The sequence below is a fragment of the Medicago sativa genome, chromosome 4 (assembly GCF_051527215.1).
Source record: "Medicago sativa cultivar Bolivia chromosome 4, Bolivia_mono, whole genome shotgun sequence".
NCBI classification, from domain to species: Eukaryota; Viridiplantae; Streptophyta; class Magnoliopsida; order Fabales; family Fabaceae; genus Medicago; species Medicago sativa.
Window position 1 is genome coordinate 55721286 of NC_140752.1, and position 144179 is coordinate 55865464.

Genomic DNA, 144179 nt, shown 5'->3' on the forward strand with positions numbered 1-144179 from the left:
TTCAAATTATGAAGGGAGCAAGAAGGTCAAAGAAGCAAAGGCTCTCCTACTTGTACATCAGTATGAGTTATTCAAGATGAAGGATGATGAAACTATTGAGGAGATGTACTCAAGGTTTCAAACCTTAGTTTCTGGGCTACAGATTCTAAAGAAGAGCTATGTTGCTTCTGATCATGTAAGCAAGATACTCAGAAGCTTACCTGCCAGATGGAGACCAAAAGTGACTGCCATTGAGGAAGCTAAAGATTTAAACACTTTAAGTGTCGAAGATCTTGTTAGTTCTCTCAAAGTTCATGAGTTAAGTCTTAATGAACATGAGTCTACTAAGAAGAGTAAATCAATAGCTCTTCCATCCAAAGGCAAGTCATCAAAAGCTCTCAAAGTGATTGAATCTGAAGAGGAAGAACAGTCAAGTTCAGATTCTGAACCAGATGCTGCTGAAATGGCCATGCTCTCAAACAGACTTCAATATCTGGCCAAGAAGAACAGAAAGTTTCTCTCCAGAAGGGGTAACTCCAGAAGCTCAAAGAAAGAAGATCAGAAGGGATGCTTCAACTGTAAGAAGGCTGGACACTTCATTGCTGAATGCCCTGATCTTCAAAGAGAAAAGTCAAAGGACAAGTCAAAGAGGTCTACATTCAAACCAAGCAAACTCAAGAAGCAGATTAAGCAGAGTTTAATGGCAACCTGGGATGATTTGGGTAGTGAATCTGGATCTGATAAAGAGGAAGCTGATGAAGATGCAAAGGTAGCTGTTGGGTTGGTAGCAACAGCAACATCAGAAGCTGGATCAGATTCAGACTCAGAAGATGAAAACGAGGTATATTCCAAAATTCCCAGAGATGAACTTGTTGAGTCACTTAAAGAACTTCTTACACATTTTGAAGTAAGAACCAATGAGTTGAAGGATTTAAAAGAAAAATATGCTGATTTGGTACAACAGCAAAAATCAACTCTATTGGATCTGAAAGCTTCTGAACAAGGACTTAGGGGCTTTGACTTCATGTGTAAAACATATGAAGATCAGCTCAGGTTCTTATGTCAGAAGCTACAAGAAAAGTGTAATGAAAAACCTTTAAGTAACCATGAAATTGCTCTTGAAGATTTTATTATATCTGGCATTGACAGAAGCAGAGTGGCTTCTATGATTTATAGCATTTACAAGAACAACGGCAGAGGAATTGGTTTTCCAGAAGTTAAACTTGAGAGAACCAATCTAAAATCTTATTGTGAATGCATCAAGGAAGGTCTGAAAACATTCTTTGTACCAGAAGGGGCTGAGTTGGAAACTGTTGTTCAATCAGAACCTGAAGCTTCTAGTTCTAAGGCTAAAATTACTTCAAAGCCAAAGAACTCCAAGTCAAAGGCTATGATCAAATCTGATTCCAAGACTTCAAAGGTCAGGATCCTGAAAAGATCAGAACCTATTCCTCAGAGTCTGGTGAAACCAAAATCTGGGGTTCTGAAGTCTAAGTTTCAGAAGAAGATAGTTACTGCTTCTGAAGTACCAAAACCTAAGGTGATGGTTAATCAGAAGCAACCCAACTCACAGCACAAGGTACAAGAAGTGAAGAGTAAAGCCTTAAGTACTAACCTTCCAGGACCCATAGAACAATGGGTACCTAAATCTAAAAATGTCAATGATGCAGGTATGTCTAAGAGCAGTGCCAAAGCAAAGATCATGGTACCTAGACAGCGGTTGCTCAAGACACATGACAGGAGACAAGTCCATGTTCCTCAGCCTAACAATGAAAGAGGGAGGAAATGTGAAATTTGGAGGCAACCAGTCAGGCAAGATCATAGGTACAGGAACTATTGGTAATTCCTCTACCTCAATTAATAATGTATGGTTGGTAGATGGTCTTGAACATAACCTTTTGAGCATTAGTCAATTTTATGATAATGGTTATGATGTGCTTTTTGAAAAACCCAACTGTACAGTAATCAACAAGAAAGACAAATCCATTGTGTTCAAGGGAAAGAGAGTTGACAATGTCTATAAAATCAATTTTTCTGAACTGGCTGATCAGAAGGTGGTTTGCCTACTATCAGTGAATGATAAGAAATGGATGTGGCACAGAAGGTTGGGACATGCTAACTGGAGGTTAATCTCTAAGCTTAGTAAGTTACAACTTGTGAAAGGGCTACCAGACATTGACTATCATTCAGATGCACTCTGTGGTGCATGTCAGAGAGGGAAAATTGTGAAATCATCTTTTAAAACCAAAGACATTGTTTCAACCTCAAGACCTTTAGAATTACTCCATATTGATTTATTTGGACCAGTGAGTACTGCATCCCTATATGGAAGTAGATATGGATTAGTCATTGTTGATGATTACAGCAGATGGACTTGGGTGAAATTCATAAAGAGTAAAGATGTTGCGTGTGATGTATTCAGTAGCTTCTGCACTCAAATTCAATCTGAAAAAGAATCAAAAATTTTGAAAGTCAGAAGTGATCATGGTGGAGAATTTGAAAATGAGCCATTTGAAGCTTTTTGTGAAAAACATGGAATTTTCCATGAGTTCTCTTCTCCTAGAACACCACAACAAAATGGGGTTGTAGAGAGAAAGAATAGAACTTTACAAGAAATGGCCAGAACCATGATTCATGAAAACAATTTACCAAAACATTTTTGGGCAGAAGCAGTGAATACAGCATGCTATGTTCAAAACAGGATCTATATTAGACCTATTTTGGAGAAAACAGCATATGAACTCTTTAAAGGAAGAAAACCCAATATCTCTTACTTTCATCAATTTGGATGTACATGTTACATTCTGAACAACAAGCTCTACCTAAAGAAATTTGATGCCAAGGCCCAAAGAGGAATCTTTTTAGGTTACTCTGAAAGGTCAAAGGCATACAGAGTGTATAATTCAGAAACACTCTGTGTTGAAGAATCTATGCACGTTAAATTTGATGACAAGGAGCTTGAAGATAAAACTTCAAAGCAAGGTGAAAGTTTTGCAGAGATACATGTTCCTAAAGCTACTCCAGAACCTGATCAGATAGCTGAGTCTGAAGATAGTCCAGAAGCTGAACCCACATCAGAAGCGCAAGATGAAGCTGCTTCTGATGAAGCACAAGATGGCTCACATCAAGTAGATCCTCCCAGAAACACATTCAAACACAAGTCTTCACATCCTGGGGAGCTAATCATTGGAAACAAAGATAGTCCAAGAAGAACACGATCACATTTCAGACAAGAAGAGTCAATGATTGGACTAATCTCAATGAGTGAACCTACAACAGTTGATGAAGCACTTTCAGATGATGGATGGATCCTAGCTATGCAAGAAGAGTTGAATCAATTTCAAAGAAATGATGTGTGGGATCTGGTACCCAAACCTCAGCACAAGAACATTATTGGAACAAAATGGGTATTCAGAAACAAGCTGAATGAGCAAGGTGAAGTAACAAGAAACAAAGCCAGGCTTGTTGCACAAAGGTATAGTCAACAAGAAGGCATTGATTACACTGAAACGTTTGCTCCAGTTGCAAGATTGGAAGCAATCAGGTTACTTCTTTCCTATGCAGTTAATCATGGCATAATATTATATCAAATGGATGTCAAGAGTGCATTTCTAAATGGTGTCATAGAAGAAGAAGAAGTGTATGTCAAGCAACCTCCTGGATTTGAGGATATTAAATATCCTGACCATGTTTTTAAACTGAAGAAATCACTATATGGCTTGAAACAAGCTCCCAGAGCTTGGTATGATAGACTAAGTAATTTCTTAATTAAAAATGATTTTAAAAGAGGACAGGTTGATACTACACTCTTCAGAAGGACCCTTGAGAAAGATATTCTTGTTGTGCAAATATATGTTGATGATATAATATTTGGTTCTACTAATGCATCTCTTTGCAAGGAATTTTCTGAGTTAATGCAGGATGAATTTGAAATGAGCATGATGGGAGAGCTGAAGTTCTTCCTGGGCATTCAAATCAATCAATGCAAAGATGGAGTCTATGTTCATCAATCAAAGTACACAAAGGAGCTTCTGAAGAAGTTCAAACTTGAAGATTGTAAAGTGATGAACTCTCCAATGCACCCTACGTGCACCTTAAGCAAAGAAGATGAAGGAGCTAAAGTAGATCAGAAGCTGTATAGAGGTATGATTGGTTCTTTGTTATACCTCACTGCATCTAGGCCAGATATTTTATTCAGTGTATGCTTGTGTGCAAGATTCCAATCAGATCCTAGAGAATCTCATATGACTGCTGTCAAGAGAATCTTCAGGTATTTGAAAGGAACTAATCTTGGACTCCTTTATAGGAAATCCTTAGATTATAAGCTAATTGGATTCTGTGATGCTGATTATGCTGGTGATAGGATTGAAAGAAAGTCAACCAGTGGCAATTGTCAATTTCTGGGTGATAATCTTATATCCTGGGCTAGCAAAAGACAAACAACTATTGCTATGTCTACAGCAGAAGCAGAATACATTTCAGCTGCAAGTTGTTGTACACAACTACTTTGGATGAAACATCAGTTGGAAGATTATCAGATAACTGCTAACAGTATTCCCATTTATTGTGATAATACTGCTGCTATTTGTTTGTCTAAAAATCCAATTTTGCATTCAAGAGCTAAGCACATTGAAATCAAACACCATTTTATCAGAGATTATGTTCAAAAAGGAATTTTAGATATACAATTCATTGATACTGAAAATCAATGGGCTGATATATTTACTAAGCCTTTAACTGTTGAAAGATTTGATTTCATAAAGAAAAATTTGAACATGCATTACGTGTCTGATTAGATGTTTGCTTGCTCCTGAATAGGATTTTAGGTTCTGAAGTTAGTTCAGAAGCAGTAGTCCATCAGAAGCTCTTTATTGAGGTTCTGAGGAAAACTCGCTTCTGATGACGTCAGCATCTGAAGTCCAGAAGCTGGATTTATTGCTTCTGAATAGTTGAATTAGTGGAAACCTTGGGAGTTACTTTTTAAAGTAACTTCTGGCCCACTAATTTGGTAGTTACTCTGTGAACTTCTTACGTGGCCTGTATGTGTTGGTGTATAACTAAAAGGGCAATGATGATTTAATAGCTTTGAAAGTACTTTTCACGCGCCCCCAATTTTGTCATTAATGTTATGTTTGTTTGTCTCTTTTGAATTGCAATCGTTTTACTTTTAACACTTTGACAATTCACACACTACTCACTCACAACAAACACATTTGCTCTCAAACCTCTTGCGAAGTAAGCGCATTCTCTCAAAACTTAGAACCCTAAAATCTTCATCTTCTTCAAATCTTCGTCAATCATCAAATGGCATCATCAAGCTCAAAAGTTTCAGAATCTACTTCACGGATGGTCCCTGAATTTGACTACAAAGGAAGAAGCATGAAATTGGAAGAATGGGAACTACAGGTTCAAATAGAAAATCCGGTGGATTTTGAATCACTCGCCTTCCATGAGTGTTGGATCAGAAGCTATTATGAAGAGCAGGAACTTATGCATTACTTCAAGATGTTGAATGGACCAACATACGAAGCATTGGTAAGACACTTCTGGGTAAGGGCTAAGGTTTATGACAAAGCTGCGTCTATAACTGAAGAAAGTCAAATGGTGTTGATTTATCCCGAACTGGAAGGGAAGACCACAAAAGAAATGGGACTTGAGCCATTTACAGGTATTGAAATCAGGTCAAGTATTTGTTGTATTCCAGTGAGAATTGCGGAATGGCAGATAGAAGCTGTACTCTGTAGAGAGGCCTCTGGAAAATACTCTGGAATTGATCTCTCAAATACAGCTGAAGAACGCCTCTGGAAGGAAAAAGTAAACTTGGCACTGTACAACTCAACGCAAGCAGGAAAGTATGCTGATCTAAGCATGGATAAGAAGCTGCTTCTGAAGATTCAGAATGAGGACTTACTTCCATGTGGTGGTAGTGAGAAACCCAATTTGGCACAAAAAGTCTTTCTTCAACACTTCATTAAGAAGGAGAAAGTGAATGTGCCAAAGTATATGTTCAAATACTTGATAGAGTGTCTGAAACAGAGTCAGCTGCAGAGTAGAACCTGGGTACCTTATGGAAGACTCTTGTCAGAAATATTCTATCAAGGAGGAGTCTTGGACAAGCTAAGCAGTGCTGAAGCCTTCATAGATGAGCTGCTTGATACTAAAACTGGAAAGTTCATTAATGCACAAACCCTCAAGAATATGAAGTTGATCCCTGCTGTCACCAAGCTTCATACAGATTTGAGTGAATCATTTGTTAAGTCTGATCTTATGAAGGACTTTCCACCCATCTGCAAGAAGGATCCCATTGAAGTGCAGATGTACTATATCAAGGAACATTTTGAGGCAACCAATGAGAGAATCAGATTGGAAGATATTCCAGAGGAAATGTATGGTGGTGCTCTGCCACGAGCCAGAGGCAGAAAGTCAAAAAGGAAGATGACTGCAGAGCAATATCTAGAGGTTGAACAATCTGCTAAAAAGGCAAAAGTTGCTACTGACAAGCTCAAAATTGGTAGTTCATCAGTACCTTCTATTGAAGAAGCCATTGAAGACATGGATTCCAGGATGATCATGGATGTTGGCATTACTCTTGATCAACCTGCAATACCAAAGAAGAAAAGGAAGCAAGCAGTAAGGAGGACCAAGAACTTCCCTCATGTTTTTAAAAAGACTGAAGCTGCTATTATTGTGTCAGAAGCTATTGGAAAAGCTATGGAGATTGCTGCTGAGCTACAAGAGTCTGTAGTTTCAGAAGCCAAGCAACTGTTGCTGATGACCAGTGAGTCTGTTAAAGAGGATTCTGATCCTGAACCAGAGAAGGTAATTAATATATCATCAGATTCCGCATCCACACCATTATCAGATTCTGATGATTCTGATGATGATATACCCTTAGCCCAACTCTTTCAAAAACCAGTAAAAAGCCAGTCAACATCAACCAAAACCAACAAAAAGCCCTCTCAGTCAACTACTTATGAACCAGTTGGTCACATAATTAATGAGAAGTTGACTGAAATGGCTGTGCAGAGAGAAAGAGTCATTGAGACTATCTTTCGCCTTAACCCTCAACCCCTTAACATTCAACCTCTCAACATGATTCCTCCAGAAAATGTCAAATCTACTTCAGAAAAGGCCTCTGAAGCAACTCCAGAAGCAGCTGCTTCTGAAAATGTTGTTTCAGAAAACCCCCACCAACAAACACCTGAACCACATAAACCCACAACACCCCCACAATCACCAACAGCTACCATTGATCCCCAACTCAACACTCATACATCAACTTCACCACAACAACCATCAACAGAAACTGACTTTCAACCTTTACCTGAACACTCCCCAGAACCAACTCCCATGGATGTTGACATCTCTCTAGTCAATGTTCAAGCTCCAACCCCTACCACACACATTGCCTCTGACCAGCCTTCATCTTCAAACACACAAACACACTTTACCATCCCAGTTCCTAACCCTGTTCAAGATTTGGAAATCAGTGATTCTGATCTTGAAATCCTTGAACAACCACCCTCAAACATCCTGGAATCTGAATATATCAATGCTGAGCTTCTCACAATCCTGAGTCAGTTGCATAATCTTGTGGATCAACGTAGGACAATTGATCTCACAAGTGCATATGAAGACTCCTGGGCATCTCTTCAGAACCGGGCAGCTGAGCTGATTGAAGAGATCAAGGCTAAATGCATCAGAGTCAAGCAAGCCTCAGTCAGGAAGTTAATGGAGCATCTGAATCAGAGTCTTAGAGTAAGAAGTTCTACACTGCTCCTGGCAAACCAGCCTTTCTTCTTAGAAACGGATTACTTGACCAGAGAAGCCAGGTTGTGTAAGCTTCTGAAGAAACAGATGGCACAGCAGCAGCAAGAAGCTAAGGAAAGGGAACAGGCTCTTCTCCAGAGGCAACAACAGCTTGAAGAACTGTTGCAGAAGAAGATTGAAGAAATGGAGGAGATGAAGAAACAACATCAAACCAACACTTAGTTGCACACCCTTGTGTTTTCTTTTTGTTTGTTGTTTGTTTTGAATTCCTAGTCCTTGCTTCTGAAACCATTCTGTTTTAATTCTCTTTGCTTCTGAATGCTTACTGATTCTGACTGTTTAGCTGCTTCTGATATTTTAGATATTCATGTTCATATTTTTTTTTGATCTGATTAATTTCTTGTATACTCTCTTTTGTTTGAGTTTTTCTCAAATCTTTTTGTCTTTTATGTTTTTTTTTTATCTTTTTTTGATAATGACAAAAGGGGGAGTATATGTGACAAGTATTTAAAGGCTCTGAGCCCCATTAATGGCATTTGAAATTTTTTGAAAAACTTCTATCATTTTTTTTACCTTATTGGTATAAGTTATGAACGAACGAAGGAGTATCAAAATTCAAGTAAAATTAATTGAACCATTCTTCTTATCTATAAGTTAATTCTTTCAATGATTCAATTTTGTTTTTAAGCTCTGATATTTTTTATTGTGCGAAAAATGAATTTAATTAACCTGGATAGAACTTAGGGGGAGCTTACAAACCTCACCTTAAAGACTATCAGACTCAGGGGGAGTTTGAGCTTACAAACCTCAGATTCTGAGCTTACAAACCTCAGAACCCCAAAGTCAACTTGTTAATTAGATTAACAACAATTGATCAATTTTAAATACTTTTGTTTGTCATCATCAAAAAGGGGGAGATTGTTGGAACAAAATGTGTTTAACAATGAACCTTAAAGAGTTTTGATGATAACAAGGTATTAAAAATTGTAAATTGGACTAGCTAATATTTGTTCAAGTGTACAGGACCATAATTAAAAAGTTACATCATTGGTTGGTTCTGAATGAGCAAATATAGAGCAAAAGAAAATGAAGCTTAGATGATTCTGAAGGCAAAGCGCTCCTGAAGTCAAGCTGCTCCTGAAGAAATACCGCTTCTGAAGTAAAGCTGCTCCTGAAGAATAGTGCTTCTGAAGTCAAGAGGTCCAGAAGCCACATCGTCAGAAGCTGCGTCATCAAAAGCTGCAGAAGTCATATCATCAGAAGCTGCATCATCAGAAGCTGCCTCATCAGAAGCTATTTCACCAGAAGCTGAAGATCAACTGGATTTGCAAGAACATTCAAAGATTGAAGAATCTACATTGCAAATGCTGTCTATTGGATTCGAAAACACAAACAAAGGATTAGTGGAGTTTGCAACGGTCATTTCAAAGGTGTTTGAAGGCGTGTGCTTGCAATTTGGACGAAAGCGTTGACATTGTACTTTGTACGAATTGTACAACCACGTTCTCCACTACTCTGCTTTGTGTCCACGCTACAGGACAAGAAAACAGCTCCAGAATACGGTCTCGCCTGCATAGATGTTCCTTTGGATAAGGAATGGATTTCAAATTTGTTCTTCATAGGACAACAACCAAATCAGGCAAAAGATCATTGGTGAAAGATCAAGCTTCAATAACGACTCTTTGGTGTGCTGGCAATTTCACAACGTCTCTTTCACACCTCTATATAAAGGAGTGAAGACCTAGAGATTTGGTAATGCAAGAACGCTGAACGAAAGACTCACAAGATTTTCACAAGTACCAAACCTCTGCTGAAATTGTTCTGCATTCACTTAGAATTTCTGTGTCTCAAAGTCATATCTTAGAAATTCTTAAGTCCATTGAGTCTGTATCTGATTTGTATTGTGAGCACCTCTGATTGTATATCAAGTGTTCAACCTTAAACAATTTTCTGTGTAATTTTGTTTAGTTAGGAAGTCTCTTGCAGTTGTGCTTGAGCAGGAAGTCTCTTGATTGTGTTCTTGAGCAAAGGAAGTCTCTAGCTTGTGTGCTTGAGCAAAGGAAGTCTCTTGCTTGTGTGCTTGAGCAATTGTAATCAGATATTACTCTTAGTGAAATCTCCTTGGAAGTGCAAGGGGGACTGGACTACTTCCGGATTGTGGAAGGAACCAGTATAATTGCTTTGTGTCGTTCTTCTTCTCTCTCTCTGTTTTATTCCGCTGCATTTAGATTCTGATTATCATCTCAGAAGCTGTCTCGCTTAGCTTCTGATCAGTGTGTTCAGTTTTTAGGAGAAACGAAGAATTTTTCTAAAACACAATTCAACCCCCCTTCTTGTGTTTTTCTCACCTTCATTATACTATGTTAATTTGGACATATTGATTTTTTTTTTGGGGAACAATGATCATTTTTGTCAAAAACATTGTTTTATGAACTTTTTTTCAATTACATATGTAGTAGATGATGTGACATCATATTATTATTTTAGGCAATGTGAAAAACCCAACAACACGTCCTAATAAAGTCAAGTCCATAATCTCACAGAGAAGCACCGCAAAGGTGCACAATTAAGCCATGTGTGCGTCATCGCACAGGAGCATGCTACATCCAATCCTGACCGATCTGATCATTTTCGCACACTTTTCCACCTCTTTCATACACTTACTTGAGAGTTTGAGTGTTAATGTGCTTATAGGCACAATTCTTCTCCGGTGACAAAGCATGCTCTTTCTCTAACCGGAACACTGTGAACCACCGCGACAGCAACCGCCGATCACGGAGCTTCACCGTAACAAATTCTCTGATCTTACCGTATGCGGACAGATCAGTAATATACATGTATGTGTATGTATTGGAAAGAATACTCACATCTAGAAAGAGAAAGAGTAACTATAAATAATTAAAAGGCTTAATTACAGTTTTAGCCCCCTAACTTTTCCAAAGTTGCGATTTTGTCCCCCTAAGAAAAAAAACTACAAAAACTATAGCAATTTTGGCCCCCAAAGGCAAAAAAAATAAAAAAAAATGACACATGGCACCTCACTTAGGGTGCCATGTTGTAGACCAAGATTTTCGGGTGTCAAGCCATTAATTGGACTTGAACCTTCAATCTACCGGACTTGCTCGATTTTATTCTTGGGAAGGGAAAAAGAGATTGAAAAACCCTTTTTGGATCCGGGGGTTGGTTACGATTCGGGAAGGTGTTAGGCACCCGCGTCGTTCACGGTACTCCGTGAGAACCTCTTTCTAACTTTATTTTATTTGAAAAAATTATTGATTAAAGTATGAGTGAAAGAATGGAGGGAGAAGAAGTAGGAGTTTTGGTTATTTTTATTTGATCGATTTGAAAGGAATAAAGCCTCTGCCTACGTACCCTTAAAAGGGATCAAAACCACCGTAGTTCACTCTTATAAAAATATTTTTTTGTGGGTTAGGTTGATTTTAATTATTTTTGAAAAATGGTTTTCAAGAAGGAGATTGAGGGGCCTCAAGGCACTAGAAATAAAAATAGAAGTGAGGTTGTTTCATTTTAGTTAAGAAATTGAGTCTAAGTTTAATTAAAATTCAATTAGGAATTTGATTAAGAAAATAAAGGGAAGATCACTTGGATTTGGATCCAAGGTTTATTATGAAAATAATTTGACTTTTGCTTATTTAATTTTTGGAATGAAAAAGGTTTTACTAAACTAACGGTAAATAGGCATAACGATGCGAAAAGTAAAGCAAGCATGGATAAAATGGTGTAGTGTCGGTGCTTGTGTCGGTGTGTGCAATTACTAAGCTATTACATACCATTCCTAAATGCAAAGCCCACAACAAATTACATCATTCCCCTAATTATACACACTAAATAATTATGGGGCTTTGCAATAGGAAACAATGAATAAATACCAAAATTTAAAGCAAAGCATGATTAAATGATATATAGAGAACGTTAATAGCATCAGGTACTAAAACGCAATGCAATGATAATGCACAAAATAAAGCAAGATGCATATGTGAGAAAATGAAACAAGACATTAAAAATGCATGAAATAGAATTTTTAAAGCAAAGACTAAGAATAAAATAAGGCATAGAAAATAAAGCTTTAAAAAAAGATGGGATGAGCATGAAAAGATTTTAAAATTTAAGCCAAAGCAAACACATGTAACGTGAAGTTTCAAAAATAAACAATATTACCTAAATGAATAAAAGATGATGCATGCTAATTAAAAAAAATTCTTGACGTGGATACAATAAGCTTTTAAAACACCAAGTGAAATAGATGAAATGCATGATGGGATTTGAGCACAATTAATTTATAATAGAGAAAAATGCATGAGTTTAAACATCGCAACTAATGGAGAAATTGTGCAGAAACAGGGGGTGCAGCAAGCAGGTGGTGTGTGCATAGCAGAAACACTAGACAAAGCAGAAAGGACTGAAGGAGAGCAGGAATGGACCAGGCCTAAGGGACAAGGACATGGACCGGTTCAGGACCTGGAATGGGTCAACCGAACCGGTCCAATATCAACACCATATAAAACACAATTTTAGGGTTTACAATTCATTTCATCAAAAGGTTCTTGCTCTCTTAGGCCAAACGGCGCTATTCTAAGCTTCTCCTTCATTTTTATTTTCTAAAACAAACAACAACACCAGTGCCGAATTACTACCCATCCCTCATTTCATGTTCTTTTTCAAAATATTTTTCAAACACAAACAAGATATTCAAGCTTTCCTTCTTGTTCTAAAACATTTTAGACACACTACAGTTACAAAACATACGGACAAGCTCACTCCAAACCTATTATCTTCCAAAACAAAAGATCTATGTATTTGAAAGTTCTATGAAGAAATTGATTCGAAGAAAAAACAAACATATGAAAACCGACCGTTCATCAACCAATATTCAGGAAGCAAACATACAGATTCGAGTTCAAATCGAAATGACAACAGCACATGCAGCAAAACGAATTCAAGTTGGGAACAAATAACGCAAGCAGAGCATGAATCCGAATCCAGTTCTTGCTCCAAATCGTTTTAAAACATAGATCTGAAACATTTTAAGGTCGAAATCATTTTTAAACATTTTTCAATTATTTCTTTCTTTTCAAATCAATTTGAGAACTGGATTCAGGTTCGTAGGTTTTGTTTTTTTTTTTTTTAAAACGTTTGAACAAGAAGAGACAGAGAAAGGAGGAGAGTTACCTTCGTCGGATCTATAAAGATCTGGAGGTAATAATCTTCAGAGAAAAAGATCCGAGCTGCTTCCGAGTTATTTTACTTCGTCTCTGTCTTTTAGTGTCGATCTGGAGGAAAATAATAAGAAAACGAGCTGCTGCTAAGATCCACTCCTACAGATCCACTTCTACTCCTTTCGATTCGATTTTTGCTTGCTGATGAAAACGTGAATACGAATTGCTTGTTGATGTTCAAGTGATTTTGTGTGATTTGAATGGTTAATTTGTGCAAACCGAATTTAGATGGTGTTATTTGTCACTGGATTTTCATTTTTGGATGAACATATGAACTTGAATATTCAAAGTGTTCTTGAAATATTTTGTGATTTTTTTGTGTTTGATTCGAATTTATGAGAAGAAATGAGGAATTAGGGTTTGTTGCTGAAAAGCTGCGGCTGCAGTGAAAACTCAATGATTGGGGAATAAATTCTGACACTGTAGACTATATATAGTAGAAAATTAGGGTTAACACTGACTCTGAGAAAAAAGACTAAAATGCCCCTATGTTTCTGATGCAAGAAAATGGACAGCGCAACACTAAAGGATTGGTGACCAAGTTTCTCATTGATCAATGACAGACTGACACTTGGACAAGACTAAGGACTCAAGGACTAAAATGAAATAAGAATAAAAGAAAAAAGAAAAATAAAAGGATGGTGAGTTTTTAACTCACGTGACTAAAAACTAAATATTAATTATAATAAAAATAATGATGATAATAATAATAATAATAATAATAATAATAATAATAATAATAATAATAATAATAATAATAATAATAATAATAATAATAATAATAATAATAATAATAATAATAATAATAATAAAAACTAAAGACTTTATCTTAAATGAGGTATTTTAAAATACCTTTCTGCCGAAGTTTTGACTGAAACGTCTAAAATAACGCGGCGTTTTAAAACGCGAACAAAATTCTTTTGAAGCAATTTAAAGACGGACAAAGAGGAAAATTTGAATTAAAAGCTTCTTACAGGAAATTAAAATAAAAATAGGACGCTAAACACTTAAAAAGAGCGCGTAAAATATTTTTTAAAAAAAAGCTGACGCGCAAAAGAAATAATTACACGAAAGTTGGACAAAAAGAAATTCGCTTTGAACTGTAAAAATAAAGCCTTAAAAATTTTAAAAGACGACTAAATGACTTTAAATAAATAAAGCGAAAAGAGTTTGACGTTTTAAAAAATACGACTAAAAAGAAATGACTGGTCCAAAATTGGAGTATGACAGATGCCCCTATTTAAGTTTCTTCGTCACAAAGATTTGGAAGAAGACTTTTAAATCGATGGGTCGAAGAGACTTAAATACTTAAATACACCACTTTTGGACCAGTCGAGATGCTAAGAGTGTAATGTTCATGAGTGTTATGGTATGCATGTGTACAATGTTATTATGAATGCAATGACGACAAGCATATACTGACTGGGGGAACAAACTGATAAATAACACTGGGGAGATAAAACCTGTCTAATACTGACTGCCATGGTAAAGGCGAAAATGCGGAGGATAAAGCTTGTCTTTTATCAACTGCCGTGATAAAGACGAAAGTACCGAAGATAAAGCTTGGAACGGGCAATAAAACTTAAGACGGAAAATAAAGCTTGAGACGGGAAGTAAAGCTTGTCTATTATCAACAGCCCGTAGTAAAGACGGAGATGCAGAAGATAAAGCTTGTCTATTACCAACTGACGTGGTAAAGACGAAAATACAGATGATAAAGCTTGTCGGAATATAAAGCTTGAACAGACGGTAAAGCTTGGAAGATAAAGCTCAGGCAGCAAATAAAGCTTAAGACAGGATGTAAAGCTTGCGACGGAAAATAAAGCTTACGACGGAAAATGAAGCTTATGACGGAAAGTAAAGCTTGAGATGGAAAGTAAAGCTTATCAATTACCAACAGCCCGTGGTAAATGATGAAAATGCGGAAGATAAAGCTTGGACTGAAGATAAAGCTCAGACGGGAGATAAAGCTTGAGACTGAACATAAAGCTTGAGACAAAAATAAAGCTTGAGGTGGAAAGTAAAGCTTATCAATTACCAACATCCCTTGGTAAATGATGAAAATGCGGAAGATAAAGCTTGTATACTACCAACTGCCGTGGTAAAGACGAAAATACTGATGATAAAGCTTGTCTATTACCAACTGCCCGTGGTAAAGACGTAAGAACGGAAGATAAAGCTTGTCTATCAATAATACCGGAGTACTTTAAGCGGGGTACTGGGAAACTGATTAGCATTGGTAAAAATGATCATTTGATGTGACCTGCCACTTGAGCATAAACTGATTGGTTAACACCTTGGGATTGACATTTTTTTAGTATTGGAGTAAAGCATGAGAAAATAATGCAGTTATGCATGAATGATATTTGTATGCATGCTATCTATGCATGGATGAATGAATACATATGAGACTTATATGACGGTTTAATAGAAAGATTATTGAGACGAGCATGGGCAGGTCCAAAGAAAGTGGCGCGACATCACATAGCCAACACTTAGTAATCTTTATTGGGGATAACATTGCTGGGGATGAACCAAAACAAAAGCCGGGGTACAACCCTTCAAACAAATCAATGGCAGAAATCGACATTTCTCAACCGCGGCACCTTCTCAAATTCATGCTCTGCATAGTCATTGCTTTCTTTTGAATATTTTTCTTTCAAATCTTTTGAAATCCCTAACTTTTGCCTGGATCGCCCTTTCGGGTTTTCAATCCACCGGGAATATATTCTCTCTCTTTTTTTTTTTTTTTTTTTTGCATTTTCTATGTCCTTAATTTCTGCCTGGACCGCCCTTTCGGGTTTTCGATCCACCAGGACGCTCATTCTTGCCTAAGTCGCCCTTTCAGGTTTTCAACTTAGCGAGCTTTTTTTTCTCTTTTTTTTTTAAGCAATGACTATGTCCAATTGTTGTATCCTCCTGCTTTTAAACCGAATGTTGACACATGCTTCTATGATACATAATTGTAAAGATAATATGTTTGTCATTTTTTTTATTTTTTCAAAGAAAACATGAAAAAAAAAAAAAATTAAAAAGATTTTTTTCAAAGTTTTTGTTTCAAGTACTAATATTAAAACGGAAGAAATTTTGCACATAGAATAAACAAGAATTCCAAATAAAAGCACTGGCTCAAATTAATGTATTAGAAAGGGTAACCGGCCAAAGGCATGGCACCACGGATTACAAAATTTGGAAAATGGTAATTAATATATGGAAGGTACATTGAACACAATAACCGCTATATTCCTTAACAACTTTGAAATCCACTGCTATGATGCTCTGATATAGGAGAACTTCTGACAACTAAGGTGCCCCAAGTGAGTGATGCTTAGTCTGATGCAGTTACTTGTCATAAACCCTTAACTTTTGCATAGATCGCCCTTTCGGGTCTTCAATCTATCAGGGTAAACATTTTTTTCTTTTTTCTTCTTTTTTTTTTTTTTTGTGTCTCTAATTTTTGCATGGACCGCCCTTTCGGGTTTTCAATCCATCGAGACGCTCATTTTTGGTTTAGGCCGCCCTTTCGGGTTTTCAACCTACCGAGCTGTTCTTTTATATATTTCCTAGACATAGTATTTCTTGACTGCATCAGAATTCACAGGACGGGGTAACTCTTCTCCATCCATATTTGTAAGTATTAAAGCACCACCGGAGAAAGCTCTCTTGACAACATAGGGACCTTCATAGTTAGGTGTCCATTTGCCCCTTGGGTCTGGTTGAAAGGACTTGATACTCTTGACCACAAGGTCTCCTTCTTTAACTTTGCGGGGATGCACCCTCTTGTCAAATGCCTGTTTCATTCTTGACTGATATAGCTGTCCACGACACAAAGCTGTCATACGCTTTTCTTCAATCAAATTCAACTGATCATACCTATCCTGACACCATTCAGCTTCAGACAATTCAGCTTCCTTCAAAACTCTTAAAGATGGGATTTCAACCTCCACCGGGAGTACAGCCTCCATACCATATACCAGGGAGAAAGGGGTTGCCCCTGTCGAAGTACGCACTGAGGTACGATAACCATACAAAGCATAAGGTAACATTTCATGCCAGTCCTTGTAAGTGACCACCATCTTTTGCACAATCTTCTTGATGTTCTTATTTGCAGCTTCAACTGCACCATTCATCTGTGGTCTATAAGGAGAGGAGTTATGATGTTCAATCTTGAAATCCTCGCACAATTCCTTCATCATCTTGTTATTCAGATTGGTACCATTATCTGTGATAATCTTGTTAGGGACACCATATCTGCAGATGATATTGTTCTTGATGAATCGGACCACCACTTGCTTGGTCACATTAGCATAAGATGCCGCTTCAACCCACTTGGTGAAGTAATCAATAGCCACTAGTATGAAACGATGTCCATTGGAAGCTTTTGGTTCAATCCGACCAATCATATCAATGCCCCACATAGAGAAAGGCCACGGGGAGGAGATAACATTGAGCAAAGTTGGCGGGACATGGATCTTATCCGCATAAATCTGACACTTGTGACACTTCTTGGCATGGTGATAACAGTCAGCATGCATCGTTATCCAGTAATAGCCTGCCCTCAACGCCTTCTTAGCCATTGCATAGCCATTAGCGTGAGTCCCAAACGTGCCTTCATGTATCTCATGCATTAACAAATCTGCCTCACGCCGATCTATACATCGGAGCAAAACCTCATCGAAGTTCCTTTTGTACAACACATCTCCATTCAAGAAAAAGTTACCAGACAATCTTCTTAGAGTCCTCTTATCTTTGCGAGATGCCCCAGGCGGATACTCTTGAGTTTGAAGGAAAACTTTGATATCGTGAAACCATGGTTTGTCATCAAAGACTGCTTCAGCAGCAAATACATAAGCTGGCCTGTCAAGGAACTTGACACTAATCAAAGGTACCATTTTGGGGCAATTTACCTTGATCATGGAGGATAAGGTAGCTAAAGCATCTGCCATTTGATTCTCCTCCCTAGGAATGTGGTTCAATTCCACTTTGTTGAAGAAAGTTAACAGACGTCTGGCGTAATCTCTGTAAGGTATCAAACCGTCATGATGAGTTTCCCACTTTCCCTTAATCTGGTTAATCACCAGAGCTGAATCACCATATATCTTAATCTTCTTAATTCTCAAATCGATAGCTTCCTCAATACCCATAATACAAGCCTCATACTCTGCAATGTTATTTGTACAATCAAAACGTAACCTTGCAGTAAAAGGGATGTGCTCGCCATTGGGTTTGATGAGAATCGCCCCAATTCCTTTACCATAGACATTCACAGCTCCATCAAATATCAAACCCCATTCAGATTCAGGATCAGGGCCTTCACCAAACAACGGTTCATCACAATCTTTCATCTTCAAATACATGATCTCTTCATCTGGGAAGTCAAACTTGATAGGCTGGTAATCTTCAATTGGTTGATGGGCCAAATGATCAGCAATGGCACTTCCTTTGATAGCTTTCTGAGTGCGGTACACAATATCATACTCGGACAATAACATCTGCCAACGAGAGATTCTTCCGTTCAGAACAGGCTTCTCGAAGAGGTATTTGATGGGATCCATTCTGGAGATCAACCAAGTAGTGTGATTAATCATGTAGTGGCGGAGACGCCGGGCAGCCCAGACTAAGGCACAACAAGTTTTCTCCAGCGCGGAGTATCGAGTCTCACAATCAGTGAACTTCTTGCTTAAGTAGTAAATTGCATGCTCTTTCTTACCAGTTTCATCTTGCTGACCAAGTACACAACCCATAGAATCTTCTAATACAGTCAAATACATGATCAAAGGCCTTCCGTCTACTGGAGGGACAAGGATTGGAGGTTCTAACAAATACTCCTTGATACTATCGAAGGCTTTTTGGCATTCATCTGTCCACACAATCCCTTGATCCTTGCGAAGCAACTTGAATATCGGCCCACATGTAGCGGTCATCTGAGAAATGAATCGGGATATGTAGTTCAGCCTACCAAGGAAACCTCTGACTTGTTTCTCGGTTTTTGGAACAGGCATCTCTCTGATAGCTTTGACTTTGTCGGGATCTACTTCAATACCCTTCTGACTAACGATAAAACCAAGAAGTTTCCCGGATCTGACGCCGAAAGTACACTTATTGGGATTTAGACGGAGCTTATACTTTCTCAACCGCTGAAACATCTTCAATAAATACTCAACATGCTCTTCTTCAGTACTTGACTTGACAATCATATCATCCACATAAACCTCGACCTCTTTGTGCATCATATCATGGAAAATCTTAGTCATGCCCCTTTGGTAAGTGGCACCAGCATTTATCAATCCGAACGGCATCACCTTATAGCAAAAAGCGCCCCATGGCGTGATGAAAGATGTCTTCTCTCTATCTTCAGGAGCCATCTTGATCTGATTATACCCGGAGAAACCATCCATGAAGGAGAACACTTTGCATTTAGCAGTATTATCAACCAATACATCGATGTGAGGTAAAGGGAAATCATCTTTTGGGCTAGCTTTGTTCAAATCTCGGTAGTCCACACACATTCTGACTTTACCATCTTTCTTTGGAACAGGTACTATATTGGCTAACCATTGAGGGTATTCAGATGTGATTAGGAAACCGGCGTCAATCTGCTTTCGCACTTCTTCCTTGATCTTGAGGGCCATCTCGGGATGAGATCTTCTCAACTTCTGCTTAACAGGAGGGCACTCGGGTTTCAAAGGCAGACGATGTTCCACAACTTCGGCATCTATCCCTGGCATATCCTTGTATGACCATGCGAAAATGTCAGCATACTCTCTGAGAAGCTCAATAACTCTTTCCTTAACCGTGGCATCCAACAATGCCCCTATCTTGATTTCTTTCTTGTCTTCCTCTGTACCCAGATTGACAATTTCTATCTCTTCCTGATGAGGTTGAATAGCCTTTCCTTCTCGCTCCAACATCCATCTAATCTCATCAGGAATCTCTTCATCACCTTCTACCATAGCCTCATATACGGGAACCTCAAAGTTGGGAGGAAGCATAGGGTTACTGTGTTCAACGGGCTCATTTATGTTCAGCCTGCATATGATTTATGATTGATTTTAAATGAGTAAATGCAGGACCTTTGAGTTTGATTTTTAAAAGAAAAAGAGAAACAATTTTGGTTTTATGTATTACCATTTTTTCCAGAAAAAGCACTAAAATAAAATAAAGTAAAGTAAAATAAAGGCCGTGATAGAAACGACGATTTCATTAATAACCAAAAGTACTTGAAACAAAACATAAGGCCCTACAAAGTTTCACTTTCGTCTGGGGCAGGACGAAAGGAGTTTTCTTAAAGAAAAAACAAAAACAAAGACAAACATATTACTTAAAGCGAGGTATCACAGAAGGAACATCCACAGCGATCCAATTGCAGCAGACTCCCCCAGGTGTTACGAAGATAGGTGCCACCTCTTCAGATTGGTCCTCAATGATCGCATTAATCTCCGGTGGATCATTGATAAAACCAGCACTGTAAAAAGTACAACCAGCAGGGTTGAATGCCCCAGGCTTGCTATTCGGGAAACCAATTCCCTCCTTGCGTTTGTTCTCGTGCAGCTCCACCAACTGACCCCACGCTTCAGTCTTGCCTTCTTGAATAACCCTCTGAGCGTCCTTCAAAGAAGCCATACTAGTCTCAGCTTTCTTTGCACTCCCTTCAACGGAGAGACCCTGGAATGACGACCCCTCTGAGCTACTACCCCCAATGTAAGAGAAAGCCGACAGATTACTGACCAACAAGGCCGTCTCACCACTTACGGTTATTAACTTTCCATGACTTATAAACTTCAGCTTCTGGTGGAGAGTGGATGTCACTGCCCCAGCATCATGGATCCAAGGCCGGCCGAGGAGGCAACTGAAAGAGGCCTGAATCTCCATAACTTGGAATTTAACTTCAAATTCATGCGGGCCCACTGAGATAGGCAACTTTATTTCCCCAAATACCGACCTTCTAGTTCCGTCAAATGCTCTCACTGTCACTGTGCTGGGCTGCAAGAGAGCTTTTGGATATGAAAGCTGGTCTAGAGTGGACTTAGGCATCACATTTAAAGCGGACCCAGTATCTATCAAGACGTTAGAGAGAGAATCTGATTTGCAGAGGACGGAGATAAGCAATGCCAGATTGTGATTCTTTCCTTCCACTGGGAGGTCTTCGTCACTGAAGCTCAGGTTGTTGCAGGCAGTCACATTCCCTACAATGCTTTCAAATTGTCCCAGAGTCACATCGTACTCCACATAGGCCTGATCTAGCACCTTCATCAAAGCATCTCTGTGGGCATCAGAGCTGGATAGGAGAGACATTATAGAGATTTTGGCAGGAGTTTGTAGCAACTGATCCACTACCTTATACTCGCTCCTCTTGATTAGTTTCAAGATCTCATCACTATCTTCATAGACAATCTCATTGGGCTGTCTGATAGTTTTACCCTTATCAAGATTTCGCTCTTTCACCGGTTCTTCGGCTGGAGCATTGACTTCTTTCTGATTAACAACCGGGAACACCCGTCCACTTCTCAAGATCTTGCTACTGCCCGCAATGTTGTCTACAGGGACTGACGAATCAAGAGGTACCCTTTTTCCTTCTTCCAGAATGGAGTATTCGTAATTATACGGCACAGCTTTTTGAGATGAATAAGGCAACTGTTCTGGCGGGCAGATCACCAGGGGAGTACTGGCTGGTTTGGCACGATTGACCATTATCACAAGTGGCTCCCGAGTCTTGAAAACTGGAGTAACAACACAAACATTCTTATCTTTCTCCTTTCTAGTGACAACAAGTTCTTTCCTGTCCAGTAACCCCTGCACATCGTCCTGGACTTGCTTACACCCGCGAGAATCCACTGAACATACAACACAAGCCTCATGATTATGACTGAAGAGGGTGGCCTCACACATTTTTACATGGATCGGGACCAGAGGAGTCTTGATATCACTTGCATAGAGAACATAGTTGTCTCCTTGAATCATATTGACAGCAGGCCCATGTGGCGGCAGAGGGTTGTTTGGAACAACAGGGTCAGGGTTCGCGAAGGTTAGCTCTTTGTCATTGATTAACTTCTGGACCTCTTCTTTAAGGGCGCGACAATGTTCAATATCATGCCCTGGTGCCCCTTGATGGAATTCACAGGTGCGATCGGCACGATACCAGGCTGGTAAAGGGTTTTGCATGCGAGGCTGAGGCCTAGTTTGCACCAAATTTCTGGCAAGGAGAGAAGGCAACAAATCCTTGTATGGCATAGGTATGGGAGGGAATTGATTTCTAGGAGGGCGAGGCTGCTGTTGAGCTTGAGGACGTTGTTGTTGTTGTTGTGGTGAGGGTGGTGGAGGATAATATGGGTATGGGTAGAATGGTTGAGGATTGTATGGTTGGTAAGGTTGTTGGTATAATGGTGGATAGTATGGTGGAGGAACTTGAGGACGTTGTTGTTGTTGAGGTGGGTTTTGTGGGGTTGGCGTTTGTGGTGCGACATTGGCGACATATGGGTAGTTTGGGTATACAGGCTGAGATCCGCCATGGGCCACCATGCCGACCTCTTGAGTGTTCTTCCTTGGATACCCATTTCCAAACTTTTTACCATTAGACGATCCACTTGATGAGCCACCCGAAGAACCATTCGATGAGCCATTATCCTTAGACACGTTTCCTTTCCGGGCCCACTCTTCGATACGCACCCCTGTATCCACCATGTCAGTGAACTTTTGCGAAGCACATGCCACCATCTTCTCTGAGTAAAAAGGGCTCAAAGTTTCATAGAATAAATCAGATAACTCTCTTTCATTCAGAGCTGGGCGGATCTGAGCAGACTTCTGGATGAAACGCTGAGCATATTCCTTGAATGACTCCTTTTCCCCTTGTGTCATAGATTGCAGCTCTTTCCGATTAGGTGCCAGATAGGAGTTGTACTTATATTGCTGAAGGAAAGCGTCGGCCAGTTCCCCAAAAGTGGTAATACTCTTCAAATTCATATACCATGTATGCGCGGGGCCAGCCAAACTGTCCTCGAAACAATAAATAAGCAAAGGTTCATTATCTCTATGAGCTGTCATTTTTCTCACATACGTGGTTAAATGCATTTGCGGGCAAGTTTCTCCTGTATACTTCTCAAACACCGGCGTCTTAAACTTAGGCGGTATTACCACATTTGGAACCAAGCAGAGATCATGCACACTTTGACCGAATACCTCTTTACCCTTGATACTCCTCAACTCTTTTTGTACTGCATCAAACTTCTCTTCCAAGTTACCCACTCGATCATCCCCCATTACGCTACCAGAGTGATAAACCTGTTCTTCCTCTTGCTGGGTCGCATGGACAATAGGCCCTGCCTGAGTCATAGTAGCCTGAGGAATTGGCTGGCCAGGCTGATCAAATGGTGGTGATTGTTGACCATAAGGAAACGGCATTTCTGTAGCACCAGGACGAACACCGTCATTGATCATTTGTGGCATGCCCCATGGATAACCGGGCGGCATGTAGTATTGGGAAGCAACACCATGAGGACCAGGAGGACGGAAACTCTGGTTGTTCATATCATCAGATGAGAAACCCACCATGAGAGGCTGTGTAGGCCCAGCAGATGTAACAACAGCAGGTATCGGCTATGAAGTACCATTAAGTGCAGCAGAAGCGACCACAGTAGGAGCTGGCTCGGAAACCGCTGCATGTTCTCTCTCAGTCATCAGGACTTCCATCATAAGTGCCATCTTCTCTAATTCTGCCTTGAGATTACTAACATCTGCTCTGAGCTGAACGTTTTCCTGTTCCGCATTTGCCATCTTCTTCTTAATGTAAGCCCTTGTGTGATGAATGCGAGTAGGCTTGTATTGAATTCGTCGGGCCACTTTCAATTACTGCGGCAGAAAAGGAGTGAAGTGTGAGACTTGATTTTGACACTTTTATGAATGCATATGATGCATGATATGCAAGATGCGCAAGTATGCATTTTTCATTTTTATCGAAGGACTTATAGAAGTAATTTTGTAAACATAACAACTTAAACATTACATTAATGATAAAAGTACTACAAGATAATTCCCTTTCTAACAACCAAGCCAAAGGATAAACCTACAAATATAAAATACTACAAGATAAATCCCTTTCTAACAGACTGAGCCAAGGGGTGGACTCCAAAATAGAAAATACTACAAGGTAGTTCCCTTTCTAACAGACTGAGCCAAGGGATAGACTCCAAAATAGAAAATACTACAAGGTAGTTCCCTTTCTAACAGACTGAGCCAAGGGATAGACTCCAAAGTTCATAAATAAAAGCTACAATTATAACATAAATAAAAAAAAAAGCCTGGGAAATTCTCACGCTCCTACTCCTCGCCATCTGGGTGTGTTCCTGCAAAGAAATCCATACGCTCCTTTGTGCTAATGAACGGTGCAAGCCTCTTGCTTAGAGCTTGAATTTGGATATTTTTCTCAATCAGCTGCTCCCCTTGCTTGAGGATGGTACTTTGTTGCAGTTCTATCTCGAGGTCCTTATCTGCTACTTGAGCCATAGCTTTTTCATACTTCCTTTTCCAAGTATCACACACTCGGCTTAGGTCAGCCATTTTCTCCTGATATTTCTCTTGAGTGGCAGGAAGTAAAGGGAAAGGTTGCTCTGGAGTGGTTGATGATAAGTATCTCGGTATAGGGTAAGGCATCTTGTACTTAGCAGCTTCATCAATGATCCATTGGTTATAGGTTGCATAAGTGAGGTCTGACTTCTCTCCCAACTGATTGCTATCCTTCTTATGAATGGTATGCCAAGCCTTCACGAATTGCTCCCTCAAACCCTTGCTGTCGGTATGATAGTGATAGAATATGCTGTCTAGTGCAATGTTGAGGGGCTTTTGCTTCATAGGATACCCGAACTGGCGTCTTGCAAGGATAGGGTTGTAGGTGATCCCCCCATGAATGCCAAGAAGAGGCACGTTACCATACTCTCCACAACGATCAATGATCACTCCAGTATCATAAGCCGGGTTATACCAAACTACATTGTCAGGGGTAAGGGCCATGATTTTTTCAGAGTATTGGGCTTTTTCTTTGGTGAGGTAGGATCGGGGTAGATGTAAGGTATACCACTGATATAACAACGGTGCACAACCAAGGATAGTTCCATCTTGCTTCTCGGTCCTATAGTGAAGGGAATGGTAGATGTCACCAAGAAGGGTAGGGACCGGATTTTTTGCGAGGAAAATGTGGATAGCATTGGCATCAACAAAGCCTTCAACATTGGGAAAGAGCACAAGACCATAGATGAGTAGGGCGAGTATAGACTCAAAAGCGTGGATGTTACCAGCATTAGCACAAGTGTAAGCTTTACCGATCAAGAACCCAGAAGTGAGACCTAAGATCTTCTCTTTTCCTTTAGCAGTGAGGTTAGACGTTACGTCGGTCAATTTGAGGTGAAGAGAGTTTGCAATAGCTTTTGCTTTGGGGGGTTCCTCAAGACCACTGAAAGGTACTTCATTAAGCACGGGTAAACCAACCAGGTAAGCATATTCTTCGAGGGTAGGAATGAGCTGATAATCAGGGAAAGTAAAACTGTGGTAACGGTTATCATAGAATTGAACCAAGGTCTTGAGAACTCCTTCGTCAAAATTCTGGTTGAGAATGTTGAGCAATTTTCCATGACGGCCTCGAAAGCCCACCGGGTCAGAGACGATGACTGCTAACTTCCTCAAGTCTTCCAAATTTTGTTTCTTGAAGTCATACCTCTTAATACTCCTAGTAGCCATATCTACAATGTTTACAAAAACTTGTCTAAGTCCTTCGATTTTTTGATGAGCAAAAGGTTTATGGATGTATGCATGTATGCATGATTATGCAATGAAAACATAATGAGGTTTAAGGTAAACAATGTTGGAGTCAAGGGATAACAACGCCATTTGGTAAGGACTATGGTTTTAATTGCACATGTAACAAGGGTTCTACCAAGTTCCCAAATTACAACTACCCTTATGAATTTATCGGTGCGTAGGAATGCTCCTAGTCCAATATCATCCACAAGGAAGTCTAGTTTGAGTGTAGTATCGCGTGACAACTAAAGTCAAGAATGCTCTTGGTTCAGTCTCCGCACTACGTCCTAAAAAGGCCAAGTGGGGTTAAGGGTTACTAAGGTCCACGGCTTCACCGGACACTCACATTGAAAGTAATAACGCCAACACGAATGCTCATGTTAACAAGACTACTACCTTCCGTGAGGCCTCCGCCGAGTAGGGTTATCACTTGTAAACATGGTCCAAGAATGCTCTTGGTATGTCACTATGATTCTACCCCGTCCTATATCCTATGTTTCACTCAAGTCCGGGTATAGGACTTTGTCTCACCACTCACGTTAAAAAATATTCTACAAAGTATATACAAATGATAAAGCATAAGAAATAAAGAAAGAAAGGTGGGTTTAACCCGCGAAGGATCCCCAGTGAAGTCGCCATTTTTGTAGACCAAGATTTTCGGGTGTCAAGCCATTAATTGGACTTGAACCTTCAATCTACCGGACTTGCTCGATTTTATTCTTGGGAAGGGAAAAAGAGATTGAAAAACCCTTTTTGGATCCGGGGGTTGGTTACGATTCGGGAAGGTGTTAGGCACCCGCGTCGTTCACGGTACTCCGTGAGAACCTCTTTCTAACTTTATTTTATTTGAAAAAATTATTGATTAAAGTATGAGTGAAAGAATGGAGGGAGAAGAAGTAGGAGTTTTGGTTATTTTTATTTGATCGATTTGAAAGGAATAAAGCCTCTGCCTACGTACCCTTAAAAGGGATCAAAACCACCGTAGTTCACTCTTATAAAAATATTTTTTTGTGGGTTAGGTTGATTTTAATTATTTTTGAAAAATGGTTTTCAAGAAGGAGATTGAGGGGCCTCAAGGCACTAGAAATAAAAATAGAAGTGAGGTTGTTTCATTTTAGTTAAGAAATTGAGTCTAAGTTTAATTAAAATTCAATTAGGAATTTGATTAAGAAAATAAAGGGAAGATCACTTGGATTTGGATCCAAGGTTTATTATGAAAATAATTTGACTTTTGCTTATTTAATTTTTGGAATGAAAAAGGTTTTACTAAACTAACGGTAAATAGGCATAACGATGCGAAAAGTAAAGCAAGCATGGATAAAATGGTGTAGTGTCGGTGCTTGTGTCGGTGTGTGCAATTACTAAGCTATTACATACCATTCCTAAATGCAAAGCCCACAACAAATTACATCATTCCCCTAATTATACACACTAAATAATTATGGGGCTTTGCAATAGGAAACAATGAATAAATACCAAAATTTAAAGCAAAGCATGATTAAATGATATATAGAGAACGTTAATAGCATCAGGTACTAAAACGCAATGCAATGATAATGCACAAAATAAAGCAAGATGCATATGTGAGAAAATGAAACAAGACATTAAAAATGCATGAAATAGAATTTTTAAAGCAAAGACTAAGAATAAAATAAGGCATAGAAAATAAAGCTTTAAAAAAAGATGGGATGAGCATGAAAAGATTTTAAAATTTAAGCCAAAGCAAACACATGTAACGTGAAGTTTCAAAAATAAACAATATTACCTAAATGAATAAAAGATGATGCATGCTAATTAAAAAAAATTCTTGACGTGGATACAATAAGCTTTTAAAACACCAAGTGAAATAGATGAAATGCATGATGGGATTTGAGCACAATTAATTTATAATAGAGAAAAATGCATGAGTTTAAACATCGCAACTAATGGAGAAATTGTGCAGAAACAGGGGGTGCAGCAAGCAGGTGGTGTGTGCATAGCAGAAACACTAGACAAAGCAGAAAGGACTGAAGGAGAGCAGGAATGGACCAGGCCTAAGGGACAAGGACATGGACCGGTTCAGGACCTGGAATGGGTCAACCGAACCGGTCCAATATCAACACCATATAAAACACAATTTTAGGGTTTACAATTCATTTCATCAAAAGGTTCTTGCTCTCTTAGGCCAAACGGCGCTATTCTAAGCTTCTCCTTCATTTTTATTTTCTAAAACAAACAACAACACCAGTGCCGAATTACTACCCATCCCTCATTTCATGTTCTTTTTCAAAATATTTTTCAAACACAAACAAGATATTCAAGCTTTCCTTCTTGTTCTAAAACATTTTAGACACACTACAGTTACAAAACATACGGACAAGCTCACTCCAAACCTATTATCTTCCAAAACAAAAGATCTATGTATTTGAAAGTTCTATGAAGAAATTGATTCGAAGAAAAAACAAACATATGAAAACCGACCGTTCATCAACCAATATTCAGGAAGCAAACATACAGATTCGAGTTCAAATCGAAATGACAACATCACATGCAGCAAAACGAATTCAAGTTGGGAACAAATAACGCAAGCAGAGCATGAATCCGAATCCAGTTCTTGCTCCAAATCGTTTTAAAACATAGATCTGAAACATTTTAAGGTCGAAATCATTTTTAAACATTTTTCAATTATTTCTTTCTTTTCAAATCGATTTGAGAACTGGATTCAGGTTCGTAGGTTTTGTTTTTTTTTTTTAAAACGTTTGAACAAGAAGAGACAGAGAAAGGAGGAGAGTTACCTTCGTCGGATCTATAAAGATCTGGAGGTAATAATCTTCAGAGAAAAAGATCCGAGCTGCTTCCGAGTTATTTTACTTCGTCTCTGTCTTTTAGTGTCGATCTGGAGGAAAATAATAAGAAAACGAGCTGCTGCTAAGATCCACTCCTACAGATCCACTTCTACTCCTTTCGATTCGATTTTTGCTTGCTGATGAAAACGTGAATACGAATTGCTTGTTGATGTTCAAGTGATTTTGTGTGATTTGAATGGTTAATTTGTGCAAACCGAATTTAGATGGTGTTATTTGTCACTGGATTTTCATTTTTGGATGAACATATGAACTTGAATATTCAAAGTGTTCTTGAAATATTTTGTGATTTTTTTGTGTTTGATTCGAATTTATGAGAAGAAATGAGGAATTAGGGTTTGTTGCTGAAAAGCTGCGGCTGCAGTGAAAACTCAATGATTGGGGAATAAATTCTGACACTGTAGACTATATATAGTAGAAAATTAGGGTTAACACTGACTCTGAGAAAAAAGACTAAAATGCCCCTATGTTTCTGATGCAAGAAAATGGACAGCGCAACACTAAAGGATTGGTGACCAAGTTTCTCATTGATCAATGACAGACTGACACTTGGACAAGACTAAGGACTCAAGGACTAAAATGAAATAAGAATAAAAGAAAAAAGAAAAATAAAAGGATGGTGAGTTTTTAACTCACGTGACTAAAAACTAAATATTAATTATAATAAAAATAATGATGATAATAATAATAATAATAATAATAATAATAATAATAATAATAATAATAATAATAATAATAATAATAATAAAAACTAAAGACTTTATCTTAAATGAGGTATTTTAAAATACCTTTCTGCCGAAGTTTTGACTGAAACGTCTAAAATAACGCGGCGTTTTAAAACGCGAACAAAATTCTTTTGAAGCAATTTAAAGACGGACAAAGAGGAAAATTTGAATTAAAAGCTTCTTACAGGAAATTAAAATAAAAATAGGACGCTAAACACTTAAAAAGAGCGCGTAAAATATTTTTTAAAAAAAAGCTGACGCGCAAAAGAAATAATTACACGAAAGTTGGACAAAAAGAAATTCGCTTTGAACTGTAAAAATAAAGCCTTAAAAATTTTAAAAGACGACTAAATGACTTTAAATAAATAAAGCGAAAAGAGTTTGACGTTTTAAAAAATACGACTAAAAAGAAATGACTGGTCCAAAATTGGAGTATGACACATGTCAGCGTAGACCGAGTCAAAATTGGCCTTGGGGGCCAAAACTGCCACAGTTGCAAAACTTAGGGGGCGGTTTTGTAGTTTTTTTCTTAGGGGACCAAAATCGCAACTTTGAAAAGGTTAGGGGGCTAAAGCTGCAATTAAGCCTAACTAAAAAAGACATTGGAGACTCTGGCAAACTAATGAAAGCAAACGAGACTTTGGCTAACATTTTTAAAAAAAAAAAATTGGAAAATTATTTGAGGTGTGTTTGTGTCTTATCTTCTCTTGAATGTATGAGTGTGTAAAGAAAGTTCAAAAAGGATTAGGAACCCTAGTATATGGTTTGGAAATGGTGTGTACCCTGAGAATTTGTTTATGAGGGAAACACTACTTATAGCGACAAAATTTATCACGACATGCATCACGATGGTATTTCCTTAATACACCTGCTCCACTTTTTAATATTATAGCACCCATGATTTGTGTGCAGCAGACAATCCAAAGGCTGGAATTAATTCATGATAAATTCGGCATGTTATTTGTCGGGACAAATAGCATAGCTCTGTTTCTAATTAGTTAACTATTATTTAAAGGTGTGAGTGAACGTAGGAATGTTAGCGGAACTATTAAGGCTGAAGCCTCAAGAGGTAAAGGCATCTCTAACTTTTTAGATAGTACTTTTACATGTAGAGATATTCTCATATTAATTGTGTTATGTACACTCATATGTGGTATTTGCACTAAATATTTAAGTTCATATAATAATGAATATATTATTAATTTAAATTTGATGTATATCATGACTTTTGTGTTTCATATGATGGAAATATTTTATTTTGAAAATGATTCGTGCTTAAAGTTAATGCATGAACTGAATTGCATACAGTGTGAAAGTATATGTTTATGCATATATAGTGCACTATAGAAGTACTTGAATTGAATCATAATATGATAGAGTATCAAACAAGCATTATCATATTGGATGTGGCCAGGGACTGAATTCTAATAAGTGGGGTTGAGGTCATCCAGTGGCGTATCTAGGACCCTGGATTAGGGGGTGCAAATTTTTTTTGCAATATACAAATTTAGAATTTTTTTTACTCCTAAGAAAATGACACATTTTTAGTCCTTTAAAATATATCCGTTTACACAATGCTCGCTCAAGGTTTGTCTAAAGGTAAAACTATTGAATCCCTCACTTTAGACCCGTCAATAAAAAAAAAAATTCATTAGATTTTATAAATGAAAAGGCCACTTACGCAAATAAAAAATGATCATACTTTCAAACTTTTTTAAGCCCCACTTACTATTGAAATTCTAATCATTTTTTTTATAAAAAAAAAGTAAATTTAAAATAAAAAAATAACATGAATAGACAATATTATTTATTTTTTACAAGTTCAATATATAATAGTATATATTATGATTATGTTACTATAAAAAGACAATTTTTTAGAGAACCATAAAAATACATATTTTGCTATATTGCCTCATGTAATGTTTATAAAGCCCAAGCCCATATTGACATTTATAAACAACCCTAATTAGTTGTTGATGCAGTGAATATAGCCGCACATACCATCTTCTTCTCTGGTTCAAAACTATTGGGTTCACTGCTGGGTTCAAAAGAAAAGTAGCTATTCTTCTCTGGTTCAAGCGTGTATCACTTTTACTTCATTCTATTTCTCTTTTGTTTTTTTTTTTACTTCTTTGTGAGAGGAAGACTGTATCAGAGATGCAAAAGAAAATTTTCAGGGTGTGCGAAGTGCAAAAACCATAGAATTATATGGGTAAATTTCAGAAGTTCAGGGTGTGCAGGTGCACACCCTCGACACTACCTAGATACGCCCCTGAGGTCATCTATCATATATATATATAGGGGATGTATCAAATGAGAGGAGTGCTTAATGTGAGAGGTGAGAGGAATGAATAATGACCCTTGGATCAAAAAAGCAAGCACGATTAAGAGATCCTTGATAACTTCACGTGATCTCTTAATTGTATCTCCCACGCACTTACATGACTGGTGAGAGGAGTGTTTCTCATTTGCAGTCAACAACAACAACAATGAGCTCCTCCACCTCCAAACGCACCACCGCTGCTCACTGTGTTGTTTCGCCGCCGTGAAGTTTTGTTTTATAGAATGGAGAAATCACGAGCGCCCCAACCACTCTCCACTTTCCTAAGACACAACCCCCGCCACTCAACCCGTCGTAGTGTCGCCGGTATGCCGCCTTACCGGGGTTTAAGGGAGAACGGAAAATTAATTTTAAAAAACAGAATTTCATTTGATTTTTTTAGTTGCAGCATAGACTGAGATTACAAGATTGAGATTATCAAAACAATTACATGAAAAAACCATAGAGCGGAACTTTTTTTCTTTGTAATTTCATATTGATTTTTCTTTTCTACCTTTAGATTCCAATTTTTCAACCTAACTTTTAAGGAATTTAATTAACTTATGAAATTAATTAATGAAAGAAAATATGTTGTTTCAACCTACCTTCAGATTCCAATTTTTTTCTTTACGTTTGACTCTGGAGGAAGAAAATATGTTGTTTTTGTGTTGGAACTGAAGGAGAAATGAAAGCGGTGCTTGAGAAGAGAAGAAACTAGAAAGGGAAATTAATCATATGGTTTCAATAGGTTGAACTCACCTATATATATATATATATATATATATATATATATATATATATATATATATATATATATATATATATATATATATATGAATTGATATCGTTGTAGAAAAAAAGGAGAGAGTACAAAAAATCGTAACATTTAAAGATTGAACTCACCTTCATATCAAAGAATTATAACTACCCTTTGCGTCTCTTCGTAGTTTAAAAGTGTTGTAATTTTTTTTCATTTTCAACACTATCAAATATATCATCTTTCGTCAGTTTGAGCTTAGATCATTTTATAGACACATTGCATTATATATGCATAAACTAAGTTCGAATCTCAAATTCTCCACTTATTAACCTTAATATGTGAATTTCTTATCACTGGATTATTTAATATAAAAAACCACTCTTTATATATATGTTATCGGGATAATCATTCAAAAGTTCATTTCACATAAGGGTGTACATTTTATACGTTGTTGTGTGAAGCAAAGAAGTGAGAAGTCAAAAAAATGTGATGCTTAAAACATATTAAGATTCCCAAACCAAACACACTTCGATTTTTCTTTCTTTTTTTTTTATAAAACTGCATTATTTTAATGCTAAATTGTTAATAGCATTTGAAATTTGTGTAAAAAATATAGTCTTTTCATCATAATCACTCCATCCACTATTTGTTTGTTCTTTCGCAAATACTTCATCCACTTTTTAGTAGTCTTTCCATTTGTAGACCTAGTATTTTATAATATTTATGTCACAGTTTGTCTTTAATGGATTGAATTTGTGTGGGGGCAACTTATAATTTAAAGAGGGGTCAACATGTAAAATTATTAGATTGTTGGTTAAAAAAATACTAATGAAGTGGGGTCAGCTGCCCCCAATTAGATGCAAGTGCATCGGTGCCTGGATGTGGCATAAATGAACAAGAAGTGACCATATAGTGCACTATCGTACGAGAAGCAAGCCTAAAGTGTCACAAGGTGATAGTACAATATCGAACGAGACTATCACAATACAATATTAATCGATCGAGAAGCATACTCATAGAGATTTATGAATCATAGGTAGTGGTGGGTACTACCCTATGCGAAGCCGGTAAATTTCCAAATCATTTGCATGTGGCTGCCATGAAGGGGCACACTCAATACTCATGTAGGCATCACATTTTAGGCTTAGTGTTTATGGAGTGAGCTCTAAACTATGCATGATAAATATTGTTACATTGTTGTTTAAAATAATATGTGAATAGTTTGATATCTTCTTTGTACCTGTTTGAACCATCACTACATTCCTAAAGGCACAAATGCCCTCCATAAGGCTCCCTGAAGCCTGGACGTGTCCCTTCAAGGGACATCGTCCCCTAGCAAGCATCTAAAAGCACAAATATCTTATATGCATAATCGAACTTACAGATTCATCACTTCGCCTTAATATGTACTCACTGCAAGTACACTGTTATATTTAGCCATGGCGGTAAAACCCGTACATGTGAATATCCGCCTCAACCAAATCCGATTTGATGCGCTTTGACTGGTTTGAGTTTTCCCCTGATTTCAAAATACGGGTACAAGCGTGTAACAGGATATAGGTACCCATCCCAAACTCATACTCAAACCGTCCTAAATGTAGAAAATGACTTTATTACACTTTTATATAAATAGAAACTCAAACTCTACACTATTTCTTTCACGCAGTCAGAGTTATTATGTTTTAATTAACGGATTTTTAGAAATAATACATCACGTGTAACTTGGTTTTAAGAATTCACTGAAATTATAGTATCTCATTCTTTGTTTTTATCTCTTGTTCAGATATAAGTTGTTCCAAGTTAGTTAGAGCGGGATCGCAGTGTCTAGTCTTAGAATTTCAGTGTATTTTAAATTCCAATTGTTTTGTAAAACTTTATTGTGTTCTATTTCATTGTATGTAAATAATGCTAAAGTGTTTCATAAGTCCTAACTTAACTGGCAAAAAATGTCGAAATTGTTAGGCCAGACGTCATGACCGGAGTTCAAACCCCAGCACATCCATTTTGTGAGTGTGAATTTATGGTGGCTTTGCCATTTCATCTATCTACCAAAAAAAACAAATAATCCCGAACTTTATTAAGTTTCCTTTTACATTTTAAGTTACTTCCATTGTGAAAAATTATTTTATAATTATTTTTTCTTTAGTTTTTAACTTCCGTCTTTACAAGGTCAGAATGCCTCCTGTTGTTTGGATTGAAAACACCTTTTTTGATATCTTTCTCTTCTCGAGTTGATAGTACATTCTTTCATGCTCCAAACTTTTGAATATTTCACTATCAAATCTTTGAGTTACCCTAGAGGCACTTGTTGATGCATTCTTTTGTTTCTTGGCTGTACTACTTTGGGTATGCTTCCTTGGTCCGGTTTTTGAAATGTATGCAAAATGAAGCACGTCAAAATAGAGACAATTGAACCATGCTTCATATACTATGATAATCTTGAAATGGTCTAAGGTAGCACTGATAATCAAGACAAGTGGATGATAAACTATGATTTTCAAAATAGAAAGAAAAATATTGTTCTCTCAAATTCTCTATGCGAGAAAGGTGGTTTTCTTAGCTAATTGAAAGTGACAACAAAATGTTTTCCATTTCATAGTTGAACCAACCTTGATTTCATTTCAAGACTTGTTGGATATTGATCATCCAATGGTTGGCCTTCTTATTACTGTGTTGCAAGTATTAATAACAATACAGGATTCTGTTTACCTGGTATTAGAAGGTCATCCTCTTCCAATGTTGTGTATGATGTTCCAAAATGAAGCTGTTTGTGATTTCCATTTCATTATTGAATCAACCTTAATTATGCGCTATTTCCCATCAGTCAATGTAGAATAGCGCCTACGACAAATATGTGGTATGTGTTGGCCAAAAATTGGTTTCGAGCCAAAACAAATGTTTCCTAGGCGGTGAAGTTTTCAGCCAAAATCCCTAGCTATCCATTACATCTGAAATCCGTTCGTCTACGAACCATTCCCTCAAAGAAAGGTACCTGTTTGTTTGAGGTTTGAAAAAGGTATGAATGAGATGCACGCTTGTAATTTGTACCATCTATTCACAACTCGGAACATTATATTGATTTTTACCACCTCACAACTCGGACATTTTTTGCCTCTTCTGTCTGCATCAGTGCTAGTCAGTGGTTCTGAATGTTCAACTTTTCATTTTTGAGGATATGTGAAAAATTTAACCAAAACAGCTCTTACTTAATAATATAATCACTGCAAATGCGATTTCTGAAAACATAGATCGAGCCTTATCAATTTGGCTACATCGTCAATAAACTTATTTCCAAGTCATATCTAATAAAATGTGAAACACTTATTTTTAACAAATGACTGTTTTGTATGAATGTTCCGAGTTGTAAGGTGGTAAAAATCAATATAATGTTCTTCAACCTCAATTTAGAACCATTGATGCGGACAGAAGGGGCAAAAAATGTCGTGACCATCCAGAAATCCATTTTGGTTTGTATCTCTCAAATACAAATTATGTAAAACTTCTTTTCTTTTAAATATTTTGATTGGATTTTGAGGACAGAAAAAAAAAAACATTGGATTAAAATGCATATATAATAATAAAAAAATATTAATTCCATAATACTATATAGAGATTGGTACAGTGAGAATTAGTTATCCTGGGTTCGATCCTCGGCGCCCCGAAGTCTTTAACTCTAAACAAAAATTAGTTAACCTTGAAGACCTCAACAAATCATCATATACCATCTCCTATATATATACTCAAACCATACCTCTTTTTTCATAACTCTTTGCCACTCACACTTACTTTACAACCAAAGTTCAAATTCAAATCCAATAACAAAAAAGAAAACAATTCAGAAGAATGGGTGATTTACAGATTCAACAAGACTCCATGTTGATCCCTCACAAACAGAAACAATCCATGATTATTCCAACATCATCAATGCTTCATCATCACACTCACAACAACACTGTCAAACGCCGTTCACCATCATCATCATCATCTGCTCACCAACCATCATCCAAGAAGCATTCTTTTGACGCAAGCAATCTCACCCGTAATGGCTTCTCCGCCATTACACTTCCTTTCAGTCTCTGCGGGAATGCTCTTAGCCGCTGTGTTTCTGATCCATGCACCTTGCTGGATCAATCCATGCCGGTAAAAGGGCTGTCAACTGCTTTGCAGCCTCTTCCTCCGATCAGCAGATGTATATCTGAAGTTATTGATCCTTCTGAGGTTAAAGAAGCAGTTGCTCGTTATTTGAACTTTGCTGAAAAAACCACCCCTGAATCTGATTCAATGGTATGTGTTGAAACTTGTGTTTCTTGCTAAAAAAGTAATCTTTTTTTGATTTGGAATAATGGGTTTTGTTTGTTTTTTGTAGAGGCTTAAAAGGATGAAGGATCAGTTAAAAGAAATGAAGAAAGTGTGGGATGAAGTTATGGAAGACGAGGAAGAAAATGAAAAAGAACAAGAAGAAGAAGAAGAAGAGCCCTCTCCTGATGCTGAAGATGAAAAAGATGAAAAAGAACGAGAACAAGAAGAGCACTCTCTTGACTCTTTTGTAACTGAAGATGAAAAAGTCATATATCAGGTATATGTCTTGAATCTTCAACTGTGATTGTCTTTTCTATTGTAATCTTCAATGTATTTGGTTCTTTAATTGGTACTTACAAGTTATGCTCATAAATTTATAAGTTTTTTCTGGTTTTTATGTATATCCTAGTCAGTGTCGTTGCCAGGACCCTGGGTCAGGGGGTTCAAACCTTTCTACTTTAATTAATAATTATAATGATATATACAAAAATAATATATTCAAAAAATTACATTGTACTCGAATCTAGGTAAGAATAAATACTCTTCCTTTCAAGAATTTTGTGGGCAATATGTTAGAGTTAGAGGCTGCATATTGAAGGGTAAAAATGCTAAATTTTAAGACAGGAACATACTGAAGAATGAAGATGACATATTCAATTTTAGTTTCATGTGTAGTGTAGCCACCTTTATTCCTGTGTTATAATGTTTATAGCTATAACACTACCTAAATTTTTGGCCTCATTACAACTTCATGTGTAGTGCAGCCACCTTTTGTTCCACTTAATTATGTAGGATATGGGGGTTTGGCTAAGAAGCATAATAAATTGTTGATGTGATCATAGCTGCACTTTTAATCATTGTTTTAAATTGCGATTGCAGTCGCACTTGTGGTCAAGATGTGAACCTTTACATTGTGGGGAAATGCGGCCGATGTGTCTAAAATTGTGTTTGTGACGCCCTTGTAGAGACCTCAAAATCCTCTAAAAAGTTATGGCGACAACAAGTTAAAACTATATACATGAGTTTCAGATTAATAGTTTTTATGCTGAACAATTGATTTTTGTTTTTGTAGGATGAATTGGGAAATGATTATGAAGAAGTTGTTAGTGTGGAGTGGGTTGATAAGTGTTTAAGCCTTACTTTCAAGTGTCCATGTGGCAATGGATATGAGGTTCTAATCTGTGCAAACAATTGTTACTACAAGTTGGTCTAGAAGAATCAGTATGCTTAATTGGTCACTTTTGTTTATATTCTGTTTTAGTTTGGAAAAAGCTTGTCTCTTTTCATTTGTAGCAGCATTTGGTTGTCACTAGAAGAACCAATCTATATTTGTAGATCCCTTGCATTTGTTTTGTAAATAAGTTGGTATGTACTATCTCAACATTCTTTGAACTTAATGAATGAAAGTATTTTTATACCATCTATCAGTTCAATGCCTTCTGAAGTATGTATTACTAGTGCCTTTAGACAGCTGATGCATAGTTGGATTAATTTAACAACTATATATATGTGGTGGCTTTAGACGGTTGACACATTTTTTCTAAAGTCTTCTACAATGTTATATGTATTACAATTTTTCTATGTATTACTAGTAGAGTTCTTATCCACTTGTTATAATTGTACTATATACAATAGAACATTAGAAAGAAACCATATAGAACTAGGAACTGACCAGTTCATCGGCTGGTTTGACTCCGATTATCTTGCAGTCTGGTTTAATCGTTAAACTACGGATGAACCAAGATTGATTTGGCCGATTTTTAATTTCTAAAACTAGATTAGCATTTATGTCAATAATGAAATTCTTATTCACAGATTTTGGGTTTGTGACGTTATTATTGACAAAGCTTACTACCTTAGAAAGTACAAAACCTAAATTTACATGTGTCAACATAAAACCTCCGCAAAACATGCTATGATGAGCTACAAAGAAACAAGAACAACAAGCTCTTGGCAACAGAAAAAACATGCTATATTGCATTCAATTCAATTCTTTGCTAAATGAATTCTTCCTGCATATACAGAAGCAAGTAAGTCAGAAAAAAGAGAGACAAGCAAATGTTAGGAAATAACAGGGCTAACGAAAGGAAAAATAAACAACAATCACAACACAAGAATATAATGTGGAAACTCTAAAACCGGAAAAAAAAAACCACGACCGTTGTCTAAACCGACAACCAGAGAATTATTACTATGAAAATTGTTACAACACATAGACTTCTCTAACTCTCACCCAATGCCCCAGTACACCCACTCTCACAAAGAAAATATTTAAACTAAGTCAGATATAAGCTTAAAGTGCTACTGACAGGTGCATCTCTTCAACAAAGGTCATCCTTGGTTATATTGAGAATGCAAATCTCTAACCATACAACCCCGTAAAGACAGTGGTAAATTGCTAATTGAATTGTCGGTAGGTATTTTTTAGTGTAATATTTTATTTTTAAATTAAAACCTTTAAGTAACCGGGCTGACTCGAAAGCCCGTAGCCCGCAAAGGGCCGGGCTTGGACAAATATTTTTGAGCTCATTTATCTTCCGGGCCTTTTAGGCCCGGCCCGTAAAAGCCCGAGTCTGTCATGGGTCGGGTAGCCCGTTTTGACAGCTCTACCTTGAGGTGTGTATTGCTAAAAGACACCTTCATGGGTGGCTTCAAGCAAAACAATATATTAAATACACATATAACTTCTTTCTTTTTTTTTTTAGGCAAAACAAAATTATATTAAATAAAAATAAATTGATACAGAGACTGAGGGGGACATTAGACCTGACTCAGGTACAACCCAAACAGGAATACATCGTTATATAACACACCAAGTAAACCAGCTCTAAACTACCCTCACAAAAAAAAATCACTAATCACGGACGCAACCCAACAAACCCGCGTACGAGTCCGAAACCAAGTTACAAAAAATATGAATAGTGAACATTGCAAGAATAGTCCGAGTTTAAAATATGGCGAATGAATTGACCGTCAACACGGTATCAAAATCCAAGTGCCAACAGCTCCCTGACAATGCAGCAAGCATAGAAGCTCTTTCGAGCAAAAGTACCAGAATGGAAGCTGACCTTGAAACCTGCAGATTTCAACAAACCTGAGAACATCAGAGAATCAGATCACCAACCACAACAGGTATCAAACAGACGCGTAAGAACTCAGATCGAGGGATGAGTCCAATACGTTAAAAACCAGACCCTTACGGGTTTTGAATCACAGACCCTTTCGGGTTTTAAGAACAACCACCGCAAAATGAGGCCAAGTCTGTAGCCATCCCATCTCTGAACAAGAACATAGCATAACCGAAGACACATACCGAGCAACCGTAGACCCACAATAAACAAACAACACGCCGACGACAAACCAGCAACATACGAACACCACCAGCGACCCTACCAAAAGAACTGAAAGCAATAAAAACCCGATCGAAGCTCCGGCGCTGCAAACCACCATGACAGAACCTCCATCTTCGAGACACAACAGAGACAAAAAAAAAAACAAACCGCAGCTGACAACCCAAAATCCGAATCACGCACAAAGAAGAGCTTCCATCAAACCCAAATCTTACGGAACTCGGAATCGATGAAAAAAACTCAGCATAAACATGAATCTGAAAAGAGGAAGACACAAAACCAAGGATTCCGGCGACGGAACTAGGAACCAGCTGCGGTGGCTAAGCGGGTGGTGCATCCATAAGGGCGAACACACCACCTCCTGTCAACGCTACATATAACTTCAAAATACCATGCGGAAGGGTTTTGTTCTAAACTATTTACAAAACTTCAAAATTTCCACATCGTACTTTTATGAATGTAACAAAAAAAATTCAAAATAAATTATCAACTAAGCATGCATTGCATCAATTCATTAGACAACACATCAAAAGGCATCGATTGAGTCTTTCACCCCGGCCTATTTTTCACCCATTCACAAAATTTCATATGTAGGGCGGATAGTTTACTCTACAAGAATAGGAGAGGACCTGTTGCATGAAAATGTTACAATTGAGATCTTGTTCCAACATAAGACTAGGTGTAATTGCCACAAATCATGCCTATAGTAAGTCCTTTGATTTACATATGTACATTTAGGTTACATTGCTATATGATTTATGACTATGATAGAGACACGGTAGATTTGCCATTTCAAAATATTTTGGATAATTTTTGGAGATAAATTTTAGAGCGAAAGAATTTTGAAAATTAAGTGATAATTGATACCCATGTGCAGCTGTAAAATGTAGAAGGCAAACATCCCATATTTTTAGGCTTGCTTTCAAGAAGAAAAAAAAAAAGATACAATGAAACAAAATATGAACTCAATAAAATATTCTTGAAAAAATATTATGTGGGACATATCCTCTATAAAACCATAGGCTCTTCTCATAGGTTTAATGTGGGGCACCCCCTATAAAAATTTTGAGTTGAATTTTATATTCAACTTTAATTCTAGACCATTCATTTTTGATAAAAACTTTAATAAACAATGACATGAAATTTTCTTAGAAGCTTATTTTTTCCTGGTATATATAAGGTTTTTAATATAAGGTTTTTGATATTCATGTAAGTTGAGTTTCGAAGGTTCATAAGAGTCGGATCATATTATTTTAAAATATATTTATAATTTTGAATTAAACTTGTCTTGAGGATTCGAAGGTTTATTTTTTTCTTTCCCATCTACCAAACAAAGAGATATTTAATTCCAGCCTTAGTTTTCCAGGAATAATTTTTGTAACCTTTAAACAAACACCCCCTAAGATATCTAAAAATTCTCTCATATTTTTTTCCACATTCCATCTATTGGTCGAAATTTGCACTACAAGATGCAAAACTGTAACAATGACCTTCTATTCTTTTATTGGTCATGCTAATTAATTAGCATGTCACAGTTAATGCACATGTGGCTAGTGAGCCGGTATGTGTCATGGCCATAATTAAGGGGACCCTCTAATTTTTAATGGTCATAATTGGCATGCCACACTGTATACTCATATTTGTAGTGGATAAGGATATGTTTTTCTAACAAACATTTGTATACCCTCCGTCCCTATATCTAACCATCTATTTGACTTTATTTTTGTCCTTAAATCTAAACCCCTTTTTAAATTACTAAATGCATTTATTATTTTTTACCTAAACATACCCCTAATTAATACTACTAACTTGTTTTGAAATTTAAAAATCAAATTTAATACATATACAAACGAAGGACAGTATGGTAATATTAACACACAAAACAGACATAATAATTACACTGTCAGCTTTTCTTAAGAAATGTGAAAAAAAACAAAGGGAGGTTACATTATGGGACGGAGGGAGTAGTAGATAGGAATATGCTGTAACCATAATTATGTATGAGTTGGTGCATAATTTTCGAGAAGCAGTTTTGGTTGTATTATTTTGTGAGAGAAGTTGTAGGATTAGAATAAAGTATAATTAAATATGTTTCTTACCACCTGAATTAAATAAATAAGAGATAGAGGGGAGTGTATAGTTTAGGAGCAATACCTTGAATCATTTTATTATAATACTCTTTCCGTTTCAAAATGAGTGTCGTTTTAGCCAAAAAAAATTGTTTTAAAATGAATGTCACTTTCAGTTTCCAATGCAATAATAACTTTTTCTTTTCAATTGTACCCTCCAATTAATAATCTGCACAATACTTCCAAAGTATTACTTTTAAAACTAACCAATAGTTAATAAGGATAATTTGGTAAAATAATCATTCTCTTTCTTTTAATCATTGCATTTCTTAATATGTGTGTAAACACCTAAAAGGATACCCATTTTGAAACGGAGGGAGTAATAAAATTTTGTTGAATAATTGATATAGCTAAGAATATATTAGAATTAGATAAGACAATAATTTGAATCATTGAACCATAACATGAAATTATTGGTATATAGCATCACATATTAGAGTTAGGTAAGTTAATGTAATACAAGAACAAATCTTTATAACATTTTATAATCATTGTATTGTAGTGAAAAGTCAAAACATCTCATAAACCAGCCAAGTAACAAAACCTACCCGATACCCCAATAACAACTGTTTAAGGGAAAAAGAAGCATAACAACTTCGGGGTAAACAACAAACAAATAAGTGGCTACCCCTTTCCACCACCATAGTATCAGGGACGGATCTAGGAATACATTTTAAGTGTGGCTAAATACGTAGCAACCGAAAAACTGACCGATTTTTAATATTTTATACCCTAGCGACTGAATTTTTGGTCGCTAATTTTGTCGCTTAGTGATTTAGAGACCGATTTTTACTTCAACGACTGAATATTCAGTCACTATTCTTTAGCTAGACCTGTTAGCGACCGATTTTCAATGGTTAGAGACTGAAATTCGGTCGCTAAATAAAAAATTTCTATTTTTTTTTTAAATCCATGTGGGGCTATAGCCCCACATGGCCATAAGGTGGATCCGCCCCTGCATAGTATTACCATCATAATATATATGATTGAGATACAATAAATAAGAATATATTAATAGAAAAGAATATTATAAAATGGAAAGGATGTATTAGGATGCCAAAATGAATGAATGTATCTGTGGTTAGTAGATAGGTGACCATAAGCCGACCTTCTATTTTTTATTGGCCATGATTAGTATGCCAAGTTTCTGCACATGTTTGTAGATGATATAGGTATATGTTGCGATCATGATTATGCATGAGTTGTTGGTGGATATTAATTTTCCAGAAGCAATTTGAGTTCGATTAGAGACGGGAGTTAGAATGGGGATCAACAGAGGTTATGGTTCTCTTAAGATTTTTTATTTTTCTTTATAGTAGTATGTTATATTTTTTTTAGTGTCTATATTTATTTGGGTTAATTATTGAAATTGACCTAGTAATATACGCGAAATCTAATAAATGACCATGTAAAATAAAAAACACATATTCTTGTAAGTCGATATTCTAATTATTTATGGCTCTGTAATATACATGAATCCCAAAAAAACAATTTATAGATTGAATTTTTTTCATTATTTTTTAGAGGCATGTTAGGAACGTTAAAATATAGCTTTACACAAAAAAATTAGAATTTTTCTACAAACGAAATAATTAATTATGAATTTTTAAAGCGTCAAAAACTCGAAAAGAAAAACAACGGAAATCTCAACCTATAAATCGAATTTTGAGCTCATTGTTTGTAGAGACATCTATAAAAATACATAAAAAGGTGAAGGTGAGAAAAACACAAGAAGGGGGGGTTGAATTGTGTTAGCTTTTTCTTTATTTTCTCCTAAGCCGAAACTCACTGGCCAGAAGCAAATAGAGACTGCTTCTGAAGTGATGTTCAGGACTAACTTGCAGCAGATAAAAACAGAGAGAGAGAGAGAGAGAGAGAGAGAGAGAGAGAGAGAGAGAGAGAGCAATTATACAGGTTCCTTCCACAAACCGGAAGTAGTCCTGTCCCTAGGGATGGGAATAGGCCAGGCCAGGCCAGGCTTTGATAGGCCTGAGCCTGGCCTACGAAAAAATTTACAGGCCTAAGCCTGGCCTATGGCCTATCATAGGTCGTTTTTCTTGGCCTGACCTGGCCTATTTAAAAGTCTGGACTGGCCTGAAAGCCTACTTACAGGCCTACTTTATATTAAGGCCATCAAATAGTTCATTTAGCCTACTAAATAAGCTAAACAAGTCTTAAAGCCTACTTAAAAGCCTATTTAACTACAAGTAAATTTTAACTAGATTAAAGCCTACTTAAAAGTCTATAACAACAAAGCCTATTATGGGACTACTAGATAGAGAAAAAGATATTTATATTTTTAATATATGCAATTATTTTAATATAAAAAAACATTTTTTAATAAATAGTATTAATAGGCCAGCCTATTAGGCTTAACAGGCTTTTCTGGAAGCCTAAGCCTTGCCTATTTAACTAAACATGCTTTTTAAAAAGCCTAAGCCTAGGCCTATCTACTAAACAGGCCAGGCCAGGCCAGGCCAAAACAGGCCAAGCCGTAGGCCCCTGTAGGCCGGCCTGGCCTATTCCCAACCCTACCTGTCCCCCTTGCACTTCCAAGGAGAGTTCACTAAATGTAATATCTGATTACAACTGCTCACTGCTACAACTAGCAAGAGACTTCAAATTGCTCAAGCACACAAGCAAGAGACTTCCATGCTCCTGAACACAATCAAGAGACTTCTATTGCTCAAGCACAACTGCAAGAGACTTCTAATCAAACAAAATTACACAGAAAAATGTTTGATGTTGAACACTTGATATACAATCAGTGGTGTTCACAATACAAATCAGATACAGACTCTTAAGACTCTAGAATTTCTAAGATATGAACTTTGAAACAAAAATTCTAAGTGAACTTTGAAATGCAGAACAATTTCAGCAGAGTTTTGGCACTTGTAAATTGTTGTTGAGTCTGATACCAATCTCTAAGTCTTCACTCCTTTATATAGAGGTGTGAAAGAGACGTTGTGAAATTGCCAGCACATCAAAAAGAGTCGTTTGAAGCTTTGATCAATCACCAATGATCTTTTGCTTGATATGGTAGTTGTCCTATGAATGATCAATTTCAAATCCATTCCCATTGTGAAGGAACAACGTTGCAGGCAGAGCTGTATTTCAGAGCTGTTTTCTTGTCTTGTAGCAGAGACACTGCAGAGTAGTGGAGGTAGTGGTTGTACACTTCGTACAATTGTACTTTGTCAACGCTTTTTGAAGATAAGCATCCAATGCCTTCAAATCTACTCAAAATGACCGTTGCTTTGTATTCCCAGTCTTCTGCATTGGTTTCGAATCCATTAAACAGTTTTTGAAGCATTAATTCTTCCATCTGATGAACTTTGGCTTCTGGTGATCTTTAGCTTATGATGAGATGCTTCTGATGAACTTCAGCTTCTGATGACGTCATCACTTCAGGAGCACATTGTCTTCAGGAGCACTTCTCTTCAGACGCTTTAAGCTTCCTTTTTGTTGATACTTTAGCTCTCTTTTGTTCATCCAGAACCTTTTTAAGATGTAAAATTTTGTCTATGATCTTGTACACTTGAACAAATATTAGCTAGTCCAATTGACAATTTTTAATACCTTGTTATCATCAAAACTCTCAAAGGTTCATTGTTAAACACATTTTGTTCCAACAAAAGGATCTAAAAAGTTCCATAGCATTTCATAGACTTTTCAATTTATTTTTATTTTTCAACCAAAACATGCAAAATTGAAACTTTGTTTCTAGTAAGCGTATACTCACAGTGAAATTCCGTTCCCTAATTTTGTAGATATGGTTAGAACACAATAAGAACTTTCACAATGAAATTTTGCAGTTTTTAAACAAGAGACAAATTAATTATACATTGTTTAAGAAATTCATATTTATGGGGAATAAAAATTCATAATTAATACGTCCTTAGTCGAAAAAAATCTAATTTTTTGTATAATGTCATATTTTAACGTCGTAAACATGCATGGAAAAAATCATGAAAAAATTCAATCTCTAGGTCACTTTTTGGACTACGTGTATATTAGAGGGTCAAAAATAAGAAGAATATCAAATTACAAGGTTAAAATATATGTTTTTTTTATTTTACAGAGTCATTTTTCACACATAGTGTATATTATATAGTCAATTTAAATAATTAACCCTATTTATTTTTTGTGAATTTTATAAGATATAAACACCCTCCAAAAAGCCTTTTAAGTTTTAACTATGCAAAATATAAAACATTGAAGATTAATTTATTAGAAGAAAATTTTAGTTCTTTTTATATTTGTTTGAAAATATTAAATTTAAATATATCTTATAATTTTTTTATTTTTTTTATAAGTTGTGAATTTAAAAAAAAAATTATTCTGCATTAAACAACACTTTTAAGTTTGGTCCCACCTTCCTTAAAAAAAAAAAAACTTGATCACCCTAAAGCTTTCTTCCTTATGTTGGATTATATTGCGATAATTGTTATAGGATTAGAATAGAGAATAATTTAAATATATTTCTTTTCTGTTTTTAGACTTTATTTCTCAATACATGTGTATGTGGTAGTGATAATTTTTTTTTGGGTGGTTGGAGTTTGAACCTTACATATATTAGGTATTTTCTCTATCAACTGAACTAAACTTAGGAAAATATCTAGTAGTAATAACTAGTAGACGACAAACGTGCACATGTTAATAAACTTAATAGAAAATTAATATTCGTTTGAATTTTTTTTTTTGAAGGGTTTCGTTTGAAAGTCTTTTATTTAACTTTATAAAAGTTAAAACATATCATACTTTTTCAGTGCAAATGCTTTTAGAGCACAAATTTGGAAGACTACTAGATTAAAAATTATTGAATCATTATGTTATTTATTTGTAATAAAATTTGTTAAATCATTCGTATATGCATTAGATTAGAATTAGTTAAGATAATAATTGAATCATTGAACCATAACATGAAATTATTGGTATGACATTTATAGATTAGGATTAGTATTAGCTAAGATAATTTACAATAAGAACAAATTTTTATACTAACATTTTATAGTACAATAATCATTGTATTGTCGTGAAAAGTCAAAACATCTCATAAACCAGCCAAGTAACAAAACCAAACACAAACAACAAACGCAACCAAGGTAGAAACACCATCTCGTACCTTCTGTCTCCTAAACTTCATCTCTCTCCTCTCCCTAATCATCCCCAAGAATCTCTCAAACCTCTCTTTCATCTCTCCCACTTCACAAACTTTCTTCCTCTCCCCAAACTCCATTGCCTTCATCAATATCCCAACCCCTTCTTTCCCACTAACCTCCCCTCCTTCCATATCCTCCATCACTAAACCCACCTCCCTCATGTACAATTCACCCCCAACTTTCCCACAACATGTGACCTTCACCATACACTGCACCATCTCGGTTGATCGTCGTGTCTCTCCCGCCATTGTCACCGCGAAAAGAATCTCCACGTCTCTCGTTAGCCAGTGTCGTCGTACTAAAACCGGCTTCCGGCTGGAAACGTTCGCGGAACGTTTTCCAGTCGGGTCAATGATGATCCAGCTTAAAGATAAATGATCTTCCAAATGCTTCATCCATTCTTCGTTTTTTCTAACAAACTTAACCGGCGTTGGAACCAACTCGTTTGGTTCCAAAATTCCAATATGTAACGTCGACGTGAGAAACATGTTCTTTTTCGTTTCAGTTCGCTGGACTCTAGAAAATACAGACTTACCTTTGTAGTGTATATCCACAGCGGAGATAAGTTCTTCTGGCGGAGGAGGTGACGGAGGATGATTTTCATGAGAAGAGAAATGATGAAGAGTGGGAAATGCGTCTGAGAAAACGGAACGGTGGCCATTTGGGAAAGTAGAAATGACATGGCTGGTGGTAGGGTCTAGTAACGACGGCCACGTCTCGGTGCAGATTTTTTTCCATAGATCATTCTCCATGCAGAGGTGGCGGAGGTGAGAGCATGTGGAGGCGGTGGTGGCTAGCGTGGCTGCGTCGAGGCGGGTGAGGATGTGTGTATGGAGGATATCATGGTGCATGGTGGTGATGCTTGATGTTGATGATGATGAAGGCATCTTGCTTTCGGTTGAAGCAATAGCCATGACTATATGATACAAATATGTTAATTTTTGTTTCTAGAGATGAGAACGGGTGAAGATATGTAAAAGTATGAAATATTTATATTGTTCCAATGGTTCAAATGGATAATAAGAAATGTTACATGATTAGGTGGAGTACAACTAGAGAATATATATATAATTGAAGTGGTGAGTTATACAAGGGTAGGAGTAAAGTAAATTATTAAGATTGAGAAGTTGGGATGAATGAAATCAATGAATGATATTGGTGAGTCAAGTCAATGTTGGTTGTCAAGTTTGTCCATATCTGTTAAACTTTATCACATCACAGCTAAACTGCGTTCAAACTTTTGAATGCTGCTTTTTTTTCTTCTTCCTATTGTAAAGTTTTTAGAAATTTTATTTCTTATAGCCGTCTTCCACGGTGCATAATCATTATTAAGTCTTTAGAAAATTTGACATGAGGAAATCATTATTAAGTCTTTAGAAAATTTGACATGAGGAAAAAGATGATCATTAGAACTAAAATATATTCATTGCTCTATATGTTTTTTTATTAAACCTTTAATTTGATTCCTATAAATTATGCTCTTCAGCGTTGGCAACACTTTTTCATCAATTTTTTTTTCCATTAAGGATAAAAAAGTTTAAAGATAAAGGGTGTGCAAGATAAGGATATAACGACGTTGACATTTAAATGAGTTTCTGATTATGAGTTTAATGAGTTTTTGATATGATTTTGCTTATGAGTTTAATGAATTTTTGGTTTTTTTAATAAAAAAATATATAACGACGTTGACTTTTTAACATAGGATTAAATTGATTTCTCGTCTTTGTGTAGTGTGTTTTTTACTTGCCTTAGTGCGATGTTTATTTGATTCAGGTTGAAAGATTAACTTTGATCAAGTGTAGATTCAATCATTGACTTTTGTATCGTCAACGTTGCAGATCCGAAAACATGAGTATTTCAGTGACTTGAATATAGTCATATTTGTAGGCTATGTACTCTATCATTTTATGATATTAACATAGATGTTGTGAGTTTGTTTGTTGATTTATCCTTTTTGTTTTTTAAAACTTTAAATTTGTATTGTATTGATGTACTCTATCAATTTTAATGAACGAATATCATTTATTTTTGTCAAAATAAAAAATGTTACATGAAATTTAGTTAAGGGACGAATTGTGTAAGAGTCCATCTTTAAATTTTCCCTTTTTTAGATCCATATTAGATGCACCAAATTTTTTATTGATATAATGACTTTTAAAAATTAAAATCAGCTTTGAGAGTTTGTCAAAATATATTTATTTAATATTTTATCTCGTATATATAATTAATAGTTGTAAGGTCCAAATTTTTATATTAATTAATAATTAAGGCAAAATTACACAATTAGTCCCTTAACTTAATTTTAGGTAACACTTTCGTCCTTTATCTTTTTTTGTAACGATTTAGTCCTTTCTGTTATAAAATGACATTATTTTATAATTTTTTATGATATTTTTTCAATGAAATTTGATTTTCTAGGCTTGTATGATGAAGATTTGCGTTTGTCTATGAGTTTGATGAATTTTTTTTGGAGTTTTTGATTATTTTTTTATAAAAAAGGATAACTATGTTGTTATTTTATAACATAAAGGACTAAATCGTTACAAAAAAAAAGATAAATGATGAAAGTGTTACCTAAAATTAAGTTAAGGGATTAATTGTGTAATTTTGCCAATAATTAATTACAACACTTAAGAGTAAAATAAAATACTTGCAATTGTTCTAAACATTTCTTTTTTAAAATGAAACTGATCGGTGAAGAAAAGTATACATGCATTAACATGCATGCATATAAATGGAGTAAACGAAAGTATGCTATTAGTACGAGAATTGACTTGGTGTTGTTCATTGTCGTGGGTGACACTTCCACGAACTAGCTAGCAGACTTCAAGTCGCATTTTGCAGCTTGTGTTCCACAATGGGTGTGTAGTGTGTACCATATACCGTTAATGTCACGCATTTTTTCAACCCATCAAAGATTGCATGGCATGGCATGGCAAATAAGACTTTCGATCAACAATGTTAATTTAACTAAGAAATAAAAAATAATAGCAGTTATTAGCACTTTGTCACTCAAAAATAATCATTATTTCACGTATATGAGTTTTCAATTCTATAATTGTAGGAAATTAAAAAAAAAATATCTTCCTTTTGATAGTATAACGCCTCAAGGTTTATTTGAGTGAGACGGCCGTTCATTTCTGTGTTATGCCCGGTAGCGGCTTCGGTGTGGTTAAGGTGTGTAAGTGGTTGGGTTGGGAGTTAACGATGAGTGTTTTAGGTCTTTTTCAAGTTTTGTGTCGGTTGTTACGAGGGTTAGGAAGTAGGCTTTGTTTTGTATTATTCTGACATGTGATTGTTGATAAGTGACAAAATATGGTTATTTTCACTAGCACTTATCGAATTATTTTACAAGTAAATTATATTAAAAAGCCCTAATTTATTATAAGTACATAATATTTATAGTTTTTAGCCAAATAAGCTACTTTCACCTATTTTCCTTTGTTTATGTAAGCTCTTGAGTTGGAAAACAAAGACAAAGTAGAAAGTTTCATAATTGGTTAAAGTGGTGGCAAAAATGCCTATAAATAGGAGAACTTCTTCACCGGAGAAAACACATTTCGAGAAGGGAAAAACAGAACCAAAACACTTTTTTTTTTTTTTTTTGTGCAAAAGAGCTCAATAAACAAGAGATATAAGGGAGAGTGATCTAGAGAGAAAGCTGAAGTAGAGGAGATTGCAGGAGCGACTTCAACGTAGAATCTTTCTACTTCTTCTCGTTCACCATTGTAAGGTTATCTTGTATAACTAATCCTCTATATTGTGGAGATTTAGTCTAGTGTCTAGGAATCTAATGTAGATATTTAATCTAGCTAGTAATATATGAATTTTATCTCATTATAATCTTTAGTTTAAATTCATTCTTAATGCTAATTGTAAGTTTAATTTTCGATTGTATACAACTTTGATTGACCTGATTTTTTTGGGTATTGAAAACTAAGTTGAAAATAGGATCTTTAAGAATAAATCTAAACATGTTTTGTAATTATTGTTATATTTTTGGCCAAGAATTTCTTCACCTAAAATTTGAATTTAAGTTCTCCCAAATGATTTGTCAATGGCGAAATCATTAACCATTGTCCATTGTTACTTTTTTAGTTAGGTTTTTCGGTTATAGTTGATCCAAGCTAGGTAGAGCTGTCAAAATAGGCTACCCAACCCATTTAGGGCCGGCCCTAACGGGATTCGGACTTTAACGGGCCGGGCTAAAAGGCCCGGTTGAAAAGTGGGCTTGAAATATACTACACGGGTCGCGGGCTAAACGGGCCGGTCCGTGTTAAAAATTACATTTTTCTTTTAAAAAAAGTACTATAAAATACTCCTAAAAAATTTCTTATAAATAATATTTTTAATATGTTTAAATAATGCCTAGCACAAAAAAAATTGTAAACATTTTCGTACAAATGTCGAAAACTAAAACGGCGAGGAAAACAATTTTAAATAAATTACATATGTTATGGTTATAGATATTTATATAATTGATCTTTAAAATTATAAATAATGAAACAAGTAACTATAATTTTAGATTACTTTTATATTTTTGTGTGTTAATTCATTGAATTTTCACTTTTATTCTTTACTTTGATAATCAACAAGTAAAGAATTATTTAAATATATATATATATATATAATTTATAGGATTTTTTTGTTATGCGGGTTAACGGGCTACCCGCGGCCCGTTCATGCTAGCCCTAACGGGTACCGAGCTTTTTAGGGTCGGGCTAAAAAGCCCTATAAAAATTCGTACTCAATATTTAAGGCCCAAGCCCTATAATTAATCAGGCTAAATGGGCCAACCCGTTTTGACTGCTCTAAAGTTAGGTGTGACTTTGATGAACTTGTACTGGATCTAGTCATGCAAAATACACTCCCTCCAGAGAATGTTGAGAATACTGAGCAGATTGATCACACTGAGAATACATCCCAATTTGATACGTCAGTTGTTCCCCTCCACACTATTGATCTGTACTTTGGAAGGACCTTGAACTTCTTAGACATGTGAGAGCTTTGCAAAATAATGAGATTGCATAAGAAGCTTTTACGCCTTATCTGATGAAGAAGCAAAGGAAATAACCCAACAAATCTAATTCCTGCAACACTCGATACAAGGGTGAACTAGATGACGATTGAGCAACACCTTTTTCCTTAAGTACGACTGTTTTTTTTTTTTTTTTACTTTTATTTTAACTTGGTTTCCTTTCGAGTGTTTTGGTTTGACCACCATCTTGAAATATTTTCCCCCTTTTTTAACATGTATTATGAATGGATGACACTGGATATGATTTTCTTGGGATGTCAACTGAGTTGGGATCTTAGTCTCTCTTTATTATGTAAAAAATAGGTCCCTTAATCAACCATTAACCAATGATGATGTGAACAATTACATGTAAATCAATTTTAAAGATTTTTTTTTTAGGGAATTTTAAAGATTTTTTTAAAGAATCAGTTTTACACATTAATATCCACCTAATATTTATTATTTACAAAAATTAATATTTTATTTAGTAATACAATTTTTATTTATTGAATCCTTAATTTTCTATTTCGTGTTTACAAAGGGATGTCACCAATAGTCCTCGTGAGCTTAACTCAGTTAGTATAGACAATGCATAAAATATGCAAGATCCGGGTTCAAACTCCGGCTACCACAAATAAAAAGGGATGTCACCAATATAAAATTAAAAAAATAAAATAGTTCAGAGGTTTAATTACAATTTTAATTTTTTTTTTCAAATTTAAAAACTATTTAAAAATATCAAAATATTTTCCTTCAAAAAAAAAAATCAAAATATTTTAGGATCTACAAAATTAATTAAACCTTTTGTTTCTTTAAGAAGAGTAGTAAAAGTAAACCGAAATGATAAAGGATTGATTAGCCAAGGGAGTAAGGTGAGGGGGTAAGGTTCCCGTTCCATCCATCTATCAATGCTGTGCTGCCATGGATAGCATTAGATTTGTCTCCAGTTGTTACACCTTTCAATTCTCCAAAACCCCTTCATTTTCTCCTTTCCCAACCGCTTTTTCTACATACACCCCCTTTGTTTCATCACTGAGAGCTTCTCGTACTACTACTGCTGCTACTACTACAGGTTACCATCTTTCTTCATTTCTCTCTTATTTTGCTGCTATAACATTAATTTCGTCATTTTTATTTTAAAGTTAGCAATTTAAGATATGATGATGTATCTTATGAAGCACATACTTAGACACCGATAATAATTTGAGAAGATAGAAGCTATTTAATATATGTGTTGGTGTCATTATTTGTCGAACTCCGATGAGTAGTTCCTTCTGCTTCAGAAATACACTATTCAGTTCGGAATTTGACATATTCTGTATATATAACATATCACTGTTTGTTAACTTAGAAAGCACACATTATATTTTCTCTGTGGACAAATTAATTGAACAACTGCAATAACCATGTCTTGTTCCAGTAAGTTGGGTCGGCTACATGAGTCAAACAATGCCATAATGTTTTATCATATATCACATTTTTATAATATTTTGTTTTTGGTTTTTTTAATCTTGATCTTTGCTGACTAGCATGATCACAAGAGAATACGGCATTGCGAAGTAAAAAAAATTGGTTAAAAAACTATACTATGATTTAATCAGGTATGATATTGCCTTAACCTGTTATTACTTTTTAAGTATATGTATAATTTTTAGAGCTTAGATAACAAGAGCATTGGAATAGAAAGAATAGAAATTTGAAATTTTAGTTTAATACCTTGTTGATACATTCAACTTATGGGTTCGTCTAAACAACTGTTGTCAAGAACAGGCTTCTGTTATTTGATTGGGAATTTAATAGCGTCCTTGCTTATATTTCATATTGTTGATCAATTATGTTATCTTTTATTTGTTACTCTAATTATGATTCCATTATAATAAGTTGTTATATTATTGATTTAATAATAGGGTTTCAATTTTTGACCCTAACCCTTATTGATTAAACCTATATCAATTGTGACAATGTTACAATGTTGTTAAATAGATGCCATGGCACCGCCAAGGTGGAATGGTATGGCGGATTTTTTTGGCTACTGTCATAGCCAATTTGTGAAGGGATTCCTGCCATGGTGGCGCCATAGGCAGCAATAGCGTGTTTATATGGCGGATTGTTGGTTTTCCGCCATCAATGACACTGCATTCTTATCACTTCTCTCTTTTATATTCTTGGGCCTTCTTTTCTTTCCATTGAATATACTGTTAGATGTAAAACTATGCATGAACTTTCTTTCACTTAACGGCTTAAGCTTTTGGGAGAACTGGTCGCGATATGGTATCAGTGTCTCTTTGACCGAGTAATCAAGGTAGCTGAGCATGAGCATTATCCTCACCTCAAGCCCCAAAAACAAGGCTTTTGCATGAGGTGACATATATGAAAGTTGAATTTTAGCACACGATAGCATTGCAGGGCCGATCCAACCTTTCAGCTAGTAAAGCAAGGGTTGTAGGCCCACCAATATTTTATTTTTAGTTTAATATATATATATATATATATATATATATATATATATATATATATATATATATATATATATATATATATATAGAACATAACAGCTTATGTTAAAAAAGGGCCTCTGGTCTAATGGTTAAAGCTCCTAATTTTAATTAGAGGAGTGCTAGCAACACACTCTGTAGGCTTCATTTTTCTTATTTTTCATAGTAAGGTTAAACTTCATTAGATTTAACTTAAAGCCTTGCATTAACATTTGCTTCATGCCTACAAATTTGTTGGGACGGTGCTGGAGCTTTGTCCACTATTCATCAGTTGTAGAGTTTGGCAAGTAATTCAATGTTGTAGTTTCTTGAAGTAAATGTTCTGCCACCATTATTTCTATCCTATCCTTTGTGCACCTAAAAAAATTATACTTAATCATTGACATTCTGTTTCTGCTGAGAGCTAATTGGTTGAAATCCATAATTTTAGTGAGTGATGTAGATGAGGATGTCTTGCAAACATTTTTGAAGGATAGAGAATTAAACGGTGATTTTGTATCAAGAACTTGTGATTTACTATGGCGAATGGATATCAGAAATTCTGGTGATTATGATGTTAGTAAGCTCAATGACGACAACAATGCTCAACAAATAGAACAGGTGGAATTTGAAACTATACTGATTCAATTTTATATTATTGGTTGTGTGAGTTTTGGAAATTCTACGCCTTGTACCAATCCAATTGCGAATTCTGTGTTTGGTTTCTTTGATCAGGCAATTCAGTTTCACGTCATTCTTCTAATTTTTTGTAGATCATAGATACTAACAGTGATGGCGGTTTTTTGAAACTTTCAAGTACCCAAGAGTGGTTATTAGGTGACAATTCTGCACCAATAAATAGGAAGATGACTGCAAAGGTATGGTTTTCATTTTTTATTTGGATTGGTGTACAATGATTTTCTTGTATATGCCATTATCCCTTAATGAAAAGTTGGAAACTGGATGTGAAATTGATATATACTTTTTCAAATAATTTTCAAGTTTGCCTTCTTTCTTGGTAAGTAAATAATAATTCAATCATTTTATAATGTTTGATGCTTCACTTCATTTATCAACAGACAATTCTAGGCAACAGAGCAAGACTCAAGAAACTGAACGCGCTCAAATACCAATCTGTATGATACCTCTCTTGACTCAGTATGTTCTTTATTTGCTAAAATCGGTAACACTTACCTCAAGGCATGTATGTTTTGATCAGTAACTATTGTTCTGATATTGTTTACTCTGCTGATTTTTTTTTTTTTTTTTTTTTTTTTTTTTTAAAAAAATTTTAGCTCAAGAAAGAATTACTACTTCTCTCTGTGGGTATTGGATTGGGTTGTAGCGGATATTGCTTGATAGTTTTTTCCGTACAGGTAAACTTCACATTTGTATACCTTTGTTTTTCCAGTCTCGTCAACTCACTATTATAATTCATAACTAGATCAATTTAATGCTTCTTACCGCTCAATTATATTCTTTCTTCATGGTAAGATTAAGTTTAGATGGATGCTATTTCTATGTCTTATCATAATGGTTTAACTTTCACCATCATGGTGTAAGTTCCAAATTATTTCTTTCATCTTATAACAAAAATATGCACATCCACACATGTTGTCTAAGTGCGTAAAATTTTTGTAGTGAACTGATTTTAATGCCCGTCTTTTCAGGCTGCTATAAGTTATGCGATTGGGGTCCTTTTCAGGTTTGTTATTGCATTTTACTATATTCCATCTTCTTGAATTTAACTAGATTTATGCTTGCGTCAAAAGTATAAAATTTTCCAAACATCACATCAGATAAGTTTGAGATTACTTTTGATGTACTGTAAGTGTAAATGTTTTGCACTGTCAACCGATCACAAACTAGCATTGCATGACTTTCAAGTAAATATGATTAAAGTTAAATAGGGGGAGCCTTGGCGCAACGGTAAAGTTGTTGTCATGTGACTGAAATGACAATTGCTCTCTGTGGGTCGAATGAAAATGAAATACGTAGCTGTCAATCTTCGTTGCTTATTTTGGTACTTCACTGATATACTATTTTCAATGCAGTTGCTTGTACCTTCAGTTCCTGTATCAACATGCAGACACCATATCCAGTGAAACCGTTCCTCAAATATTCATGAAAAAGAAGTCAAGGAAGTACGGCCGAAAACTTTCACTTTGAATTTGTTTTGGTTGAGCCAGTTAGCGTTCTCTGTTGTTAACGTTCTCTTATCTCTTGTTTTGGTCAAAAAATATTTCATAACCAGAATTGGTATAAGAAGCGAAGATCTTAGTGATTCTTTCGAGAAAACAATCAGGGGTAGCGGTATAGCACTTTCATCTCCAAGGCTTGTGATCCCGGCAGCAATTTATGGACTTTGGGCTGTGTCTCATCAGTATTTTATCAACGACTTGTTGGATTTTCAGGTAAACCTTGGAAACATCAAACATGTGTATTCAAAACCTCACTTTCTTGAGGGATTTAGATTGCACGCAGTCTGAAATCTGTCCATTAATGCAGTCAGGACCTTGGATCAAGATTGAACGATCCATATTTTAAGTTTGGTATTATAGATTTACAAAAGAAAATCAAAATTTGCATGTTTTCTACAGCTTCCGATTTTGATCCAACGACCAACGATGTTCTGACTGCATAAATGCACGAATATATAACTTCATGCAATCCAAATTCCTTTCTTACGAACACTTTACTATTCCTATCGTCTAACACATTGGTCGTTTTGATTACTGTTTTGTTCTCCCTCAGCTTGTGCCAGCCATGTTTGGGATGTTTGTCTACAAAGCTGCTGCTCTTGTGCAAGTTTATAGAGATAATAAAGACTTAGGCTTTGAATTTCCAGAAGAATTCTGAAGGAAGGCTGAAGTGGCTGAAATATTTATTTTGCCATGTTTAGCAGATCACACTATTATTCCCTACATCCTCAAATGTTGGAAATGACCAGCTGCATCCGGAACTAAGCACTACTTACATTTATCTTGTACCAAAAAATGTCATATTGTATGTGTATATTGAAAGAATGGAAGATAATTTGAAATGATAAAAAAAAAAAAAAAAAAAGTCTATTAAAGTTCAATGGTATATGAGTTAGAACTTTAAATGAGTATCATGTAATCATGAGGTGTGAGGGAGAAAATAATTTTTAAAATGCAGAACCATGTGTCAATGATAATTGATAAACCATCATTAGTCTTATTAATTATGGAATTTTTTCAACAAAAAGAGGCATGAGGCGACTTGCATGTCATAAGTATTTGTTCAGAACCTTGATCTTGATTAGAAACTAAGATACATACTCCTCCAACAAACACTAGATAACAATAATTTACAAACTCCCAATACAAGCTAAATTTATAACGAATACATATCCTACAAGAAACAATTTTGCAATAAACAATATTACAAACTCCCAATGCCTGCAATTAGAATTTAGAATAACTCCCCAGAAGACAATTTTTCATGTTAATTCATTAAAACAATCCACTAGATACACCATACTATATATCCTACAAAAACCAAAAAAGTATGATCAATGCAAATGGAAATTAACATCACAAACTATGTGTGAATCTGTCAGTATCCAGATTGCAGAATCCTGATCAAACCAAATTGCTCACATCCACAGTTTAGAAACGTGGCATACAAGCAACAACTTCCAACTCAGAAAGATGTGGTGCCAGCCTGGCAAAATGTAAGAAAAAGATAACTGTTTATAGAACAATACCCTCTAGAACAAGATAACTGCCAGGTGCCAACTAAATGTAAGAAAAAGATAACTGTTTATAGAACAATACCCTCTAGTTTCCACCAGGCAAAATGGAAGGGGAAAAATGCCTTTAAGTTTTAGTCTACATGAGCACATAATGCCTTCAAAAACATACGAATCGAATTATACAAAATTCAAATATCCCTCAATTACAACACTTTGAGCTGAGGCCATGGGACATAAATTTTGCACTTTTACCCCTTGATCTAATTTCTGTAATGGCAGTAGAGGATCATTCTTAGTACATACATTTCAAACTGGCAAAACTTCTGTCACAAATTTACTGTTACACCTCTTAATATCTTCATTAACAAGCTCTTCATATATTTTTGTACTTGAAGTTACTGCAAATAAATCATCTCAAAATTCAAGGGAATGCATCTTTCTTGGACTTGAAGTTCCACCACAACTCTTCATCATTTTAGGGATCAACATCACCATTAATCTTGAGGCATTTCAAGGAATAGCATAGGTAGAATACTTCCTCCAAGGTTAAATCACACAAGCATCTGGATTGAACTAAAGATGAGTGAAATTGTGATATAATCTTTGACATTGGTTCATTAAGTGCCTCAGCTTCTGCATCCTTTATGCTTCTTGAGGGATGCTGGGTTGATTTTGTAAATGGTCATTGGGATTTGCTATGCGGCATAAATTCTCAGACTCCACATATTTTTTTAATGCAACTTCAATGAAGCTATAAATACTAGGGGTGTCAAAATGGATGGATTTGAATTGTAATGGATAGATCAAAACAATTCGTTAATGTTTAATGTTATATTAGGGTAATTTACTTGACTTCATTCTCTGTATAGAAATATAACACTAAACAGTTCATGAATTTGCTTTGGTAACTAATCTTCAGTGCCAAAATCGTTTTAGTGTTGTTACAAAAATATTCACTTCACTCCCTTTATGCAAAATGTCTACTTTTGATGCTGATGGTGCTTTATAATGCCCTTGCTGATCTTTGCTCAAAGATTTTCTCCTTTACATTATGTGTACCTCATGTGTTTCTAAGTTAAAAGTCAAATTTCGCCACAGCATAACCAAAGTTACTGTTTTTTGGTTCGCCACAGCATAAGTGTACCTCCTTTACTCCTTTACATTATGTGTACCTCCTTTACTTGTATTGTATTGTATTGAAAACTGTAACCCCTTTCTAAGTTAATGTAATTTCAGAATCAATTACATTATTGCTTTATGCTTTTCGTGGAATCAAGTTTAGATAGCATAATCGCTTTAACTTTGAGCAACCCAAGTATTACTTCGATTCTTCCTTGATCTTATCTTCTTCCACCTTTGCTTTAACTTTGAGCAACCAAAGTGCTTTATCTGATTGCTTTCACTTTTGCTTTCTCATTTCCATACCAAAGTTAGAAGCTCCTGTGCTTTGAGCTTTACCTGATTGCTTCAAAATCCAATCAACATGGCAGAATCCCTCCTCTTCGGCGTGGCAGAGTCATTCATTGGAAAACTTGCATCTGTTGCTGTTGAAAAAGCTTCTCGAGTGTTCGGTGTCTATGGTGATCTTCAAGAAATCAAAAACACTGTCTCACTCATCAAAGCAGAGTTGTTGGACGCTGAACAAAAGCAATGGCAGAACCATGAGCTACGTGAATGGCTGAAACAGATTAAGCGGGTCTTCTACGATGCTGAAGATGTAATCGATGATTTCGAATGTGAGGCCTTACGAAAGCAAATCATCAACACGTCAGGTAGCATGAGAAGGAAGGTAAAACGTTTCTTCTCAAATTCTAATCCTCTTGTTTATCGCCTTAAAATGGCACATCAAATCAAACATATCAAAGAGAGATTTGATAAGGTTGCTGCTGATAGGCATAAGTTTGGCCTTCAAATCAACGATAGCGATAATCGTGTTGTAAAAAGGCATGAATTGACACATTCATATGTGAGTGATTCTGATGTGATAGGAAGAGAACATGATAAACAAAAAATCATTGATCTGTTATTGCAAGATAGCGGTGATAGTAATAGTCTCTCTGTTATTCCTATTGTTGGAATTGGAGGATTAGGAAAAACTACACTTGCAAAGACAGTGTTTAATGATAAGAGTTTAGATGAGACTTTTCCATTGAAGATGTGGGTGTGTGTCTCTGATGATTTTGAACTTGCAAATCTGCTTGTTAAAATCCTCAATTCAGCTAGTGTTAGTGGTTCTGTTGCTCCTAACCCAATTCACCAAGAGAAGTTTAGAAACCTTGATTTGGAGCAGCTACAAAATCATCTGAGAAATGAGATTGCTGGTAAAAAGTTCTTGCTTGTCTTGGACGATGTATGGAACCAGGATCGTGTCAAATGGGTTGAGTTGAAGAATTTAATACAAGTCGGTGGCGAAGGAAGTAAAGTCTTAGTGACTACACGTAGCCACTCAATTGCCAAAATGATGGGGACCAATACATCATACATTTTGAAAGGTCTCTCGAGAAAGGATTCGTTGTCAGTATTTGTGAAATGGGCTTTTAAAGAGGGAGAAGAGAAAAAATATCCAAAATTGTTGGAGATTGGGAAAGAAATTGTACAAAAATGTGGAGGGCTTCCTTTGGCCCTTAGAACATTGGGGAGTTCTCTATTCTTAAAAGTTGATGTAGAAGAGTGGAAGTTTATCAAGGACAGTGAAATTTGGGATTTACCACAAAAAGAAGATGGCATTTTACCTGCTATCAAATTAAGTTATGATCAATTACCTTCTTATTTAAAAAGATGTTTTGCTTGCTTCTCTCTCTTTGAAAAGGACTTTCAATTTACTAGTTTTCATGTTCATGTGTTATGGGAGGCACTTGGTTTTCTTCCACAACCAAACAGAGGTAAAACCTTGGAAGATATTAGCAATCAGTTTCTGCATGAGCTTTGGTCAAGATCATTCCTTCAAGATTTTGAAGACATGGGTGCTGCTTGTGCATTTAAATTGCATGATTTAGTGCACGATCTTGCATTGTATGTTGCAAAAGATGAGTTTCAATTGTTGAAATTTCATAATGAAAATATATCAGAGAATGTTCTTCATCTGTCATTTATTGAAAATGATTTGCTTGGCCAAACACCAATTCCTATTGGTCTAAGAACTATCATATTTCCTAAGGGAGCCAACGATGAAGCTTTCTTGAACATTTTGGCATCAAGGTGCAAATTCTTGCGGGTTTTCCAGTTAATTGGTTCTACATATGAGAGTTTACCCTCCTCTATTGGAAAATTAAAATTTTTAAGGTTTCTCAATCTTGTGAATAATAAAGAATTGAAGAGCCTCCCTAATTCAGTGTGCAAACTCCAGAATCTGCAAACTTTGTATCTCCATGGTTGCATAAACCTTCAAACATTACCCAATGGAATAGGAAATTTGATCAGCCTACGACAGCTATCTATAACTACAAAACAATTTAATTTTCCAGACAAAGAGATTGCAAAGTTGACATCTTTAGAGTTATTATTTGTCCAAGATTGTGACAATCTGAAGACCTTGGTGCTTGAAGGGATACAACTTTCTAATCTAAAGTGGTTGAGAATTTCTTCTTGTGGGAATCTACAGTCTATGACACTTCATGTTTTTCCCAACTTAGAGTGTTTAGTGATTCGTAATTGCCATAAGTTGAAATTGCAATTAGATAACGATATCCCGAAGTTAAAGCTGAAGTTGCTAAATCTTATATCTTTGCCACAACTTGTGAGTATTCCTAAATGGTTGCAAGGATGTGCCGACACATTACTCACCTTGGATATTGTTGACTGTGAAAATCTTGATGAGCTTCCTGAGTGGTTATCCACTCTTGTTTGTCTCAATAGACTTGTTATTCTAAATTGTCCGAAATTGCTTTCGCTTCCTCAAGACACACATTGCCTTCCAAACCTTGAAAATTTATTAATTATAGGTTGTCCTGAATTATTTATGAGATACCAGCCTGGAGTCGGACATGATTGGCACAAGATATCACACATCAAACAAGTGAAGGTTGACTCAAGAGAAGCCAAAATTAAAAGGAACAAGTGAAGGTTGCTCAAGAGAAGTCAAAATTAAAAGGGATTTATAGATATCCCGATCAAGATTTAAAGGTATTAAAATGCTTGTCTTTTTATTTTCTTTTTTGTAATAATAAATTGTTTACAAGACTTGTCTTTTACTAAGCATGCATGATTTATTTTGTATGTTTGTATTTTGCTGTCTAAGAATAATTGTATATTTTTTCGGAGTAATCCGACCAAATAGCTCAAAAATTGGATTTTTGATTAGAACATGGTAGGAAAAACTAACAATGACCAAAAAACACGAGGATGGGGTTAGAATTGTTAGTGGTTAGTATGATTCTTAAACTGACTATATATATGTTACAAGAAGGGTGTTTAGTGGGTGTTCGAATTTTATAATCCGGAAATGAAAAACAAGGAACACACCCTAGTTTTTGGAGTGTTCGGATTCTATAATCCGAATCAGTGAAAAACTCATTTTTCACCCCAAAACAGGGGGAAAACTCATTTATGATTATAGAATCCAAAAACTTCATAGGCATTTTTGTAAAAAAAATAAAAAAAAAATAGAGTGCGCGAGAAATGAACAGGGTAGAAAAAAGAACAGTCTTGTATTAATATCTATTCTCGCACAAGTCTCACACTTACGTTTCAACCCAATATTTTGAGATCCAACCAAAGAATACTCCTCTAGTCCAAGCTTAACATTCCAAGGCTTCGAAAGATGAATGATGAAAACAAGGTTAATTAATTTGATCTATTCAAAATGGAAATAAATTCAATATTCTACATTCTAACTGTGTTTGTTTCATTTTAGGATGGTGAAATGGTGATGCAAGTCAATGAAGATGTTAGAAGTTGAAATTTAGTTTGTTTATCAAATCATTTAATTGGACTATCTAGTGATTTTAGTGAACTATCATTATAATTTATATTTAGAATTTATTTTGTATCATTTTAAGTGAACTATTTGGTTTGTAATTTGAGATTTAAAGTTGTGTGCTAAAGTTTGTAATTCGATATTTAATATGCAATATGTTGTAATTTGAGATTTAATATGCAAGTGAAACTGATTTAGAATGCATGCTATCAGCGGTAAAGCTAGAAATATTTTAATGAGGTGGCCACATATAAAGAATTTTTCTTAAACTAATCTAACTAGGCAGGAAAAGAACTGACAATACCTATTACTTATATAAAATGTTCTTTATAAAATATACACTTGATTAAACAAGAACAAATTATACCAAAAATACGGTAACAACAGATTGTACCAAAAAAAGCCACAATAGAATAGTGAATTGTACCAAAAAAGCTACAACAAAAGAAATAAAAACTAATAGTAGTTATATATGAAAATTGAACTTAGCAACCCTTCAAAGACTCAAATTCATCCATAATTACATCTGACCTAAACTGACTTGCAATGTCCTTTTCAATGTAAATAACCAAGCTATTTGCAAGAAAATCATCTATCATTTTATTTCTTTGTTTTGTCTTGAGAATTTTCATTTATGAGAAAGCTCTCTTCGTTGTTGATGTGGAGATTGGGAGTGTTAAAACAAGACGAATCAATCTATCAATTAAATGATAACGCATTGACTTCCTCGATCCTACTTGGAGATTAGGCGTGTTAAAACAAGATGAATCAATCTATCAATTAAATGAAAAATGCACATGAACTTGGAATTTTCGAAACTTGGTTTTAATGAACGAAATGATGAGATTATGACTTGTCTTCTGTAACATTGAACTTAGAATAACCAAGTATGATTAATATGACCTTGAAACTTGACTTTTGTGAGAAAAAAAATGTCAAAATGGATTAACTTTGGAATTTTTAGACGAACTTTGGTGAAATGTTGAAATATGACTTGTTAGCTTGCAAATGACTTATGTTCATGCTAACATGTTGGATTAGGATTGAATTGAGGATTAATATGCATGAGAAATGATGAATTATGTGAAAATGTCAAAATATATGATTTTGTGAAAATAGACGAACTTTGGTAAAATAAGGAATTTTGATTTGATAACTTTGTGAAAATAGATTTAGTTTTAACTCATCCTTGTCTTTTTTGAGGAATTAACTCTAATTGTCTAACCAATGTTTTTTTTTTCTTTCTAACTTTAATTGCATTTCTATTATAAAAAAATAAAGTAGAAAATACACACTCCATCCAAAGACAATGATAACCACCAATCTCATTTAATATTTATGATAAAATTTACATAAAATCTATCATTTGTGGAATTATGAACTATAACCCAATAATTCAAATTATAACAATTGTGAGTAAAACGTCTAACCATATATATCAACCGCAATCGACAACTTTATGTTCTTTTTAAAAATTATAAATACTATTCGAACAAATTATTAAAAAACCTCTTAATAAAGTATTATAAAAACTAATAATTTGTATTCAAAGGGTTATGTACAACAATGTCATGACTCCTAGGTCGATAAATATTGAGTTTAGGAGAATTGATTTTGTTATCTAAAAAACGTAGCGGTGCAGCTTGTTGTTCGCTTACCTTCTATAATTTACCATTGACATATAAATATAATATATGGTATTTAGTAACTAAAAAAAAAATCCAGATACATAGACAAAGACATTTCTTTTATACATTTCTTCGGTAAACACCTTAATCACCGTTGTTCTCTTTATGAGTGGGGGTGGAACAAATTCTCGGTTGGAACCTGTAGGATCCAGTGTAGGTGTCAGAGATGGATTCGGCATGTGTAGGGGTAGGGTGGTGCCCAAACTTTTGTTTGTGTTTTTCTGCAAATCACTCTATATATGGAAATTTTACAAAACCATTATTAAACCAAGACTCGAGTTAAGCAGTTAAGAAAAACTTTTCCATGTAAATTTTGAAGCATGAATCGAATCAACCCTTAAAAACATTTTTACCATGATTCAAGTCGACAAGTTTGGAAATTTTTCAAAATAAAAAAATTTGACCACGTGACTCAAGTCAACCCAACCAAAAATATAAATTAGGTTTTTGAAAACATGCTTGAGATGAAAACGATTTTCCTAAGTTTTTATGATCAAATAAGATTTTGAGGGATACATCTTAGATTCAATTCTAGCCTATCCTAGTTTTGACATCAAATCAAAACCTAACTTATTCTAATTCTAAGAGGAGCATGCATCCACACACAATACCTAAAACGATATAGTGAACTAAGTCATAATAATTTGAAGCAAAAAGGGTCTAATTAGGACTTAAGCATAAAGTTCTCTCAAGGAATATTTGTCTTCAAAGTATCTGAAAAGCTCATTACTTTCACATTTGTACTCATGTGCTATAATACCACGCAAATGCGCAATACATCTTAACCAATTTATATGATGAGTTACAAGGAACACACATCCTAACTAGTCTTTCTTTCATATCAAAAACCACTTTTATATCTTTGTTTGTTGAAAATTATTAATTGGTTAATTAGTGTTTTTAAGTAATGAATGTGTGTGTGTATTAATATATATATATATATATATATATATATATATATATATATATATATATATATATATATATATATATATATAGAGGGCATATCAAGTGAGAGCATATTTTATTGTGAGAGATGAGAGGATAAAATGGTGACCGTTGGATCAATCTTTATTATGATCTCTAATTTTTATAATTGCAGCTTAATATTTTCTTCCCTTCATCCCTTCATCCCTTTTCTTCTGCTCTTCGCTTTTGTGAGAGATGTGGAATTTCAGCATCTAGTCTTTTCACGGGTCTTCTCTCTTCTGTCGACTTTTCCAATTCCTTTAACTCCAAACCCAGTAACTCATCATTCAATGCCTCAAATGCTTCCTGGTTCGTTTGATTGAAATCTTAACAACAACTTAGATTCACGCATCGCCACAACGATCCCGTATTTGCATAACCGGCTCAATTCGCATCGACTCACCCTGAGAAATTTCAACCCGTATTTTCAGAATCAGTTTTCGACCACAAATAATCACTAAATTGGCTTTAGATGATCAAATCTAACGATTGAGTGAGCGATTCAAAAAATTAGGCAATGAATGACTTTGTTCTTCATCTCTATAAGTGGCCAGCCATTGATGACTGGTTTTAGTTTCTGGGTTTTTTTCATGAATCTGTTCGTAGAGTTTTTGGTTCTAATTTCATGAATTTTTCTTTTGATTAAAATATAATAATATAATCAGTTCACTTTAAATCCAAAATAAAATTCAGTAAAACACTAATATGATGTTGAGTTGAATCTGTAACTGGAATGGGGAAAAGAAAGAGAAAGAGTCAGTTCACATTGTTGAGATGAACTGGAATTCAATACAAAATAATAATATGTGTTGAATTGAATGTAGTAATCAAATTGTTGAGATGTGATGCAAGGAAAGAGTCGGAAGTGGAATGGGAGAAGAAAGAGAAAGAATAATCCCATGTATTGAGAAAGGAGAGACAACATAATAATTTGAACCATTAAGATTAATCTAAGGGTTGTGGTTTAACCCTTTCATCTCTCACAATAAAACTCATCTCATTTGAAATGCCCTATATATATATATATATATATATATATATATATATATATATATATATATATATATATATATATATATATATTCCTCATAAACTACTCGATGAAAACGTAAACAATGTTAGATTTTGTTAAAATCAATATTTATAGGAACGGTATTTTCTTATCACTTTATTGCTTGTTTGAGTGTATTACTTGCACACGTTTTGCACAACAAGTTTCCTTTGTAATGAGAAACAATAGTTTACTATCAAAAGTGCTCTTTAACTTAATCTTTAAATCATATAAAATATCTCTTTTTTTGTGGCCGGGATTCGAACTCCGGACCTTGCATATATTATGCATTGTCCTTATCAACTGCGTTAAGCTCACGGGGACAAATCATATAAAATATCTACCGATAAGTAAGTAGTCTCAAGAAATATTTGTCGCCCATAAAAATAAGGGAAATGTTAACTTGTGCCCTCAAGGCACAAGTTAATGATTTAAAATAGAAATATTCTATTATAATTAATGCATTTGACTTTAACTTTTTTACTTTTCAATAATTGAATGCACAAAATTTAAGAAAATGTTTCCATTTTTGGGTTGCTTAACATGTGCCCTAAGGGCACAAGTTAACCTGACCCTAAAAATAATAGTTACTCCCTCCGGTCACATTTATAAGCAAAAATCAACTTTTTAGGTTCATTGAATAATTATTGTATCTAGTCACATTTATAGATAATGTACATTAGTCATTCAATGAATCTAACAAGTTACTTTTTGCTTATATATATGTGACCGGAGGGAGTACACACTAATTAAAGAGGTTAGTTGATGAGTTTCTTTCTTAACGGCATCAAAAATTTGTATTTAGAGTTATCGTATTCACATGAACTCGTGTGATACTAATGTTTTTAACAACTAATATTGTTTTAAGTATGAAAGTAGAGTTTGACTGTACATGAGTGGGATCTTTATAAGTAAAAATGGAAACAAGAGCAGATAGATAATATTGTCGGGATTAAGCTTCCTTAACTAGTCATCTGATGTTCTTCCTCGACCGATTATATACTTTTTAAATTTCAATTATGCTTCCACATGTCCCTCATCGTACGTTTCCATGTTTGGCAAACGATGTGAGATCCATTGTACCTATTAACATTTAATGTCTCGCTTAGTTAATTGGTTCAATGACATTACGATCAGACAGTCTATGTGATTGTAAACTTAGCACTATGTCTAGCAACTAGAATTCAAAGATGAGCTTATTTTAGACCCCTTAGATAAAAAGTCGACGTGTCACACTTTCTAAATCAAAATATTTTTTTTGCATTGTATGTCGAAAAAAGAATTAAGAACGCTGATAAATCATCAATATAACGAAATAGATATTATATATATAATCATCTAGATCAAATATATACATGAATCATAGTAATTAGACTTAATCTTAACAATAGTGATGATTATTTATACATAACCATACAATACAAAACTATAAGAAAAAATATTTGACTTAAGTTTAAAAACAATGTTAATTAAAAAATTATTTTTAAAATAGTCACATTAAATATAATAAAATTAATTTAAAATAACTTATCTGAATTCACTAACTTAAGTTTCAGTGTTCATAAAAAGTGTAATTTTCATTATTCGATTTGTATACAACTTTAATTGACCTGATTTATTTCGGTATTAAAAACTAAGTTGAAAATAAGTGTTGGGTATTTGCATTGGCTGCATTATTGGTAAAATTCATGTTTGTGATGTTGGATACTATTGTTGAGGCAAAATCCCTAATTAATTTTAAAGATAATAAACTTTAATGATTAAGGATTAAATGGACTTTGATTAATTCCTTGGTATTTAACTTGTGCTCTTGAGTGTTTTACTAAGACAGGAACAAGGTTTAAATCATACCAAGATACAAGAAATCAAAGAACATTGAAATCATGAACTAACTCTGAAGTTCAGAAAGTTAGTTCAGAATGTTGATCAGTGAGTTGATCAGAACGTTCTGATGGAAGCTTAGAAGGGTGTTCATAAGTAAACCCAGATTCATCAAGAACGTGAAGAACATGTAAGTACACTTGACATGAATAAAAGGTTCAGAAAAGTACATCTGCATGGATCTATCAACAAATAAAGGCATGAACAGGGATTTATATCAAAATGACCTTTAATGTTCATCTAAAACTATGAACATTAAAGTACTAGGAATATTCCAATGAGAATTTAATCCTAGATGTTGCATTCACTGCACTTCAGTTATGTCCTTACTATTAGGATTGATTACATTAAAAGCTAGTCTTACAAATCATCCTAAAGTAAGAACAAATGGAACATTTTGATGGTCAGAATGTTCATGTCTGCACATGCTTCCAACCATGAACAGTGTAGTTGGTGAAAAGTTAGCAAGCAAAGCAAAAGAGATCTTGCATCAGAGATAACATGTCCTCTGAGCTGTAATCAAGCAGATTTCTTTAAAGCATGGGCCTGAAGATGCAGATCCACTATCCTCTCTCTCTCTCCTGCACAAAGTCCAAGACAGATTTGGTTCAACTTTATCCCACCTTTTCCAGCAACTTTTGATGCATATGGAGAAGCTACTTTTTGGTGGATAAAACCCAACAAATCTCATGTCACGTACTGGACAAGCCCAGAAATTCATCAAACATTCATCATTGATGAATCCAGATGAAGAACATCATGAATATCAAACATTCTGATGAAGAACACAGCAACATTCTGATGTTCATCCTAGGAACGCAACAACATTCTGATGGTCAGAATGTTCACCCAGATTTTCAAGTAAAAGCTTGTGGGACTCAGGACACGTGGCATAACACCATTGGACACCTTACAACGGCTATATGAGCCCAAAAACTCTATAAATAGAGATCAAAGGCTCAGCATTACTTGCACCATTGCAAAGCATACAAGAAAACAACTTAAATTTGTTTGAAGCTCTTGCAATTCAATTGATCATCACTGAAGGCTCTTTTTACCTTCTTTGTAGTGTAAATCAATTCTCTCTCTCTGTTATATTTTTCATAGATAACTTCTTCTTCCTCCTCTTCTTCTGTTTGATTCACAAACATTCAAACTCCATACAAATTGTAACAAAGTCTCATCGCTTTAGGGGTACTAAAGTGTTAGCTTGAGCAAGAGTTGTAAAAGTCTAAGTGGTTAACTTAGCAACAAGGTGCAAGCCTGCTGAGGCTTAGAGAATACAGGATTGTAAGTGTTCAGGTGAACACAAATTGTAAGGTGCAGGATTTGAGAGGTTATCTCAAGCATCATAGTGTAAAATCTCACAAGATTGTGAGGAGTAGACTTGCCCACATTGGGTGAACTACTATAATTCTTTGTGTGTTCTTTCTTTCTTCCCTATACTCTTTACTTACTGCAAACACAAACACACACATACACATTTACTTTGTTAAACTATTTTTGTACTCAGACATCAGAATGTTCTGAAGTCTGGTATTAACTTAATCATTCCAAGTTTCAGCTTGAGAATTAATTTTTAAGTTACAGGATAATTTTTAAAGGGTCACAATTCAAACCTCCCTTTCTTGTGACTATTTTATCTACTTCAACTATGTTCCAACATGTTTCAGGCATCTCTGTAAAATGTTGGATACGATGTTCCAACATCTTGGCACGTTTCAGTGTGCCCTGTTTCATGTCTGTTTGTACGCGCGCTTTATCTTATTAAGGAATCCACGTCCTCATATCTTGTTGGCCAAGCAACGCGCATATCTGTACATAATCAGTTGTGCTTTTATTCCCAAAGAAGGAACAATATTTTAGGGAGTAATTGGATATGTTTGGAAGTTCCGAAAGATGTTCCTACTTCTTAAGACTTTCCTTATTTGTTACTGATTCGTGTTTTGTAGATCAGCTGGACGATCTACTTTGTTCTGAAGCAAAACAAGGTTAGTTAGCCCATATTGCTTCAGTATATAAGGAAGACTTCAAGACCTAATTAGGTATTCAAGCTGTCATTTCTAAAAGACTAGTTTTAGGGTTTTGAGTCGTGTGTGTTCTTCTCTTGTATTATGTTGATGCAAGTCTAGGACTGTTTGTTTATTGTGAGCCTTTCTTGTATCTCCTTGATACATGTTAAGGAATGTTTATTGAGTTGTAAACTCGTGTCCTACACCAAAGCTTTGAAGCAATGTTGTAGACTAAGTTTGAAGGTAACTTCACCATTTGTATTTGAATATGATAATCACAGGGCTTGTGATTGGTTGTTGGATAGTGAGATGGGATCTCAGATCCAGGAGTTCCTAGGTTGAAGTCTGGACTGGTAGGTCTTAGATCTTAAGTTGTAAACGAGGAGTTTGCTGAGAACTTTAGAATAAGGACTACACTAGTGGATTTCCTTTCTGACTTGGTAGCCCCCAGAGTAGGTGTGTTTGTCACCGAACTGGGTTAACAACTCTCCTGTGCCATTTACTTTCTTGTCATTTACTTTGTTGCGTATTATTTGCTTATTTGTGTAATGTTGAAACATTAACCTCAACATTCGTTATCTGTATATACGGTGTTGGAACATCGCATAGAACATCTTAATATTGTGTGCTAGAATTTCAATAAGAGCTTTAAAAATAAATCTAAACCTGTTTTGTAATTGTTGTTATTTTTTTGGCCAAGAACTTCATCACCCATAAATTGAACTCAAGTTCTCTCAAATGATTCGTCTTTGGTGAATCTTATTAAACATTTTTATTTTTCCAATTAGGTTCTTCGATTAAAGTTGGTCCAAGCTAGGTGTGACTTTGCTAAACTTGTATTGGATCTAGTCACGCACAATACATTCCCTCCAGATAATGTTGAGCATGTTGGGAATAATGAATAGATTGATTACATTAAGAATATGTCCCAAGAGGAGAGTGACCCTGAAACACAGTTAGAGACGTCAGTTGCCCCCCTCCACACGGTTGCCGATACTTTAGAAGGACCTTGAACTTCTTAGGCAGGTGAGAGCTTTGCAAAATAATGAGATTAGAAAATAAGCTTTTAAGCTTATTTGATGCAGAATCGGATAAAACAACTCAACAAATCTAGTTCCTAAAATACTCGATTCAATGGTTAAAACCGAATGGTGGTTGAGCAACACCTTTTACCTTTATGACCACTTTTTTTTCTCTGTTTTTTTTCTTATTTTAACTTGTTTTTAGTTTCTTTTTGAGGGTTTTGATTTCGCCCCCTCTTATACATATTTTTCCATTTTTTTAATATATATTATTATGAGTGAGTGGAAAATGATGGAATTTTTTTAGGATGTCAACTAAGGCCCCGTTTGGATTGGCTTATTTTGAGCTTATGTGAGCTTATCTACTTCCATAAGTCTTTTTAAAGGTGTTTGGGTAAATCAGTAAAAATAGCTTATCATAATTTCATAAGCTGCTTATGCCATATTTTAATAAGCCCAAAATTTATGCTTAACATACTGCTTATTACGGAGCTTATGCATAATTGACCTGCTTCGATTCTCTGGATCCACTATTTTTCAAACCTATATTTCAATTAGTATACTAGTTATCTTTTGTTTTGATGAGTGGAGAAAGATAGCTAGATACTTATCTTTTTAGAGACACACGTAACAAAATGAAATATTTTTTTTGGTTACATAACAAAATGAATATAACAAGTTAACTTGTTTTTTTTTTTTGGGTAACAAACTATAGACTAATATTTTTTTTTTTTAAGGAAATTGTACACTAATATTATTATGCTATTTTTTTTAAAGAAAGATTATCATATATTATTTACACCTTTAATATTAATTTTGTCTTATACGAATATTGATAATATTTGTTAAGGACGAATATTGATTATATATTATATATATATATATATATATATATATATATAATTAATATATTATAATATTGTTTTTTACATCTTGATTAATTTTGTCAAAAAATCTTGATAATCGCGGTTTGATTCTTTAATTTTTTTTGTTAAATTAAAACTTTTTAAAAATTCTATAACTGCTTATGTAATGTCACATCCAAACACTTCAATTTATGTAAGTACTTTTTAATGTACATATCCAAACATAAAGAGCTTATCGAGTATAAGAGCCTATGATGTAAGCTCTAATGTTATAAGCTCTAATGCTATAAGCATCTATATAAGCTGTTTATCCAAACGGAGCCTAAGTTGAGATCTCGGTCTCTCCTTTTTGTTTAAAGAAAGGTCCATTAATAATCAACCATTAATCAATGATGATGTGATTGTCAACCATTACATGTAATCAGTTTTACGCTTTAGTATCCACCTAATATTCATATCAATATTATTTTGTTTATTATTTACAAAAATACATATTTTATTTTAATAATACAATTTATATTTACTGAATACTTAATTTTCCATTTGGTTTTTACAAGGGATGTCACCAATATAAAATTAAAAAAATAAAATAGTTCAGAGGTTTAATTACAATTTTAATATTTTTTTTCAAATTTAAAAACAATTTAAAAATTTCAAAATATTTTCCTTCAAAAACAAAAAAAAAATCAAAATATTTTATGATCTACAAAATTAATTAAACCTTTAATTTTTAAAAAGAGTAGTCCAAAGTAAACAGAAATGATAAAGGATTAGCCAAGGGAGTGAGTAGGGTGAGGGGGTAAGGTTCCCGTTCTAGTTCTATCCATCTATCTAAGCTGTGCTGCCATGGATAGCATTAGATTTGTCTCCAATTCTTACACCTTTCAATTCTCCAAAACCCCTTCATTTTCTCCTTTCCCAACCGCTTTTTCTACTTACACCCCCTCTGTTTCATCACTGAGAGCTTCTCGTACTGCTACTACTGCTACTACTACAGGTTACCATCTTTCTTCATTTCTCTCTTATTTTGCTGCTATAACATTAATTTCGTCATTTTTATTTTAAAGTTAGCAATTTAAGATATGATGATGTATCTTATGAAGCACATACTCAGAAACCTTTGATACTTAGACACCGATAATAATTTGAGAAGATAGAATATAATTATATGTGTTCGTGTCATTATTTGTCGAACTCCGATGAGTAGTTCCTTCTGCTTCAGAGATACAATATTCAGTTCGGAATTTGACATATTTGTATATATATAACATATCACTGTTTGTTAACTTAGAGAGCATTATATTTTCTCTGTGGACAAATTAATTGAACAACTGCAATAACCATGTCTTATTCCAGTAAGTTGGGTCGGCTACATGAGTCAAACAATGCCATAATGTTTTATCATATATCACATTTTTATAATATTTTGTTTTTGGTGTTTTTAATCTTGATCTTTGCTGACTAGCATGATCACCTGAGAATATGGGGATGTGATGCGATTAGTTAAAAAATTTGTTTAAAAGACTAACATTATGATTTGATTATGTATGAAATTGCCTTAACCCCCTTATTAATTTTTTAAGTATATGTTTGATTTTTTGGTTCAAAAAAAAGTATATGTGTAATTTTTAGAGTTTAGATAACCAGAGCATTGGATTAGAAAGAAGAGAAGTTTGAAGTCTTAGTTTTCTTGGATGAATACCTTGTTGACTATGAAGCACGGATACAGATACGGACACGGACACGGATACCAGACATGACACAGACACGACACTCCGACACCGCTAATAATTTGAGAAAATCACATAATTCAGTGTAGTTATATGTGTCGGACACGTGTCTGACACCGGGACACAGCTAGTCTGAGGAGTGTTTGTGCTTCATAGTTGTTGATATATTCAACTCAAGGGTTCTTCTAAATAACTGTTGTCAAGAACAGGCTTCTGTTATTTGATCGGGAATTTAATGGCCTCCTTGCTTATATTTCATACTGTAGATAATTTCAGTTCTGTTTTATTTGTTACTGTAACTATGATTCCATTAAAATAAGTTGTTATATTGTAGAATTCATATTTGGGTTTCAATTTTCTCCCTAGCCCTTAATATTAAAACCTAATCAGGTGTGACATTCTTACAATGTTGTTAAATGGCAGTCATGGCGCTGCCAAGGTGGAATGATGTGGTAGATTTTTTTGACAACTCCCACAGCCAATTTGTGAAGGGATTCCTGCCATGGCGGTGCCATAGGCTGCAATAGCGTGTTTGTATAGCGGCTTGTTAGCCTTCCGCCATCAACAACACTGCCTTCTAATCACTACTTTCTTTTTTATTCTAGGGCCTTCTTTTCTTTCTATTGAAAATACTGTTAGATGCAAAACTATTCATGAACTTTCTTTCGCTTAACGGCTTAATCTTTTGGGAGAACTGGCCGCGATGTGGTATCAGCGTCTCTTTGACCGAGTAATCAAGGTAGCTGAGCATGAGCATTATCCTCACCTCAAGCCCCCAAAAGCAAGGCTTTTGCATGAGGTGGCATAAATGAAAGTTGAATTTTAGCACCCGATAGCATTGCAGGGCCGATCCAACCTTTGAGCTAGTGAAGCAAGGGTTTTAGGCCCGCCAATATTTTATTTTTAGTTTAATATACATATATAGGACATAACAGCTTATGTTAAAAAAGGGCCTCTGGTCTAATGGTTAAAGCTCTTAATTTTAATTAGAGGAGTGCTAGCAACACACTCTGTAGGCTTCATATTATAACTTTAATGGTTTTTTCTTATTTTTCATAGTAAGGTTAAACTTCATTAGATTTAACTTAAAGCCTTGCATTAACATTTGCTTCATGCCTACAAATTTGTTGGGACGGTGCTGGAGCTTTGTCCACTATTCATCAGTTGTAGAGTTTGGCAAGTAATTCAATGTTGTAGTTTCTTGAAGTAAATGTTCTGCCACCATTATTTCTATCCTATCCTTTGTGCACCTAAAAAAATTATACTTAATCATTGACATGGTAACCTATGTTTTCATGTCATTGGCATTCTGTTTCTGCTGAGAGCTAATTGGTTGAAATCCATAATTTTAGTGAGTGATGTAGATGAGGATGTCTTGCAAACATTTTTGAAGGATAGAGAATTAAACGGTGATTTTGTATCAAGAACTTGTGATTTAATATGGCGAATGGATTTCAGAAATTCTGGTGATTATGATGTTAGTAAGCTCAATGACGACAACAATGCTCAACAAATAGAACAGGTGCGAATTTCAAACTATTCTGATTCAATTTTATAGTATTGAGCGTGTGAGTTTTGGACATTCTATGCCTTGTACCGATCCAGTTGCGAATTCTTTGTCTGGTTTCTTTGATCAGGCAATTCAGTTTCATGTCATTCTTCTAATACTTGTAGATCGTAGAGACTAACAGTGATGGCGGTTTTTTGAAACTTTCAAGTACCCAAGAGTGGTTATTAGGCGACAATTCTGCACCAGTAAACAGGAAGATGACTGCAAAGGTATGGTTTTCATTTTTTATTTGGATCTGGTGAACATTCATTTTCTTGTGTATGACATTATCCCTTAACAAAATAGTTGTAAACTGAATGTGAAATTGATATATTTTTTCAAATAATTTTCAAGTTTGTCTTTTTTCTTGGTAAGTAAATAATAATTCAATCATTTTATAATATTTGATGCTTCACTTCATATATCAACAGACAATTCTAGACAACAGAGCAAGACTCAAGAAACTGAACGCGCTCAAATACCAATCTGTATGATACCTCTCTTGACTCAGTATGTTCTTTATTTGCTAAAGTCGGTAACACTTACCTCAAGGCATGTATGTTTTGATCAGTAACTATTGTTCTGATATTGTTTACCCTGCTGATTTTTTATTTTTTTTAAAAAAAAAAATTTTAGCTCAAGAAAGAATTACTACTTCTCTCTGTGGGTATTGGATTGGGTTGTAGCGGATATTGCTTGATAGTTTTTTCCGTACAGGTAAACTTCACATTTGTATACCTTTGTTTTTCCAGTCTCGTCAACTCACTATTATAATTCATAACTAGATCAATTTAATGCTTCTTACCGCTCAATTATATTCTTTGTTCATGATAAGATTAAGTTTAGATGGATGCTATTTCGATGTCTTATCATAATGGTTTAACTTTCACCATCATGGTGTAAGTTCCAAATTATTTCTCTCATCTTATAACAAAAATATGCACATCCACTCATGTTGTCTAAGTGCGTAAATTTTTTGTTGTGAACTGATTTTAATGCCCGCCTTTTCAGGCTGCTATAAGTTATGCGATTGGGGTCCTTTTCAGGTTTGTTATTGCATTTTACTATATTCCATCTTCTTGAATTTAACTAGATTTATGCTTGCCTCAAAAGTATAAAATTTTCCAAACATCACATCAGATAAGTTTATGAGATTACTTTTGATGTACTGTAAGTGTAAATGTTTTGCACTGTCAACCGATCACAAACTAGCATTTGTATGACTTTCAAGTAAATATGATTAAAGTTAAATAGGGGGAGCCTTGGCGCAACGGTAAAGTTGTTGTCATGTGACTGAAATGACAATTGCTCTCTGTGGTTCGAATGAAAATGAAATACGTAGCTGTCAATCTTTGTTGCTTATTTTGGTACTTCACTGATATACTATTTTCAATGCAGTTGCTTGTACCTTCAGCTCCTGTATCAACATGCAGACACCATATCCAGTGAAACCGTTCCTCAAATATTCATGAAAAAGAAGTCAAAGAAGTACGGCCGAAAACTTTCACTTTGAATTTGTTTTAGTTGAGCCAGTTAGCGTTCTCTGTTGTTAACGTTCTCTTATCTCTTGTTTTGGTCAAAAAATATTTCATAACCAGAATTGGTATAAGAAGCGAAGATCTTAGTGATTCTTTCGAGAAAACAATCAGGGGTAGCGGTATAGCACTTTCATCTCCAAGGCTTGTGATCCCGGCTGCAATTTATGGACTTTGGGCTGTGTCTCATCAGTATTTTATCAATGACTTGTTGGATTTTCAGGTAAACCTTGGAAACATCAAACATGTGTATCAAAAACCTCATTTTCTTGAGGGATTTAGATTGCATGCAGTCTGAAATCTGTCCATTAATGCAGTCAGGACCTTGGTAGCTGTTGGATCAAGTTCGAACGATCCATATTTTAAGTTTGGTATTATAGATTTACAAAAGAAAATCAAAATTTGCATGTTTTCTGCAGCTTCCAATTTTTATCCAACGACCAACAATGTTCTGACTGCATAAATGCACGAGTGTATAACTTCATGCAGTCCAAATCCCTTTCTTGAAAGCGCTTTACTATTCAACTATCGTTTAACACGTTGGTCATTTTGATAACTGTTTCGTTCTCCCTCAGCTTGTGCCAGCCATGTTTGGGATGTTTGTCTACAAAGCTGCTGCTCTTGTGCAAGTTTATAGAGACAATAAAGACTTAGGCTTTGAATTTCCAGAAGAATTTTGAAGGCTGAGGTGGCTGAAATATTTACTTTGCCATGTTCAGCAGATCACACTATTATTCCCTACATCCTCAAATGTTGGAAATGACCAGCTGCATCCGGAACTAAGCACTACTTACATTTATCCTGTACCAAAAAAATGTAAGTTTGTAGATATTCTACTTGGCCGTTGTTGTACACTTATTTAAGGCACCGTGTTTTTGGTTCGACATACATGTGATCATGAGAAGTCATCCAATGTATATTATTAGAGGTAACTGAATATAAATATGGCTACCCCTCCCCTATGAAAGCATCCGCCCCTGACTAGAACCTCGATCTTGATTAGAAACTAAGATACATACTCCAACAAACACTAGATAACAATAATTTACAAACTCCCAATACAAGCTAAATTTATAACGAATACACATCCTACAAGAAACAATTTTGCAATAAACAATATTACAAACTCCCAATGTCTGCAACTAGAATTTAGAATAACTCCACAGAAAACAATTCTTCATGTTAATCCATTAAAACAATCCACTAGATACACCATGCTATATACTGCTCTAAAACTGTACTCCCAGTGTAAATGAAATTTACATCACAGACTATGTGCGAAATCTGTCACAGTATCCAGATTGCAGAATCCTGATCAAACCAAATTGCTCACATCGACAGTTTAGAAACGTGACATACAAGCAACAACTTCTAACTCAGAAAGATGTGGTGCCAACTAAATGTAAGAAAAGGATAATTGTTTATAGAACAATACCCTCTAGTTTCCACGAGGCAAAATGGAAGGGGAAAAAAATGCCTTTAAGTTTCAGTCTACATGAGCACATAATCCCCTTCAAAAACATATGAATCCAATTATACAAAATTAAAATATCCCTCAATTACAACACTTTGAGCTGAGGCCATGGGACATAAATTTTGCACTTTTACCCCTTGATCTAAGTTCTTTAATGGCAGTAGAGGATTATTCTGAATACATCCATTCCAAACTGGCAAAACTTCTGTCACAAATTTACTGTTACACCTCTTAATATCTTCATTAACAAGCTCTTCATATATATTTGGACTTGAAGTTACTGCAAATAAATCATCTCAAAATTCAAGGGAATGCATCTTTCTTGGACTTGAAGTTACACCACAACTCTTCATCATTTTAGGGATCAACATCACCATTAATCTTGAGGCATTTCAAGGAATAGCATAGGTAGAATACTTCCTCCAAGGTTAAATCACACAAGCATCTGGATTGAACTAAAGATGAGTGAAATTGTGATATAATCTTTGACATTGGTTCATTAAGTGCCTCAGCTTCTGCATCCTTTATGCTTCATGAGGGATGTTGGGTTGATTTTGTAAATGGTCATTTGGATTTGCTATGCGGCATAAATTCTCAGAGTCCACATATTTTTTTAATGCAACTTCAATGAAGCTATAAATACTAGGGGTGTCAAAATGGATGGATTTGAATTGTAATGGATAGATGAAAACAATTCATTAATGTTTAATGTTATATTAGGGTAATTTACTTGACTTCATTCTCTGTATAGAAATATAACACTAAACAGTTCATGAATTTGCTTTGGTAACTAATCTTCAGTGCCAAAATCTTTTTAGTGTTGTTACAAAAATATTCACTTCACTCCCTTCATGCAAAATGTCTACTTTTGATGCTGATGGTGCTTTTTAATGCCCTTGCTGATCTTTGCTCAAAGATTTTCTCCTTTACATTATGTGTACCACCTGTGTTTCTAAGTTAAAAGTCAATTTTCGCCACAGCATAACCAAAGTTACTGTTTTTTGGTTCGCCACAGCATAAGTGTACCTCCTTTACTTGTATTGTATTGTATTGAAAACTGTAACCCCTTTCTAAGTTAATGTAATTTCAGAATCAATTACATTATTGCTTTATGCTTTTCGTGGAATCAAGTTTAGATAGCATAATCGCTTTAACTTTGAGCAACCCAAGTATTAGTTCGATTCTTCCTTGATCTTATCTTCTTCCACCTTTGCTTTAACTTTGAGCAACCAAAGTGCTTTATCTGATTGCTTTCACTTTTGCTTTCTCATTTCCATACCAAAGTTAGAAGCTCCTGTGCTTTGAGCTTTACCTGATTGCTTCAAAATCCAATCAACATGGCAGAATCCCTCCTCTTCGGTGTGGCAGAGTCATTCATTGGAAAACTTGCATCCGTTGCTGTTGAAAAAGCTTCTCGAGTGTTCGGTGTCTATGGTGATCTTCAAGAAATCAGAAACACTGTCTCACTCATCAAAGCAGAGTTGTTGGACGCTGAACAAAAGCAATGGCAGAATCATGAGCTACGTGAATGGCTGAAACAGATTAAGCGGGTCTTCTACGATGCTGAAGATGTAATCGATGATTTCGAATGTGAGGCCTTACGAAAGCAAATCATCAACACGTCAGGTAGCATGAGAAGGAAGGTAAAACGTTTCTTCTCAAATTCTAATCCTCTTGTTTATCGCCTTAAAATGGCACATCAAATCAAACATATCAAAGAGAGATTTGATAAGGTTGCTGCTGATAGGCATAAGTTTGGCCTTCAAATCAACGATAGCGATAATCGTGTTGTAAAAAGGCATGAATTGACACATTCATATGTGAGTGATTCTGATGTGATAGGCAGAGAACATGATAAACAAAAAATCATTGATCTGTTATTGCAAGATAGCGGTGATAGTAATAGTCTCTCTGTTATTCCTATTGTTGGAATTGGAGGATTAGGAAAAACTACACTTGCAAAGACAGTGTTTAATGATAAGAGTTTAGATGAGACTTTTCCATTGAAGATGTGGGTGTGTGTCTCTGATGATTTTGAACTTGCAAATCTGCTTGTTAAAATCCTCAATTCAGCTAGTGTTAGTGGTTCTGTTGCTCCTAACCCAATTCACCAAGAGAAGTTTAGAAACCTTGATTTGGAGCAGCTACAAAATCATCTGAGAAATGAGATTGCTGGTAAAAAGTTCTTGCTTGTCTTGGACGATGTATGGAACCAGGATCGTGTCAAATGGGTTGAGTTGAAGAATTTAATACAAGTCGGTGGCGAAGGAAGTAAAGTCTTAGTGACTACACGTAGCCACTCAATTGCCAAAATGATGGGGACCAATACATCATACATTTTGAAAGGTCTCTCGAGAAAGGATTCGTTGTCAGTATTTGTGAAATGGGCTTTTAAAGAGGGAGAAGAGAAAAAATATCCAAAATTGTTGGAGATTGGGAAAGAAATTGTACAAAAATGTGGAGGGCTTCCTTTGGCCCTTAGAACATTGGGGAGTTCTCTATTCTTAAAAGTTGATGTAGAAGAGTGGAAGTTTATCAAGGACAGTGAAATTTGGGATTTACCACAAAAAGAAGATGACATTTTACCTGCTATCAAATTAAGTTATGATCAATTACCTTCTTATTTAAAAAGATGTTTTGCTTGCTTCTCCCTCTTTGAAAAGGACTTTCAATTTACTAGTTTTCATGTTCATGTGTTATGGGAGGCACTTGGTTTTCTTCCACAACCAAACAGAGGTAAAACCTTGGAAGATATTAGCAATCAGTTTCTGCATGAGCTTTGGTCAAGATCATTCCTTCAAGATTTTGAAGACAAGGGTGCTGCTTGTGCATTTAAATTGCATGATTTAGTGCACGATCTTGCATTGTATGTTGCAAAAGATGAGTTTCAATTGTTGAAATTTCATAATGAAAATATATCAGAGAATGTTCTTCATCTGTCATTTATTGAAAATGATTTGCTTGGCCAAACACCAATTCCTACTGGTCTAAGAACTATCATATTTCCTAAGGGAGCCAACGATGAAGCTTTCTTGAACATTTTGGCATCAAGGTGCAAATTCTTGCGGGTTTTCCAGTTAATTGGTTCTACATATGAGAGCTTGCCCTCCTCTATTGGAAAATTAAAATTTTTAAGATTTCTCAATCTTGTGAATAATAAAGAATTGAAGAGCCTCCCTAATTCAGTGTGCAAACTCCAGAATCTGCAAACTTTGTATCTCCATGGTTGCATAAACCTTCAAACATTACCCAATGGAATAGGAAATTTGATCAGCCTACGGCAGCTATCTATAACTACAAAACAATTTAATTTTCCAGACAAAGAGATTGCAAAGTTGACATCTTTAGAATTATTATTTGTCCAAGATTGTGACAATCTGAAGACCTTGATGCTTGAAGGGATACAACTTTCTAATCTAAAGTGGTTGAGAATTTCTTCTTGTGGGAATCTACAGTCTATGACACTTCATGTTTTTCCCAACTTAGAGTGTTTAGTGATTCGTAATTGCCATAAGTTGAAATTGCAATTAGATAACGATATCCCGAAGTTAAAGCTGAAGTTGCTAAATCTTATATCTTTGCCACAACTTGTGAGTATTCCTAAATGGTTGCAAGGATGTGCCGACACATTACTCACCTTGGATATTGTTGACTGTGAAAATCTTGATGAGCTTCCTGAGTGGTTATCCACTCTTGTTTGTCTCAATAGACTTGTTATTCTAAATTGTCCGAAATTGCTTTCGCTTCCTCAAGACACACATTGCCTTCCAAACCTTGAAAATTTATTAATTATAGGTTGTCCTGAATTATTTATGAGATACCAGCCTGGAGTCGGACATGATTGGCACAAGATATCACACATCAAACAAGTGAAGGTTGACTCAAGAGAAGCCAAAATTAAAAGGAACAAGTGAAGGTTGCTCAAGAGAAGTCAAAATTAAAAGGGATTTATAGATATCCCGATCAAGATTTAAAGGTATTAAAATGCTTGTCTTTTTATTTTCTTTTTTGTAATAATAAATTGTTTACAAGACTTGTTTTTTTACTAAGCATGCATGATTTATTTTGTATGTTTGTATTTTGCTGTCTAAGAATAATTGTATATTTTTTCGGAGTAATCCGACCAAATAGCTCAAAAATTGGATTTTTGATTAGAACATGGTAGGAAAAACTAACAATGACCAAAAAACACGAGGATGGGGTTAGAATTGTTAGAGTGGTTAGTATGGTTCTTAAACTGGCTATATATATGTTACAAGAAGGGTGTTTAGTTGGTGTTCGAATTTTATAATCCGGAAATGAAAAACAAGGAACACACCCTAGTTTTTGGAGTGTTCGGATTCTATAATCCGAATCAGTGAAAAACTCATTTTTCACCCCAAAACAGGGGGAAAACTCATTTATGATTATAGAATCCAAAAACTTCATAGGCATTTTTGTAAAAAAAATAAAAAAAAAATAGAGTGCGCGAGAAATGAACAGGGTAGAAAAAAGAACAGTCTTGTATTAATATCTATTCTCGCACAAGTCTCACACTTACGATTCAACCCAATATTTTGAGATCCAACCAAAGAATACTCCTCTAGTCCAAGCTTAACATTCCATGGCTTCGAAAGATGAATGATGAAAATAAGGTTAATTAATTTGATCTATTCAAAATGGAAATAAATTCAATATTCTACATTCTAACTGTGTTTGTTTCATTTTAGGATGGTGAAATGGTGATGCAAGTCAATGAAGATGTTAGAAGTTGAAATTTAGTTTGTTTATCAAATCATTTAATTGGACTATCTAGTGATTTTAGTGAACTATCATTATAATTTATATTTAGAATTTATTTTGTATCATTTTAAGTGAACTATTTGGTTTGTAATTTGAGATTTAAAATTGTGTGCTAAAGTTTGTAATTCTATATTTAATATGCAATATGTTGTAATTTGAGATTTAATATGCAAGTGAAACTGATTTAGAATGCATGCTATCAGCAGTAAAGCTAGAAATATTTTAATGAGGTGGCCACATATAAAGAATTTTTCTTAAACTAATCTAACTAGGCAGGAAAAGAAAACTGACAATACCTATTACTTATATAAAATGTTCTTTATAAAATATACACTTGATTAAACAAGAACAGATTATACCAAAAATACGGTAACAACAGATTGTACCAAAAAAAGCCACAATAGAATAGCGAATTGTACCAAAAAAGCAACAACAAAAGAAATAAAAACTAATAGTAGTTATATATGAAAATTGAACTTAGCAACCCTTCAAAGACTCAAATTCATCCATAATTACATCTGACCTAAACTGACTTGCAATGTCCTTTTCAATGTAAATAATCAAGCTATTTGCAAGAAAATCATCTATCATTTTATTTCTTTGTTTTGTCTTGAGAATTTTCATTTATGAGAAAGCTCTCTTCGTTGTTGATGTGGAGATTGGGAGTGTTAAAACAAGACGAATCAATCTATCAATTAAATGATAACGCATTGACTTCCTCGATCCTACTTGGAGATTAGGCGTGTTAAAACAAGATGAATCAATCTATCAATTAAATGAAAAATGCACATGAACTTGGAATTTTCGAAACTTGGTTTTAATGAACGAAATGATGAGATTATGACTTGTCTTCTGTAACAATGAACTTAGAATAACCAAGTAGGATTAATATGACCTTGAAACTTGACTTTTGTGAGAAAAAAAAATGTCAAAATGGATTAACTTTGGAATTTTTAAACGAACTTTGGTGAAATGTTGAAATATGACTTGTTAGCTTGCAAATGACTTATGTTCATGCTAACATGTTGGATTAGGATTGAATTGAGGATTAATATGCATGAGAAATGATGAATTATGTGAAAATGTCAAAATATATGATTTTGTGAAAATAGACGAACTTTGGTAAAATAAGGAATTTTGATTTGATAACTTTGTGAAAATAGATTTAGTTTTAACTCATCCTTGTCTTTTTTGAGGAATTAACTCTAATTGTCTAACCAATGTTTTTTTTTTTTCTTTCTAACTTTAATTGCATTTCTATTATAAAAAAATAAAGTAGAAAATACACACTCCATCCAAAGACAATGATAACCACCAATCTCATTTAATATTTATGATAAAATTTACATAAAATCTATCATTTGTGGAATTATGAACTATAACCCAATAATTCAAATTATAACAATTGTGAGTAAAATGTCTAACCATATGTATCAACCGCAATCGACAACTTTATGTTCTTTTTAAAAATTATAAATAATATTCGAACAAATTATTAAAAAACCTCTTAACAAAGTATTATAAAAACTAATAATTTGTATTCAAAGGGTTATGTACAACAATGTCATGACTCCTAGGTCGATAAATATTGAGTTTACGAGAATTGATTTTGTTATCTAAAAAACGTAGCGGTGCAGCTTGTTGTTCGCTTACCTTCTATAATTTACCATTGACATATAAATATAATATATGGTATTTAGTAACTAAAAAAAAAATCCAGATACATAGACAAAGACATTTCTTTTATACATTTCTTCGGTAAACACCTTAATCATCGTTGTTCTCTTTATGAGTGGGGGTGGAACAAATTCTCGGTTGGAACCTGTAGGATCCAGTGTAGGTGTCAGAGATGGATTCGGCATGTGCAGGGGTAGGGTGGTGCCCAAACTTTTGTTTTGTGTTTTTCTGCAAATCACTCTATATATGGAAATTTTACAAAACCATTATTAAACCAAGACTCGAGTTAATCAGTTAAGAAAAACTTTTCAATGTAAATTTTGAAGCATGAATCGAATCAACCCTTAAAAACATTTTTACCATGATTCAAGTCAACAAGTTTGGAAATTTTTCAAAATAAAAAAATTTGACCACGTGACTCAAGTCAACCCAACCAAAAATATAAATTAGATTTTTGAAAACATGCATGAGATGAAAACGATTTTCCTAAGTTTTTATGATCAAATAAGATTTTGAGAGATACATCTTAGATTCAATTCTAGTCTATCCTAGTTTTGACATCAAATCAAAACCTAACTTATTCTAATTCTAAGAGGAGCATGCATCCACACACAATACCTAAAACGATATAGTGAACTAAGTCATAATAATTTTAAGCAAAAAGGGTCTAATTAGGACTTAAGCATAAAGTACTCTCTTTATCTTCAAAGTATCTGAAAAGCTCATTACATTCACATTTGTACTCATGTGCTATAATACCACGCAAATGCGCAATACATCTTAACCAATTTATATGAGTTACAAGGAATACACATCCTAACTAGTCTTTCTTTCATATCAAAAACCACTTTTATATCTTTGTTTGTTGAAAATTATTAATTGGTTAATTAGTGTTTTTAAGTAATGAGTGTGTGCATATGTATGTATGTAGTATGTATGTATGTATGTGTGTGTGTGTATATATACACACACATATATGGAATTTGCTAGAACACACCCACTAGTTTTTATGTGGGAGTGTTTTAGCAAGCTACACATTAGGGTGTATTTAACTACTTTTTAGTTATAACTTGCTAAAACACACCTTCTAAAAAATAAGTGGGTGTATTCTAGCAAATGCATATAGGAGTTGCTAATGTACACCCACTTATTTTTTTAGAAAGAGTGTTTTAGCAACATTCACCTTAAGATGTATTTAACAACTTTTTAGTTATATATAAAAACTAGTGGGTGTATCTTAGCAAACCCATATATATATATATATATATATATATATATATATATATATATATATATATATATATATTAGTTGGTGTCTTTTAGTAAATGTTCATTGAATAACTTGCTAAAAGACATTTTGCTAGAAGACACCTTTTATGAATGTGTCTTTTAGCAAGTTATTCAATGAACATTTACTAAAAGACACCAACTAATATATATATATATATATATATATATATATATATATATATATATATATATATCAAATATATTAATTATTTAATGTATGATCAAGAATCTAAACCAAATATATTAATTATTTAATGTATCTAAAAAGTAAGTTGTCTCTTGTAAATAGGACCTACAAAATTGAGTAAACCTTTGCTTTTTGCTTTTTTAAGAAGAGTAATCCAAAGTAAACCGAAATGATAAAGGATTATCCAAGGGAGTAAAGGTTCCCGTTCTATCCATCTATCTATGCTGTGCTGCCATGGATAGCATTAGATTTGTCTCCAATTCTTACACCTTTCAATTCTCTAGAACCCCTTCATTTTCTCCTTTCCCAACCGCTTTTTCCACATGAGCAATGCTAGCTACAGTCGCTTTGCCAAACGCTTTTCAACACTTGCTTTACCATTGGTACACGTCATCCTCATGGAAAAAAGTTGTAACTGGAAACCGATTGATTTAATATAATTTTAAAATCTGAAGTCTTTTAATTAACTTTCTTCTCCACTCACTCAGCGTGTTCCTCAAAGTCCAAGTTGATGTTTACAGACACACGACGGCAACGGCCTTTATTGTGGACTGTGGAAATTAGATCTTATAAAAATCAGTGAATACATAATATGAAGCAGCAGAATACACATCGACGACAACCGCCTTTGCACTGTGGAAATAGATCTTATAAAAATCATTATGATGTTGAAGAGCAGAATACGTAATCTGAAACGAAGTAAGATCTGACTGCGTTTCGACGGTTTCGATAGGTTGACTGTGGAGGAGTTGTGTAGATGAATAAATAGAGAGAGACCCTTTTTCTAATATCAAAGAAGATTTTGTAATATTCAAAGATGAAATAACCCATATGTGATGAAGAAGCAGTATGTGTGTGTTTCGCTTGACCCTGTGGTGTTTGTGTTTGAGCAATAGATTTGTTGTTGATTTTAAGATGTAACAATGGAGTTTTTTTTAGAAACTATCATGGAGATCAGTGAATTTTCTTTTCATAGAAAGCCAATAAAGAAAAAGGAACCGGGATAGCCGGTTAGAAGGTATATGGTTTTAAAGAAGTGATGACTTGGACCAATGAATAAATGAGTGTCAAAGAGAGAGTGTGTGAGAGGTTGTCCGTAGCATTCCTCTTTTCCACATACACCCCCTTTGTTTCATCATTAAGAGCTTCTCGTACTAATACTGCTTCTACTACTACAGGTTAGTAACTTTCTCCATTTCCCCCTTCTCGTAGTTCCTTCTGCTTCAGAAATACACTATTTAGTTCGGAATTTGACATATCCTATATATACAATATATCACTGTTTGTTAACTTAGAGAGCACACATTATATACTTTCTCTGTGGACAAATTAATTGAACAACAACAGTAACCACTAACCACACCTTATTCCACTAAGTAGGGTCGGCTACATAGATCAAACAATACCATAATATTTTATCATATATCAAATTTTTATAATATTTTGTTTTTGGTTTTTTTAATCTTTTACTGACTAACATGATCACAAGAGAATACGGCATTGCGAAGTAAAAAAATTGGTTAAAAAACTATTACTATGATTTCATTAGGTATGATATCGCCTTAACCTGTTATTACTTTTTAAGTATATGTATAATTTTTAGAGCTTAGATAACAAGAGCATTGGATTAGAAAGAATAGAAGTTTGAAATTTTAGTTTAATACCTTGTGTCAAGAACAGGCTTCTGTTATTTGATTGGGAATTTAATAGCGTCCTTGCTTATATTTCATATTGTTGATCAATTATATTATCTTTTATTTGTTACTCTAATTATGATTCCATTATAATAAGTTGTTATATTATTGATTTAATAATAGGGTTTCAATTTTTGACCCTAGCCCTTATTGATTAAAGCTATATCAAGTGTGACAATGTTACAATGTTGTTAAATGGATGCCATGGCACCGCCAAGGTGGAATGGTATGGCGGATTTTTTTGGCTATTGTCATAGCCAATTTATGAAAGGATTCCTGCCATGGTGGCACCATAGGCAGCAATAGCGTGTTTATATGGCGGATTGTTGGTTTTCCGCCATCAACGACAGTACGACACTGCATTCTTATCACTACTCTCTTTTGTATTCTTGGGTCTTCTTTTCTTTCCATAGAATATACTGTTAGATGTAAAACTATGCATGAACTTTCTTTCACTTAACGGCTTAAGCTTTTGGGAGAACTTGTCACGATGTGGTATCAGTGTCTCTTTGGCCGAGTAATCAAGGTAGCTGAGCATGAGCATTGTCCTCACCTCAAGTCCCAAAAACAAGGCTTTTGCATGAGGTGGCATAAATGAAAGCTGAATTTTAGCACACAATAGCATTGCAGGGCCGATCCAACCTTTGAGCTAGTAAAGCAAGGGTTTTAGACCCACCAATATTTTATTTTTAGTTTGATATGCATATATAGAATATAATAGCTTATGTTAAAAAAGGTCCTCTGGTCTAATGGTTAAAGCTCCTAATTTTAATCAGAGGAGTGTTAGCAACACACTCTGTAGGCTTCATATTATAACTTTAATGGTTTTTACTTATTTTTCATAGTAAGGTTAAACTTTATTAGATTTGACTTAAAGCCTCGCATTAACATTTGCTTTATGCCTACAAATTTGTTGGGCCGGTGCTGGAGCACTGTCCACTCTTCAAACCCAAAAAAGGTTGTTACATAATTCAACTTGGTAGTTTCTATATTTATTGAAGTAAATGTTCTGCCGCCGTTATTTCTATCCTTTGAGCACCTAAAAAAATTATACTTAATCATTGGCATGGTATCCTATGTTTTCATGTCATTGGCATTCTGTTTCTGCTGAGAGCTAATTGGTTGAAATCCATAATTTTAGTGAGTGGTGTAGATGAGGATGTCTTGCAAACATTTTTGAAGGATAGAGAACTTAACGGTGATTTTGTATCAAGAACTTGTGATTTAATATGGCGAATGGATTTCAGAAATTCTGGTGATTATGATGTTAGTAAGCTCAATGACGACAACAATGCTCAACAAATAGAACAGGTGCAAATTTCAAACTATTCTGATTCAATTTTATAGTATTGAGCGTGTGAGTTTTGGACATTCTACGCCTTGTACCGATCCAGTTGCGAATTCTTTGATCAGGCAATTCAGTTTCATGTCATTCTTCTAATTTTTTGTAGATCATAGATACTAACAGTGATGGCGGTTTTTTGAAACTTTCAAGTACCCAAGAGTGGTTATTAGGTGACAATTCTGCACCAATAAATAGGAAGATGACTGCAAAGGTATGGTTTTCATTTTTTATTTGGATCTGGTGAACATTCATTTTCTTGTGTATGCCATTATCCCTTAACAAAATAGTTGTAAACTGAATGTGAAATTGATATGTTTTTTCAAATAATTTTCAAGTTTGTCTTTTTTCTTGGTAAGTAAATAATAATTCAATCATTTTATAATGTTTGATGCTTCACTTCATATATCAACAGACAATCCTAGACAACAGAGCAAGACTCAAGAAACTGAACGCGCTCAAATACCAATCTGTATGATACCTCTCTTGACTCCGTATGTTCTTTAGTTGCTAAAGTCGGTAACACTTACCTCAAGGCATGTATGTTTTGATCAGTAACTATTGATCTGGTATTGTTTAACCTGCTGATTTTTTATTTTTAAAATTTTAGCTCAAGAAAGAATTGCTACTTCTCTCTGTGGGTATTGGATTGGGTTGTAGCGGATATTGCTTGATAGTTTTTTCTGTACAGGTAAACTATAGATTTGCATACTTTTGTTTTTCCAGTCTCGCCAACTCACTATTATAATTCATAACTAGATCAATTTAATGCTTCTTACCGCTCAATTATGTTCTTTCTTCATGATAAGATTAACTTTAGATGCATGCTATTTCCTATGTCTTATCATAATGGTTTAACTTTCACCATCATGGTGTAAGTTCCAAATTATTTCTTTCATCTTATGACAAAAATATGCACATCCACACTTGTTGTCTAAGTGCGTAAAATTTTTGTAGTGAATTGATTTTAATGCCCGTCTTTTCAGGCTGCTATAAGTTATGCGATTGGGGTCCTTTTCAGGTTTGTTATTGCATTTTACTATATTCCATCTTCTTGAATTTAACTAGATTTATGCTTGCCTCAAAAGTATAAAATTTTCCAAACATCACATCAGAAAAATTTGAGATTACTTTTGATGTACTGTAAGTGTAAATGTTTTGCACTGTCAACCGATCACAAACTAGCATTTGTATGACTTTCAAGTAAATATGATTAAAGGTTAAATAGGGGGAGCCTTGATGGTAAAGTTGTTGTCATGTGCCTAAAAGGTCAGGGGTTCAAGTCGGAGACAGCCTCGTGTGTAAAAAACAGGGTAAGGTTGCGTACAATACAGTGATACACCAATTGGTGGGACCTCTTCCCGGACCCTGCGTATGCGGGGGCATCGGGCTGCCCTTTTTTATGATTAAAGTCAAATGTTTCTAATGATCTCATGGTTATGTCTGATTGACATTATACAAGATCTTTACACTGTCGGTGCATATCAATTAGATATTAAGTTTATTGTTCTCTCAAATTTTAGAAATGCTTTTTTGAATGTGAGAAGCCTATTGAATTTTAAATGGTTGACTATCCCTATTTTAAACCAGTACTGCATGTGTGGATTAAAACAAGCTATTGAAACATCAAACATTATACTATTTTAATCAGGTCAGTTAACTTAATATTTGTTCATGACAATCCCTTTTTGAAATTGTTTGGGTTGCTCAAAGTTAAAGCGATTATGCTATCTAAAATTGATTCCACAAAAAGCATAAAGCAATAATGTAATATATATTGGTCTGACACACACTTATCTTTTCCCTATTACCTTTAATTGTCCTCGTAATAATCTGTTTATATTATTGGAATGCTTTGCTGTCAAATTTATGCAAGGTACATATAAAATCTATTTGGGTTATGCTAACCAGTGCCCTAAGTAGAACACTAGTTAAGGAAACCAAAAATGGTAAGTTTGCATTAAATTTGGCAGTTTTTTAATTTTTCAAAAGTCAAATCTATTACTTTTCACCATTTTCCGATACAACATTTCTAAATTTGTCTTCTTAACCATTTGCCCTAAGGGCATTCTTTAGCCTTTTCCAATCTATTTTGAACCATATTATTTAAACAATATTAATCAATAAAAATCACTTTTAAGTTGACGTATATAAACACAATTTAATTTACATTCAATTCACTTTTAACTATAATTAATTATTATTACGGAAGAACCAAACATATTAACATAACACACACTTGGTATGATTGCTAATCATTTTTTTTTTTTAAAAAAAGATTGAATATTATTAATTCAAAGTCTCATTGCAGTAGGTACATCTTCGAGCCACACCATATTGGGATCAGAATTAAGCGGGTCTTCTACGATGCTGAAGATGTAATCGATGATTTCGAATGTGAGGCCTTACGAAAGCAAATCATCAACACTTCAGGTAGCATCAGAAGGAAGGTAAAACGTTTCTTCTCAAATTCTAATCCTCTTGTTTATCGCCTTAAAATGGCACATCAAATCAAACATATCAAAGAGAGATTTGATAAGGTTGCTGCTGATAGGCATAAGTTTGGCCTTCAAATCAACGATAGCGATAATCGTGTTGTAAAAAGGCATGAATTGACACATTCATATGTGAGTGATTCTGATGTGATAAAGAGAACATGATAAACAAAAAATCATTAATCTGTTATTGCAAGATAGTGGTGATAGTAATAGTCTCTCTGTTATTCCTCTTGCAAAGGCAGTGTTTAATGATAAAAGTTTAGATGAGACTTTTCCATTGAAGATGTGGGTGTGTGTCTCTGATGATTTTGAACTTGCAAATCTGCTTGTTAAAATCCTCAATTCAGCTAGTGTTAGTGGTTCTGTTGCTCCTAACCCAATTCACCAAGAGAAGTTTAGAAACCTTGACTTGGAGCAGCTACAAAATCATCTGAGAAATGAGATTGCTGGTAAAAAATTCTTGCTTGTCTTGGATGATGTATGGAACCAGGAACGTGTCAAATGGGTTGAGTTGAAGAATTTAATACAAGTTGGTGCTGCAGGAAGTAAAGTCTTAGTGACTACACGTAGCCACTCAATTGCCGAAATGATGGGCGCCAATACATCATACATTTTGAAAGGTCTCTCGAGAAAGGATTCGTTGTCGGTATTTGTGAAATGGGCTTTTAAAGAGGGAGAAGAGAAAAAATATCCAAAATTGTTGGAGATTGGGAGCGAAATTGTACAAAAATGTGGAGGGCTTCCTTTGGCCCTTAGAACATTGGGGAGTTCTCTATTCTTAAAAGTTGATGTAGAAGAGTGGAAGTTTATCAAGGACAGTGAAATTTGGGATTTACCACAAAAAGAAGATGACATTTTGCCTGCTATCAAATTAAGTTATGATCAATTACCTTCTTATTTAAAAAGATGTTTTGCTTGCTTCTCCCTCTTTGAAAAGGACTTCCGATTTACTAGTTTTCATGTTCATGAGTTATGGGAGGCACTTGGTTTTCTTCCACAACCAACCAGAGGTAAAACCTTGGTAGATATTAGCAATCAGTTTCTGCATGAGCTTTGGTCAAGATCATTCCTTCAAGATTTTGAAGACATGGGTGCTGTTTGTGGATTTAAATTGCATGATTTAGTGCACGATCTTGCATTGTATGTAGCAAAAGATGAGTTTCAATTGTTGAAATTTCATAATGAAAATATATCAGAGAATGTTCTTCATCTGTCATTTATTGAAAATGATTTGCTTGGCCAAACACCAATTCCTACTGGTCTAAGAACTATCATATTTCCTAAGGGAGCCAACGATGAAGCTTTCTTGAACATTTTGGCATCAAGGTGTAAATTCTTGCGGGTTTTACAGTTAACTAGTTCTACATATGAGAGTTTGCCCTGCTCTATTGGAAAATTAAAATTTTTAAGATATCTCAATCTTGTGAATAATAAAGAATTGAAGAGCCTCCCTAATTCAGTGTGCAAACTACAGAATCTGCACACTTTGAATCTCATTGGTTGCATAAACCTTCAAACATTACCCAATGGAATAGGAAATTTGATCAGCCTACGGCAGCTATTGATAACTACAAAACAATTTAATTTTCCAGACAAAGAGATTGCAAAGTTGATTTCTTTAGAATTATTATTTGTCCAAGATTGTGACAATCTGAAGACCTTGGTGCTTGAAGGGATACAACTTTCTAATCTAAAGAGGTTGAGTATTTATTCTTGTGGGAATCTACAGTCTATGACACTTCATGTTCTTCCCAACTTAGAGTGTTTAGCGATTGATAATTGCCATAAGTTGAATTTGCAATTAGATAACGATATCCCGAAGTTAAAGCTGAAGTTGCTAACTCTTGCATCTTTGCCACAACTTGTGAGTATTCCTAAATGGTTGCAAGGATGTGCCGACACATTACTCAGCTTGCAAATTGTTGACTGTGAAAATCTTGATGAGTTTGAGTGGTTATCAACTCTTATTTGTCTCAATAGACTTGATATTCTAAATTGTCCGAAATTGCTTTCGCTTCCTCAAGACACACATTGCCTTCCAAACCTTGAAAATTTACTAATTAGAGGTTGTCCTGAATTATTTATGAGATACCAGCCTGGAGTCGGACATGATTGGCACAAGATATCACACATCAAACAAGTGAAGGTTGACTTGAGAAAATTCAAAATTAAAAGGGGTTTATAGATATCCCGATCAAGATTTAAAGGTATTAAAATGCTTGTATTTTTATTTTATTTTTGTAAAAATAAATTGTTTATAAGACTTGTTTTCTTTTTTACTAGGCATGCATGATTTATTTTGTATGTGTGTATTTTGCTGTCTAAGAATAATTGTACATTTTTTTCGGAGCAATCCGACCAAATAGCTCGAAAATCGGATTTTCGATTAGAACATGGAAGGAACAACTAACAATGACCTAAAACACGAGGATGGGGTTAGAATTGTTAGAGTGGTTACTATGGTTCTGAAACTGGTTATATATATGTTACAAACAGACTCGGTCTTTATGCTGATACGGTTTAGATTATATAATCCGAATTGTTTTCTCTGAGTTATTGGCACAAGAAGGGTGTTTAGTGGGTGTTCGGATTTTATAATCCGGAAAGAAAAAAACAAGGAGCACACCCTAGTTTTTGGAGTGTTCGGATTGTATAATCCGAATCAGTGAAAAACTCATTTTTCATCCCAAAACAGGGGAAAACTCATTTATGATTATAGAATCCAAAAACTTCATGGGTATTTTTGTTAAAAAGAAAAAATAGAATGCGCGAGAAATGAACATGGTAGTAAAAAGAACAGTCTTGTATTAGTATCTATTCTCACATAAGTCTCACACTTACATTTTAACCCAATATTTTGAGATCCAACCAAAGAATACTCCTCTAGTCCAAGCTTAACATTCCGAGGCTTCGAAAGATGAATGATGAAAATAAGGTTAATTAATTTGATCTATTCAAAATGGAAATAAATTCAATATTCTACATTCTAACTATGTTTGTTTCATTTTTAGGATGGTGAAATGGTGATGCAAGTCAATGAAGATGTTTGAAGTTGAAATTTAGTTTGTTTATCAAATCATTTAACCGGACTATCTAGTGATTTTAGTGAACTATCATTATAATTTATGTTTAGAATTTATTTCGTATCATTTTAAGTGAACTATTTGGTTTGTAATTTGAGATTTAAAGTTGTGTGCTAAAGTTTGTAATTCAATATTTAATATGCAATATGTTGTAATTTGAGATTTAATATGCAAGTGAAACTTGATTTAGAATGCATGCTATCAATGTAAAGCTAGCAATGTTTTAATGAGGTGGCCACATATAAAGAATTTTTTCTTAAACTAATCTAACTAGGCAGAAAAGAAAACTCACAATACCTATTACTTATATAAAATGTTCTTTATAAAATATACACTTGATTAAACAAGAACGCAGTTATACCAAAAATACGGTAACAACAGATTGTACCAAAAAGCCACAATAGAATATCGAATTGTACCAAAAAAGCTACAACAAAAGAAATAAAAACTAATAGTAGTTATATATGAAAATTGAACTTGGCAACCCGTCAAAGACTCAAATTCATCCATAATTGCATCCGACCTAAACCGACTTGCAATGTCCTTTTCAATGTAAATAACCAATGCCGAAGGTGAGAAAAACACAAGAAGAGGGGTTGAATTGTGTTAGTTTTTTCTTCGTTTTCTCCTAATACGAAAACACCGATTAGAAGCGAGATAGAGTTCTACTTCCGAAGTGATGTTCAGACTAAATGCAACGGATAAAACACACACACACAGAGAGAGAGAGAGAGAGAGAGAGAGAGAGAGAGAGAGAGAGAGAGAGATAGGAAAGACACAAAGCAATTATACGGGTTCCTTCCACAAACCGGAAGTAGTCCCGTCCCCCTTGCACTTCCAAGGAGAGTTCACTAAAAATGTAATATACGATTACATATGCTCACTGCTAAAACTAGCAAGAGACTTCAAAATACTCGAGCAACAACCGCAAGAGATTTCCTATGCTCCCGAACACAATCAAGAGACTTCCTATGCTCAAGCACAATTGCAAGAGACTTCTATTCAAACAAACAATTACAAAGAAAAATGTTTGAGGTTGAACACATGATATACAATCGGTGGTGTTCACAATACAAATCAGATACGGACTCTTAAGACTCTATAATTTCTAAGATATGAAAGTTGTTAAGAAATTCTAAATGAACTTTTGATGCGGAACAATTTTGACGAGTTTTGGCACTTATAAATTGTTGTTGAGTCCTTGTCATTCGCTAAGTCTTCACTCCTTTATATAGATGTGTGAAAAAACATAGATCAAGGGGTAAAAGAACTTAGTAAGTTGGGTCGGCTACATGAATCAAACAATGCCATAATACTTTATCATATATCACATTTTTATAATATTTTGTTTTTGGTTTTTTAATCTTGATCTTTGCCGACTAGCATGATCACCTGTGGGAATATGGGGATGTGATGCGATTAGTTAAAAAATTTGTTTAAAAGACTAACATTATGATTTGATTATGTATGAAATTGCCTTAACCCACTTATTACTTTTTTGGCTTAATAGCAGTTTTGCCCCCTTATGTTTCAAGAAGTTGCGATTTTGGCCCCCTAACTAAAATAATTCGATTTTGGCCCCCTATGTTTTGTTGGAACAAAATGGGTTTAACAATAAACCTTAGAGAGTTTTGATGATAACAAGGTATTAAAAATTGACAATTGGACTAGCTTAACATTTGTTCAAGTGTACGGGACCATAGTTTAAAAAGTTTACATCATATAAAGGTTCGAAGAACAAAAAGAGCTAAGGAATCAAGAAAAGGAAGCTTAAAGCATCTGAAGAGAAGTGCTCCCGAAGACAAAGTGCTCCTGAAGATGATGACGTCATCGAATCTGAAGTTCATCGAAGCAAGTTACTCGAAGCAACCTCATCGAAGCCGAAAATCACCGAAGCCGAAGATTCAAGATTTAACACTTCAAAAGTTGTCTATTGGATTCGAAAGCAATGCGTAAGACCGGAAATACAAAGCAACGGTCATTTTGTGAAGATTTGAAGGCATTGGATGCTTATCTTCAAAAAGCGTTGACAAAGTACAAAGTGTACGAAGTGTACAACCACTATCTCCACTACTCTGCGGTGTCCACGCTACAAGACAAGAAAACGGCTCAGAATACGGCTCTGCTGCCAACAATGTTCCTTCACAATAGGAATGGATTTCAAATTGGTTCTTCATAGGACAACAACCATATCGTGCAAAAGATCATTGGTGATTGATCGAAGCTTCAACAACGACTCTTTTGATGTGCCGGTAATTTCACAACGTCTCTTTCACACCTCTATATAAAGGAGTGAAGACTTAGAGATTGGCAACCAATGCAAAACATACGACTCAACTACAATTTACAAGCGCCAAAACTCTGCCGAAATTGTTACGCTTTCAAAGTCACTTAGAATTTACGTTTTCAAGTTCATATCTTAGAAATTCTAAAGTCTTAGGAGTCCGTATATGATTTTTATTGTGAACACCACCGATTGTACATCAAGTGTTCAACCTCAAACATTTTTCTTTGTAATCTTGTTTGATTAGAAGTCTCTTGCGGTTGTGCTTAAGCATAGAAGTCTCTTGATTGTGTTCTTGAGCATAGGAAGACTCTTGCAAAGTGTGCTTGAGCAAAGGAAGTCTCTTCTTTGTGTGCTTCGAGCAATTGTAATCGTAAATTACATTTTAGTGAACTCTCCTTGGAAGTGCAAGGGGGACCGGACTACTTCCGGTTTGTGGAAGGAACCAATATAATTGCTTTGTGTCTTTCATCTTCTTTCTCTCTGTTTTTAGTCACCGCATTTAGATCCTAAATATCACTTCGAAGGCTGTCTCACTTTGCTTCGATCGGTGTGTTTCGATTTAGGAGAATCGAAGAAAAATCTAACACAATTCAATCCCCCTTCTTGTGTTTTTTCTCACCTTCATGTTTTGCCCCCTTTGCACTTTTGGCCCCCTAGGCCAATTTTGACAAAGTTAATGCCGATGTGGCGCCACGTGTGTAATTTTTTTTATAATTATTAAAAAAATAAAAAATACTTTTTAAAATTTTTTTAATTAAAAAAATACTTTTTTTAATTAAAAAATAAAAAATACTTTTAATTTTTTTTTTGAGAGTTTAGATAACAAGAGCATTGGATTAGGAAGAAGAGAAGTTTGAAGTCTTAGTTTTCTTCGATGAATACCTTGTTGACTACGAAGCAAGGATACGGACACCGGACACGACAACGACACTCCGACACCGCTAATAATTTGAGAAAATCACATATTCGGTGTAATTATGTCTCGGTGTCGGACACGTGTCCGACACCGGTACACAACTAATCCGAGGAGTGTTTGTGCTTCATAGTTGTTGATATATTCAACTTAAGGGTTCTTTTAAATAATTGTTGTCAAGAACAGGCTTCTGTTATTTGATTGGGAATTTAATGGCCTCCTTGCTTATATTTCATACTCTATATAATTTCAGTTCTCTTTTATTTGTTACAGTAACTATGTTTCCATTAAAATAAGTTGTTATATTGTAGAATTCATATTTGGGTTTCAATTTTCTCCCTAGCCCTTAATATTAAAAGCTAATCAGGTGTGACATTCTTACAATGTTGTTAAATGGCAGTCATGGCGCTGCCAAGGTTGAATGATGTGGTAGATTTTTTGACAACTCCCATAGCCAATTTGTGAAGGGATTCCTGCCATGGCGGTGCCATAGGCTGCAATAGCGTGTTTGTATGACAGTTGTTCCCCTCCACACTATTGATCTGTACTTTGGAAGGACCTTGAACTTCTTAGATATGTGAAAGCTTTGCAAAATAATGAGATTGCATAAGAAGCTTTTACGCCTTATCTCGATGAAGAAGCAAAGGAAATAACCCAACAAATCTAATTCCTGCAACACTCGATACAAGGGTGAACTAGATGACGGTTGAGCAACACCTTTTTCCTTAAGTACCACTGTTTTTTTTTTTTTTACTTTTATTTTAACTAGGTTTCCTTTCGAGTGTTTTGGTTTGACCACCATCTTTACATATTTTTCCCCTTTTTTTAATATATATTATGAATGGATGACACCGGATATGATTTTCTTGGGATGTCAACTGAGTTGGGATCTTAGTCTTTCTTTACTATGTAAAAAATAGGTCCCTTAATCAACTATTAACCAATGATGAAGTGAACAATTACATGTAAATCAATTTTACAGATTTTTTTAAAGAATTAGTTTTACACATTAATATCCACCTAATATTTATTATTTACAAAAATTAATATTTTATTTAGTAATACAATTTTTATTTATTGAATCCTTAATTGTCTATTCGTGTTTACAAAGGGATGTCATCAATAATCCTCGTGAGCTTAACTCGGTTGGTATGGACAATGCATAAAATATGCAAGCTCCGGTTCAAACCTAGGCCACCACAAAAAAAAAATGTCACCAATATAAAATTTAAAAAATAAAATAGTTCAGAGGTTTAATTACAATTTTTTTTTTCAAATTTAAAAACTATTTAAAAATTTCAAAATATTTTATGATCTACAAAATGGGAACCCCTAACATGGACCCTAATTTTTGTGTTCCACCCATGGTCCTCTTTATCTAACTGCCTATAGCAGGTCACCCTTTAAGTTGGAAAAAGAAAAAAACGTCACGCTGGAGGCTTTCAAGTTTTTAACTTTTGTGTTGTGTTAAATTAATTAATTTAGTTATTTGTTGGGTTCCAAGGAAGAGACTTGAATATAGAGTAGTTACTCATGACACATGCTGATAGTGGTAGTGATAGTGATATTGCTCTTGGACTCCTTGCTGAGGAACGATAGACATGGCTAAAGTGTCATCCCCATGTTCTTATCATTCTCTCTACGTTTTTATTTTCCTTTATTCTTCAATTTGGGATTAGAGAATCTATTTTCTCTTTGTCTGTATATTGTTGATCAAATAAATTTTGAAGATATTAGCAGAAAATTTCTTTAATTTGATTGCAAGGATGAATCAATGTTAGAAATTTGCAGATCTCAGGGAATTTGCAGATCTGATATTTTTAGATCCAACAAATCCGACGGGAAATTCATAGAACAATTAGGATTGGGAATAAAAGTACATTTACTTTGCAATAGGATTGGAAATTGGCAAATCAATGCACTAAAGCTGAAGAGATGCGATCTACAGATAAGAGAAGAAGATAAAACATTTTATTTATTTTACTTTTTTATGCAAATCAAAAAAGAAAAGAGAAATATAAAAGCGTGGCTTTTATTTTTCAACTCAAAAGGTAACCTGCTGTAGGCAGTTAGATAAAGAGGACCATGGGTTGAACACAAAAATTAAGGTCCATATTAGGGGTGTCCCTACAAAATTAATTAAACCTTTAATTTTTAAGAAGAGTAGTCCAAATTATAAAGAAACTAGATCGCCGACCCGTGCTATCGCACGGGTCAATGATGAAGCACAACATATAAGCAATTCATGAGCTTTACTTCACACGAAATTTATGGAATGATCACTTGAAAGAAATTCAATTAGTTGGCGATGAAATCTAATGATGCATGACTGCTGCATCTAATACATAGGCTTGATACATTTCAAATTTTCATTATATAGAAGAAGATCTTGATCATCATGTAGAAGTGCACATTCCTATGAATTTCATTACATTTTTCGGGCAATGCATTCTAGACATACTATAGCGTTATAATTAACATAGAAGCTAATATGTGAGTCCATTGAGTGAAAAGACGAAGCAAGCATGAGGCCTTGCACCGTTAAACATGTAGTCTACTCTATAGGAGGCGCCTTGCATTATTATCAAGGTTTTAATCTCATATCATGCTAATAAAGGACTTCAAACTAAGCATATCATATGATAGAGACACTGTCATATGATTGGTTTCTTCTTCAGGCAAAATATTTTTGCCACAAAGACTTGAGATTATCCTTAATAAGTGATCTTTATCTTCAAAACTTTGATACAAAAGATGGTCTACAATTGTTATTAATTACTAAAGTAGATGTTATAAGCATATCAAGGAGCACACCATTATGATCATGATATCAGGTTTTGATGACATAAAATATACGATTTTTAGATGAAAAAAAGACTTAATAGGTAATATTACATGTGATGCCTATATCAAGCAATACTATCTGTTGCACATGTGAGATCAAGTGGAGCTGTATTGAGAGCCATAACTTATTAGGGACATTTTTTTTATTGTTTCAAGATATGTCATAACTTTCTCGTAAGAAACTTGAACAATTTGGAAGGCTCAAAAAGGCATGCTGTCAATGAAAATCCAAACTAAGCAAATGCTAAAGAGCATTTGTTCCATTAAAAAAATTGCTTGCATATGTCTTTCTTCTATTGGATTAAATCTCTCCTTATTGCTTCGTGTACCGTGAATAGAAAATTAGGCTGCATATTTTTTGGTTGCTACGGTTCTATTTCGAACACGAATAAGTTCAAAGCATAACCAAAAGAAAGCAGTTTTGATGATTAGTTAATCGTCAAGCAACATGAATGCGTAAGCTTAAATTAATTGATAGTGGTTAGGACATGTCTGCACCTGGATAATGTGCAGAGGTAGCTAAATGAGATTTATTGCTTAAGCTTTAAGTAACAGCAGGGCAATAACATAAACAAATGGCAACCATTAGTTTTTACCAAATTATTTTCAAGTAATTTGAAGTCAGAAAGATTAATCCAATTTGAATCAAGTCCAAATATTGTGTCAAATCAACCAGACCTTCTGCTCATTAGATTTCAGTACTTCTAATAAAAAATCTGCCATACTTTGAATAATATATCCTAATTTTCATGGTCTATGTGCTAACATTATCAGAATGACCACAATGAAACTTGTCAGGATGAGCACAGTAGTGTTAATATTCATGATCTCATTGCAACACTATATCCTATAAATATGACAGTCATGATATGCATTTGGCCTTGGTGCCTTCTACATGTTTCACAATTTACATATGACAGTCCCAATACACTGTCTTGAAATGGAAAACATTGGTTTATATAAGCTGATTTTCAGGAAAATTCAAGGCAAAAGATTAATCATTTGGCAGACTCATTTGAGTGAGAAAGTTTGTAGAATATGAACACAAGCAGTTAAGGAGTACATAATTAATTGTAACAGATGCAAGAACTGAAAATTGATAGCTTAAGAAGTACATAATTGAAGCGTTGAGTTTCTTATATGCAAAGAATTGAAAGAGTTAATAAGGGAAGAATGATATTCCAACTCTCATAATTATGAGAATTGAATTCAGATGCAGGAACTCAAAATTGTTAGCATAAGTAACAAATAGATAACATATCGAAGAATATACTTATACCAAAGAAAATGATAATTTTTCCTTAATACCCAACTTGGTAGAAGAAAGTACATAAGGCAACTAATAAGAGTACATCTCACAATTTGTTGATTACTTAATCATCAAATCACTAATTTGCTAAAAAGTACACACAAACAAAAGAGTACATTTCTCAACTCAAGTGGAAAAATGTAGAAAGAATGATGGCATGAACTACTATCAAGGTTTTGATCTCATGTCGTGATAATAAAGCAATCCAAACCAAGTATGTGCCTGAGACCCTATAGTGTGTTTAGTTCAGTCCTGCAAGTAAATTGGACTACTGATCATGGGGAGGCCATAGCCAAAGCAGCTGAAATACACATATTAATGAGAAGGCCATTAATTATGGTCATATCTTTCTTGCAAGCAACCTAAATAATTTGGACTGACCAAGAGGCCTGAAATCTCTAAAACTTCCAAGTACAGTTATGAGTGCAAAAAATGAAGGTTGTGAGTGCACTGTGTTGTCCAATTAACACGGTAGTAGATGGCCTATGATAGGTCTGCTAATAATGAAGTTAACTAAGAGAGTGCTTAAGACAGGTCTGCTAACCATTCCCTTGTAATAATAAAACATTACTCCCTCCGTTTCAAAATGAGTGTCGTTTTAGGTGTTTACACACATATTAAGAAATGCAATGATTAAAAGAAAGAGAATGATTATTTTACCAAATTATCCTTATTAACTATTGGTTAGTTTTAAAAGTAATACTTTGGAAGTAGTGTGTAGAATATTAATTGGAGGGTACAATTGAAAAGAAAAAATTATTATTGCATTGGAAACTAAAGCGACATTCATTTTGAAACAAATTTTTTTGGCTAAAGCGACACTCATTTTGAAACGGATGGAGTAGTAAACAATAGGTTCTCAAGGGGTAAAGTGGATGGCAAGCACGCCTGGTATAAGCCAAGTGTTAACCAAGGCCATTGGCATACGGAATTTTCATTGGGAAGCAAATTTTTGAACATAATTACAATGAGAAACTGCAAGCTAACCATCTGAACAAAGGTATCACCTATAGCTAATAGAGTATTATGATCACACTTAGATAAATCACACTTTAGGTAGCTTATTTTGTCCAGATATATTTGCATACAATCTCAAAGTTATATATGCCACATATCCTTTTTCAAAAAAATAACAACCGAGCTGCGAGAATGAACTCGACTAATTTTTCTAGAAATACTCCTCAAATCGATAACCCGGACCACCTTCACCGGCACCTGCAGATGGAGGCATTTTGGTTCTCATAACCAACATGAGAGGTGCACAAAGATAGATAACCCTATTGTTGGTTGTCCAGGTAACACCTAATTTGATAGTCATTCCTTTAGCCAACTTACGGCATCGCACAATGCTTTCCCCGTCCGGAAAATACGCACGACACACAAAAGCCAATTCGGACGACTCGGGTAATCAATGACGGTCAATTCGTATGACTCAGAGGAAATGCAGCTTGGCGTAACCAAAGCCAATTCATCATCCGATGACATACAAAAAACATCTTGAATTAAATAAAAACAAAATTATACCAACACACCGAAAAAGGAAAACACTAACAATAAACTCACCAACTTTCCGTAGTAACATCAACTTGGGTTAACCCTTAACCATTACATGACAAAAGTTAGTGGAAAGAAGGGCATTAGAACCATATCGAATGAAGGAATTTATGTACTCATGAGCACTCGATTCGGCGGTAGCGATCTCTGTGGAGGAGTGAATTGAGGATTCACCAATTCCTTTCCGTGCATATTTCGAACTTCAAGCAGGAAAAGCCGCCGGTTTGCATATACAACCGTAACCCACGTGCCATCAAAAATCTTATAAAACCTCTTCAAAATCTCACAAACATCTGCAAAATAAACATTATCATTCTTCTTTTCAACGGCCACCTCAATCTCATTATGATTTGGATCGCATAGCATCACGAAAGGAGCCATCTCTAAGCCAAAAGGATGATGAATACCGTTTTTGGCAAGATCGGCGAGAGCGTGAGTGGCGCGGACGGTAGCTTCGACGTATTTCGCATCAAAATCACAGAGTGATCTCTCGGAAAAAGGAGGAGGAGCAGAATGAAAGAGTTTCGTGTTTCTTTTTTCGAAGGGAGGGAGGAGTTGTGTTGGAAAGTAATATGTTGAAAAGGTAAGAAGGAGGATTTTGAAAACATAAACACAACCCTAAATTGACCCATTCCAAGGAATAGCATTTTTCACTCGCAATATTTGTTGGAACGGCCAAAGAGATTTTGGAAATAACGAGTTGTAGGTCCCATAAATAATTAATGGAGGAGTTGTAAGTGACATAAATAATCAATCAACGGCCGAGATGTGTTTTGATTGAAATCAACGGCTCTACATTAATTCCCGCCTAAAGCAATTAGGATTAGGGTTGGCACAAATTGTTAACAATGTTATTCATATTAGAAATAAGTATGATGATAAAGGATTAGCCAAGGGAGTAGGGTGAGGGGGTAAAGGTTCCCGTTCTAGTTCTATCCATCTATATATGCCGTGCTGCCATGGATAGCATTAGATTTGTCTCCAATTGTTACACCTTTCAATTCTCCAAAACCCCTTCATTTTCTCCTTTCCCAACCGCTTTTTCTACTTACACCCCCTCTGTTTCATCACTAAGAGCTTCTCGTACTACTACTACTGCTGCTACTACGGAGTTAGTAACTTTCTTCTTTTCCCCCTTCTCGTAGTTCCTTCGCTTCGAAATACAATATTCAGTTCGGAATTTGACATATTTGTATATATAACATATCACCGTTTGTTAACTTAGAGAGCATTATATTTTCTCTGTGGACAAATTAATTGAACAACCGCAATAACCATGTCTTATTCCGGTAAGTTGGGTCGGCTACATGAGTCAAATAATGCCATAATGTTTTATCATATATCACATTTTTATAATATTTTGTTTTTGGTTTTTTTAATCTTGATCTTTGTTGACTAGCATGATCACTGAGAATATGGGGATGTGATGCGATTAGTTAAAAAATTTGTTTAAAAGACTAACATTATGATTTGATTATGTATGAAATTGCCTTAACCCCCTTATTAATTTTTTAAGTATATGTTTGATTTTTGGTTCAAAAAAAGTATGTGTGTAATTTTTAGAGTTTAGATAACCGCAGCATTGGATTAGAAAGAAGAGAAGTTTGAAGTCTTAGTTTTCTTGGATGAATACCTTGTTGACTATGAAGCACGGATACGTATACGTACACACGGACACGGATAAAGCGTACACGACACTCCGACACCGCTAATAATTTGAGAAAATCACATAATTCAGTGTAGTTATATGTGTCGGACACGTGTCCGACACCAAGACACAACTAGTCTCGAGGAGTGTTTGTGTTTCATAGTTGTTGATATATTCAACTCAAGGGTTCTTCTAAATAATCGTTGTCAAGAACAGTGCTTCGTTATTTGATCGGGAATTTAATGGCCTCCTTGCTTATATTTCATACCGTAGATAATTTCGATTCTGTTTCATTTGTTACCGTAACTATGATTCCATTAAAATGAGTTGTTATATTGTAGAATTCATATTTGGGTTTCAATTTTCTCCCTAGCCCTTAATATTAAAAGCTAATCGTGTGTGACATTCTTACAATGTTGTTAAATGGCGATCATGGCGCCTGCCAAGGTGGAATCATGTGGTGGATTTTTTTGACAACTCCCATAGCCAATTTGTGAAGGGATTCCCGCCATGGCGGTGCCATAGGCTGCAATAGCGTGTTTGTATGGCGGCTTGTTAGCCTTCCGCCATCAACAACACCGCATTCTAATCACTACTTTCTTTTTTATTCTAGGGCCTTCTTTTCTTTCTATTGAAAATACCGTTAGATGTAAAACTATTCATGAACTTTCTTTCGCTTAACGGCTTAATCTTTTGGGAGAACCGGTCGCGATGTGGTATCGGCGTCTCTTTGACCGAGTAATCAAGGTAGCCGAGCATGAGCATTATCCTCACCTCAAGCCCCAAAAACAAGGCTTTTGCATGGAATTTTGCTCTCCACCCAAAGCACGTTTTGCTCGCACCCCGCAAGCCTACCATCAATGCCCTTGCGCAAGTTAACTTGCGCAAGTGTTAATTCTGCGCAAGTTAACTAACGCTACGTGAGTTAACATGCGCAGCGTTAGTTAACTCACGTGGCGTGCTTTGTCTTAAGCATGCGGACCACCTCATTTCCTCATTTCTCATCTAAAATCTCAAAAATCTCTCTCAAATCACCCAACTCCAAAATTCCTTCAAGTTCAAATCAAACAACACTCCAATAAAAAGTAAGTTCTCATTATCAAACACCATTAACCTTTTATGTTTGCATGTTAGATTTTTTCTCTTAAATTAGAAATTTTTTAGATTTAGTAGTTTGTTTAAATTTTGGTGTTTTTGGAAGGAAATCATACAATGTTAGGATGTAAATGACTTGTGTTGCTTAAATGTTTAGATGTTTGCATGTTTATGTTGATTTTTTTAGATTTTTTTAGAATTAGGGTTTGTTTAAATTTTGATTTTTTTTGCAAGATATGCTACAATGTTACATGCAAATGAGTAATATTGCTTAATTATTTAGATGTTTGCATGTTTATGTTGTAGTTATTATTTTTAGGGTTTATGTATAATATGCACACCAAGTGTTTGATTAAATGTTTGAATGAGTTTTTCATTGATTATTTTTAATTTCTATGTGCGTAGATTTGAAACAATGGTCGGGTGGATCGACGTTCATGCAACATTCAACGACGGAGAACCTCGAGAGGTTGAAGGTTCGGTGCCTTGATGTAACGCTAAGAGATCTCAAGGATCAACCGAATGAATTCAACCAAGGAGTCAACCCAAGAGACACAAGGAGGGTGCAAAATGTTCGATATAAACGTCCAAAGCTCGACGAGGGGAGCGTATCATTCACTTGGGTGGAGTTAAAGAACGACGAAAACGTGACGATTATGTTTTGGGAGCACACCAAGTTCCGGTGGATCGATATGCGGGTGACGTTGCCGAGATCAACCGAAGATATCATCAACAGCTTCGATTCCGCCATAAGATCGTCATTAGTTAGGGTAAGGTGCATTCAAACTACAACATTTGTCTCACCTTCGAAATGGGGTAATTCGAACTTGCCGAACGGTGAGGACTCATGCATTTCGCTCGGCCTTCATGTTTTTCCTTTGAAAAGATTAAATTTTTGTTTGGCTGGTTTAGATGAAGGTATTAAGTGTCAAGGAATGAACCTCATTTCGGTGGCACCGGAATACATTCATCTAAATCAAGCCTAACAAAAATTTATTCTTTTCAAAGGAAAGCATGAATGCCGAGCAAAATGCTTGAGTCCCGTTGTTTGTCAAGTTTGAATTTACCCCATTTCAGTAGGTAAGACAATTGTTGTAGTTGGAATGCACATTCCAACTACAACAATTGTCTTCCTCTGGATGGGGTAATTCAAACTAGTTAAATGGCAGACACCGACATTCGACCGGAGTGTTTTTATTCCATTCTAAATGTGAATTTCTAGTTGGCTTCGTTTAAATGATGGTATCGAAGTGTCAAGGTCTGGACCTCATTCCGTTGGCTCTTAGATACTATCATTTAAAACCAAGACCAACCAGAATTTAACATTTGGAATGGAATAAAAACACTTCGGACGAATGCCGGAGTCCTCGCTTTTTAGCTAGTTTGAATTGACCCCATTCGTAGGTAAGATAATTGTTGTAGTTGGAAGGTACATTTCCAAATGTAATGTAATGATAGTTGACGTACATGTCTTTTACGTAATGTAATGTAATGATACCACAATGTAATGTAACGTAGATGAAATTATATCTAAATAAAATTGTCTAGGAATTAATGTTGTGTACTTATCGAATTTATTTATTCAATACGCCATTTTTATTTGAATTAATGTTGTGTACTTATTATAATTTACTTATTCGATACGCAATATTTATTCGAATTCACGCTATCGCAATATTTATTTGAATTCACGATATTGCAATATTTATTTGAATTCACGCCGTCGCAATATTTATTTGAATTCACGCACTCGCAATATTTATTCGAATTCACGCACTCGCAATATTTATTCGAATTCACGCACTCGCAATATTTATTCGAATTTTATTCAAATTTATTTTATTGACTTTATTCTTCTAATTTTTTTTTTTTACTTTATTAGAAAAAATATATTGCGTTAATTAAGTCATACCGCGTGACTTAACTAACACACCATATAAGCCGTGCGTGACTTAAGTCACGCACGTTATAAGCTCGCGCAAGTTAACTTGCGTAAGTTGGCCGGTTCTAAAAACTCTGAAGCACAAACGTTTCTTGGACGGTAGTCAATGGTCTTCAATGGTTTTTGCACGTTTTCCTTCACATTTGACCACGTTTTTTGACTCATTAATTGCTATATACCTAATACCCCCTATAAAAACCCTCACATACTTCCTCTTTTCCTCACATTTTCTCATCTCACTCTCCCCCCTCTTTCTCTTCTTCTTGTTCTTCTTTGTTTCTTATTAGTTTCTAGGGTGGTTATAGCCACTTTAGGTATATACCGGTGGCTTTTGGGGGAAGTAGTGGTCGGTCCTGGTCGGGAAAAGGGCATCTTGATGTCGTTTTCCCCAGATCGATCACTATTTCCCCCAGGAGCTATTTGGCATATACCGAAGAGGGTATCAAATAAGTTTTTACCTCAAGAGGGCATAAAAAAAAAAAAAGAAGTAAAAATCGGTCTTATTTGCGCGACTTAACTCGCGTATTGCGTGACTTAAGTCACGCATAAATACAACGTGCGTTAGTTAAGTCACGCTCGCGTGACTTAACTTGCGCAAGGGCATTTTTGGTACGCTTGCGGGGTGCGAGCAAAACGTGCTTTGGGTGGAGAGCAAAATTCTTTTGCATGAGGTGACATAAATGAAAGTTGAATTTTAGCACACGGTAGCATTGCAGGGCCGATCCAACCTTTCAGCTAGTAAAGCAAGGGTTTTAAGCCCACCAATATTTTATTTTTAGTTTAATATACATATATAGAATATAATAGCTTATGTTAAAAAAGGGCATGTGGTCTAATGGTTAAAGCTCCTAATTTTAATTAGAGGACTGCTAGCAACACTTTGTAGGCTTCATATTATAACTTTAATGGTTTTTACTTATTTTTCATAGTAAGGTTAAACTTTATTAGATTTAACTTAAAGCCTCGGCATTAACATTTGCTTTATGCCTACAAATTTGTTGGGCCGGTGCTGGAGCACTGTCCACTCTTCAAACCCAAAAAAGGTTGTTACATAATTCAACCTGGTAGTTTCTATATTTATTGAAGTAAATGTTCTGCCGCCATTATTTCTATCCTTTGAGCACCTAAAAAAATTATACTTAACTAGACTTTTGACCTGTGCGTTGCACGGGTTTTCTCGACTATAATAGAGACCAATAAATAACCTTTAACCCGTAAGATCATTGATATGGTAGAAAATATTTTCTTCAAAAAAAAAAAGGCAAGCGGATAAGAATGAAATTGGTGTGCAATGCATTATTTTAGATGGAATTTGTTAGGTTAAATAATTGCAAACCTAATAAAGCAAATGAGCGGGAAAAATATTAGGTTAAGTTGCGGCAGACGTAACAAAATTAATAAATAAGGATGTAAAACAAAAGGCATGAAATTAAAAAAAAAATCCAAAAAAAAGTGTAAAATTCTTGACAAAAAAAAGTATAAAATAGAAGGATCATACGTGATCATTGATATGGTAGAAAATATTTTCTTCAAAAAAAAGGCAAGCGGATAGGAATGAAATTGGTGTGCAATGCATTTTTTAGATGGAATTTGTTAGGTTAAATAATTGCAAACCTAATAAAGCAAATGAATGTAAAAATTAGGTTAAGTTGCTGCATACATAACAAAATTAATAAATAAGGATCATTGGCATGGTATCCTATGTTTTCATGTCATTGGCATTCTGTTTCTGCTGAGAGCTAATTGGTTGGAATCCTTAATTTTTAGTGAGTGATGTAGATGAGGATGTCTTGCAAACATTTTTGAAGGATAGAGAACTTAACGGTGATTTTGTATCAAGAACTTGTGATTTACTATGGCGAATGGATTTCAGAAATTCTGGTGATTATGATGTTAGTAAGCTCACCGACGACAACAATGCTCAACAAATAGAACAGGTGCGAATTTCAAACTATTCTGATTCAATTTTATAGTATTGAGCGTGTAAGTTTTGGACATTCTACGCCTTGTACCGATCCAGTTGCGAATTCTGTGTTTGGTTTCTTTGATCAGGCAATTCAGTTTCATGTCATTCTTCTAATTTTTTGTAGATCATAGAGACTAACAGTGATGGCGGTTTTTTGAAACTTTCAAGTACCCAAGAGTGGTTATTAGGTGACAATTCTGCACCAATAAATAGGAAGATGACTGCAAAGGTATGGTTTTCATTTTTTATTTGGATCTGGTGAACATTCATTTTCTTGTGTATGCCAATATCCCTTAACAAAATAGTTGTAAACTGAATGTGAAATTGATATGTTTTTTCAAATAATTTTCAAGTTTGTCTTTTTTCTTGGTAAGTAAATAATAATTCAATTATTTTATAATATTTGATGATTCACTTCAAATATCAACAGACAATCCAAGACAACAGAGCAAGACTCAAGAAACTGAACGAGCTCAAATATCAATCTGTATGATACCTCTCTTGACTCAGTATGTTCTTTTTTTGGTAAAGTCGGTAACACTTACCTCAAGGCATGTAGGTTTTGATCAGTCACTATTGTTCTGATATTGTTTAACCTGCTGATTTATTTATTTTTTAAAATTTTAGCTCAAGAAAGAATTGCTACTTCTCTCTGTGGGTATTGGATTGGGTTGTAGCGGATATTGCTTGATAGTTTTTTCTGTACAGGTAAACTATAGATTTGCATACTTTTGTTTTTCCAGTCTCGTCAACTCACTATTATAATTCATAACTAGATCAATTTAATGCTTCTTACCACTCAATTATATACTTTCTTCATCATAAGATTAAGTTTAGATGGATGCTATTTCCTATGTCTTATCATAATGGTTTAACTTTCACCATCATGGTGTAAGTTCCAAATTATTTCTTTCATCTTATAACAAAAATATGCACATCCACACATGTTGTTTAAGTGCGTAAATTTTTTGTAGCGAACTGATTTTAATGCCCGTCTTTTCAGGCTGCTATAAGTTATGCGATTGGGGTCTTTTTCAGGTTTGTTATTGCATTTTACTGTATTCCGTCTTGTTGAATTTAACTAGATTTGTGCTTGGCTCAAAAGTATAAAATTTTCTAAACATCACTTCAGATAAGTTTATGAGATTACTTTTGATGTACTGTAAGTGCAAATGTTTTGCCTGTCAACCGATCACAAACTAGCATTTCTATGACTTTCAAGTATATATGATTAAAGTCAAATAGTGGAAGGCTTGGCGCAACGGTAAGGTTGTTGTCATGTGACTGAAAGTTCACGGCTTCAAGTCGAGACAGCCTCGTGTGTGTAAAAAAACAGGGTAAGGCTACGTACAATACAGTCATACACCAATTGGTGGGACCTCTTCCCGGACCCCGCGTATGCGGGAGCTTTAGTGCATCGGGCTGCCCTTTTTTATGATTAAAGTCAAATGTTTCTAACGATCTCATGGTTATGTCTCGATTGACATTATACAAGATCTTTACACCGTCGGTGCATATCAATTAAATATTAAGTTTATTGTTCTCTCAAATTTTAGAAATGCTTTTTGAATGTGAGAAGCCTAGTGAATTTTAAATGGTTGACTATCCCTATTTTAAACCAGTACTACATGTATGGATTAAAACAGGCTAATTAGCATTCACATTATACTATTTTAATCAGGCCAGTTAACTTAATATTTGTTCATGACAATTGCTCTCTGTGGGTCGAATGAAAATAAAATACGTAGCTGTCAATCTTCGTTGCTTATTTTGGTACTTCACTGATATTCTATTTTTAATGCAGTTGCTTGTACCTTCAGCTCCTGTATCAACATGCAGACAACATATCCGGTGAAACTGTTCCTCAAATATTCATGAAAAAGAAGTCAAAGAAGTACGGCCGAAAACTTTCACTTTGAATTTGTTTCAGTTGAGCAAGTTTGCGTTCTTTGTTGTTAACATTCTCTTATCCCTTGTTTTGGTCAAAAAATATTTCATAACCAGAATTGGTATAAGAAGTGAAGACCTTAGTGATTCTTTCGAGAAAACAATCAGGGGTAGCGGTATAGCACTTTCATCTCCAAGGCTTGTGATCCCGGCAGCAATTTATGGACTTTGGGCTGTGTCTCATCAGTATTTTATCAACGACTTGTTGGATTTTCAGGTAAACCTTGGAAACATCAAACATATGTATCAAAAACCTCACTTTATAGAAGGATTTAGATTTCATGCAGTCTGAAATCTGTCCATTAATGCAGTCAGGACCTTGGTAGCCGTTGGATCAAGATCGAAAGATTCATATTTTAAGTTTGGCATTTCAGATTTAAAAAAGAAAAATCAAAATTTGCATGTTTTCTGCAGCTTTCGATTTTGATCCAACAACCAACGATGTTCTGACTGCATAAATGCACGAATGTATAACTTCATGCAATCCAAATCCCTTTCTTGAGAGCGCCTTACTATTCTACTATCGTCTAACACATTGGTCATTTTGATAACTGTTTCGTTCTCCCTCAGCTTGTGCCAGCCATGTTTGGGATGTTTGTCTACAAAGCTGCTGCTCTTGTGCAAGTCTATAGAGACAATAAAGACTTAGGCTTTGAATTTCCAGAAGAATTCTGAAGGAAGGCTGAAGTGGCTGAAATATTTATTTTGCCATGTTCAGCAGATCACACTATTATTCGCTACATCCTCAAATATTGGAAATGACCAGCTGCATCCGGAACTAAGCACTACTTACATTTATCTTGTACCAAAAAATGTCATATTGTATGTGTATATTGAAAGAATGGAAGATAATTTGGAATGATATATAAAAAAAAAAAAAAGTCTATTTAAGTCCAATGGTATATGAGTTAGAACTTTAAATGAGTATCATGTAATCATGAGGTGTGAGGGAGAAAATAATTGATATCATTGCAGAACCATGTGTCAATGATAATTGATAAACCATCATCAGTCTTTGTTAATTATGGAATTCCGATTTTTTCAACAAAAAGAGGCATGTCAGAAGTATTTGTTCAGAACCATGATCTTGATTAGAAACTAAGATACATACTCCTCCAACAAACACTAGATAACAATAATTTACAAACTTCCAATACAAGCTAAATTTATAACCAATACATATCCTACAAGAAACAATTTTGCAATAAACAATATTACAAACTCCCAATGCCCGCAATTAGATTTTAGAATAACTCCCCAGAAGACAATTTTTCATGTTAATCCATTAAAACAATCCACTAGATACACCATACTATATATCCTACAAGAACCAAAAAAAGTCTGCTCTAAAACTGTACTCCCAATGCAAATGGAAATTAACATCACAAAGTATGTGTGAATCTGTCACAGTATCCAGATTGCAGAATCCTGATCAAACCAAATTGCTCACATCCACAGTTTAGAAACGTGGCATACAAGCAACAACTTCAAACTCAGAAAGATGTGGTGCCAACTAAATGTAAGAAAAGGATAATTGTTTATAGAACAACAACCTCTAGTTTCCACCAGGCAAAATGGAAGAAAAAAATGCCTTTAAGAAAAATGTCTACGAGCACATAATGCCCTTCAAAAACATATGAATCCAATTTATACAAAATTCAAATATCCCTCAATTACAACACTTTGAGCTGAGGCCATGGGACATAAATTTTGCACTTTTACCCCTTGATCTAAGTTCTTTAATGGCAGTAGAGGATCATTCTTAGTACATACATTTCAAACTGGCAAAACTTCTGTCACAAAACTTCTGGCAAAACTTCTGTCACAAATATCTTCATTAACAAGCTCTTCATATATTTTTGGACCTGAAGTTACTGCAAATAAATCATCTCAAAATTCAAGGGAATGCATCTTTCTTGGACTAAAGATGCATTAATCTTGAGGCATTAATCTTGAGGCATTTCAAGGAATAGCATAGGTAGAATACATCCTCCAAGGTTAAATCACACAAGCATCTGGATTGAACTAAAGATGAGTGAAATTGGGATATAATCTTTGACATTGATTCTTTGAGTGCCTCATCTTCTGCATCCTTTATGCTTCATGAGGGATGTTGGGTTGATTTCGTAAATGGTCATTTGGATTGACATCTTAATGCCCTTGCTGATCTTTGCTCAAAGATTTTCTCCTTTACATAATGCCACATGTGTTTCTAAGTTAGTCAATTTTCGCCACTGCATAACCAAAGTTACTGTATTTTTGAATTTACATCCATGTGAGTTAAAACTTAAAAGTAAATTCCCATTGTAAAACGTGATTTATTCATGCCTTTTTGAAATTGTTTGGGTTGCTCAAAGTTAAAGCGATTATGCTATCTAAAATTGGGATAATACTTTGGTGACATTATGTCAACAAAGTGCCACCCTTAAAATTGATTCCACAAAAAGCATAAAGCAATAATGTAATATATATTGGTCTGACACACACTTATCTTTTCCCTATTACCTTTCATTGTCCTCCTAATAATCTGTTTACTCCATAGGTCACGATTATAAACAAAACTTCACTTTATAGATACATTCAATAATTAATGTATCTAGTCTATAATACAATAAAGACTAGATACATTAATTATTCAATGTATTTAAAAAGTGGAGTTTTGTTTATAATAGTGACCGGAGGGAATATATTATTGGAATGCTTTGCCGTCAAATTTATGCAAGGTACATATAAAATCTATTTGGGTTATGCTAACCAATGCCCTTACTTAGGGCACTAGTTAAGGAAACAAAAAATGGTAAGTTTGCATTAATTTCGGCAATTTTTAACTTTTCAAAAGTCAAATCTATTACTTTTCACCATTTTTCCATACAACATTTCTAAATTTATCTTCTTAACCATTGCCCTAAGGACACTCTTTAACATTTTTCAATCTATTTAGGTGATCAAACATTCAAAAATAATTTTGAACCATATTATTTAAGCAATATTAATCAATAAAAATCACTTTTAAGTTGACATATATAAACACAATTTAATTTACATTTAATTCACTTTTAACTAAAATCAATTATTATCACGGAAGAACCAAACATATTAACATAACACACACTTGGAATGATTGCTAATCATTTTTTTTTTAAAAAGATTGAATATTATTTTTTTTTGAAGAAAAAGATTGAATATTATTAATTCAAAGTCTCATTGTAGTACAAACAAAGTAACAATACTTCCTGTCTTCAGATCTAGTTTTCAGATCTAGCATCTTGCGAACCATATCACCAAGATAAGTTCTATGATTCCTATCTTCCTGTTGTAGCATCCGAATAATCTTTTCATTGTCAGCTTCAAAAATAACATTTCATTGTACCAAAGGCCTCAGCTGTTTCAGAGTTGTCAAAACCTTCGACCTTCCAAGTTGCTGAAGCCATAACTAAGCCTTCTTCGTTTCTGATAATTGCTCCTAAACCCCACCACCCTGGATCTCGAAGACTAGCATCACTATTTGCCTTAAGGAGCGGCGGATCGGGTTTTCTCCATTTGCTAATCATTGATTGCACACTGTATTAGTTCGATTTTTCCTTGATCTTATCTTCTTCCACCTTTTTCCACCAAAGTGCTTTACCTGATTGCTTCCAAAGCCAATCAACATGGCAGAATCCCTCCTCTTCGGCGTGGCAGAGTCATTCATTGGAAAACTTGCATCCGTTGCTGTAGAAAAAGCTTCTCGAGTGTTCGGTGTCTATGATGATCTTCAAGAAATCAAAAACACTGTCTCACTCATCAAAGCAGTGTTGTTGGACGCTGAACAAAAGCAATGGCAGACCCATGAGCTACGTGAATGGCTGAAACAGATTAAGCGGGTCTTCAACGATGCCGAAGATGTAATCGATGATTTCGAATGTGAGGCCTTACGAAAGCAAATCATCAACACTTCAGGTAGCATCAGAAGGAAGGTAAAATGTTTCTTCTCAAATTCTAATCCCCTTGTTTATCGCCTTAAAATGGCACATCAAATCAAACATATCAAAGAGAGATTTGATAAGGTTGCTGCTGATAGGCATAAGTTTGGCCTTCAAATCAATGATAGCGACAATCGTGTTGTAAAAAGGCATGAATTGACACATCATTCATATGTGAGTGATTCTGATGTGATAGGAAGAGAACATGATAAACAAAAAATCATTGATCTGTTATTGCAAGATAGTGGTGATAGTAATAGTCTCTCTGTTATTCCTATTGTTGGAATTGGAGGGTTAGGAAAAACTACACTTGCAAAGGCAGTGTTTAATGATAAGAGTTTAGATGAGACTTTTCCATTGAAGATGTGGGTGTGTGTCTCTGATGATTTTGAACTTGCAAATCTGCTTGTTAAAATCCTCAATTCAGCTAGTGTTAGTGGTTCTGTTGCTCCTAACCCAATTCACCAAGAGAAGTTTAGAAACCTTGATTTGGAGCAGCTACAAAATCATCTGAGAAATGAGATTGCTGGTAAAAAGTTCTTGCTTGTCTTGGACGATGTATGGAACCAGGATCGTGTCAAATGGGTTGAGTTGAAGAATTTAATACAAGTCGGTGGCGAAGGAAGTAAAGTCTTAGTGACTACACGTAGCCACTCAATTGCCAAAATGATGGGGACCAATACATCATACATTTTGAAAGGTCTCTCGAGAAAGGATTCGTTGTCAGTATTTGTGAAATGGGCTTTTAAAGAGGGAGAAGAGAAAAAATATCCAAAATTGTTGGAGATTGGGAACGAAATTGTACAAAAATGTGGAGGGCTTCCTTTGGCCCTTAGAACATTGGGGAGTTCTCTATTCTTAAAAGTTGATTTAGAAGAGTGGAAGTTTATCAAGGACAGTGAAATTTGGGATTTACCACAAAAAGAAGATGACATTTTGCCTCGCTATCAAATTAAGTTATGATCAATTACCTTCTTATTTAAAAAGATGTTTTGCTTGCTTCTCCCTCTTTGAAAAGGACGTTCTGTTTACTAGTTTAAATGTTCATGTGTTATGGGAGGCACTTGGTTTTCTTCCACAACCAAACAGAGGTAAAACCTTGGTAGATATTAGCATTCAGTTTCTGCATGAGCTTTGGTCAAGATCATTCCTTCAAGATTTTGAAGACATTGGTGGTGTTTGTGCATTTAAATTGCATGATTTAGTGCACGATCTTGCATTGTATGTTGCAAGAGATGAGTTTCAATTGTTGAAATGTCATAATGAAAATATATCAGAGAATGTTCTTCATCTGTCATTTATTGAAAATGATTTGCTTGGCCAAACACCAATTCCTACCGGTCTAAGAACTATCATATTTCCTAAGGGAGCCAACGATGAAGCTTTCTTGAACATTTTGGCATCAAGGTGCAAATTCTTGCGGGTTTTCCAGTTAATTGGTTCTACATATGAGAGTTTGCCCTCGCTCTATTGGAAAATTAAAATTTTTAAGATATCTCAATCTTAAGGACAATAAAGAATTGAAGAGCCTCCCTAATTCAGTGTGCAAACTCCAGAATCTGCAAACTTTGTATCTCCATGGTTGCATAAACCTTCAAACATTACCCAATGGAATAGGAAATTTGATCAGCCTACGGCAGCTATCTATAACTACAAAACAATTTAATTTTCCAGACAAAGAGATTGCAAAGTTGACATCTTTAGAATCATTAATTGTCCAAGATTGTGACAATCTGAAGACCTTGGTGCTTGAAGGGATACAACTTTCTAATCTAAAGTCGTTCAATATTTATTCTTGTGGGAATCTACAGTCTATGACACTTCATGTTCTTCCCAACTTAGAGTATTTATTGATTGGTAATTGCCATAAGTTGAAATTGCAATTAGATAACGATATCCCGAAGTTAAAGCTGAAGATGCTAAATCTTGTATCTTTGCCACAACTTGTGAGTATTCCTAAATGGTTGCAAGGATGTGCCGACACCTTACTCACTTTGCAAATTGCTGACTGTGAAAATCTTGATGAGCTTCCTACTCTTATTTGTCTCAATAGACTTGATATTCTAAATTGTCCAAAATTGCTTTCGCTTCCTCAGGACACACATTGCCTTCCAAACCTTGAAAATTTAAAAATTAAAGGTTGTCCTGAATTATTTATGAGATACCAGCCTGGAGTCGGACATGATTGGCACAAGATATCACACATCAAACAAGTGAAGGTTGAATCAGGAGAAGTCAAAATTATAAGGGATTTCTAGATATCCCGATCAAGATTTAAAGGTATTAAAATGCTTGTCTTTTTATTTTCTTTTGTAATAATAAATTGTTTACAAGACTTGTTTTTTTACTAAGCATTCATGATTTATTTTGTATGTTTTGTATTTTGCTGTCTAAGAATAATTGTATATTTTTTCGGAGTAATCCGACCAAATAGCTCAAAAATCGGATTTTTGATTAGAACATGGTAGGAAAAACTAACAATGACCTAAAACACGAGGATGGGGTTAGAATTGTTAGAGTGGTTAGTGTGGTTCTTAAACCGGCTATATATATGTTACAAGAAGGGTGTTTAGTGGGTGTTCGAATTTTATAATCCGGAAAGAAAAAACAAGAAACACACCCTAGTTTTTGGAGTGTTCGGATTCTATAATCCAAATAAGTGAAAAACTCATTTTTCACCCCAAAACAGGGGGAAAACTCATTTATGATTATAGAATCCAAAAACTTCATGGGTATTTTTGTAAAAAAAAAATAGAGTGCGCGAGAAATGAACAGGGGTAGAAAAAAGAACGATCTTGTATTAATATCTATTCTCACACAAGTCTCACACTTACGTTTCAACCCAATATTTTAAGATCCAACCAAAGAATACTCCTCTAGTCCAAGCTTAACATTCCGAGGCTTCGAAAGATGAATGATGAAAATAAGGTTAATTAATTTGATCTATTAAAAATGGAAATAAATTCAATATTCTACATTCTAACCGTGTTTGTTTCATGTTGACTGGATGACTATGAAACTATCGTTTTAAGATCCTAATTTTTAGGATCCATTATCTTTTTATGTTATTGTTAGGAACTCTCGATATGCTCTATTTGTTACCGCTTTTAGGCATTTAGTTTTCAAATAGTAGTTTCTTTATGCATTATTTTAGGCTTTTCTTTATGTATAAATATGATGGTTATCATTCAATAAAAATATCCCTTTCATGCCGTTCACATAACATATTCTTTTCCACGTTAAACCTTTCTATATCCAACAAATTGGTATCTAGAGCCTTCTTCTTGGAGGGACTTGTGAGTGAAGTGAGTGAAACCCATCATAAAAGCTTAAACACTATTTTCAATTCATCAAACGGATGGATTCCAAACATCCTACAAAGCCCTACCATTACCTCGTGTTTGATGGTGAAAACTATCATATATGGGCAGCAAGGATGGAGGCGTATTTAGAGGCAAATGACCTCCGGGAAGGCCGTTGAGGAGGACTACGAAGTTCTTCCTTTGTCGACAATCCAACAATGGCTCGGATAAAAAATCACAAGGAAAGGAAAACAAGAAAGTCAAAAGCAAGGGCTACTTTGTTTCTTCTTGTCTCGAAGAAATCTTCACCGTAATTATGACCATCAAATCGGCATTTGAAATATGGAATTTCCTCAAAACCGAATATGAAGGAGATGAAAGAATTAGGGGGATGCAAGCACTTAATTTGATCCGAGAATTTGAGATGCAAAAAGATGAAGGAGTCCGAAACAATTAAAGAGTATGCAAATAAACTTATTAGCATTGCTAACAAAGTAAGATTGCTTGGTTACGAATTATACGATTCAAGAATAGTTCGTAAAATTCTCGTGATCGTCCGGAAAGATTTGAAGCAACTATTACTTCCTTGGAAAATACCAAGGACATGTTAAAGCTTACCGTGGCAGAGCTTGTAAATGCTATGCAAGCCTAAGAACATAGAAGAATGATAAGGTCCGAATGAAGGTTCGATAGAAGGAGCATTACAAGCTAAATTAAAGAACTACAATGGTGGAAGGAATGAGAAAAGAAACCGAGCAAAGAATACAAGTCTCTTTTCACCATGTCCATACCGCAAAAAATAACCATACACCGGACGGATGTTGGTGGAGACCGTACGTAAAATGTCACAAGTGTGGTCGGTTAGGACATGTGGAAAGAATATGCAAGGCTCAACATCGGGGAGAAGCTAAAAGGCCGTTGAAGATCAAACTTTGGAGGAGCAACTCTTTGTAGCATCATGCTTTGCCACCAACACCACTCGAGAGAGTTGGCTTATAGATAGTGGTTGCACAAACCACATGACTTATGATCGTGAGCTCTTTAATGATCTGGACAAGACAACTATTTCCAAAGTCGAATTGGAAATCGAAGTAAAAGGCAAGGGAACGGTTGCAATTGAAAGCCTTTCGTGAGTTTGAAACTAATTTACGATGTCTTATATGTTCCTAAAATTAATCAAAACCTTTTGAGTGTTACTCAACTGCTAGAGAATGGTTATAAGGTGTTGTTTGAGGATAAAAAATGTGTGATTAAAGATGCAAACAACATAGAAATGGTCAATGTTCAAATGAAAGGCAAGAGCTTTGCCTTGGATTTGATAAATGAGGAACAACATGCCGCTCGTAAACAAGGAAGGAAGGATTCAAAGTTGGTGTTGCGTTCCTCCACCATCCATCTATCGTGAACTCTCGAGAGTGATGAGTTCCGTCGATACAATCAATGGAAACTCGCAAAATCATTGAAGAACCTCGTTCCGGGGAAAGCCTGGAACCAAAACGAGATGTTACTAAAGTAAAAGCACAAGTTGATGCCATATGGGAACAAATGAATAAAGGAGTGTCCAATAACGTTATTAGCGATTTTAAAAGCAAGCCTAACTCTACCGCAAAAACTACGACAAAGAAGAGATCTTTAAACTTGGATGCCGTCCTTGAACAAATCAAGAAGAAAGCAGAACTCGAAATTTTTGTAGGCTATAGCTCATCTTCAAAAGTCTATAGAATCTATCTTCCACAAAGCAACAAAGTAATTGTTAGCAGAGATATCAAATTTCTTGAGTCAAATAGTTGGAATTGGGAAGATTGTGAGAAGTTTGAATTTCGGGAGGAGAATGAAGATGTTGATGATGAAACCGTTAGAGGAACTAGATCACTTTCGGACATCTACCAAAGGTGCAACGTTGCTTTGTCATGGAACCGAGAAGGATATGACAAAGTTAGATATGAATTCTTGACACAAATGCTTGGTGTATGCGGTTTCGTAGTCAAGGAGGAGTGTTATTTGGATGACTATGAAACTACTGTTTTAAGATCCTAATTTTTAGAATCCATTATCTTTTTATGTTATTGTTAGGAACTCTTTGATATGCTCTATTTGTTACCGGTTTTTAGGCATTTAGTTTTCAAATAGTAGTTTCTTTATGCATTATTTTAGGCTTTTCTTTATGTATAAATATGATGGTTATCATTCAATAAAAATATCCCTTTCATGCCGTTCACATAACATATTCTTTTCCACGTTAAACCTTTCTATATCCAACAAATTTTAGGATGGTGAAATGGTGAAGCAAGTCGATGAAGATGTTTGAAGTTGAAATTTAGTTTGTTTATCAAATCATTTAATTGGACTATCTAGTGATTTTAGTGAATTATCATTATAATATATTTAGAATTTATTTTGTATCATTTTAAGTGAACTATTTGGTGTGTAATTTGAGATTTAAAGTTGTGTGCTAAAGTTTGTAATTCGATATTTAATATGCAATATGTTGTAATTTGAGATCTAATATGCAAGTGAAACCGATTTACAATGCATGCTATCGGCGGTAAAGCTAGAAATATTTTAATGAGGTGGCCACATATAAAGAATTTTTTCTTAAACTAATCTAACTAGGCAGAAAAGAAAACTCACAATACCTATTACTTATATAAAATGTTCTTTATAAAATATACACTTGATTAAACAAGAACATATTATACCAAAAATACTAACAATAAAGATTGTACCAAAAAAACCACAATAGAATAGCGAATTGTACCAAAAAAGCTACAACAAAAGAAATAAAAACTAATAGTAGTTATATATGAAAATTGCTTTCGCTTCCCGAAGACTCAAATCGAACTAAATTGTTTTGAAGCGAACCAAACCGTTTCAATTCGGTTTCAAAATTGTTAGTAATGGTTCGCCTTTTTGTTTTTGGTTCGGTTTAGTTCGGCGGTTCTGTTCGGTTTTTGATTTTTTTGCCCACCCCTAGTCATTTGTTTGTGTTATGTCTCGGTAGCGGCTTTGGTGTAGTTAAGGTGTGTAAGTGGTTGGGTTGGAAGTTACCCATGGTTGTTTTAAGCCTTTTTCGGTTGTTTTGTCATTTCTTATGAGGGCTAGGAAGTAGGCTTTGTTGTGTTATTCGACATGTGATTGTTGATTTTTTTTTGACAAAATATGGTTATTTTCACTAGCACTTATCAAATTGTTTTATAAGTAAATTATATTAAAAAGCCCTAACTTATTATAATTACAAAATATTTATAGTTTTTAGCCAAATAAGTTACTTTCACCTATTTTCCTTCGTTTATGTAAGCTCTTGAGTTGGAAAACAAAGACAAAGTAGAAAGTTCTATAATTGTCAAAATTCATAATGTTGCCGGCTCCACTTAAAGAATTTAGTCTGCCTAGCGAATCGAATCATGTTAGCTTCGCTAGCCAAGTAGGAGGCCCGCCAAGCGTAAAACGGGCGGTTTAAAGAGAGCACTCGAATAAGTTGTGAAAGAAAAGCCATTTTTTGTCATGTGATGTACAACAAAAAGCTTGTCATATTTAGGATAAGAAAATCAAATCTTAATGAGAAAGAAAGAGCAAGGGGCAAAGGAGGCTAAGGAAAACCATGAGTGAGGAAACCTTTTCAATTGGTTAAACCGGTGGCAAGAATGCCTATAAATAGGAGTACTTCTTCACTTAGAGAGAACACGTTCGGGAAGAGAAAAATAGAACAAAAACACTTGGTTCCTTGCAAAAGAGCTTAATAAACAAGAGAGAAAGGGAGAGTGATCTAGAGGGGCGAAAACGAAGGGAAAGAGATTGTGGAAGCGGCTTCCACGTCGAATCGGTCTACTTCTTCTCGTTTATCATTATAAAGTTATCATGTATACTTCATCGTCTCTATTGTTTGGATTTAGTGTAGGGGCAAGAAATCTAATGTAGATACTTAATCTGATGGTTATATATGAATTTTATTTTGTTATAATCTTTAGTTTGAATATGTTCTTAATGATTTGTTGACGATGTAGTATTCTACAATTAATCTTTTGATTTAGTTTAAGCCTTAGTCGTCCCGACTATCTAAGGGATATGATTTAAATTAAGTATAGGTGTTTTCACATTAGAGATAACGAGTAGGTCTATATTCATGTACAACTATATGCGTGTATGCCATTGAAACAATCGGCTATTTTGCCACCAATGCGGTGAAAGTCGGGTTGTTCTATGGATCTCACAACGCTAACCAGAGATGGAGACGTATGTTAAAAGATAGGTGGAGTAATAATTGAAATAAAAGGAGTATATAATCGATTCAAAAAGGATATTCGACTAATAGTTCACAAAGCTTAATCTCGATAATGTAATCTTTCTACGCTTGTTTTATCATATAAATTGCAAATACCAATTCATGAACAAACAAACTTTTAATTTCATACTCAAAATAATGCTAGTTGTTGAACGAATGCGATAGCACACGAGTCTTAGGCTTTGTTTGGGAGTTTGGAAGGGAAGGGAGGGGAGGGCTTTGGGGAGTTGGAAATATATAGAAAAATGGACAAAAAATTCACATTTTTTGAAAGAACGATTTTTCGAGAGAATGATAAACTAATACTTATGATTAATATACTTTTAATTTTAAGAATATAATAACTACATAGATTGGATTTGAAAAATTCATATAAACCCTCCATAACCCCTCAAAACCCTCCCCCAATACAATTTTTGAGTTCCCCCAAATGAGGGGGATTTTTTATTATGAGTAAAAAATTAACCTCCAAAGTCCTCTCCTCCCAATGTCTTCTATTTCTTCCACTTGCTCCTTCCTTTTTTCCAAAACTCTCCCCTCCCCTCCCCTCCAAACTCCCAAACAAAGCCTCAGTGGATTCAATATTTTATTTTTTTAGAAACCGGCTTACTTATTGTTGTACCTTGATTGATAAAATCCTCTTTATAAAATGGCACCGTTGATTGTGACTCATTTTAAGATATTAGAAATCGTTTTAATTTTTTTTTTTTGGTACACGTTTTAATTTTTATTATTTTGAGTATTTGTATATATTTTTCTATGTTTTGCTTAATTCGCTCGGTGAGGATCGTTCGCCTAGCACACAAATCAGAACCTCGTAAATAATTTCCTTTGTTTTACTTTTAATTATTAATGTTGTATAGTTTTGGTTTGCACTAACCCCTCTCTGCAAGACAAAGAAAAAAATCTTGTTAGTTATATTTGTTTGAATTTGCTCTTTACCCAAACGGTTCTGCTCATTCCCAAAGTAAATGTCCAAAATACCCCCGCGCAACTTAACATGCGTTGCGTGAGTTAACATGCGCTAGTTATAACAGAAACGCAACTTAAGTCACGCTGCATGACTTAAGTCACACAAGAAGAAAAAACACATTAAAATCCGGCGTGAGTTAACTCACGCTTGTTTTCGCACCATTTTTCACTTCTTCTTTCTTTACGATTCTGCGGCATAAGGAATACGATTGGAACATGAAATCTTGTTAAAAAACGATTAGAACATGAATGAATTAGTACCAATCATTCATCAATACTAGCAAAGAAGGTGTGGAAGGTAATTGAAGGTGTGGAAGGTAATGAATTAGTACCAATCATTCATAAAAACGATTCATAATTTTTGAAAGATGAAGGCAAAATCAGACGAAGGTGTGAAAGGTTATTAAAGTTCTATAATAAAATCAAAATCAAATTCGTAAGTTTTAGGTTCCACGATATAATGGAAGATTTTCTAGAAAGCAATGAAAACAAAATCAAATTTTCCTTCTAATTATTTATTGTGTATTCCTCTGCCACTGATGAGAAATTCGATGATGATGACAAAATCAAATTTTCCTTCTAGTTACATATCCCATTAGCAATTCGATGATGATAAATTTTATTGTGTATTCCCTCTGCCACTGAACTGTAAAGAAAGAAGAAGAAGAAAAGAAGGAAAATGGTAGTGAACAAAAATTAGGACTGAGCAGATACCCACACCCGCCCGAAACCCGAAAAAACCGAGACATTATTGGGTGATGCGGTCGGGTTGTACTTGGGTTTCGGGTTGACAAATGAATAAGTTCAGTTATGAGTGAGTTCATATGGTCGGACGCGGGTTTGAAAAATTCAATCCAATGAAAACCATGTCCGCCCGACATATGTATATAGAGTGATGTTGTTAGAGTCCGTGAATTGTTTACTTTTTCTTCGTACCACATAGTGCTTGTCCCATTTATCAATAAACTTTTTCTTCTTCCAATGTTCTTTCCACTTGTCGTTGTCTCATCCCATCCAACTACTACTCAATAAATAAATATATAACACATCATAGACGTGAAAGGTATACATAATATTATTATAACAATAATAATACAAAGCAAAAGAAACACTTTTGCAGTTATCCTAATCTTAGAGTTGATGAACTTGAAGTTTATCTCAAATTCCAAAATATGGAACAAAAATGGCGAATGGTTTTAAGTGAAGAAGAGAAAGAACACTTGCGTTTGAAGAATGATAACCATGAACAAACTTAACAAGCCAAGAAGAAGTGAAGAACAACTTGATACGATAAGAACTCTTCTTTCCACTTTGCTTTTTCTTCCTTTTTCTTCCACGAAATTCCTATTTCAATCCTCCTTGCAGCTTTGTCATTATCGTTGGGGTGTTGAGCTTGTTTCCTCTTACCAAACCGATTGAACCGACCCCGTCCAACCCGTCTCCAACGAGAACCCGCAACCCGCTCAAACCGGTACCTCACACTGGCCGAGATCGGGGTGCATCTTTTCCGCCAACGGTTTCATTCGGATGGACAATTTCAAGGCCGAACCCGCCCGAAACCGTCCGATGCTCGGTCCTAAAAAAATGAGCGTGAGTTAAGTCACGCCGCGTGACTTAACTTACGCGGCGTGAGTTAACCCACGTAAATTTAACACCGGCGTAAGTTAAGTTGCGTAGGGGTATTTTGGACATTTACTTTGGGAATGAGCGAACTGTTTGGGTAAAGAGAAGAATTCTATTTGTTTCATCTTCTCCATCATAAACAAAACCATGATTGATTGTGGTTAGAACAATTTTTATACTCCATATGCCTATGGATCATATCAACATTATCGATAACGTCCTTCCATAGACGAACGAGAATCGTTGATGGAAGATATTTTGAATGTGTTCATCCAACAATCCATGATAAACATGCAAGATACCGAACACAAATTGAAGAATTTGTCATGTACGTTGGAGATGATGAGTGCACAACTAGCTCTTGTGTCACTAAACATGGAAAGTCAAATCAACACTCTAATCATTTTGGAAGATCAAGACGATAATTCAAGTGATGATGAGGCATCTAAAAAAGTCTTGGAGAGGATGTTGAGGAGGAAGAGATGGAATTCATAGGATGTGGCATAATGAAAAGAGTATAAGGAATAGAGACGCCACACGAAGAAGTACTTCCTTAAGAATGGTTATATATTGAGGAGGCCAACACAATTGATATAGTAGAAGTTATGATGGCGGCGAAGGAATTTGAAGGATTACTTGACAAGGAAGAATCATGTGAACAAATGGGGGGTGAAAGAGAGCAAGGCGAGAAATTGATCGAGTAATAGACGTAAATTGTGAAGTGGATAAAATAGTCACAAGAAAGGGGGTTTGAATTGTGACCCTTTAAAAATTAACCTGTAACTTAAAAAGTAATTCTCAAGTGGAAACTTGGAATGATTAAGTTAATAGCGAGACTTCGAACGTTCGATGTCCGAGTGCAAAAACTTGATTTAAAGCGGACTTCGTAATGTTTCGATGTACGAGTGCAAAAACAATTTAACAACGTAAAGGTGTTTGTGTGTGTTTGTGTTTGCGGTAAGTAAAGAGTATAGGGAAGAGAGAATCAACACACGTAAGTTTATAGTGGTTCCTCCAATGTGGGTTAGTCCACTCCTCACAATCTTGTGAGAGTTTCCACTATGATGCTTGAGATAACCTCTCAAATCCCGCACCTTACAATCTATGTTCACCTGAACACCTACGGCTCCGTATTCTCTAAGCCTCAAAGGCTTGCACCTTGTTGCTAAGTTATCCACTTAGACTTTTACAACCTTTGCTCAAACTAACACTTTAGTACCCCTAAAGCTAGATGAGACTTTGTTACAATTTGTATGAAGGTTTGAATGTTTGTGAATCAAACAAACAAGAAGAAAAGAGGAAGGAAAAAGTTATCTGTGAAGAAGATAACAGAGAGGGAGAAAGAAAATTGATTTACACTATAAAGAAGGTAAGAAGAAAGCCTTCAAGGATGATCAATTGAAGTTTGCAAAAGCTTCAAACAAACTTTGTTGTTTTCTTGTATGCTTTGCAATTTGTGTGGAGTTTGAATGTTTGAGAATCAAAACAGAGGAGGGAAGAGAAAGTTATCTTGGCACGAGATAACAGAGTATTGATGTGCACTAAGGAAACAAAAGCCTTAGAGATTGATCAATTTCAGATTGCAAAAGCTTCAAACAAACTTTGTTGTTTTCTTGTATGCTTTGCAATGGTGCAAGTTTTGCTGAGCCTTAGATCTGTATTTATAGAGTCTTTGGGCTCAAATAGCCGTTGTAGGGTGTCCAATGGTGTTATGCCACGTGTCCTGGGCCCCACAAGCTTTTACTTGAAAATTCGGGTGAACATTCCGACCATCGAATGTTGTTGCGTTCCCAGGGATGAACATCGGTAATGTTCTTTGTGTTCTTCATCGAATGTTGGAAATTCATGATGTTCTTCATCCTGGGTTCATCATGGATGAATGTTGGATGAATTTCGGGCTTGCCCGGCACGTGATGTGAGATTTGTTTGAGTTTTATCCTCCAAAAAGTAGCTTCTCCATATGCTTCAAAAGTTCTTTGGAAAAGTAGGATAAAGTGAACCAAATCTGTCTTGGACTTTGTGCGGGAAAGAGAGGATAGTGGTCTCAGCTTCGGGCCCATGCTTCTAGGAGATTTGCTTGATTTTGTTCAGAGTACAAGTTATCTCTGATGCAAGATCTCCTTTTGCTACCTTTTTCTTCTTTCTACCAACTACCTTTGTTCATAGCCGGAAGCATGTGCGAAGTGAACATTCGATCATCGAATGTTTCATTTGTGCTTACTTTAGGATGATTTGTAAGACTACTTTTGTTGTAATCAACCCTAATAGTAGAGACACGGCGAAGTGCGTTGAATGAAACATCTAGGATAATATTCTCATTGGAATAATCCTAGTACTTCAAGTGTTCATAGTCTTGAATGAACCTTGAAGACCTTTTTGACACTTTTGCTTGCTCAAGCTTTTATTTCGAAGCATCCATGCAATTGTACTTTCCTGGACATATATTTATGTCATGTTGTAGTTTGCATGTTCTTGATGATTCTGGGTTTTCTTATGAACAACCTTCGAACTATCATCGAACGTTCGATCAACTCAGCGATCAACATTCTCGAACAACATTCGAACTAACTTTCGAACTCGCAGTTAGTTCATGAATGCAAATGTTCTTTGATTTCTTGTATCTTGGTATGTTTTAACTTTGATTGTGTCTTGGTTAATCACTCAAGAACGCACAAATACCAAGAACTATCAAAGTCCATTAATCCTTTAATCATCATAGATGCCTTTAATGATTTCTTGATCCAAAGTCAAAATCATTGTATGCATAAGATATGTTAATGTCACATCTGTTCTTGCATGTTTTTGGTGTGGACATTGATTTATGGTTTTGCTCTAATGAACCTTCGAGCAACCTTCGAACTCCTTCGGGTTCAAACATATGAACTTCGAATGTTTCTTCTGGGTTCCTTCCTTTTTGGCTATTGTACTTTGTGTTGAACATTCCTGATGTCCTTCAACACTTTGAACCTTATGAAGGTTGTTTATTTATTTCCTTCAAAAACTACTTGAAGCATATAAATGGGTGATCATTTGTTTTGACAAACAAGATGTTTCTTTGAAGTCCAAAAGAATATTTCTTTGCATCTAGTTCATTATTGCATGTAACTGATGACTTTAAATATTCTTGTTTATCCATGAAATAATCCTTTATTATTTCTGGATATATTCAGGGTTAATGTTCATGATTGTTATGAACTCCATTCACATGAACATTCTGATCTCTGTTCATATGAACATTCGAACTCGAACTTCATATCTTCGAAGCTTTGGAAGTGTGATACTTTGAGGAGGTTCGAGAATCTTCCTAACTTGTATGCATATTTCCTTTTATCTTCTTTACCCATGGTGGATCTTCAAATCATATAAGATAAAACTCAATGTGAGTTTTGTCACATAACTTCAAGCACATTCTTGTGCGGCTTGTGATGTAAGTTCTTCCAGCATGATTCAAGTTCTTCCATCATGATTCTTGAGTTATGAATCTTCATGGATATATGATCTTGTTGTTTCAACTGATGGTATACTCATTCTTTCATTGTTGAGTAGATATGATGCACTTATCAATGTGGGTGGCTTCTAGCTTATCCACTTATGTGATTCCTGTTCTTTTAACAAAAACTCAAGTGCAACCATCAGTAGATCACCATTCATAAAACTTATTATTTATTCCACGAGGTTTGTTATCATTAAAACATTCATCAAAAAGATTTTTGCTTCAACAATCTCCCCTTTTTGATGATGACAAACCTTTTGAATAAATATTAAGTTTTATGATGGATTTAATAATAAATGTAAGAATGTTCATGGATATGCAATTAAACTCCCCCTAAACACATGCAAGAGTTTAATTCTTATCAAACTAATTAAACTCCCCTCAACATATGGAAAATGTTAATTCATAACATTCTTCATTAATTAAATCCATTTTAGATTTTTCTCTCCCATAATACATATGTCTCCCCATCCTAGGTTTTTCTCCCATCATATATATTTCTCCCCCTTTTGTCATCTATCAAAAAGTAGTAGGGGTGATATGAAGGAAAAGTGACATAATTTTGGAAGGTAAGAATCACAAGACATTGCATGTAATTCACAAGTGCATTCATATATTAAACTCATGGTTTAATTAAAAACACAATGCAAGGATCATGATCAATCATTATTTCAATCGGTTGTGTAAACAAGACATGAAAAATGATAACATATGCAACCATTTCAACATATTCAAAATATGAGACATTTTTCTCAAGATTTAAGAAAATGTTTTTGTCCTTGGTTTCAATGTTTTCGAAAAGATTGATATTTTCAAGTATAGAAAACTCCCCTAAGTTTTAGAGATGAATATCCTACTACATTTCAAATCTTTTGATTTTCTAAGAAAATAATTATTTTCTTTTACTTATTGTCATGGCAGATAAGTTTTTTCATTTGGTCAAAGTCATGCTCAAAAATTAGAAAATGATTAACTAATCTAAATTGAGTCTTTAAAAGAGCAAAGATCAATTGATCTTATTCAGAATTTCGAAATTGAGAGAAAATGAAGCATTTATGGAAGCGGTGAAATCAGAGTTTAGAAAAGATCTCTCTCTCTTAACAATATTCCCATGTTGGAAAATATTGCTGAGTTTTTTCAAAAGATGAAATGCTTCAAAGTATCGTTTGATGCAAGATAGTTTCTTTAAAAGAAATCAATTACAAGCAACAATTTTTTGACACAATTTGTGGAAAACATACATGTTTACAATCAAGTATATGCAGCAAATTTATGCACAAACACATATTGATAAGCCATTGATGTTTACAACTTTATCTTTGTCTTCAATTTTTGCAATTAAAGTAAGATAATTATTCAACAATGCTTAAAACAAATTTTTATGCTCAAAGAAAGTCCAATATAAGTTTAAGAACAAAATATGCAAACCTTAGAGCAATATTTGAAGATTATAACAAGATCATACACAACATCAACATGGAGATCAAGAATATAAAAAATCTTCTAATGCTAATTCAAACATAAGATTCATTTAAAATCATGTTTGAGGAATGATATTTTCATAAACTTAATTATCATATTTATTAGTGCAAATAAATGTGTACCTTATGCGATGATATCCCTTACTTTGAGATTCAATGAAGATAGCATGTTTCTCTTTCTTTGAAATACATTCTCATCTGAATGGAGAAGTCCAAGCATCAATAAGCATAACCTTCGAAGCGACTTAATCATCGCAGCTTTCTCTTCTTCTTAGTCGTCCATCTTTCGATGCTGAGTGTCTTTTAACATATCCAAATGTTTCGGATCTGCGGACATGTGATCAACTGATGGAATGATTTGTTCATGAAGAATGTTTCTTTGAACATTCTGAACTTGAGTTGAAGGAATTGTTCCATCATTTTCCATCTTAGAATCCTCAAAGACACTTGCATTGAAGTCCGAGCTGAATTCCTCCATATTCGCATCAAAACCGACTTTGATTTCCGGCTAGCTCATCCTCATCGATTCTTTTGTGGTAGTGTTTTCACTAAGCATGTGCGTGGCCGAGCTTTAGCAACATCATGCATATCTGGATTTTTTAATGACACGGGAACATTTCCCATATCGATTCTAGAACAATTTCTTGTTCATCAAACTCGGAGTTCACCCATGATGTTTGTAACATCAACTTCGCATTTTGAAATTTGTTTCAGCGGTAGAAGATTTAAAGAATCTTTCTCCACTAAAAGCTTTCTGCTTTGTTAGCTTTACGAGATATTTCTCCAAAAGCTTCTTCAACTTCATCAACCTTCGAAGTTGTTATGCAGAACTTCATCAACTTTCCCATCTTCACCATGTGCCAACTTTACGAAGTGATGTTTCAAAGAGGCCGTATCAGCTTCCCAAACCTTATTGGTTGCAATCTCAATGTTTCGAGGTATTGCATCAACTTGCCGACTTCCATTCTCGGCAACATCAACTTCCTTTTGAAGTTGTTCAACATTACTGAGCTTCATCAACTTTCGAACATCTTCGTTAGCAATGTTTGCAACTTCTTGGAAGGTTTCTTCAGGGATGTTTTCATCCATTGTTGGAGGATCCTCATTGTTGTCAAATTCTTTATGTCAAAGATTTGGCAATCCTTCTCATACACTTCATTTTTTCAGAGGCATCTTAAAATGCTTGAATATGAGTGTGAAAGCCAATTCATATAGAATATGAGAAGTCTTCTTGTTCTTCAATCATATGTTGCAAAAACATGTAGTTGAGATTGAAAGACAATATGTTGAGAACATGGTAGATGATCAACATTAATGACATACTCAAACACTTTCACTTATTGTAGCAAGTGAATGCAGAGATTGTTTAGACAAGTCTTTTGATTTGACCATCTTCTTCAATCTTGAGCTTGCAAACATAATTCTCTTATTTGCATCATATGAGTGCGAGTTCTTATGACCGCAAGGTCCTTGATGTTTGATCCAACATTCTCCAACCTTCCAAAGTTATTGAATGTTCTTTGAGTAATAGCTCTTGCTGACCAATTTTCTCGAGAGTGTAAGATTTCTACCTTGCTTGAAAACAGAGGGATGAACTTTGAAGCTTTCAATTTTTTTGGATTGAGTAGCTTCAGCATCGTGAGCATTTTCCCCGAACATTCGATCTGCAGACACTCGAACATTGAACTTCAATTTCGGATGTTTCTTGAACATTCTGAATTGCGGTCACTTTGAACATTCGATCATCGGTTTTAGATGTTTCTTGAACAATGCGGACCGTATCCCGAGCATCTTGAAACACATCGTTGTTGAAGTATGAGTTTAGATCTTCTATGTTGAGATCAAAACCAGATGAAAATTTCATGTGTTCATCTTTTTATACTTGCACATTTCCTTGACTCATTATTTGTGAAGCCAAGATTTCTACATCTTCCCGAGTGTCTTTATCAACTTTGTTAGAAGCTTGCTCGGTATTTTCTTCAACTTTCGATCTTGGTCGAAGGGTTTTCTTAAACATTCGAGGTGTGTCAACCTTCGAGGTTCTTCTTCACCGCATTCACCGGAGTTTCTACAACAATTTCATCTTTCTTCGAAGAGATACATCATCAACCTTCTCGAGTATCATCTTCTCGTGATTGAAGCAAACATATGAGCTTCTTGAGGTATCTCATCATCTTCTATTTGAGATACAACCTCATCTTGCACATTTTGTTCTTTAACAACTTCATCTTCTTTACGAAGATGTTCTTCATTCTCACCAGCGGCAATTCGAACCGCTTTTCTTGGAAGATCGGCAACTTGTTGAAACAACTCCGGGGATGGAGGAGAAAGAGCTTCATTATCTTCCATAGGAGATCCATCTCCTTCTTCCTTCTATATGCCGGATAGGTTTCTAACCTTCTTCTTTTCTTCCTAGTTCTCTGAACTTTCGATCGAAAGTCTCTTCACCGATCCGGTCTTTTGAGGAGTAGGTATGTTGGTGGTTGTGATGTGAAGTTGTCCTAAGGTTTCGTTGTGAATCTCATGAAGGTGTATTTACTTTCTTCACCTTCTAGGGATACTTGTGCGACCTTAAAGATTGGAGTCATATGAATCCCATATGGTAACTTAACAACTTTTTGTTTGACGACTAAACAAGAATCAATCATGTATTGAAGGATTATGAAGCGAGAGGTTGAGTTTTTTTTTGATCATGAGATGATACATAAATTAGTATCAGCACCAAAGGTTCCACATCTAGGGAGTAAAGTGTGCTAATTATGTTATGGAAGATTTTAGGGACATCTTTAAGATTTGTGGAATCATGATCGAGTTTGGTGTATTCTAGGATAGGTTGTGGTTAATGTTTAGGTGATGACAAATGATAGCTTCTTAGAGGTGTGCAAGTAAATGAAGTTTTGGTTTTTTGACTTGAACTCATTTTAAATTGTTCCATTATTCTAGAACAACTCAAAGACCATCTTGAGAAGTTTCGGAATCTCCACATATTTCTTGAACATAATTTGTCCATGAATCAAGCTTTTCCCGGAAATTTAGAAGACATTCCCGCATCACAAATTGGTAAAGCTTTTGGTACCCGTATTACTTTGGGTCCTTGGAGGTTAGTGTTTCTCTTCTTGAGAGATTCTTTCTTATGACCACATTCGATTTAAGATGATCGATTTGTTGAAACAAGAAAACTATATTTTACCAATCTCAACCTTTTGAGCTCATTCTAATTTAGAATAGAATGTCTTTTTGAAAAAGCTTTTTCTCAAGTTTCTTTTTATAAAAAAAACATACGGGTTCGTAATTTTAAATTCTTTTTCAAAATGAACATTTTTCAATTACCTTCTCACTTTTGTTTGTGATAGGTTATGAATCCTAAACCAACATTTTTGAAAGGTTTAACAGACTTTAGAAAGTTGGTTATGTCCTTTTTCAAAATATTACTTCCCTTTTCAAAATAACATTTTGTTTCAAAAATTCAAACTTTTCTAAATCTTACAAATTTTTGTTCATTGAGGATCTTATGTTTCTCAAATATTTTAAAATGAGAGTGCTACAATTTTTGAATGGTTTTAAGACATATATCATTCGGGATTAGTAGTTTCACATTTTCTTTCTTTATACAAGAAAAATTATTATTTTAAAAGTTCATACTTTTAAGATAAAATGCATGAGTCATATGAGATATTATTAAACACTTTATATAAAAGATAAAGATTAGAATTTCTTACCTCTTCACTTCTTGTGTTTCTTTACTCATGCGTTGATTTCTTCTTTTTCTTCAAAATCATCTCTGGTTGCCATCTTTGCATCTTCTTCTTCAGAGGGCATTGGGTTTTGAAGTATCCCACATTGTTGCATATGTGACATGCACTTTGATTTACAGGTTTTGACATCACTTCCTTCCGGATCTTTTCCTCATACACTGTTAAATACTCAAACCATGAGGCGTGCTCGATGCCAATTGAAGTGGATAAAATAGTCACAAGAAAGGGGGTTTGAATTGTGACCCTTTAAAAATTAACCTGTAACTTAAAAAGTAATTCTCAAGTGGAAACTTGGAATGATTAAGTTAATAGCACTTCGTAACGTTACGATGTCCGAGTGCAAAAACAGTTTAAAGCGGACTTCGTAATGTTCTGATGTCCGAGTGCAAAACAGTTTAACAACGTAAATGTGTTTGTGTGTGTTTGTGTTTGCGGTAAGTAAAGAGTATAGGGAAGAGAGAATCAACACACGTAAGTTTATAGTGGTTCCCCCAATGTGGGTTAGTCCACTCCTCACAATCTTGTGAGAGTTTCCACTATGATGCTTGAGATAACCTCTCAAATCCCTGCACCTTACAATCTATGTTCACCCTGAACACCTACGGCTACGTATTCTCTAAGCCTCGAGCGGGCTTGCACCTTGTTGCTAAGTTATCCACTTAGACTTTTACAACCTTTGCTCAAACTAACACTTTAGTACCCCTAAAGCTAGATGAGACTTTGTTACAATTTGTATGAAGGTTTGAATGTTTGTGAATCAAACAAACAAGAAGAAAAGAGGAAGGAAAAAGTTATCTGTGAAGAAGATAACGAGAGAGGGAGAAAGAAAATTGATTTACACTATAAAGAAGGTAAGAAGAAAGCCTTCGGTGATGATCAATTGAAGTTTGCAAAAGCTTCAAACAAACTTTGTTGTTTTCTTGTATGCTTTGCAATTTGTGTGGAGTTTGAATGTTTGAGAATCAAACAGAGGAGGGAAGAGAAAGTTATCTTGGCACGAGATAACATAGAGTATTGATGTGCACTAAGGAAACAAAAGCCTTAGAGATTGATCAATTTCGTATTGCAAAAGCTTCAAACAAACTTTGTTGTTTTCTTGTATGCTTTGCAATGGTGCAAGTTTTGCTGAGCCTTAGATCTGTATTTATAGAGTCTTTGGGCTCAAATAGCCGTTGTAGGGTGTCCAATGGTGTTATGCCACGTGTCCCGGGCCCCACAAGCTTTTACTTGAAAATACGGGGTGAACATTCCGACCATCGAATGTTGTTGCGTTCCCGTGATGAACATCGAATGTTCTTGTGTTCTTCATCGAATGTTGGAAATTCATGATGTTCTTCATCCGGGTTCATCATGGATGAATGTTGGATGAATTTCTCGGGCTTGCCCAAAGACGTGATGTGAGATTTGTTTGAGTTTTATCCTCCAAAAAGTAGCTTCTCCATATGCTTCAAAAGTTGCCGGAAAAGTAGGATAAAGTGAACCAAATGTTTGTCTTGGACTTTTGTGCGGGAAAGAGAGGATAGTGGTCCGCGGCTTCGGGCCCATGCTTCTAGGAGATTTGCTTGATTTTGTTCAGAGTACAAGTTATCTACTGATGCAAGATCTCCTTTTGCTACCTTTTTCTTCTTTCTACCAACTACACCGTTCATAGCCGGAAGCATGTGCGAAGTGAACATTCGATCATCGAATGTTTCATTTGTGCTTACTTTAGGATGATTTGTAAGACTACTTTTGATGTAATCAACCCTAATAGTAGAGACACGACTGAAGTGCAAAGGGAATGAAACATCTAGGATAATATTCTCATTGGAATAATCCTAGTACTTCAAGTGTTCATAGTCTTGAATGAACCTTGAAGACCTTTTTGACACTTTTGCTTGCTCAAGCTTTTATTTCGAAGCATCCATGCAATTGTACTTTCCCGGACATATATTTATGTCATGTTGTAGTTTGCATGTTCTTGATGATTCTGGGTTTTCTTATGAACAACCTTCGAACTATCATCGAACGTTCGATCAACTCACTCGATCAACATTCGAACAACATTCCGAACTAACTTTCCGAACTCGTAGTTAGTTCATGAATGCAAATGTTCTTTGATTTCTTGTATCTTGGTATGTTTTAACTTTGATTGTGTCTTGGTTAATCACTCAAGAACGCACAAATACCAAGAACTATCAAAGTCCATTAATCCTTTAATCATCATAGATGCCTTTAATGATTTCTTGATCCAAAGTCAAAATCATTGTATGCATAAGATATGTTAATGTCACATCTGTTCTTGCATGTTTTTGGTGTGGACATTGATTTATGGTTTTGCTCTAATGAACCTTCGAGCAACCTTCGAACTCCTTCCGGGTTCAAACATATGAACTTCGAATGTTTCTTCGGGTTCCTTCCTTTTTGGCTGTTGTACTTTGTGTTGAACATTCTGATGTCCTTCAACACTTTGAACCTTATGAAGGTTGTTTATTTATTTCCTTCAAAAACTACTTGAAGCATATAAATGGGTGATCATTTGTTTTGACAAACAAGATGTTTCTTTGAAGTCCAAAAGAATATTTCTTTGCATCTAGTTCATTATTGCATGTAACCGATGACTTTAAATATTCTTGTTTATCCATGAAATAATCCTTTATTATTTCTGGATATATTCAGGGTTAATGTTCATGATTGTTATGAACTCCATTCACATGAACATTCTGATCTCTCGTTCATATGAACATTCGAACTACGAACTTCATATCTTCGAAGCTTTGGAAGTGTGATACTTTGAGGAGGTTCTGAGAATCTTCCTAACTTGTATGCATATTTCCTTTTATCTTCTTTACCCATGGTGGATCTTCAAATCATATAAGATAAAACTCAATGTGAGTTTTGTCACATAACTTCAAGCACATTCTTGTGCGGCTTGTGATGTAAGTTCTTCCAAAGATGATTCAAGTTCTTCCATCATGATTCTTGAGTTATGAATCTTCATGGATATATGATCTTGTTGTTTCAACCGATGGTATACTCATTCTTTCATTGTTGAGTAGATATGATGCACTTATCAATGTGGGTGGCTTCTAGCTTATCCACTTATGTGATTCCCTGTTCTTTTAACAAAAACTCAAGTGCAACCATCAGTAGATCACCATTCATAAAACTTATTATTTATTCCACGAGGTTTGTTATCATTAAAACATTCATCAAAAAGATTTTTGCTTCAACAAATTGTGCCTTGTTCAACAAGCAAAAGTTAGGAAGGATATGAAATCCACATCAACTCTACTTCAAGTTTATGGAATTCCCCACAAAGCAAAAAAAAAAAAGGAAGGAGGATGTGTTACAGTCTCATTTTAGCCACCCTATCCAAAAAGGTGTCAAGCTAATGACGTAAAAGAAGCGTTTGGCGAGAAGCAACCCAATTTTCTATTCCTTACTTTTATATTTATACAATATATATTTTCATTAGTATGGTTTAATTAACTTTTGGCATGGCGAAGCTTTTAATGAAAATGAAATAAATTTGAAAATAACCCTACTTTCCGCTACATTCGCTAGGCAAGGATCTCGTTTGCCTAGTGAATTAGCTCAATTTTTAAAAAATCAACCTTTTGTGGCTGACTTGCTAAGTGATTACTTGTTCGTTTGGCGAATCGAGCAAATTAAAATACTCTCATATTTATCTAATGCAATCACGTCTAAAATTATTGAGTGCGGAGATCCAGGACGAGTGATACTACATAGGTGGTGTCCCCGTAGTTAAAACACCACTTGGTCTCCGATCAAGTAGTGACTTTAGATCCTTGAAGCACATATAAGGACAAAACAACAATCCACCCAACAAAGATGTTTCACTATGTTGATGAAGTTATGTGAAATGTATAGTTAAAACACCACTTGGTCTCGCATCAAGTAGTGACTTTAGAGACTTTAGAGCAAGGTGATTATTTGAAATGTATGGAAGCACGGTAAGGATTTAGGCACATTTTTTTATTTGAGCACAACTACTACACCAAATATAGTCTACCTTGTGAGTAATGAGTATGTGATAACCCCTCTGAGCCAAAATGACATAATTTGTATCGGTTCTGGAACCGGCATTCGCTAGGCATACCTTGTATATTTAACGAACGTGCCCTATTTTTTCAAATTCACTTTAGAATTGACATTTCTTTTGTAACTAGGCCCCGTCACATTCATGGTCCGATTCTAGGATAGTAGTATACATAAGACTTGACAATGCAATTCACAATTGAATCATGAATTATAATATTCTCCGTCAAATTCATTGATTCACTAAAAACTCGTGAATCTATTATTGCATTCAAAATCATTTTCAAGACATGTGAAACTTCACTTGTTCTAAAGTTGGAGAGAGTCGGTAAGTGCCAAAATTAGTACTTATTGACTGATTTTGCTAGTAATTTAATTTTGAAATATTTTTTTCTTTCTTTAGGCCTTTGTTTGAGGACAAACAAAGATTTAGGTTGGGGAGAGTTGATAATTGCCAAAATCTGGTTATTTTCACTAGCACTTATCGATTTGGTAATACAAGTAAATTATATTTAAAAATCCCTAATTTATTATAAATACACAATATTTATGTTTTTAGTCGATTACCTACTTTCACTTATTTCCCTTTGTTTATGTAGGTTCTTGAGCCGGAAAACAAACACAAAGCGAGAAAGTTCCATAATTGTCAAAATTCATAATGTTGTCATCTCATCGAATTTAGTACGCCTAGTAAAGTTTCGCTTGGCAAACAGAAGCACGCCTAGCAAATCAAATCATGTCGGCTTCACTAGGCAAGCGGGGAGGCTCGCATGGCAAAAAACGAGACGTTTAAAGAGATCAACTCGGACAACTCATAACAAGTCGTGAAAGAAAAGCCATTTTTTGCCATGTGTTGTACAACAAAAAACTTGTCACATCCAGGATCTTAATGAGAAAGAAAGAGCAAGTGGCAAAGGAGGTTAAGAAATCATTAGTGAAGAAACCTTTTTCAATTGGTTAAAGTAGTGGCATGAATGACCGTAAATAGGAGAACCTCTTCACTTTGGGAGAGAACACGTTTTGGTAAGAGAAAAACAAACAAAACACTTGGTTCTTTACAAAAGAGCTCAATAAACAAGAGATAAAAGGGAGAGTGATCTAGAGGGAGAGAAAGCTGAAGCGAGAGGAGATTGCGGGAGCGACTTCAACATAGAATCTTTCGACTTTTTCTAGTTTGCCATCGTAAGGTTATCATGTATAACTAATCCTCTCGTATCGTTGAGATTTAGATTAGTGCCTAGGAATCTAATGTAGATACATGTGAGGGCTTTGCAAAATAATGAGATATAAGAAGCTTTTGTGCCTTATTTGATGAAGAAGCATAGGAAATAACCCAACAATTCTAATTCCTACAACACTCGACCCAAAGGTGAACCGAATGGCGGTTGAGCGACAACTTTTTCCTTAAGTGCCACTGTTTTTTTCTTTGTTTTTCTTTTTTATTTTAACTTGGTTTTGGTTTGACCACCATCTTATGAATGGGTGACACATATATGATTTTTTTTGGATCTCTAATACAAGTAAATTATATTTAAAAATCCCTAATTTATTATAAATACACAATATTTATGTTTTTAGTCGAATTACCTACTTTCACTTATTTCCCTTTGTTTATGTAGGTTCTTGAGCCGGAAAACAAACACAAAGCGTAAAGTTCCATAATTGTCAAAATTCATAATGTTGTCATCTCATCGAATTTAGTCGCCTAGTAAAGTTTCGCTTGGCAAACAGAAGCACGCCTAGCAAATCAAATCATGTCGGCTTCACTAGGCAAGCGAGGAGGCTCGCATGGCAAAAAACGAGACAGTTTAAAGAGATCAACTCGTAACAACTCATAACAAGTCGTGAAAGAAAAGCCATTTTTTGCCATGTGTTGTACAACAAAAAACTTGTCACATCCGGGATCTTAATGAGAAAGAAAGAGCAAGTGGCAAAGGAGGTTAAGAAATCATTAGTGAAGAAACCTTTTTCAATTGGTTAAAGTAGTGGCATGAATGATCGTAAATAGGAGAACCTCTTCACCGGGAGAGAACACGTTTTGGTAAGAGAAAAACAAACAAAACACTTGGTTCTTTACAAAAGAGCTCAATAAACAAGAGATAAAAGGGAGAGTGATCTAGAGGGAGAGAAAGCTGAAGCGAGAGGAGATTGCGGGAGCGACTTCAACATAGAATCTTTCGACTTTTTCTAGTTTGCCATCGTAAGGTTATCATGTATAACTAATCCTCTGTATCGTTGAGATTTAGATTAGTGCCTAGGAATCTAATGTAGATACATGTGAGGGCTTTGCAAAATAATGAGATATAAGAAGCTTTTGTGCCTTATTTGATGAAGAAGCATAGGAAATAACCCAACAATTCTAATTCCTACAACACTCGACCCAAAGGTGAACCGAATGGCGGTTGAGCGGACAACTTTTTCCTTAAGTGCCACTGTTTTTTTTCTTTGTTTTTCTTTTTTTTATTTTAACTTGGTTTTGGTTTGACCACCATCTTATGAATGGGTGACACATATATGATTTTTTTTGGATCTCTAATACAAGTAAATTATATTTAAAAATCCCTAATTTATTATAAATACACAATATTTATGTTTTTAGTCGGATTACCTACTTTCACTTATTTCCCTTTGTTTATGTAGGTTCTTGGTGGAAAACAAACACAAAGCGAAGTTCCATAATTGTCAAAATTCATAATGTTGTCATCGAATTTAATTTAGTACGCCTAGTAAAGTTTCGCTTGGCAATGGAAGCACGCCTAGCAAATCAAATCATGTCGGCTTCACTAGGCAAGCGGGAGGCTCGCATGGCAAAAACAGAGACGGTTTAAAGAGATCAACTCGTAACAACTCATAACAAGTCGTGAAAGAAAAGCCATTTTTTGCCATGTGTTGTACAACAAAACTTGTCACATCCGGGATCTTAATGAGAAAGAAAGAGCAAGTGGCAAAGGAGGTTAAGAAATCATTAGTGAAGAAACCTTTTTCAATTGGTTAAAGTAGTGGCATGAATGACCGTAAATAGGAGAACCTCTTCACCGGGAGAGAACACGTTTTGGTAAGAGAAAAACGAAACAAAACACTTGGTTCTTTACAAAAGAGCTCAATAAACAAGAGATAAAAGGGAGAGTGATCTAGAGGGAGAGAAAGTCTGAAGCAGAGGAGATTGCGGGAGCGACTTCAACATAGAATCTTTCGACTTTTTCTAGTTTGCCATCGTAAGGTTATCATGTATAACTAATCCTGCAGTATCGTTGAGATTTAGATTAGTGCCTAGGAATCTAATGTAGATACATGTGAGGGCTTTGCAAAATAATGAGATATAAGAAGCTTTTGTGCCTTATTTGATGAAGAAGCATAGGAAATAACCCAACAATTCTAATTCCTACAACACTCGACCCAAAGGTGAACCGAATGGCGGTTGAGCGACAACTTTTTCCTTAAGTGCCACTGTTTTTTTCTTTGTTTTTCTTTTTTTTATTTTAACTTGGTTTTGGTTTGACCACCATCTTATGAATGGGTGACACATATATGATTTTTTTTGGATCTCAATCTCTCTTTGCTCTTTAGAAAAAAGGTCCCTTAATCAACCATTAACCAATGATGAAGTGAGGAAATACATGTTAATCAATTTTACACATTTTTTAAAGAATCAGCTTTACTCGTTAATATCCACCTAATATTCATATCAATATTATTTTATTTATTATTAAAAAATACATATTTTATTTTAGTAATACAATTTATATTTTACCGAATCCTTAATTTCCATTTCGTTTCTACAAAGGGATGTCTCCAATATTCCTTGTTCCTTTTGTCCGCGTGAGTTTAGCTCGGTTGATAAGGACAATGCATAATATATGCAAGGTCCGAGTTCGAACCCCGCATACCACCCAAAAAAAGGGATGTCTCCAATATAAAATTAAAAAATAAAATAGTTCGAGAGGTTTAA

General features: G+C 34.9%; 8 protein-coding genes and 3 pseudogenes across 15 annotated transcripts; 8 read left to right on the plus strand and 3 right to left on the minus strand.

Annotated features, from left to right (window-relative positions):
- Positions 1 to 16403: 16403 nt before the first annotated feature.
- LOC146929995 (uncharacterized) lies at positions 16404 to 23833 on the minus strand. The gene is made up of 2 exons (XM_085701665.1): positions 20308 to 23833; positions 16404 to 20015 (listed from the first exon to the last, which is right to left on the minus strand). The coding sequence occupies exons 1-2, from the start codon at positions 23532 to 23534 to the stop codon at positions 16550 to 16552; spliced, it is 6693 nt and encodes a 2230-aa protein (XP_085557791.1). The 5' UTR covers positions 23535 to 23833; the 3' UTR covers positions 16404 to 16549.
- Positions 23834 to 24299: 466 nt separating this feature from the next.
- Positions 24300 to 25712, minus strand: LOC146929996 (uncharacterized). Its single transcript, XM_085707454.1, has one exon. The coding sequence runs from the start codon at positions 25710 to 25712 to the stop codon at positions 24300 to 24302; it is 1413 nt and encodes a 470-aa protein (XP_085563580.1).
- A 10456-nt stretch (positions 25713 to 36168) lies between these two features.
- On the plus strand, positions 36169 to 38139 carry LOC146929997 (uncharacterized). The gene is made up of 3 exons (XM_085708266.1): positions 36169 to 36704; positions 36787 to 36996; positions 37792 to 38139. The coding sequence occupies exons 1-3, from the start codon at positions 36264 to 36266 to the stop codon at positions 37930 to 37932; spliced, it is 792 nt and encodes a 263-aa protein (XP_085564392.1). The 5' UTR covers positions 36169 to 36263; the 3' UTR covers positions 37933 to 38139.
- An 8977-nt stretch (positions 38140 to 47116) lies between these two features.
- On the minus strand, positions 47117 to 48597 carry LOC146929998 (putative F-box protein At2g36090 pseudogene; annotated as a pseudogene). Its single transcript, XR_015006245.1, has one exon. The product of XR_015006245.1 is annotated as a putative F-box protein At2g36090 pseudogene (transcript).
- A 4587-nt stretch (positions 48598 to 53184) lies between these two features.
- Positions 53185 to 57933, plus strand: LOC146929999 (uncharacterized). Its single transcript, XM_085701678.1, has 9 exons — positions 53185 to 53449; positions 55303 to 55472; positions 55625 to 55729; positions 55931 to 55987; positions 56147 to 56227; positions 56522 to 56556; positions 56906 to 56995; positions 57106 to 57265; positions 57606 to 57933. The coding sequence occupies exons 1-9, from the start codon at positions 53299 to 53301 to the stop codon at positions 57708 to 57710; spliced, it is 954 nt and encodes a 317-aa protein (XP_085557804.1). The 5' UTR covers positions 53185 to 53298; the 3' UTR covers positions 57711 to 57933.
- Positions 57934 to 59990: 2057 nt separating this feature from the next.
- On the plus strand, positions 59991 to 63688 carry LOC146930000 (putative disease resistance protein RGA3). Its single transcript, XM_085701672.1, has 3 exons — positions 59991 to 62595; positions 62636 to 62691; positions 63422 to 63688. Exons 1-2 carry the CDS (start codon positions 60053 to 60055, stop codon positions 62667 to 62669), a joined length of 2577 nt encoding a protein of 858 aa, XP_085557798.1. The 5' UTR covers positions 59991 to 60052; the 3' UTR covers positions 62670 to 62691; positions 63422 to 63688.
- Positions 63689 to 73719: 10031 nt separating this feature from the next.
- On the plus strand, positions 73720 to 82203 carry LOC146930001 (uncharacterized). 3 transcript variants are annotated; one of them, XR_015006249.1, is made up of 10 exons: positions 73720 to 73970; positions 76056 to 76225; positions 76378 to 76482; positions 76684 to 76740; positions 76889 to 76969; positions 77264 to 77298; positions 77651 to 77740; positions 77851 to 78010; positions 78363 to 78603; positions 80606 to 82203. XR_015006249.1 is itself a non-coding variant. In XM_085701677.1 (9 exons), exons 1-9 carry the CDS (start codon positions 73820 to 73822, stop codon positions 78465 to 78467), a joined length of 954 nt encoding a protein of 317 aa, XP_085557803.1. In that variant the 5' UTR covers positions 73720 to 73819; the 3' UTR covers positions 78468 to 78754. The 3 variants fall into 3 exon arrangements, 1 of the variants encoding a protein (XP_085557803.1); XR_015006250.1 differs by lacking the exon at positions 80606 to 82203 and adding an exon at positions 79539 to 79986; XM_085701677.1 differs by lacking the exon at positions 80606 to 82203 and having other exon boundaries at positions 78363 to 78754.
- On the plus strand, positions 78463 to 84233 carry LOC146930002 (putative disease resistance protein RGA3). Of its 3 annotated transcripts, XM_085701671.1 has the most exons (4): positions 78463 to 78603; positions 80546 to 83136; positions 83178 to 83237; positions 83971 to 84233. In XM_085701671.1, the coding sequence occupies exons 2-4, from the start codon at positions 80599 to 80601 to the stop codon at positions 84013 to 84015; spliced, it is 2643 nt and encodes an 880-aa protein (XP_085557797.1). In that variant the 5' UTR covers positions 78463 to 78603; positions 80546 to 80598; the 3' UTR covers positions 84016 to 84233. The 3 variants fall into 3 exon arrangements, with proteins under 3 accessions (XP_085557797.1, XP_085557795.1, XP_085557796.1); XM_085701669.1 differs by lacking the exon at positions 83971 to 84233 and having other exon boundaries at positions 83178 to 83567; XM_085701670.1 differs by lacking the exon at positions 83971 to 84233 and having other exon boundaries at positions 78487 to 78603; positions 80550 to 83136; positions 83178 to 83567.
- Positions 84234 to 87548: 3315 nt separating this feature from the next.
- On the plus strand, positions 87549 to 96006 carry LOC146930003 (putative disease resistance protein At3g14460; annotated as a pseudogene). The gene is made up of 8 exons (XR_015006246.1): positions 87549 to 88375; positions 90033 to 90202; positions 90343 to 90447; positions 90649 to 90705; positions 90844 to 90924; positions 91220 to 91254; positions 92545 to 94938; positions 95743 to 96006. The product of XR_015006246.1 is annotated as a putative disease resistance protein At3g14460 (transcript).
- A 9614-nt stretch (positions 96007 to 105620) lies between these two features.
- On the plus strand, positions 105621 to 114216 carry LOC146930004 (uncharacterized). The gene is made up of 10 exons (XM_085701679.1): positions 105621 to 105832; positions 107070 to 107074; positions 111174 to 111343; positions 111497 to 111601; positions 111803 to 111859; positions 112000 to 112080; positions 112376 to 112410; positions 113177 to 113266; positions 113377 to 113536; positions 113890 to 114216. The coding sequence occupies exons 1-10, from the start codon at positions 105681 to 105683 to the stop codon at positions 113992 to 113994; spliced, it is 960 nt and encodes a 319-aa protein (XP_085557805.1). The 5' UTR covers positions 105621 to 105680; the 3' UTR covers positions 113995 to 114216.
- A 2753-nt stretch (positions 114217 to 116969) lies between these two features.
- On the plus strand, positions 116970 to 123086 carry LOC146930005 (putative disease resistance protein RGA1; annotated as a pseudogene). The gene is made up of 2 exons (XR_015006247.1): positions 116970 to 119561; positions 122853 to 123086. The product of XR_015006247.1 is annotated as a putative disease resistance protein RGA1 (transcript).
- The last annotated feature ends 21093 nt before the right edge of the window (positions 123087 to 144179 follow it).

Bases quoted from the DNA above. Each gene is read 5' to 3' on its own strand.
- LOC146930001 (XM_085701677.1), top strand. From the start codon at position 73,820: ATGGATAGCATTAGATTTGTCTCCAATTCTTACACCTTTCAATTCTCC. The intron at 76,226-76,377 runs GTGCGAATTTCA...TAATACTTGTAG, and splicing joins ATGCTCAACAAATAGAACAG to ATCGTAGAGACTAACAGTGA. The intron at 76,741-76,888 runs GTATGATACCTC...AAAAAATTTTAG, and splicing joins ACGCGCTCAAATACCAATCT to CTCAAGAAAGAATTACTACT.
- LOC146929997 (XM_085708266.1), top strand. From the start codon at position 36,264: ATGGGTGATTTACAGATTCAACAAGACTCCATGTTGATCCCTCACAAA. The intron at 36,705-36,786 runs GTATGTGTTGAA...TGTTTTTTGTAG, and splicing joins CCCCTGAATCTGATTCAATG to AGGCTTAAAAGGATGAAGGA. The intron at 36,997-37,791 runs GTATATGTCTTG...TTGTTTTTGTAG, and splicing joins ATGAAAAAGTCATATATCAG to GATGAATTGGGAAATGATTA.
- LOC146929996 (XM_085707454.1), bottom strand. From the start codon at position 25,712: ATGGCTACTAGGAGTATTAAGAGGTATGACTTCAAGAAACAAAATTTG.
- LOC146929999 (XM_085701678.1), top strand. From the start codon at position 53,299: ATGGATAGCATTAGATTTGTCTCCAGTTGTTACACCTTTCAATTCTCC. The intron at 55,988-56,146 runs GTATGATACCTC...AAAAAATTTTAG, and splicing joins ACGCGCTCAAATACCAATCT to CTCAAGAAAGAATTACTACT. The intron at 56,557-56,905 runs GTTTGTTATTGC...TTTTCAATGCAG, and splicing joins GCGATTGGGGTCCTTTTCAG to TTGCTTGTACCTTCAGTTCC.
- LOC146930004 (XM_085701679.1), top strand. From the start codon at position 105,681: ATGGATAGCATTAGATTTGTCTCCAATTGTTACACCTTTCAATTCTCC. The intron at 111,860-111,999 runs GTATGATACCTC...TTAAAATTTTAG, and splicing joins ACGAGCTCAAATATCAATCT to CTCAAGAAAGAATTGCTACT. The intron at 112,081-112,375 runs GTAAACTATAGA...CCGTCTTTTCAG, and splicing joins TGATAGTTTTTTCTGTACAG to GCTGCTATAAGTTATGCGAT.
- LOC146930000 (XM_085701672.1), top strand. From the start codon at position 60,053: ATGGCAGAATCCCTCCTCTTCGGCGTGGCAGAGTCATTCATTGGAAAA. The intron at 62,596-62,635 runs CTCAAGAGAAGC...AAGTGAAGGTTG, and splicing joins ATCAAACAAGTGAAGGTTGA to CTCAAGAGAAGTCAAAATTA.
- LOC146929995 (XM_085701665.1), bottom strand. From the start codon at position 23,534: ATGGTGGGTTTCTCATCTGATGATATGAACAACCAGAGTTTCCGTCCT. The intron at 20,016-20,307 runs GTAATATGTTTG...AATCATATGCAG, and splicing joins TCTGTGATACCTCGCTTTAA to GCTGAACATAAATGAGCCCG.
- LOC146930002 (XM_085701669.1), top strand. From the start codon at position 80,599: ATGGCAGAATCCCTCCTCTTCGGTGTGGCAGAGTCATTCATTGGAAAA. The intron at 83,137-83,177 runs GTTGACTCAAGA...GAACAAGTGAAG, and splicing joins CACACATCAAACAAGTGAAG to GTTGCTCAAGAGAAGTCAAA.